General features: G+C 42.3%; 1 protein-coding gene and 1 non-coding gene across 2 annotated transcripts; both read right to left on the bottom strand.

Annotated features, from left to right (window-relative positions):
- Positions 1-45,228: 45,228 nt before the first annotated feature.
- Positions 45,229-126,526, bottom strand: TRIM44 (TRIM family member 44). The gene is made up of 5 exons (XM_016206223.2): positions 125,852-126,526; positions 110,983-111,060; positions 91,846-92,085; positions 88,386-88,405; positions 45,229-47,976 (listed from the first exon to the last, which is right to left on the bottom strand). Exons 1-5 carry the CDS (start codon positions 126,509-126,511, stop codon positions 47,949-47,951), a joined length of 1,026 nt encoding a protein of 341 aa, XP_016061709.2. The 5' UTR covers positions 126,512-126,526; the 3' UTR covers positions 45,229-47,948.
- LOC148092042 (small nucleolar RNA SNORA29) lies at positions 70,893-71,018 on the bottom strand. The gene has a single exon (XR_015715331.1). It is a non-coding gene; the product is annotated as a small nucleolar RNA SNORA29 (small nucleolar RNA).
- Positions 126,527-144,179: the final 17,653 nt, after the last annotated feature.

The raw sequence follows: 144,179 nt of genomic DNA, 5'->3' as shown, positions 1-144,179 counted from the left end.
GAGGCACTGAAGGACCTCGAAGAAAGGCCCAGCCTCCCAAGGATAAAAAGGCAAGTGCCCTTTTGATTTTGTAAACAAGCCCTACCTTCACCTCTCTTTTTAAAACTTTGTCACCTTTTCACTGGGATACAAATTTTATGTTTGACTGGGTAGAGGTAACCAGGGTCTTAGGAATTTTTCAAGGAGTAATGAGTATGAATTGAGCCCTCTCACTGGGATGTTTTTCTCTACTTTGCCTGGAGCTCTTGTTAATCCAAGGCTAATGGATCCACTCTAAGTGATAATCTTCTTTCAGCTTCTCTCCTTTGATCAGCAGATAGCTGACAAATGCTGATTCACAGGGGCACCAAATGAGTTATAATTGCTGGTATGAAACTTGGGTCTGTATTTCCAACTCACTCTCCAGGGGATCTTTAAGCCCTCAAGGTTAACCACACAGCTCTCTTCCGCCCCCTGTATTATATCAAAACTCAATCATCCCACGTATCAACAGGAGGTCCAAGCCATCACCTTAGAGAAATGCAAGGAATAATGTTTGCAGCTCACGAGGAAGCCACCCTGATTTCTACGTTAAGTGGAGGGGGGACATCAAGCATGGGATGAGGCCTTGGTAAGGGGGAGGGGCACGGAGCGAGTACATGCGGGCACAGGGCAGCAGCTTCGCCAGCTACACAGCCGAGTGAGGCAGACAAGTTTCCCTCACTTCACGCTTTGTCCTGAGGCTGGCCTGTCTCATCTCACAGGTGGGGCTCTTCCCTCTGCTGACCGAGGAGAGCTTTCTCTCCATCTCCCCTGAATTCCTGCCGCGTCCCAGGCCGCGGAGCCAGGCCCGCTGGCAGCATCAGCCTCAGGAATGTCACAAGCACAGGTGCCTCTGGATTTGTGGAGCTCCTGCCTCGAAGACAGAGCAGCTGGGTTTTATCGCATCCCATTTAGCTCGCTCCCCCCCCCCCCCCCCCCCGCCTGCTTTGCTCACTCATCTTATACAAGGCTTGCAGTAAACACACTGGCGCAGGCTCGGGTGCAGGTAACAGCTGCTTGGAGGCGCCTGGGGATGTGTGAATTCGAGGCTGTCACCTCGTTCCCTATTTAGGCAGCTGGCCAGCACCTGGGTAATTTTTCTGGATTTGCCAAACACACATCTGAGGCTAAGTGGGGAAGGGTGGTGGGAACAGGACGGCAGCTGGGTGCTGTGGAAAGAGGGCTTTGGAGGCAGCCAGGCCTCCACTTTGAACCCACGCTTGCCGCTTCCTGTGTGACCATGGACAAGTCATTCAGCCTCCCTGGGCCTCGTTGTTGTTTTAATTAAAATAAGGGCTTGTATCCATTCCTTGCAGAGGTGTTTTGTGGATTACATGAAATGATATTAAGGTGTTTGTTAAAATGCTTGTCATACTGTATGTAGACTTGCATTTATGTCAGGCTGCTGGAGGGTCCCTCAAACATGGCACTGGCTTCCACAGAGTCGAGTGGGGGAGAGACGGGAGCCGCAGGACCTCTGTCTTGCAGGACGTGGCCTCAACATGAACTCACGGTTCCTGCAATACCCTGTTTATTAGGGGCCGGTCACTAAGACCAGCCCACGCTCAAGGGAAGGGGAATTAGGCTGCATCTTTTGAGGGAGTGTTGTCAGAGAATCTGAGAAAATACTTTAAAACCACTATCCCATCATACCAATAATGACAGGTGCATGGAAGATTAGGGGAGGAGGCTGATTCCCAAATGAGCCAGTATCTTTATGTCTTTTTAATTATCTAATCCACTCCTCCTGGGAAAAGATTTGAAATTTCCAATTTCCGGCAGAGTAAACAACAGGCCCAGAAAATGGTTACGATTATCACCACAACTCTTATCAAATGCCTTCCTTACATTGTGTCCTAAGTCGGGCGTGAGAAATAAGAGGCGATGAATACAAATCTCCGCTCTCGAACTTGCTGTCCGAGGGGGACGTTAGAATGGAGTAAGAAGTGGTCTTTATCTCCTGCCGCAGTTTCCATATCTGTAGCCTCTTCTTTCCCAGTTTTTATCTCAAATGGTATTTCCTCATTTATTTGCTCCTTTTACCTGCTTATTACCGTCTTCTTTCCGCAGTATCCTCGGGGCCTAGCACACGGTTGCTGTGCAGACATGCTCAGCGGGCACTATCCATGAACCACCGTGATGCGGTAACGCAGAGAGCTACGGCCGCAAATGGGAGGACGCCCGCCCCAGCCCTGACGGAAGGCTCCCCGGAGGAAGCAATCCTGCTCTGAGATTTGAAGTGTGAACAGGCGTCAGCAGGGCGGAGCATGTGTGTGTCGCTCCTGTCCCCAGAGACCACATCCCAAGCTGACAGGGCCCAGTGTGTTCGAGGCACTGCAAACACTTCTGTATGCTGGAGGTGAGAAAGTGGGGGGACCGGGAGGGGAGTAGAGAGGATTACGGAGGAGTAACGAGAGATGAGAGTGAAGATATAGCAGAACCAGGTTATCCAGAATTTAACGTGTGAGAAAAACTGAGGACTATGGACTTTATCCTAAAAGCAACAGGGAAGCTGGGAAGTAGGGGCCAGGCACCAAGGTCTCTGGTGTTCTAACCAGGAGGTGAAGGGCCAGCCGAGGCCCCCCTCCAAGGTTTGTCAGTGGCGCCTACAGATGCCCCAGGAGCCAGAATCCAGAAGGTGACAGTGCAGAGGTTATTTCTGGGCCATCTTTCTGCAGAGTACACACAGCCCCCACCTCTGTCGACTCTGGGGGCAGGGCACCAGCTGTCTCAGGCCCTTGAGGCCAGGCCCCGCCGGCCCCCCAGTGGCCCTCAGAGCTTGTAGAAACCAAACCCTGTCCTCACTCCCTGACTCCTTCTCAGAGGCAGAGCTGGAGTGGGTGCGTCAAGCCCAGTGACCAGGGCACAGGGACCCCGTGTGGGGGACACTTTTTCCTGCAGCGTGAGGAAGCGGGCTGCTTCTCAGATCCCTCACTGGCCTCACCCGTGGGAAGTGCAGAGTAACAGAAGAGCGGCTTCTCTTAGAGAAAGCAGTTTGCTCAGAAGAAAACCATAGCTGGTTGTTTACCCCCCCAGAGGAAAATTAAAACTCTCACCCAGTGCGTCCTTCCTACCCCTTGTTTTTCCTGTGCCTCTGACCAGATGCAGGCCTGGGGAGGGCGGGGTCTGCTGGGGAACAGGAGTCTCAGCTGGAGGGTCGTCCCACTGGCACTACAGCAATTCCAACCTCAAGTCACCCGTTCACTGTCTCTAAGGCAAGAACAGGGCCATTAGGCCACGAAGCCAAGTGGCGCATCTTTCACCGAGAGAAGCATAGCATTGAGGGTACAGTGTGCGCATTGGACGCATTGGGGGGTGGGGTGCAGAACGTCACATAATGACTAAGTGTGAGAAATCCAGACATAATCTCCAAAGCAGGCTTGAAATAACCCTCCCTTTGGAGGCCTGATCTTCACAGTCAAGATGGAAACAAAAGGAAATGGCCTTTCATTTGGTTCACTGGTCCAGAAAATGGGCCGGGAAAGATGAGGCGGAGCAGGGTGTTTGAGGGTAGAAGGGGCCGGGAGGCATCCGATGGGGATTTCTTTTGCCCAAGAGCCTCCTCAACCTGGAGCCTCCCCCCACCGGGAGACCCACGGGAGCTGCCTTCCTCCTGCCTTCAGCATCCCTCCGAGCCGACCTCAGAAGCTCTGTCCTTGGTAACACGGGGAACCAGCCAGGCCCAAGGATGCATCCTGGATGATGACCTGTGCGAGGTTCTCGCAGTCTCCCTTCCCCACGAATAACTTCCAGAGAGCAGTTAGCTGATTGCAAAAAGTGTCTCAAACCCCCCAGAGGACAGTGTGTGTCTTAACTGCGGGTGAATGTAATTCTGATCGTTCTCCGGATGCTCAAAGCTTTACAAACTGAGTAACCCAAACGTGCAAAAAACTGCTTGTCAGCTTCTGAAGGGCAGGTTGATTAGCCCTGAGGGGAAACTGGAAGTGGGTGGAAGAAATGAAGATTAATTCTGGGGATAGCTTTTTTCTTTTGATCACTGAACTGTTTTAATACAGCCTAGGGCTGTGTGTATTCTTTTTCTTTTCTTTTTATTGAATTTATTGGTGTGACACCGATTAACAAAATTATACAGATTTTAGGTGCACAATTCCACAACACATTGGATAGGCCATTCAAATAGCCTTTTGGGTATTTCCAGTAGAACTTAGGTGAGCAAAATTAATCACACCCCCCTCCTGTAAACAATCATACTAAGCACCTACTATGTGCCAAGAGCTTTACTCAATGCTTGTGAAGATTTACAAATACATGGCCAGTGAACCTCAAGGGAAGGACCCACATGAGGTGAGCTCCACATTCAGTCTACTCTCTGCCAGGGGACACTCTCCAAATGGCAGCACAAGAAACTAGATCCCAAGAAACAGCAGTGGTCTCACTGGGTGGAGTCAACAGGCTTCAGAGTCCAGGCTCACGAGGTGGCTGGAATTTATGAGATAGGGTACCAAAGAAAATATATCTGAACAGAGAAGATAGCTCAGAACCCTGCATTCAGGTCCGTTTCAGTCTTTGGCCATATACAAAGCTGTGTGTGTACAGGCACGATCCTGCATGGCTGGGCAGAGACTGCCTACTGAGGGACTATGAGCTGGATGGGATTCCTGAGCTTGCACGGTGACGGAAGACACTGGGTCCCTGGCCCATCACAGTGCAGAGATTACTGAACAGAACATAAGCTGGGTTATAAAACACATCTCAATAAATTTCAAAGGATTAGAATCATAAAGAGTATATTCTTTGACAATAACAGAATTAAAATAAAAATTGAGGACAAAACGATCTCTGGCAAATCGTTTTTGGAAAGAGAGTACTGGGTGTTTCATGTATCGGGCCTGAAACCTTTGGAAGGGCACAATTCCACGAGGGAAAGCACACCTTTCTTTGGGTTCCAGACAGAAACTAAAGCACAATGAATATGTATTGCTCTTGCTTGCCCATATCTCTTTGGCCTTTTAAAATAAAAACAGCTGAGCTTTGGGGAATGACTCCTGTGCCACTGTATGTAAGCCTTTGTCCCCTGTGTGCTGTATCTCCTTCCTGGGCCAAGGTTGAGCTCATCAGATGTTCTCGCCCAGCAATCTGATTTAAATGGAGAAAGCTGATGGGAATATAATTTGAGCAGACTTTTCTCAACGACAGGTCTTTGCTGTGACTGCCCATTGTTAGTTTCTGCTCCCCAGACTCCCAGAGCCACTGGGGTTCTTACTCTTGAGGAAGTTCTTAAGTTTAGCTTTCCCTAGGATTCTTTATGCTATCATAAATCTTTTCAATAAATGTAGCTTTTATTTTTATTAAACTAACCAGAGTCAATTTCCATTATCATTTAAAAAAATATATCTGATACAACTAGATACTCAACAACAGACCCCATTCTGCAAATCTTCTCTCTTGTTCTGGTCCACCCAGAAAGGGAGTTGCCAGCTCTTTTTAGGGTTAATGAGTCTGCGCTCTCATAAAGCTCATTTTGAGAGGCAATCTCTGGATAATTTAAGGCTGTCAGCAGCTGGGAATCTTTGTATGTATGCATCTTTTCTTTGCCAAGGAAGGAAACTTCCTGTGGCAGCTGGAATAACAAATGGCTACTGTGTACCAAGTCCTGCACATTAAAACTTTACCCCCATAATTATACTTGCAGAGCAGGTCTTTTGAGTATTCTGAGAGTTCTGAGGAAGGAGATAGTCAGTAGAAATTACTAGGGTTGTTGAGCTAGTAGGTGGCCCGAGCGCCATCACATTGCATATCCAAATAAATCTCTTGTTCATTCATCTGTCTCTATCTATCTATCTATCTATCTATCTATCTATCTATCTATCTATCTATCTATCATCTATCTATCTATCTATCTAATCTATCTATCATCATCATCTATCTATCATCATCAATCTATCATCATCAATCATTAGACTTGAACATGCTTTCATAGGCCTTGGGCATTTTCACATTTTCCATAAGCTGGACAGCATGTAGCTGGATGCACTGACATGGTAGGTAGCCCAGCTTGCTGAAGAGAAGGCCCAAGGCACAGCTCACTGTGGGCTGATCCTCACTGTGTGACTAGGCACCCACTTGCTGGGTGACACTGGAGAGCAAAAGCACCCACCCATCAGTCCCTGCTTGCCAGAATTTACTGCATCCATGTAAAAACAAATTATGGAATCCTGCCCTAATTTGGGATAAATGACGCCTCTAGTTTATTCTTTTTTTTAAATCTTCACCCGAGAGTATTTTTAAAAATAATTTTAGAGATAGAGGAAGGGAGAGAGAGGGAGGGAGAGAAAGAGAGGGAGGGAGAGAGAAAGAGAGGAAGGGAGAGGGAAACAGCGATCAGTTGCTTCCTTTTGGTGGCCCGGACAATGCTCCAATCGGAGCCACCTGGCCAGGACTGCAGTTTATTCTTAATTGTCCTTCCATGCAGTTTTCCTTTCCCTTCTCATTTGTCATGTGAGAGAAGTTACATTAGCCTTAGCATGCGGAAGCAGGCTCTCCTGATTTTGAGCTCTCTGCTTCTTCCCTTAGGCATTTACTCAGTTCTATTTTTTGACGAGGTTTGTTTGGCAAGTCAAAAGGAAGGTAACAAGCCTGGGGGTGGGGATGCAGGTTTTTAAAGACAGAAGTACAAAAGGAGCTGCCATCTGAGGTCTCAAATTAGGATGGAAAGCACATTCTCTGCAGCTATGTCTTAGCATAATTGAAAGTTTAAAACAGAGTGGATTTGATTTGAATCAAGAGGCTGCAATTAAATTTATTTTTCTAAGAAATGTACTCTTAGTACGTAATATAGCCTGCTCTTCACAACTCACTTGGAGAAGAGAGTGTATTTCATTGTGAATCTATTTCATTTTATAGAGCGTATTTCACTTTAACGGAAAGATTTTTGAGAGGCAATGAGGTGCGGTGGGAAAATGCATTAGGTTTTCAGACCTGGCTTCTAGCTTGTTTCCCTGATACTTATACACTGGTGTGACTTTGCATAAGTCCCTTATCTTTCTGGGCCACAATATCTTCTTCCATAAAATAGAAGGTAGCCCCTGCCCCTCCCTGCCTAACCTATGGGGTTAGGTGCTTGGTGAGTGTGGGCTGCGTATAGGATGTGCAGGACGCATTAGTTGAACAAGGCCCCCAATGCCCAGCAGCCACCATCCACCTGACTTGGACAGGTTTGGGGAACTGGGATAGTCTGGAATGTGGTGAGAACCATAGTCTACGGTTCACCTGGAATGAGCCTCTTGACTCCATGGTTCTGCTATCTCTGCCTCTGTGTTTAGTGGGAAGGTAAGTTGGCATTGCTTTCTGAAGGGCAGTTTGGCATTCTTTATTAAAATCAGTACACTTCTAGAAATCTATTCTGCTGGAAGACCTGCACAAATGCATGAGAAACAAACATTGTTATTGACCATTACTGATATCCAGGCTCTAGATTCTTTATATGTATTAATTCATTTAATCCTCACAACAGCCCTCTAAGATTATGTCCATTTCACAGATGAGAAAACTGAGGCACAGAGAAGAAAAGTTACCTGCCCAGGGTCACAGAGCCTGTAGAAGGCTCTTCTTGTCTATTTGGGCTGCTATAACAGAATACCATAGCCTGAGTGGCTTAAAAACAACAGAAACTTACTGCTCACAGTACTGTAGGCTTCAAGTCCAATATTAGGGTGCCAGCAGGGTTGAGACGGGCGAGGGTCCTCTTCCTAGTTCATGGAAGGCCATTTTCTCACTGTGTCCTCACATGGTGAAAGGGGCAAGGGAGCTCTTTGGAGTCTCTTTTATAAAGGCATGAATCTCATTCATGAAAGTTCATGACCTAATCACTTCCAAATACACATTGGAGATCAGGTTTCGACATGAAATTTGTGTGTTGGGGGAGACACACAGTCAGTCTACAGCAATAGCCCAGCTGGGATTGGAATCCATCTGTGCAGTCCTGCTCCAAACTGTACACTAAATCACTGTGCAGATCCAAGTTTTGCAGAGCCTGATGCTCCTACAATTCTAGAGGACTTTTAACAATATAAAATTACAAATACAAGTCAGGCGCAAAAGTGAATCATTATTTACAATGAGAAAAGAAATTACAAAATTTACAAAGCTGAGAAATACCACAAGCATCACAAAACTCAGAAAAGTAAAGTACTTTTAATTAATTTACAGCCTTCTGTACCCTTACAATGCTTTTTCCCTACATTTTTGTCTGCACACTCTTTCATCACGTGTTATTCAGACGATGACAATTTTGAAATGCTTCTATAAAGAGAACAGAAAGATAATTCAGGCGTTCCCATCGCATGGTAAAGTGAAATTTGTGTTTTATTATTAATAGCTTTGATGCATAAAACATGCCATGCCACTCAGATGTACTCAGTTTGGAGGTACCACTGCTATACATGTGCCTTCCAAAGACAGAAATTTTGATAAATTCTCTTCTTCATGATTCCCAAAAAGAAATATGATACATTTATAGTTGTATATGCTGCATTACTAAGTACATTTCTGACAAACTTTGGTGAGAAACAAAACCCTCTTCATACCTCTGACGACTGGAAAACTTTCTGAAGGCTAGCTTCTGGCTCTGGGCATTTCAGGCCATTCCCCATAATTCTGTCCTGTTCTCCTTAACACGTTTTTACTGAGACATGACCCATGGCCTGCGCCTCTGTGAGTTGGTGCAGCGGGTAGTAGGGTACTTCTGGAAGCTATTACAGTGTGCAGCTAGCAGCCACTTACCTACACCCCACTAAACCAAACTCAATGCACTTCCCTGGCCCACCTGCAGCGGCTCAGTTGGTTGAGCACCATCCTGTGCACCTCAAGGTTGCCGGTTCGATTTCCAGTCAGGGCACATACCCAGGTGTGGGTCTGACCCCCGGTCAGGATGTGTATGGAAAGCAACTGATCAATTTTCCTCTATCACATCAATGATCTCCCTCCCTCCCTCCCCCCCTCCCCCCCTCCCCCCCCCCTCCCTCCCTCCCTCCCTCCCTCCCTCAGCATGTCCTCTGGTGTTAAAACAAAAGCATCCCCTTGGAAGGGACCTGAGCAATGAGGAACCAGGAGCACCAGCTTCTTCAGCTTTGTGGATTTGCCTCGCATAACTACATAAGGAGGATGCGCATCCCAGCTTGTTTCTAACGGCAGAAACTGGTGAACCTAAGATAGCCATCAGTCCAGGACTGATTAGAATATGGGTGTTCATACAGTAGAGTCCTTTGCAGGTCTTAGGAAAAATAAACTCAACGTCTAGATGCCATAGGAAAGGCACCCTTCACCTCATGGTGAAGTAGAAAACACAAGTTGCTGGATAATAGAGATAGTATGATCCTGTTTGTATATTTTTCAAAAATTGGTGTATCTGTAAATGCAGACACATTTTGGAAGCATATGTAAGAAACTGTGAGGACTGACTGCCTCTGGGGAGTTTTGACTGAAAATTGAGCAGGGAAATTTTTAATTTTCACTTCTGTACTGTTTGAATTATTTGACTTTGTGTATTTGTTATTAACATATGTACTCACTTGCAGATGACAGAACCCCTACTCAAAATACATTATTAAAAAAATGGAAATTTATTCATTCATACAGCTGTTATGGCCAGGAAGGAACATCAGGCAGTGCGGGAGTAACTAGACGAAGATCACCGTCTGGACCAGGAGGTGGGTCAGTTTCACCCAGACCACATGGGCTGAGCACTGTGGGAGGAGTCAGGAGGGAGAAGGCGGAGGGAGGGGGGGATCCCACCCATCAGAGCTGAGGTGCTATCTGAAAATGAGAACATGGGCACTGGCAGGCAAGAACAGCCCACCCCAATGCAACCCATCTACCACTTTAAAGGGAGAGAGAATTCTAAAAAGAAATAGTGTGGGTTGTCAGAGGAAAATCTCAGAGCAAATGAACTATCTCATTCTTTTGCTAGTAAAGCAAAATAGAAACCATTAATGTCAACAATTGAGCCCTGGGGAGAGAAAACTGTTTTCTGTTATTTTTTCAAAAGAACCTAAAGATACACTTATTTGCTGGAGGAATTAGGCTGACTGAAGTCATTAATGGTTAATTTTAGGTTGAATTAAATATAGTACATCCATATCATGGGGCATATGCAGCCTTTAAAATGATGTAATAGATGAACACTGATATGAAAAAATTCCCCGCCCCCCGCCATTACTTTTAGGAAAAAAAAAATGCATGTTTTCCTCTTGTTCAGCTGTTTACCTGGTCTTCTCTTTTTCACTCTCCTGAAAATTCCCTTTCTCCCGTTCTGGGCTGGATGACCTGTTGAGTCACTTCTTTTTTCTCAATTTATGTTTTAATGTCTTTTTAAAGAGTAGATCTTTAAAATATATATATATATATGTTTTTAGTGATTTTGAGAGAGAGGAAGGGAGAGGGAGAGAGAGAAACATCAAGTGGTTGCCTCTGGAAAGCAGCCCCACTGGGGACCAAACCCGTAACCTGGAGACGTGCCCTGACTGGGAATTGAACCGGGGACCTTTCAGTGCCTGGGACGATGCTCACCCAACTGAGCCACACCGACCAGGGCTATACCCTCATTCTAATGGAGCACATTCTTCAGTAACTTTTTAAAGAAGGTATATAGGAGATAAATTCAAGACCCTGCATTTCTGAAATGTCTCTATTCTGTATTCATTGCTGGTTGATAGTTTGGCGGGCTATAGAATTCAAGTTGGAAATCGTTTTCCTTCTGAATTTTGAAAGCACTGTTCTGTAGTCTTCTAGCTGAATGCCAACTATTTCCCCTTGACACCTTCAATGACCTTTATTTCTGGTGACCTGAGGCTTGGGATAGCAGGCTTTGATGTGAGAATTTCTTCATTATCCCTTCGTTAGGCTCTTCAGAGGCCCCTCCCGTCTGGAAGCTTACTCCTTCAGTTCTAGAAGATGTTCTATTGCTTCTTCGATGTGTCCTCTGCTCCGTTTTCTGTTTGATGATTAGACTTTGTGTCTCCAGACAGATTATATTATCTCTCTCATTTCCCATCTCTGTTCTTATGCTTGAGTTTCTGTAGCTTCTGGATGAACTGCATCTTCTCATCTGTCCATTGGATTTTATTTCTGTTCTCACATTTTTAATTTTCAGGTGTTCTTTCTTATTTTTCTCTTTTTACAAGCCCTCACTCTTGTTTTATTGTTGCAATATCTTATTATGGCTACTAATTATAAATTCAGGGGTATTGCTATTTTGCCTCCTGCTTTGAATGATCTCAGAGTGAACCTACCTTCCTTCCCCCCTTTCCTCCCTCCATCTCTTACCCCCCTCCTTCGTCCCTTCCACTCTTTCTTTTGGATTGTTTTAGTCTGTCTCCCAGAAGTCTGTCTTTTGGTATCTGCTGGACATTAGGAGGGAGGCTCTGAGCTGTGGACTGAAGTTCTCTGCTTGCCAGGGTGACTTGCTGGACTTCACTGTGGGCAGACTGGGGAGACCTAGCTGTTTCACTGGGGACTCCTAATTGTTCATATTTTGAAGCCACTTTTCTAAGCTAATTAGAGCCCTCAAGGTTCCTGCCTGGGGTGGGGTAGGGAAAGAGTGCAGTCAGCTTTATGGGATCTAGGGGCAGCGTGGCTGAGGGTACAACTCCTCAGAATGTAAATCCTGTGTTTTACTCTCAGCTCTCCCCATGTCTACAAGTTGACCTCACCAGAAAGTAAGTCTTCCATGTGTGCCAGGGTGGAGAAGGGGTAGTTGCTAGACTCTGAGAGTTGAGGTTAGAGATCTGGGCATCTCAAGACTCCCTTTTAAAGGTCAACCATATTTAACTGGACATTGTGAATTATGCTTTAAGAAAAAACACACATTAGTTTAATGAAGGGCAATTACACTCCACTTAAATCAAACCTCACCTCATTAAGACCGAGTGATTCTGAGAGCACACACATCCTAGCACTGCAGAATGTGACTGCTCACCAAGAAAATGTCCAGTAAGCAGAGAGCCAGGACCAACCTCGTGAACTCTGGGCTCTGAGGAATAATGAAAACAGATTCCCTGAGGACCGTGTCTCCCCAGCACCACTGACGCTGCCTCATCTGTCACCATGACTGCAACTTCCCGCTCTGAAAGGGCCATGTCAGCTGAAGGCTACCTGGGTGCCCCTCTCGGAATTAAGGTATACTCAATAAACGTGCTTCTCGGCCCCATTATTCAGCAATCACTAGGTGCCAGGTCTGGTGCCAAGTGCTTTAACACACCATCTCATACCTGTGTCACTGCACCTGTGCCCTGCACAATCCGAGGGCTGTCCCTGGCATTACAGCCCATATTGATGGTGGCCTCCTGGATTGTGCAGAGCATAATTTGAGCAGCAATACACAGTGGCTCTGATTTAAACCCTCTCAACAGTTCTCCAAGGGGGTTACTGTTCACATCACTTGACAGACGATGAAACTGTGGCTCAGGGAGGCTAATTTGCTGAAATTCTCATAGCTGGAAAGTGTTGGAGCTGAGATTCCAGTCCCCAACCTGCCTGGTCCTGAAGCTAGTGATACTATGAGGATGCTTTCACTGTGGCAGGGAGGGCAGGGAGGGCAGTGTGAAATGGAGGTACTGGGCACTGTAACCACACCAGCTGTTCTCCGCAGGTGCCACTCTGCCCTAGAAGCTGCCTCCTGGTTTGGACCTTGGAGTGTTTTACCATTCCAAGGGGAGGTAAGTCCTTTAGAAAAATCTTTGCCTTTTTAAACTCAGGTTCCAAGGTGATTCTCCTGGTCAGCGTGTGGCTTCTCTTGGTGACGCCTGAGGCTGGAACTGGCACAGGTTTACCCAGTGCCCTCACTCCCCTTCGCAGCCAGACCACTAGGGGGATTCTGCGTCTTAAAGGAGTGAGTCTCTTCCAAGAAGGCTTAGAAGGTACAGTCTGAGGTGTCAAGAGGGTCAGGGGGAAGGGACAGAGCGATGCTTTGGACCTGGGACAGTGTCTAGTGTGGAACTCCAGTGCAACTTTGGCTAGAACAGAAAGAGGGATCAGGGAGACCCTCATGGAGAAGGTGGCATTTGTGTAAAGGTCCAAAGAATGTGACAGAGCAAACCATGTGGTTGTCTAGGGTAAAGCATTCTAGGCAGAGGAAACAGCTAGTGCAAAGGTCCCGGGGTGAGGCGGGGGCTGTCATCTGGTTTGAGGAGTATTGAGGAAATCAGCAGGGCTTGAGCAGAGATCACATGGGGGAGAGTGGTGAATATTACGTTCCTTTTAATGATGAAAACAGGGGTATTATCATTGTTGTACCTCTGAAAAAGCATTTTCACCATGTTCCACATTTACCTGTACCCCACATTCCTGGTATCTTTCACTAAAGCCTACAGAGATTGGAGGCTGAGTTTAGTCCCTAGGGAAGGGAGGAGGGAACCTCTAGATTTCCACCGATGTCCACCTGAGCCAAAGGAAACTGCAGGGCTTATGGGTGGAGAGGAGGTCCAGTGGGGAATGGGAAAATCTCAACCTTTCATTGCAATGGTGTCCTCAAGGAACTTGGCCGCCAGCCGGAGAGCAGCCCTAGAAGTCCCTGCACAATTATACTCGTTACTCTGCCTTTCTCTTCTTTGTCGGAGCCAAAAGAGGAGCTCTGTATAATTCTTAAGACCACATATTTAGCTAACCTGCTCAGGCCTAAGTGATATTTTATGAGGAATTAATCTAATGGCTGATCATCTTTCACACCCTGACAGTGGTTAATGCGTCCCGGGGAGACCTCACTGCTGAGCCAGCCTCCCTGTTCTTGGCAGGGCCTGGGCCTAGGCCGGAGAAATGGCACACATCTAGCTTTGGCTCCAGACGCAAGCCAAGTCCGGGGGTTTTGGAGGTCTTCAGGAAATCAGGGCCAACCCAAAGGAAATCAGACACAGAGAACAAAACAATCTGAACTTTTTGAGGAAATACTTTTTGCTTCTCATGTATAGTTCCCTTTAATGACTGGGACTCTGAGTTAGTTACAGGCAATCAACTCAGTATTTTCCACGCATTAATCAATAAATATGAAGTATTAAAGAATCCATTTTTTGGATGGTTGGTCGCCCTGGACAACCACCACCATCCCTGCCCCCCACTTTCCAGAATCCCTGCTATGCCTCCACCGCCTTTTTTGGGTTCCTTCCTTAAGCTGCCCCAGTGGCACCTTGTGACTCCTGTCTCCCTGGTCACAGAGGATCGATTCCCTTGCCTAATGACACCCAGTCCATACACTGCTTACAAACATATGAGGTGGTCTCAGGTCTAAAGGGACAAGGGCGACTAGTCAGATTCCCTCACTGGGAGAATTTAACCTCAAAACCTGGGGACCTGAGTGCTTGGTGGTGGGAACTAAAGGCACAAAGAGAGGCAGAGACAGAGTTGCTAAGGCTTGAAAAGAGGAGGTAGAGGGAATGGGTTAAAGAATGTGCTGGATCCTAGAGGGGCTTCCTCTTCTTCCCACTGTTTTCTCCCCTCTCTCTAACCCTTTTCCCATCTTCCCCTCCCATCCCCAAGCTCTGCTTTCCTCAATGCACTCATGCAGTCCAGTGGCAAAGGGAGGAAGAAGAGGGAGGCTTGGTCCCACACCATGTAAGCTCTAGGCTTACATCGCTCCAGCTGGAAACTCCAGCAGAAGGAAAGAGCTTCTCTCTTCTGGAGCCCATATATAAAATTCCAGAGAAGGCTCCTTATTTGATTAGTCTGGCTTAGGTCCCATGCCTAGACCACTGGCCCGGTGGGAAGCCTCCCTGAATCACATGAAATGGAAAATAGGCACAACCTAAAAGGCCTTGTCACTGCAGCCACCAAGAGGCTAAGCAATGATGGCCAAACACAGACTTACACATCGATTGTTTACATTTGGTAATCCACCCTGTTCTAGGAAGTCGTGGGAATGACTATAGGTACAGACCCTCCCCATGAATCCACTCTGCATCCAGCCTCCCCCCACACACGCACCCGCTCACGTATTTATCCACACAGCCATTCACCCAACTACCCAACCATCCATCTTATCCCCCCGTCCTATATCTACCTATCTGTCTTCCCACCCATGCACTTACCTATCTACACACACACACCTATCCATGCACTCACCTATCCATCCATCCATCTATCCATCCATCTCTTCCACGGTTAAAGTACACTTCCTCTTAAACTTTTACAAAACTAAAACATTTCATTTTGTTCCATCTTCTCTACTGCTCTTGGCCCTTTAAAGTCTGATTTCCCTCCAAGTTCAAGCAAATTATAAGTTTGTAAAGTGGTGCAAATGTGAGCAAGCTTGTGCCTGCCTCCTTTTACAGGGATATTTTTGCTCTCTCTTTATGTCCTTGCTGTGCTGCCTGAAGTAGGAGGGTATTTTTTTTTATCCCCTTGGACCCGAGCCTTCACAAGTGTTCCAGAACAAAATTAAACCAAATAGAGAATTAGGTCCCCCCCCCCTTTTCTTGCCACTGGGCCATGCTCACTGGGAATTAAATAAGTCTTCAAAAGGAGATCAGAAATAGATTTCTCAGTGGGGTTTCTAGGCATCAGTAAATGGACTTATGGAAAACGGGTTAGGGTTGGCAAATTCTGAATTGTTATTGGGTGAATGTGCAAATAACCCTTTTTTATTTTCTGCTTCTCCATATCCAACTGCAACTCTTCCTCTTTAATGTCCTGCTTCCACTGTCCTTTCTTACTTTACCTAAAAATCTCTTCCAGCTTGAGACTAGCAGATTGGAAAGGGGGAGGGGCAGAGAACCAGCAAGTATAGTACTAAATGCTTGGTATATGTGATAGCATTTATAGTCCTGTTTTCAATGGCATGTAATCTTGGCATGATCTAAATAGGAAAGCACTGATACAGGTATAAACTCTCTCAGCCTCAGTTTCCTCATCTGCCAAAGTGGAACAAAGCTTCCCTATCCCCTTCCTCAATGACAATGAAATATCTTCAAAGGGGCTGCCCAGATGCCTGACACCACTGGGACTAGTCTACCCTCAAAGAAATGAAAACTTTGCTAAAATGTAAATGTTCCCTGGGAGTTCTTCCTAGCATCAAATAAGATTTTATTATTCATTAATTCAAATATATTAGTCAGATTAGGAGGCCCGAGAGGATGTGGAACACAGAGTGGGTGGGTTTTGATGGAGGATGATGGAGTCGGGAGGGAACATGGGAGGGGAACATGGCGATCCCGGGGGATCTCGGGGCAGGCTGCATGCTGTCTGGGGAAGGGACAGCAAAGGAGAAGGGATCCGTCTCTAGACCATTCTGTCTGCTACTTTCTCAGCTGGAAGCCACTCCTCTGTGAGGCATCCTGATGTGTCAATGTCACGGAGACAGGCTGGGTGCCTCTTGTCATCGCAACCCTCAGACTCCCTTTCTATCAGACAGACAGGACTGCTGGGAGGGAGCAGAGAGATGGATTTAGCTAACATTTGTATGGGGCCTGCCTTTTCCTCCAAGGGGCTGCTCAGGTCTGTCCTTTTCAAATCTGTCCTTTTCGTTCATTACGATGCTTCTATGGGAAATTTCAAACATGCTGTTTTAGTCGTTGTCCTGACCAGAAACACGACACACTCAAAGGCATTTACTAAGAGAACTGAATGAAGAGGCTAAGGCAAGTGTGATGAGGGTTCATGGACCCAGAAGGGGAAAGTGTGGCACCCAAGGATTAGCAGGGACCACCGAGAAGTGAACACGGGAAAGAGGGACTGACCAACAGGCGCTATCACCAGATGCAGGGGCAGTGAACTATGGTGACCTACTAGCCAGCATTCTTCAGAGAAACCACCAACAGGAACAATATACGTCCTACGTCCCCTGCACTGCCTGTAAACTGACAGGCAGATTTACAGGCTTGATTGGGTTCAGCTTAGGGTTTGTGGGTGGTGCCTTCTCTTGCACTGTGGGAAGAGCAGACAAACCTGAATCTTTAGTAGGCGGTGATGCTGGTGAGGAGGAATGACTTTTCTTCGATGTAATCTACTTGCCACCAGGTGGCTAGCTGATCTCCCCCTGAATGGGACCATATTGAGGGCTCAGGATCAGCTCCTGGTGTTGGCACCTTAGGCATTCAGCATCAAAGCTACAACAGCTTCAGTGAAAAGGACTCCATGCTATGGGGCCACTGCCTAACCTCATTCCTGCCACCGTAGCTACTTTGTCCACAGCCCTCTCTGCACACACTGCAGAGGCCAAGGAGAGCTGCTAGCTGATGTCAATTAGATACTTGTGTCCCCTCCCATCAGTTCATTCACATACTTCTTACTCAGTGTCTCCATCACCATCCACCACTCACCATTGTGGAATCCTGCACTACTTGACCACAGAACCGAAGAGCACATGTGACTACTCAGCAGATGTGACACACTGCACTCAAACCAAAGATACACTAGTATTCCTTGTACCTCACCACCCAGGGACAACCAGGCTGATGAAATGGCCTAGTGAATGTCAGCTAAAAGTCTAGCTCAGGGACACCGTGCAGAGTTGGGACATCGGAGGTGGTACATGGACTGCAGCCTTTTCCTTGCAGGCCCCTGACCTAAAAGCTGAGCCATTCGCTACTGACAAGGAGTCAGCGTTTCCACACATTCAGCCAATGTACTGCTGGCAGCTCTGCCCCTGGAAAATCGCCACCGCCACTATTTCGGGGGCCATCTCTAAGTGGGGCTTGGTGGCAGCAGTACATCTCTGCCTAGAGTCAACATTATATTGCTGCTTCTAGAGCCACGTCCAAGTCCTGTTGGATGACTCAGAGGGATGTGTTTCTCTCTGACACGTGAGCTGCATGACCCAGCAGATCCAACAGTACTAGAGGTATCTATGGCAGATTACACAGCTGGGTGTGGGGTTTTTTTTTTAACAAATTTCAGTAAGTGCTCTGCAGCAAGGCCATGCCTTAATTCAGGGTTCTGTTGAAGACTACATGCCTGACTATAGGATACCAAGTGACTATGTAACCACAAATGTTCATTATGGTCTGAGTATGATCAGATCCAATGAGTCACAAGGTTGGGTGGCTACAGAAGTCATCCACTGTATGGTAAAAATGATACATTCAGGATTTGGCCTGACCAAGTAAATGACAAACAGGTGGTCTGGACTCTCACACCACCTACCTCTTTTGCACCAATACATCTGTCAACAGAGGAACAACAGAGAGGATCTATTGTTTTCCTCACCATGTAAAAGAGAACTGCTTTTGACTTCCCCATTATTAGGAATAAAGAAGAAAATTCACCTATCAATAGCCATAAATCAAGTGTTGGTGCAGCAGCTGGCTGAAATTGGGGCTACCATGTGATTATGTTTACAGCAATCCACCACTATTCCCCAAGATGTGTCTAGCCCTTGCAAAGGCTAGAAAAGTGTATTAACTAGAGAGGTGATGGTAGCTACTATCCCTGCATCCTTTAAGTCTTCAATAGTAGCACCAATCTAATTCCTTTCAAAATGACATCCTGTTTTGGATTTACTGTCTTGGCCAGGACAAAGGATAGTTTCCACATGACCATTCCTATCAAAATGATTTTTATCCAATCAGCCAGGAAAGCAATGTGAAGGACCTGTTAAGGAGATTCATCCTATTTATGCATTCTAGCCAGAGTTATAATTGGGAGCCAGAGAAATAAACAGGGTGGATCCATAGACTTTCCCATTATTTCCTTTTGATAAGATAAACAAATGTTTCTGTATTTATATACCTCATTTTTAAATGAAAGGTAGCACACTATAAACACTGTCCTGAAGCTTGTTTTTCTTTATATCCTGAAAACTGTTTCACATAACTATATAGAGATCCTTCTTGTTTTTATAGTTGTACAATACTCTATTGTATGGATATACCACAATTTATTCAACCATTCCCTACTGATGGAAATCTGAATGCTTTCCTTCCTTTTACTATTACAATGATTGGCAATGGATATCCTTGTAACATGTCATTTTCTATTTTTATCAGTTTATTTTTTGAGATAGATTCCTAGAAGTGGGATGGTTGTGTCAAAGGTTAGGTGAATTTGTAATTTTGCTAAATGGTACAAATTCCCCTCCACGGCGTTGAATCCTTTTGAATTTCCACCAGCAGCTTATGAAAGAACTTTATATCTGAAAGTTTTAAGAGTATGTTGTCAGTCTTTGTATTTTTACCAATCTGATAGGTGAGAAATAATATCTCTGTAGTTTTAAACTGCATTTTTCATATTCTAAGGAAGTTGGGCCTCTTACCATATATTTAATGGTCATTTGCATTTCTCCCTAGTAAACTGTTCATATACTCTGCCCATTTTCTATAGGATTGTTGTTTTTCTTCTCATTTTTCAGCTATCTATTAGACATATTTATCTTTCACGTATGATATAAGTTGCATTTTAGAGAATACATAATGGTATGGCCCCTATACGGGGAACTTGGGAACATCTAGCAAGATTACTACTGCATCTTCTCTTTGGTCCAGCAACTGCACAGAGACACTAGACTTAGCATTGCTGCTGATCCAGCAGCTGGCCACCTCTGGGCTTCTTGCTATGCAAGAAAAATAAACCCTTTAAGTTACTGTCCTCAGTTTTTAAAATGTTACTTGAAGATGCTTTCCTACTTGAATATGTACATCTATTTTTCTACATATTAGACTATTGTAAATATTTAAATGTTTTTCTCTTCCACTGGTGGTCAAGAACACCTTTCTCTCCAATCACTACTGGTCACCTCTCTCATTTCTCTCATATTTTCTTCCATTTCCTCACCATGATGTTATCCTTACCTAGTGATGGCAACTATAAAAAGGTAGGATCTGATGCAGAGTCTAATAGGGTTCCCAGGGCACAACAGGAGTTCCCAGGGAAGCAGAAAGCGGAAGGGAGTGGTCTCATTTTTTTCTCTCCTTTCTTTCTTTGGAATGAGACCAGAAGATGAATACTTCAGTACTCAGGGCTGCCATAGCTCTGTGTGCCTAGATGTCCAAGAAAACTGTGAATTGATTGGCATGTATGCAGAGGCTGGGTCCTGCCTGGCTACCTTCCCTTTGACAATATTAATGGTGTATCTTCTCTCTCTGACCTTGGGGGAACTCACATATTTCAAGAGTCTGATGCTTTGGCTCAGCTACAGCTGAGCTTATTATTTCATATGGAGGATTCCAGGTTTAGCACTAACATAGATTCTGCCCTATAGAAATAAAAGCACTAGTACCTCAGGATTTACATTCTAGGTTATTCATCACTACATCACTTGTAGTGGCCAAGAAAAATGGCAACACCATAAATGCCTATCAATAGGGCCAATAAATGATGGTCCATTCATGAAGTGAGGCATTATATGGCTTCTAGAAAGTGAGTTAGAGCTGGATCTATTGACCTGCAGAGATGGCAGTGATGCCCTGTACCTGGAAAGCTACTACAGTAAAACAAATATTGTGAGTTCCACTTTTTCTGTACATTTTTTAAAAGGCAAAAAAACTTCCTTTGTATCTACTTATATTTTTGAAAATTCTGTATACGTTGGGCCTCAATTTCCTCATGTGTGAACTGAGGTAACACTAGCATTTCCATCATAAGGTTTGTCATGAGTATTAAATGAACTACAGTAGGTAATGTGGTAACAATGATGCCTACCTTGTAATAAGCATTAAGTGTTTGCTGTTATGATTACTATTATTATTTTAAACAAACAGAGAAAGATATTGAGAGATGTTTGCAGACTTAATACTGGTGATAGGGGAAGAGAAAGTCGGAAGAGAGAGATAAACTGTGATTTTCACAAGGTGGAAATAATATTTATGATAAAAGTGTAGATATTAATATTCTAGGTTATATCAATAATGTTATATTGAATATGAAAGAACTATATATGTGTGTGGAAAAAGAAAAATATTGTCTTAATTAGCTGACTGGCATGTAGGCCATTTTCATCTGAGATCTTGTAGTTATTTTAGTGTTGTTTTTCTTATCAACTATGTTTAAAAAGGGCCTTGTCCTGGCACACAGGTGCCCAGTAAATAGTAGCTATTGCTAAAATGATTTAAAGAACTGCTTGCCCAGCAGCTTCCCATTCTTGGCTCCTTCCAGAGCGCCCATCGCTCCTCACAGGAGCCCTTAATGGACTCTCTACCCGACTGTGTATCTGCTTATTCCTGTTTGCAGAGTTGCTTTGGTCCTGTGACACTAAGCAACAGGGAAACTGTGATTGAAACTGTTAATGATTGAGCTTCAACAGGCAACAGTGCCTGATGCTGAGGCCATGTTCCCTCCCCTTGTGCCCAGGGGCAGTTCCTCCCCAAACAAAACATCTGGGGGAATCTGAGTGACAGCATATGGCTGAGGAGAGGAGAAATTCCCTCCTATTCCTCACTGACCATCCTCAGTGAGGCTGTGAGGAGGGAGAAGGGGAGGGGAGGGGAGAGAGTGGGCAATAGAGGGGGGATTCTCCTTACCTCCTCTAGGTGGAGGCAAGATGGAGGAGAGAAAAACATGTTATATTTAAAAATCATTACTTTAAAAAGGAAATAAATGAAAGGGGAAAGAGAAGGTGGAGGGAACATGGAGAGTAAAATGACATCTATTCTATTAAATCTAGTGAGCCAATGACACCTATAAGTTGTGATACAAGCCTACAGAAGAAAAAAGAGTTAAGAGGAGCAAATAGGGGGAAAAAAGCCCGGCCGGTGTGGCTTAGTGGTTGAGCATCGACCTAGGATCCAGGAGACTGCGATTCGATTTCCGGTCAGGGCACATGCCTGGATTGTGGGCTCCATCCCCAGTTGGGGGCGTGCAGGAGGCAGCCGATCAATGATGACTCTCATCATTGATGTTTCTCTCTCTCTCTCCCCCTCTCCCTTTCTCTCTCTGAAATCAATATATATATATTTTTTTAAAAAAGGAAAAAAGTCACTCCTCATCACACTAGGTAAAAATAATTCCATTTAAGATTTTGGAGCCAGAGTTTCCAAGTTTTGTATGTGAGTGTGTGTCCTTTAACAGGTACCTACTGTTCTAGAAATCTGCTTTTGTGGCTGATCAATACTTATGACAGCTGTCAGAGATGGGACCCTGGGGCCAGCTAGTGAAGGCCTCTCCCAACAGATTCCTAGGGGCTATTCCTCCTCGCCTGCCCCCCCCCCCCAATGGCCAGTGGACAAACATCAGGCAGCCCTGTCTTACCCTCTCTCCAGGAAAGCACCCAGGGAGCCCGTCGTAGATTGCCTATTCTTCAGAAACAAATCACTCCTCCAAAAAAAAAAAATCACCCAATTAAGAATTTCAACCCAGTAATCTCAGCCCTCAAATGCTCGCTCTTTCTCCAGTCTATCTGAATGGGAGAAAAGCAGGAAGGAAAATTTTAAATGGCATGTATTGATTGGCTTGGCTCACCAACAGAGAGCACTTTTACCAGCTTTTCAAATGACAATTTATTCAACAGTGAAGAAGTAACTCAATTCGAGAGAGAGCGCTGACACCTCTTAGGAGCTGCTTTCTCACCACTTAAACTATATCATGGTCATTGTTTGCTCATCATTCTCAGGAAGCCACCGGGCAAAGCACAATTCTTGGCACCTAGGATCAATCAATAAAGGCTGTTGAATTAATGAGATTATAACTGGCAGGGAAGTTCAGATTCCACAGACTGGAAATTCAAGGTGGGGTAAAATATGTTGAACTTGCAAGATTTATTCCCTTTGCTCAATACTGGGGAGATCACTGGGTTTAGGAGCAGCCTGTCCTAGGTTCAAATCCTACATTTTATGCTCTGTGGATAAGAGGATCTAGGAGGCCAGTGTGACCATAACACAATGAGCAAAGGGAAAGAGTGAAGGGAGGTAAAGTTGATCAAATGAAGTCTTAGAGGATGTGGTAGTAACTTGGGATTCTATTGAGTTTGTTGGGAAATCATTAAAAGGTATTATAAAAGGGCTGAGTTGTATCCCTCACAAATTAATGTGCTGAAGCCCTCAGAATGTGACTGTATTTGGAGATAGGGCCTTTAGAGATATTAAGTTAAAATGAGGCCATTAGGGTGGGCCCTAATCCAATCTAACTAGTGTCTTTATAAGAAAAGGAAGTTTGGACACACACAGATATACCAGAGATGCACATGCACAAAGGAAAGACCAGGTGAGGACACAGCAAGAAGATGGCCATCCGCAAGGCTTAAGAAGAAACGAAACCTGCTGACACCTTGTTCTTGGACTTCTAGCCTCCAAAACTGAGAAAACAAATTTCCATTGTTTAAGCCCGCCAGTCTGTGGTACTTTACTATGAAAGAAGCCCTTGCAAACTAATACAAAGGGTGCTGAAGAGTAGGTTGCCATAATATGACTTTGATTTTCAAGTGATCACTCCAGCTGATATGAAAAGAAGGCCATAGTGGAGGAGAGTAGAGCCAAGGAGACCAGTTAAGAGGCTGTTGTAATAATCCAGATAAAAGGGGATGGTGAGTTGGACCAGACTGGTTGTAAAAGAGGTGATGAGGGTGATGGAAGCAGGCAGAGCCAACAGGATTTGTGGCAAAGAGAGGAGTCAGAAAGGCTGGCATGGTCAGGCTTGTTCAAAATGTTCACTCAGACACTGGCCAAAATCATTCATACCCTGAGCCCTAGGAGATTCTGAGCACTGTGACAAGATCTTAAAAAAAAAAAGAAGTCCTAAGATTTTAGAGCCAAACCAGTTTCAGAAGGAGCAAAAGGAAAAGATGACTGAAAGAAATAAGGTCCTAGTATGATTCTAGAGTCAGAATACTTGGGTTTAAGTCTGAGATCTACTTCTTACTCTGTGACTAAGGGCAGGTTATCTCATTTAAATTTTCTAAATCTTTTTCTTTACCTACAAAATGAAGATGACAATATCTCCTTTGTGGGCCTGCTTTGAGAATTAAATGAAGTATTTATATAAAGCTCTCAGCATAGATTTGGCCTGTAGTAAATGATCAATAAAGGTTATGTATAGGTAGCTCTTGCTGTGTAAACACCCCTCCCCCAAACCCAGCGGCTTAGAGTAAGAAGCATGCATTCTTGCTCACAGGGGGCCAAGGACCTAAAGAGATGAACTCTTTTCAAGGGGCCTGTGAACTAAGTGAACAGTGAAAACATACACTCAAAGCTCACAAATCTTTGCACAGATTATAGGAGCTCAGAAGTATGGACTAGGACTGGCTGGGAGACAGGAGTTCTAGTCGGGCTGTGTGATTTGGGGCAAATTCCTTCCCTTACTTTGCCTTAGTTTCCTCATATATAAGGAAAGGAGTTGGATCAGACAATCTTGAGGGTTTCCTCCAGATATGAATGACCCTGAATCTATGTACCACCACCTACCTACCTGTGGCTTAAACCAATGGGGGGTTATTTGTCTTATACAAATCCAGAGTTATGTAGTCCAGACTGATGTGGCAGCTGAATGACATAAGAAACAAGACTTTTTCTTCTCTCTGCTCTGCCACCCTTAAGAGTGTTAGCTTGCTGTCTCATGGTCCCAAGGTGGTGACTGTATGTCCAAGCATCACACCTTTGTTCTAAGCAGGTAAAGGGAAAGGGCAGAAACAGAACAAAGGTTTATACCAGCAGAGTCTGTCCCTAATTATAAGGGAAGCAAGGGCATCCCAGGGAGCCCCATCCTGGTTTGTGATTATGTCTTATTAGCTAGACCTGCTCCTAGTGGCTACCGAACTGGAAGGTGGTTAGGAGTTCTGAATGGGAATTGGGTTAGCCACTTATGGTGTGGGCTACAGACACTAACTACAAATCCATATAGTCTTGAGGAAACACCCTTGGGCCCTCATCCACACAGGAAGCTCTGGACAGTCAGCTGGCTTCACGTGGCCTACAAAGAAGCTGTCCCTCTGGTAACATTTCCCACGTAATCCCATAGGACTATACATTACAAAAAGATAAAGCCATTGTTTATTTGATCTGAAGTGGATCTTCAGGACCTAGCTCAGGGCCTGCTTCATTATAGCTGCATGGCAAATGTTTATGAATGAACAAACTGCCCATCAAAGTGTATGGATTTCAGTGAACTGAGGAACTCAGGGAATGAAGGATCTAGGTAATTGGATTTTTTGGCAGCCTGAGGGTGAAGCAGAAAAGCTTATGATTTCAAATTAATTCTGGCAACACTGAACACCTTCCACATCCAAGGTTTCAAGATAAAAAAACACACCCATGTTATATACAGGCACATCTAGTTTTATTGTGCTTTGCTTTACTGTGCTTCACAGATGTTTTTTACAAATTGAAGGCAAGACCCTCCCCAGCAAAGAGATTACAACTCACCTTATTGAGATGCTTGCTTCACTGCGGTTGTCTGGAACCAAGCCTGCGACATCTCCGAGGTATGCCTGTACGGTCAGTCTTGGCAGGAGAGATGGCTCAATCAGGGTAACTCAGGAGACCTTAACGAGGGACCACTTATAAAGGTGTGGCAGGGTTAAGGGAAACAAACAAGGAACGGTGGAGTCCCCCAGGGCTAGCAATGCTGGGAGCTGTTACTGCTCCCGAGCTGACAGAGGAAGGGGAGGACCTGATCCCAGAGGAAGAACATGGAGCTGAAGTCGTAGGGTGAGCTGGCGAGAAGTTGCTGTGGCCTTCCACAGAGGAGCCTTGCTACCACCCACTGCCACAGGCTGGGCCCTGGCACAGAGGGAGCTGGGAAATAAGCATGCTGCCCTCTGCTTCCATCTGCTCAGCTGTTGGTGCATCTGGTGCATCTTCTTTGGTGAACCCTACTGGGGACCAGAGTAGGACCCCACACATGCAGTCTACTGAGATCAAACTCCTGGGCACAAAGCAGGAAGGAAAAGGTGGGGCAAGGATCTGGGGCAGAGTAGGTGGAGAACAGCTGGCACAATGTATAATTTTACATTCTCATGATTACTCTTTGAGGTGGATATTATTGAGTCCACTTCTAAACAGTAACACAGAGGCCCAGAGAAATTCAGCCATTTGTCAAGTTTACACAGCTCGTTAGTGGCCAAGCCAGCACTAGGGCTCAGATCATCTGGCTCCCCTTCCAGTGCTGTTCCTGGTTCCATTCCACCTCCCACACCAGCCTTGAATGGAGACAGCCTGCTTGTTCCTTTGGCTTCTAGATTCTTCTTGAGAACAATGAGGCCATGTGGGAAAGAACTGCCTTCTGGGCAGGAGAGTGAATTCTGCAAAGTGTAGGATTGGAATCTGGATGCCAAGGATGGGGGTTTTCTGTTTAAGCCTTTTTCTAGTGGAAAGAGAACTGGGTCAGCAATCAGCAAGGTGAGTTGTAGGTGGGCCCCACTAACAATAGGTATTATTTATTGAGCATCTGTTATATGCCAAGCATTGTGCTTCACATACATTATTGTTAACTTTCAAAGGAACTTACTATTGTTTCCATTTTACTGGCCCCAAAACAGAAGTACAGAGAGGTTAAATTACTTGTTAAAGGTAGAAATAGCATTCAAAAATCAAGACTGCCTGGCTGCAAGGCCAAGCTCCTTCCTTTACTCTGTGGTTGCCCTTTGGAGGCCTGCAAGTTGCTTTCGACCCACTTAGGCCACAAGAATTTTGTAAAAAAGAATGAAATCAATGGTCAACACCTTAAAATTGTGCAATTTCACATAAAACCTGAATTTCGGACTTCTATTGAAAAACTGGAAGACTGGAAACCCTGGGCCCACATTCTTGTATGGCAACGATTGACTAAAGCTGAGTAACAGCTGCCTCCTTTAATTTCCTAAATAGGGAATTTACTCTTTTTTTTTGCCACAGTCCCCTCTACTCCCTACTGCCCCAAACTGAGCCTGAGAATCAGTTGCCATTTCTTATTTGCTGTGCCACTGGTTCTTTTACTCAAACCATTTCACTTATTTATGTTGCCTGCTTGCCTCCAGTAGGAATTTGAGTTTGTGTCTCCAACATGCCCACTTCATTGATGGTTCAAGACTGTGTGAGAGAAGCAAATATTGGAACTTCCCTTCATATGTATGACGTCATTCATTTTTAATGTTTATTTTCATGTCCTATAATTACTTAATATAGTAATACAATAGTGATGGCTGTATTTCATACCTAAATTATGCATTTACATTGGGGGTATTTGCTCAGCATCATTTTTCTGATAGGGCTCTCAGAAAGGTTTGAGGATCACTGTTCTTAATTACTCACTACCTTTATATTAGCTGTGAGACAGTGGGAAAATTTGACTTCCTAGGCATAGACTTTTTTTTCATCTGGAAAATGTAGATATTGATGTTGTCTACATTGAAAAGTTTTTCAAAATTCTAAACACCTAGAAAACTGTGAAGTGCTGAGCAATAAAAGCAGAAAGCCATCTGGAAGAAGTCGTGCTGCACAGCCAGCCATGTGGTGGCCGCTCCCATTATGTTAATGTTGACCTGGAAGGGAGATTGGAAGGTTCCCTGTAGGGTGTTGAGTCATAAAGCCTGGGCTGTGGCTGACCTGGTACAACCCCCTGCACAGCAACAAGGATTGATTTTCAGGTTCATTAGTGTTGTTGACGTGCTCCTGGGGAAGACAACTGCTCTGCTCTCATTAAAGAGAAGCAGCTGCCCCATTTCTGTTCACCTGCCCCTCACCTCCAGCCTACACCTGATATCCCAGGGAGCACTTTCCTCATTTCCTTAAACCCCACCTGTCTTCTTTGTCCTTGGGTTCAGTCCGACTTGGGGAGAGTCAAGATTTAAAGGGGGACTCAGAAACACAGGTGAGGGTGTCAGTGGAGTACTGGCCCTCATGCACCCATGACAAAGCTCCCTCCCACCCAAAGGGAAGAGATGACCCTGAAATCAGGCACTTCATAGCGTCTCAAAGGCAGCTCAGTCTGAGGATGGGGGCTTAGGCCTCCTGGAGGTGGGTCCTTTAGTGGGCTCAGGAGGTGGGCAGACCCTGAATGTTGACTAAGTCTCTGGGACAGGATGCTCCAGGCACTCACTTTTTTCCTTCCCATCCCCAAGGTACAGAGAGGTCAATGTTAGCCAAGATCACAGCCTACTAAGGAGTAGAGCGAGGATGATCAAACGCCCTGCTTTGCCTGGAACTAAGAAGCTTCCTGGAATATGGGACCTACAGCGTGAAAACTGGGGCAGTTCAGGACAAACCAGCAAGTCTGGACATCCCAGATGGAGGCAGAACCCAAACTTTTACAATCTGTCTCCAAAGCCTTCGTGTTAAACCACTCCTCTGCAGTGCCTTGTGAGGACAGTGAGAGCAACTGGGGTCTCTGCAGTGTGACAGGCAGTGAATACCTGGAGGAGAGAGGAGCCTTGAATATAGGGACGAGGCCCCTGTGTTCTGTGTGTTGGAATGGGGCAGGAGAGAGTGGAGTACAGAGGGTGGCTCCATCTCCATCCTGTTTGCAAGATGAGATTCCAGTAGGAAGAGAGCCAGAGACTGTGTAGATCCTAAGAGCTGTTTATGAAGCATCTTTACATTTTTAACTTCAGACCAAACCCTATGGAATAGGTTTTTACAGATGAGGAAACCAGAGCTTTAAGAGGCTCAGGAATCTGCTCAATGCCTGCCTTAGTCCCTTTGGTCTGCTATAACAAACTATCACATTCAGACCATCGTGCCTCCCCTCTTCTCCTCCTATTAAAGTGTTAGAGTTGGCACTTGACCTCAGGTCTGCTTGCTTTCAGTGCCTGTACTTTTGACCATTAGGCCACACTGTCTCTCCAGGAGGACTTTCTTAAAACATCGAATCATTTCATGTTATTATTCAAACTAGGAGCTGGCAGGGGTAGGAAGTTGTTCAATCCTTCTGTGCCTTTTGAATATTCTCAACTTTCCACTATTGGTTAGCTGGGGTTAAGGCAGGGAGGGTGAGCAAAACTTGTGTCTCATATTTCCTTATTTATTTATTTTGGTTAATCCTCACCTGAGGATATTTTTCCCACTGATTTTTAGAGAGTAGAAGGGAAGGTGGGGAGAGAGAAAAAGAGCAAGAGAAACATCCATTTGAGAGAGACACATGGATTTGCTGCCTCCCACACGTGCCTCGAGCCTGCAACCCAGATATGTGTCCTTGACCAGGAATCAAACCCATGGCTCTTCGGTGTACTGGCCAACGCTCTGACCACTGAGCAGCACTGGCCAGGACTCATATTTCCTACTTATTAACCCCTGGCCAGAGAGAGAGTCAAAGCTATTAAGTCCGATGAAGTCTTGAAGATCTGTGTGGATTTCAATTAACCACCAGAAACCCCATCTCCACCTGCTCCAACAAACCCAGACAGTCTTTGACTGAACTTATCCCAGAAGATACAGAAGGTAGGAGGCTGCTTGAGCTTTGTCTGAGCCTTTTAGGGTGCAGTGGTGGTGGTGGTGGGGGAGGTGTCACCACATATGTGCCCACTCTGGGTTTATCAGTTACTGATTGTAAAAAAAAAAAAAAAAAGGTAAGCTCTGCAACACTGCCTAAGGGCAAGCACCAAAATTAAAGTGTTAATTTAAAATACATGAGAGAGACTGACAGGTATTCCAATAGCTTTAAATAAGCACGCTGCCCTCTGCTTCCATCTGCAATAGGTATGAGACCGCACTGACTGTCCAACACTACCGCCTTGGGAGATATATTCCAAAGGGGTTCTTCCTAGTCCTGAGAATACATGTAGCTGCAATGTTCTCAGATCTGAGCAAAAGTCATTCATTTATTCATTTCACAAACACTTACTGAATGTCTCCTATGGCCCAGGCCCCGTGCTAGGTGCTGTGAGGACATAAAGGTGACAGTGACTAGGACCTTTCTTTCACCAAGTTCCCTGGTCATTAAAAGAGATAAAACACAGAAATAGTAGAAATAAAGAAAGGGAGAATATTCCAGGCAGGGGGAGTGGCCTGAGCCTAGATCTAGAAGATGGAAAACTAGTATAGTTGGGACGGGAGGAGCCTAGTTTTGCTCCCAGACCGCAGGGGCTACAACAGAGCAGAGAGTGCAGCTCTCGGCCGGGAAGACATACTCCCTGTAGTCGGACCTCATTCCTGAAGATACAGAGATGCAGACAGGGCCAGATATAGGACCCAGGCAGGCCAGATGGTCAACAAGAGCTAAACGTTGAGAAATCAAAGTTGGGGAATGGCCAAACCTAGGGCGCAGATGACGAGGTCAGAAGTGCAGCGGAGGGTCAGCTTGTGCCGGCTGGAGGCGGTGCGGGACTTTTTAAGGGCAGGACAGGAATTCAAACTAGAAGTGGGCTTTGGAGGATGGGAACACTTCCCTTGGTGGGACGGGGCCAGGCACCCTGCGCAGAGGAAGGAGCCTGAAGGACGGCGCCGAGGAGGAAAGGAGGTTGCCTGGGGCGGGGAGTCGCCTGGTTTGCCCGGCGCAGAGCGGCCCTTCTCTCCCTTCCTCCCCTTCTGGACAAGGGTGTCATGAAGGGTGGCCCAGGTTTGGAGGCGGGCGAATCTGAGTTGGGCGGGACTCCAGCTCTGTCGGTGACTCATTTTAAGGGACGTCTCTGTACCTCCCTCGGCCTCGGTTTCCTCACCTGGAGAAAGGCCTCACCCGGTTTCCCCGGCGGGGCCGATGTGGGGGCCAGAGCTTTCGGTCAGTGAGAGCCCGTGGGCACAAATCCTAGCGAGTCCCCCCCAAGCCGTCTTACCTCCGCTGCGCTCCCCCAGCTTGGCTTCCTCCTCAGGAGCCGGGTCACATCCACGCTCCGTGCTGGGAAAGAAGACGGACGGAGCCTCCTCCCGGCCTTCCCGCAGGCCTGCGGAGATCTCCCAGAAGCCCCCGCAGGTCACATGCTCTTTTAGAACCACTCACTGGCAGAGGGCGGGGCTTCCCGTAGACCAATCAGGCCGCCCTGCAGCTGGGAGGCGGGGCCAGGCGCCTGCTGAAAATCCTGGAACCAGCCCCGCAGCGGTTAGACTGCCCGCGGGGCACGTTTGCGGACGGTTTGCTACGTGCCCCGCACGGGCTCTCAGGCTGCGGAGGCCGCAGATACCCTGCCCAATTGCGTCTGAGGCCGTTAAACCTCTAAATAAAAGGGAGGGGAGAAAGGGAAGTGAAATTCCGAAAGAATCCAAGCAGCGCAGCGTTGTAATAATCGTAATGTTGGCTATAAAGTTCTTCTAAAATCCCTCTTGTGATTTTTTTTTTTTTCTCTCAAAAACCACCTTTTCAGTGAAGCATTGCCTGGGACGACTTTTTAAAAACTCTGTTACCATTTCTGCCCTCTTCTCCAAGGTATGACAACATACCCCCTTTCACTGCGTTCTTGCAGCCACCCTGGCTTCCCGTGGGGACGTTGGAGTCCTCCTGGTACCTCTGTGCCATCTGGGGGTGCTTTTGTAGCGACTGCGAATCTAGCGAGGCCCAGGCTATCTGGATACAAATCCCAGGTCCAACCTCATGGCTGTGCGAATGTGGGCAAGCTGGCCTCTCTCTGCTTGTTTCCTCATCTGGGAAAATAATAGTACCTAGCTCTTTGGGTTGTTACGGTGCTTAAAAGAACAGTTTGGTCTTTGCTTGGAAGAGATGGCTTGATGATGGGGAGAATTTGGGAATCCTGGGAGACTGGCTTCTTGCCACTTCCTGCCATCTCGTCAAAGAGCCAAGCATAGAATAGGGCTTTGTGAAGCGAAGGGATGTGCAACTTAATGAAAAGCATGCATTCCATAATTTAAGGAAATTACAGTATTATTACTTTCCAGCATAGCAACAAGATATAAATAGATACTAATAAGTAAAAGTAGGTTAATTGCTGAAACAGTATGATTCATTAATAGGGTTGCATTATACAAATGTTTGCACATGTAAAACTCCTTTAATATATACATGGATTTTAATTGCTGCATTGGCCTGGAAAATTACCTGCTCAGCCACTACTAGTTGTGTGATCTCAAGCAACTCCCGTCACCTTTCTGAGCCTCAATTTCATTGGCTATAAAACGAGACTAATAATCTCTTTCTTGTAATAAAGAACCAGGTGAGGTAATGCATCAAAGGGCTTTGAAAACTGGAAATCATGACGCGTTTCCTTAGGTATTTAATAATTATTGTAATTAATAATCATCTGCAAAATGTATACAAGGAAAACAAGACTCATTGTTTGAAATACTAACTTTAAAAGTGATCCAGAAACACTAAATGCCCGCTTTTCTTTACAATGGCATCTATAAAGGAGGAGCCATTTAATTTGCTTTTTTAAGATCCTTTTTGCTGAACAACACATTTGGACCTCGTGGCGTCTTGTTTAGGGACTGAACAGCAATTTGAGAACGGTTTCAGACAGAAATTTGAGCAGCCCAAGCTCCAGGATTAAGGTAGCTCCCTTTATGAGTGTATTTTCTGGGTAAACATGAAAACTAGATTAAATCAAGCACTTCATTGTGGATAAGGAAAATCGATGCCCTGTGGGCTGAACTGTTGATAGTCTGACTGCAGAATGAATGCACAATTTATATTTAAGAGCTCTGCAATCTCAAACCATGGCTGTTAGCTCCTCACTTCAAGTTCACTCACAGAGCCATTGAGGTGGAGAGTCAGCGCTTGTGCGTTAAAAGCAACTAATGTCAGACCCCTGCTGGCCTAGCCGGGCACTGCAGAGGGAAACACTCTCCAGCTCCTATTGACCGGGAAATTTGCTCCTGGTACAAGAGCGCTGACATGCCAAGGATTCAGTCTTGCCTCACTTTACCTAGTTGTCAATATTCATCAAAAGGTGTGCCAAAATGGGGGCAAGAAGAAAGGTCAGACTTGACCTTACAATGAGAACAATGGCACTGGAGGGGCATCGGGGCACCGTGGTCTCCCTCCAGGGCAGTTTGGGCCTTGGATTGGCCTGTTGCGCCAGCTCGCTTTTCATTGCTACAGCACGTAGTGTAGCGCTTATTTTTCAGCTGGCTCTCAAGCTCATGGTTGGTTGTATACGCTAACCTCTAGGGGGGCCGAGGCTTTCTCCCATCTTTTTCATTCTGCCTCTCAAAGGCAAGGCTGAAGATCAGGAATAGTTAAGGTCCAAACGGAGTGCTCAGGGATATATGCAATAGGGCCATGATGGTAGGAGGTGAAGTCTGCAGGTATGAGGAGCGCCCAGAATGGCAATTCTTTTCCTTCTGTGGTCTGTGTTTCGTCTCTTAGGAAACAAATGAAATGGGGCCTGTCCCTGCAAGGAAAAGGGTTTCTAGGGAAAAGAAAGCACAGGGTAGCCAAGGGAGAGAGAAAAGACACCCAATCAAACAAGAGCCTCCGATGAAGAGCATTACCTGGCCTGGCTCTTGTTTTCAGGGAGAGGATCTTGATTAGTGCTCTTGGCTGTGGGAATCAGAGCAGAATGAGGAATTCATTTTAGAGGCGCAGAGGTTGGAGGGTGGCAAAGTGGCTGAGGTGCCTGGCTCCACTCCCAACCTAGTGTTTTTGGCTACAGTGAACAGGTAGCCCCCAGGGAGCAGACCAAGGGATTGGGACTGGGTAGCCATCGGGTGGGGAAAATCATTCCACTTTCTCTGCTTTAACAAGGCCTGGCAGATGAACTTTTCTTCCTTCTCTCATGGTAAAAAGGTCTAAGGAGGGTTTCCAATGGCCAAAAGTCAGGGCCTTAACTTATTTGGTCCACCCTAGTGGCCCCATGACTTGGTCACAAGAAGATGTAGTTGTATTAGAAACCAGGGTATCTCTCAGCCAAGCCCCTCCATCCCTTCCTCTACAGGGCTTGTGACTCTTCAGTTTGGCTCGAGTGATGCGAATCCACTCTTCCCAGTATAAGAAAATCATCTTATTAGCATCCCAGAGAATGTTCTGTGATTGCGGGAAGGAGAGCTGTGATTGCCAGTCTAAACACGGAGGCCTTGGTGATTTTCTAAAGCATTGCTGGCTGCGTTGAGCAGGCAGTGGGAAGCCCACCCTTGACTTTCTGTAGAGTGTTCATTTACTGAGGATGGACTCTAAGATACTGAGTCGGTCTCCTGTTGATGATACTTAAGTCATTACCACACTTTTTTTTGTCATTAAAAACAATGTTACATGAACATTCTTATGTAAAAAGCTTTGTACATGTGTCATAGCTTTCCGTTAGACTTCTAGAAGTGGGATTGAACACTACCAAATTTCCTTTCAAAAACCTATTTTTTGTACATCAATCACTTTATTATAATAGTGGTAATATTGATCATAACTCTTTTATTTCTTGAGGACTATGTGCCAGGCACTGTATTAAGCACTTCTCATGCAAGATCTTATTTGATCATTTCATCAACCCGGGATGAAAGTTCTATTATCCCCATTTTAGAGATGAGGAAATGGAGACACCAGGCATGCAAGTTACTTGTGTAAAGTGACTTAAATGCCAGAACCAGGCATTCTGATTCATTGACTCTATAAAGAGAACTGCCTCTATTTTAGGAAGAAAGAGCGTGGGTAAAAGATGTGGTGAACTTGACCACAATTCCCCACAAAAGGAAGTCAATCAGAAGCTTATTGTTGGGAGTGTCACCATCTTGAGTATTCATGAACAAATCTTTGAGCTTGATGTTGATACAAGAACCTTAAGCTCAAGGTCATAAGAGTATTTCAATGCAGCTGTGCCTATGAAACCTCTTTTTAAAATGCATAATTCAATCAACCTAGTAATTGTTCTGTTTAACCTCTGCCAAACAACTGGTTGAAGTGATCCACCCCCAACCCCCCAATTAAATTAACTGGCTGTTGTAGTGTTCTGTTGCAACAGGATAAGAGTACATGAAATAGGGTGGTGGGTAAATCCAATTCAAGGCCAGATGTGCATTCCTAGAAACAGAACCCCTCAGTAGGTGAGAACTGAGGGCCATTTAGGTGATAGCTTTCTCCAGGTTGTGTCCATGAGCTCCTCCTGATGATACACCTTTGTCCCTGGGAAAAAAAGGGTCAGAAGCAGCTAAGGGGGGGAGGCAGAGGAAAGACAGCTGTTCTAGCAACGGGGGATATTTATTCCTCACCATCGCTAAATGCTCTTGCTACATTCCAGTGGCTCTCCCAATCTCCTAAGAAAATACCACCCTGTATCTCTTCTTTTTGGAAGAGCATGAACTCTGTGAGATAGCTCGTGACCACATGGAAGGTATCATGCACTTTCTATATAAGGAACAGGGTCATCACTAAATTACCAGCTTGATGACACACACACATGTACACAACACATGATACATGGCCAGCCTGCTAGGGAGGGGTGGCGGTGTAAAAACTTCACTAACACTGTAATGAGTTGGACAACTGTAGTTCTAAGAGCTCCTTTCAGGCAAATAATTGTGTGGAGTTGGAAGAAGTACTTTTAAAGACATTTGGATGTGGGTGGGGTGATGCACCTCAAAAGGGTAAGCTGGAATAACAACAGATGGTCACTAAATGGTCCTTTCTAAAAAGGAGTCAGGGCTTTTGTCTCTATGAGCGTGGTATGCAGGTTGGGGCACACAGGAAGGTGCATGCCATCCTTTCCTCTAAATAAATGTTGACCTAATATGTAAAGAACAGCAGTTTGGAGGGGTGCCAAGTCATTCTTCTTGATGTGCCCATATGTCCCTCTGGTGTTGCACACACACACTCACTCGCAATGGCACCTCCGACCCCGGTGCTGCTTGCCTGGTACACATGAGTGCACCTAAAGGTTCAAGTCTAAAGTGACAGGGAAGGCAATTGAAAATGGTCCGTGTTCATCTCTGTTAAAGGCCAGACACAAGCTGCCTTTTTAATGACCTCACACCTAGTGTTTGCTAGTTCAGAAAATGATGTAACTGTTAAGCTGGAATAAACAGGCCTGTCAGTGCAGACGGCTTCCTAAGCACCTTGACGCGGGGCTTGGTGTCTTGCTGTGGTAGGGACTCAATCAAGCGGGCCAGTGCTGTCTTCACTCACAGTAGTCCTCCAATGCAGCCTGGAGAGATAACCGGGGCAGGTGGAGGAGTGGGGAGGAGGGAGGGGAAGAGAGGGAGAGACCACAGTTTGTCAGAGCTGCACCCCACGTTCCAGATGGTGCCTCCTTCACGTCTGTGTGGGCCCTCAGACTAAGAATTCCAGCCGATGGAATGTTTCTCTTCAGTATCAAAGAAGGAACCTTGAGGTGTCTCCCAGAAAGTTGTAATGTGGGCTCTTGGGTCACTAAACAGCCTTTGTCTTCTGAGAGACACTGGCCAAACCTGGGTAACTCCTCAGGTTGCCCAACAACCGTATGACCTTAGGCAAATCATTTCATCTCTTTGGACCTCAGTTTTCCCACCAGTTAAATGAGGTCATTTGGATTCATCTATAAATCCATGTTTCCTAATATTTCTTCATGGCACATCAGAAAACCATACTTTTTACCCCCTTCTTGAAGTTTCATAATGTATATGAACATATTAAAAGGTCCAAGAAGTCCCATAGGGAGGAAACCTGAACTTTGTTTCACTTCCCAATTTACTTGACTGCAGTACAGTGTTTTGCGGCTTATGCGTATTTGGTGCCTTAGTCCACTCAGGCTGGTATAATAAAACACCATAAACTGGATGGCTTATCAACAAAAATTTACTTCTCATAGTTCTGGAGGCTGGAAGTCCAAGATCATGGTCGGGTTCTGGTGAGAACACTCTTCTGGGCTACTGACTGCTGACTTCTCCTTGTAGCCTCACATGGTAGAAAGAAGGTGAGAGAGCTCCATGGGGTCCCTTTTATAAGGGCACTAATCCAATCATGAGAACCCCACCCATGGCCTAAGTATTCCACAAAGGCTCCATCTCCTCATGCCATCATACTAAGGGGTAGGGTTTCAACATACGAATTTTAGGAAAATACAAATATTCAGTCCAAAGCATTTGGACAAATACTCTCCATACAGACTTCATATGAGTTCAGTTCTCCTGGCATAGCCCAACACACACGTCTGTGCACATCCATACTCACCCATGGACACACACACACGTTTGCGCATGCATGCATGCCTACACATGCACACACGTGGAGAGGAAGAGTTGGGTTCTTTGAGGAAGCTTCTTTCCCGCTGTCACTACTCACTGCTAAGATCTTACAATGTTAGAGCTGGAAGAGGGAGGCAGATCCTGCCACCTAGCTGACTCCACCCCTCGTTTCAGGGGTATGACCTGTCAAATGCTGCACAGCTTGTTAGCGGCAGAGCAGGGATGGCACTTAGGCTTCCCAGCTCTCTTCCTTCTCTTTTTGGTGGTGCCACTTGCTTTGGACACTCGTGCTGGGGTAGATGTAGCTAAAGGTGTCTTCTTAGTTTTCTGCATCAAGATGTAACATCTGGAGTAACTCCAGATACAAATACTATCAAGATGTCGTCAGCAAGTTCACGAGTATTTTCTCAACGTGTATTTTGTGTCAGGCAATTTTGTCAGCATTGGTAATACAGTAAGGAACAAACCATGCAACCGTCAAAGAATTACACACAATGACCATATGAACAAATAAATACACATAATTTGAGATCATTATAACTGATATAAAAGTGCCATGGGGTGGTGGAGGTAGAGAGGGCTATGATATAGTCTTGGGGAGGAGCTAGAGCCTGAGCAGGGAAGCCAGTCAGTGTGGAGCAACATAAGGGAAGGCTCTACCTCCCCTAAGAGGGCTCCTTTTGATGGGTGAGGGTTATCACAGTAAATAGTAATCATAGCTACCACGTATTAAGTGCTCCCTACGTGGCAGGCACTGTACTAAGCCCTGCGGATCCAGCTGCTCATTTAATTCCTCAGAGTTAGTTAAGGACAGAGCCAGTACTAGAACCAGGGCTGTCTGCTTCTAAAGCCCACTATCAGGAGCAAGGTCATTCCATTTTCTAGACAGAGACCACACATTGCTTTTTCCTAGAGACGCAACACTGGGGTTAAGTGGTTCACAATGTTAACAGCTTCTCCCTAACAATTTAGGCTAAATTTTACTTTTCACCTCATTCCATAACTCTTAGGTCTGTCCTCCAGAGACCTTCCTTCCCCAGTAAGACACACAAAATCAATTAAGTTTGTATTATCTGATGCCAGTTGTGTTTGTACCTCGCAAGGGAGAAGAGCATGTTTTTTATGAGTGGAGATTTTGTTTTTCCAATCTGTTCCCTCCCAGCGGGATCTCAACACTTTTTCTGAAGTTAGACATTGTGTGTGGGTTTGGAGCTGAGCTGGCAAGGGAATGGACACACACCACACCTTATTTATTTTCTCTTCTGTGGAAGGGTCTCAGCTGTTTTTCCGCCTAGATTGAATCCTCTTACTCTTGAAGAATGACCCAAGCAGAGAAATTTCCCAAACATGTGAAATCTGAGAATTTGTGCCTGGAATCCATGAGGCTCATGGTTTCCAGATGGAGAGATGGGGAGGAGGAGGCGGAGGAGCAGAGGAAGGAGGTGGGAGGAGAAAAAGCAAGGGGGGGCCTGAACTCTGGATCACTCCTGCCTGCCTTGTGAACTAGGCCAGGTCTCTTATTTGCTCTGCGAGTTTGCCACTTGACAAAGTGCCAGGCCCGAAGAAATGCAGCAATTATGCAGGTCCCCGTGAGACCTCCAGTAATTGTTAGGAAGTAAGTCGTTGTGAAATTGTCTTTTCCGAGGGCAGTGACTCACCTCAGTAGCACAGTATCAAACAAAGCCCGTGGCTTGGCTATCAAGAGGGGCATAAACACTCCAGATGGATTTTCTCTCCAAAGGACAGACACTTCTAGAAATCTTGGATTCTTCACACCACTTAATCACGTGCAATAGTGGACCCCGAGGTGAACTAATTCTTCCTCCCCACGTCTTGTCCTATGCCAGAGGTGGGGAAGGGGGCTTAACCGGCAACTTAGTTTTGGGTAAATTAAAAGACCACAAGTGGGCTAGGTATGAGCTCAGAAAGAATGCCCTTGTTTGATCAGACAGGCCAGTATCTTTTAGGAAAAATAGGAAGCTCGGGGAAAAGAGATCAGAACCTACCTGTTAGCAAATGGGAAACTGGTTTAAGTGCTGAGAAAATACCCATTTTTATTGTTATCAGTGGTTTCTCTATCATCATCTCTACCCACAACTACCCCATGGACTCTCACCACCACCACCAGCACCACCACCACCACCAAGCCAAAGAGTAATCTTGCTCCGCTATCGTAGTTATTTCCATGTGGAATAGGCTGAATCCGATACTAGGATACAGCCATCCAGCTGGGCCCCAAAGGTCCCAGAAGCCCCAATGTGTGGAGAGAAGCCCAATACAGAAAGGTTACTTCCAATTAACACCTGCAATCTCCCGATGTCCTAATAAAAATGGGGAGGCAGCAAATGGCCAGAGAACCATAGGTAGACTCAGTGTTTTCAAGAGCCAAGCCAAGCATTCCAGCTCTTCTTAACCTGATCTCCTGGTCTGGGACATGTAAAGGTTTAACTACACCCTGGCTTGGGGGAGAAATAGGAAAAATATTCTGCAAGGGTGTGACTTCAACAGATTACTCGTCTCACCCAGAGGTATGAAGGGACACTGCCTGCCTCAAGCTGAGCAGTGCCCAGAATTTATGAACTTCTTTTGACTATGATGTGAACCTGGGATCTGAGCCAGGCGTTATCATCAGGAAAAGGTGACAATTTCCCTCTCTCTCCACCCTCCTTTTCCTATTGCTGATTATACTGTTCAGAAGCAAATTATGATTTAATCCCTTCTGCTGCTAAGGGTGTTATAAAATGTTGACTGCAGTGTAGTTATTAAAAATATTAAGTAGAAGAGAAAGAGAAAAGGAAGGGAGGGAGGGAGGGAGGGAGGGAGGGAGGGAGGGAGGGAGGGAGGGAGGGAGGGAGGGAGGGAGGGAGGGAAAATGTGGCCAATGACATAACTCACCATTACCACCAGCAAAAGATGAATAGGCACGGAAAACTCCTTGCCTGTGTGCAGAATGAGATGTAGTTGATTAACTTGGACCATTTCTGTATATAATGAATGTGGCACGTGCTTTCACAATCATGCAGTGTTGGAAGCAGGGCACTGGGAGAAAGGACACTTCCAGTCTCATGGTTCTGATTTCTTTATCTTAGGGTCATCAGATCAGGGCCAGGATGCCACAAAGTGCTCAATGATCCATGGGAACTGAATCATGTCTTCATTCCAGGGCTTAATATATGCATTACATCACTATTAGAAGCAAGCAGCTCTGTGGTTGTTGGCTCCAACACGACTAAGGTCAAAAGTGGCCCTGGAGACCAAATTCCCTAGTGAGGGTTTGCCACACAACTCCATGTGTCCTTTGCTCCCGAATTCTTTCTTCTCCTAGCAACAACTACTAAACACCAAGCTTCCCAGGCTGGTATTATGTCTACATAAGGTTCGTTCTTCTTGTAGCAAAGCACTGGAGAAATACAAGTGAGAATCTGTTGTTATGGGTTAAACTGTGTTACACCCAACTTGTGGTGAGGGTCCAGCTTCTTTTTATTACACTCCAGTTTTGTTGTAATCACTACTGCTTGAAATAAATGGGCAATTGACGGGGGCTTAGAGATAACTGGGATGCTTAAGTGATTTTTACAGTGGCAGTGCTTGTTGTAACAGAAGCTGACCTGTATTCTGGTTATTACTTTTATTCATCGCATTGGAAACCTGGCACTCCCACTGTTCATGCCGTCATAGGCGGAGCACTGTAGCATGAAAGTCACTTAGGAAGCTATCAAAAAACTCTCTGAACACATGGGGCTCATGAACAATAAAACCTCAGGTAGGGGAATTTTGTTTTGTTTAGCTAACTGTTCTGGATAGTCAAAGTTTATTCCTTTTAACCCCTAAGATGTGTTTGTTTTTTACCGTTGGTGATATAAATATTTCTGAACTGTATGACATGCAAATATTGTCTTCTGAGTATAATGTAGTTTCTTTAGGTATGATGCTCAGGGTCATTATTTGAATATAATTATACTGTCCTAAGATACGATGAGGCTTTTAGGAATTGAGGTGTGCACAGTGCTGGTTTGACACTTAATGCCTGCCCAACACTGCTTTCTGACCTCCTCAGCCTACTTAAAATTTTGGCTTCTTGATTACAGCCCTTTGTCCTTCTTGACCTAAGTTTCCTCCAAAAATCTGCTTCTCACCCTTAAACTTAATCCGCTTCTCACCCTTAAATTTAATCTGCTGTAGGCTTGGAAACTAGACATCAAAATCTAGAATTATGTGTAAAGTAGGAATGAATCGGTTCTAAGTGGGTGCTTTGTAGGTAGATGGATGACCTTTCTCTTATATGTTTGCTTCATGACATTTATTTTAACTGTCAGAAGCCTTGTTTGCTTAGTTCCTAGTCTGTCATTTCTGAATGGGTCCAGCAGAGGTTCTAGATTTTTCCGGTTCTGTCTCAGTGACTCATTGCCAAACCACTTGTTTGGATTTCACATTCAGGAAGTAGTGACAGGTGAAGCTGACAGATCGTTGAGCCCAATGTAAAGGAGTTGGTGTGAAGGTTGTGGGCCATTTTTGTACGGTGAACGGTATGCTGTGGCCCTGATGGCTGAACTCAGTAAATGAACTATAAAACAGACAAGCTCCTTCTGCGGTCCCTTTCCAACAATACAAAGCTGGCCCAATGTCAAGCTGTTGAGGATGCCTTCGAGATGTTAAACTACGGACTGAGTGTCAGAGTTGGCTGACTTTCGGGATTCCAAGTCTATGGCAACAGAAACCATGGCTCTGCCTTTCCTGCTGATTGCATTATTTATGGCCCTGGAATAAAGAAGGTAAAGCAAGTCTAACAGTTGCCTCTTTGTAAAAGTGCAGTTTCAGGTTAGAAGAGGGTTTCATTGCTATCCTTAGCCCTCCTTCCCTCACTGGACACTGGACTTTGCAGACTGTGCAAAGCGAAGCCTAAAAAGGGGTAAATTCCTTCACCACAAGGCCATACTATCCTGGGGGGGGGGGGGGGGGGATGGGCAGGGATGTTATTTACCACTGCAAGGTGCAGCTAGGAGGGATTACAGCAGGGGTTGTGGAATCTGCTAGACCTTGCTTTAAATCCCGGCTTCCCATTTATTAGGGTGTGACCTTGTGCACAGTAGTTAATTTTCTAAATCTGATTCCTGAGCAATAAAATAGGGGGTGATAATATTAGTGCTGTGAGAATTACGTAAAATGTGAAAAGTGACTAGAATAGTGCCTGGCCCAGAGAAAGAGCTCACTAAATGGTAGCTATTATCAACAAAAATAAATGATTTTAACCTGGAGACTTTAATATTTATCAAGTACAGACACTCAACGAGCCAGTTATTAACTTCAAGCAATTTTTTTTTTCTTTTCTTTTCTGTGACATCTTCTCTTATTAAGATGGACAGCCTGACTTCCTGCTGGGTATTTCTGGTGCCTTGTTAAGGCCAGGAGATATTCCAGACAAGCTATTTTGCCCTTTTATGAGTGTAAATGAGATGGGGCCACATTGTACGAGGGACCAAGCAAAGATCAATGAAACAAAGAGTTGTAGCTTTCAGAGGGAAAGACAATAAAATGAGAAAGGGCTGGGGCAATGGGATGTGGTGGTGAGATCCTGGCACCCGGAAGCAAGGAGGAAAACCACCAGACACATTGTGGTTGATTAAAACCCTGAGAATCCCAAGTGCTGTGGGGCTTGGCAATCCCGTGTCCTCAGCGGCTGGGGAGAGAGGAAGAAGGGCCCAGTAATTACTGTAGGAGACAGAGAGTCTGCTGTCCTGGTTTTATAAGCGTGGCTCATGGGTGACCTTGAGTGACAGACCTATCTCCCTATGTTGGACAATTCCTCTAAAGTTCACACAGTCCCCAACTGACTAAAGAGGTCTGACACAGATTTGTTAAAAGGAAATTTAGAGCTGGGTTCATAAACTGCAGCTCCTCCAGACACACCTGCTGATGGATTTCAGGTTGAATTTTTAAAAATCGAATTTTAATGACTTTAGGCAGGACTTGCAATTTCTGATTGACACAGTATCCACTATCTTAGGTTTCACAGCTTGCCTCTGAGTATATGACTTGGTTTCAATGCAACCTCTGGTCCTAATATTACAACTTAGACTGGAATTGCTTCATTTACAACTTAATCCTATCTTTTCAGCAATTACATCAAATGTGTATTTCTAAGGTTGCACAAAAATGACGTTGCTGGCCTGTCATTTCCTGTATGAAGATTTTTTGCTAGAAAATATGATAAAAATTAAAGTTTGACCTACCCCTGGTTAATCCAAATTATAAAGCTTTATTATTTGAAAACATCATTCAGGACCAAGTATTCTTTAGATTATAATCTGTTTTGCACAGAAAATTTAACCTAGGCATGGATCGTTTTACTTTGAGAAGACATATCAACATATTGATAAATAATGACTTTTAGTCTGTCCTTCTGCCACTTCACAGAGCTCTCCTAAGCGACTCCAGAAAATCAGGAGTAAATGAGACTCCCACATTAATGACCAAAACACCACCATCTCCAGCATGACCACAGCTAAGAATGCAACTATCATGAATATTACACCTAGTAGGGTCCTTTGTGCCCAACTCTGAGAGACAAATGGTATTTCCAGTAATAGTTTATTGATTTCCAAATGCACAGGGGCGCTGAGTCCAAACATCATGGGATAGCGGTAAATCTCTCTTACAAAATAATTTACAGCATGAAGATGATATACTGAAACATTAACTCAAATGCGTAGTTCCCTTGAAAGATTGAGTGTTCCCCTGTTTAATGTAAAGGGTAAAAGGGGAAGATGATTGAGGAGGGAATGTGACTGTGCACAGGAAAACAGGCAGAGGACAATGGGATCATCGTTTCTCCCCATCCATGCAGTGTGCCTGTCACTGCAGAAAGACTGGTCAGGTTTAACTCCTGTTAAGTATAAATCTATTGTCCCCTCAAGGTCATATCAAGCCCAGCATGGGCTCGGTGGCATTTTTTACACCAGTGTACTTACAGTGGTCTTACTTTATTTCTATTTTCTTGCTCTGATGCTTGTTTTGCTGTTTCTGGTGTGTTCTCAGTTCTGAATGACACTGTTTTACCTGGCAGGCCCAGGAGGGCAGGTACTGCCTGGACCTTATGGCACTTGGAATAGGCTGGGGTGCGAGGCCTCAGAAACACTGCTGGGTAAAGGCAATGAGATGAGACGTTTCTCCTATGGACCTTCTTTTTCTCTGAGGGCTGGCCTGAGTCCATCCATAATGAGATTTGTTTTTTAAACAGAAAATCCCAGATGTGCTAGGCACACAGGAAACACTGCAACTGATTTTCTTATCAAAAAGTATGTACTGAACAGCCATTAAGTGAGTGTGGAATTTCAGGTGCTGGCGGGAGAGGATTTTCTGGGTGGGGATAGTAGTCCTAGGCCCTGCGACTACTATCAGCTGTGAATTCTGCAGCTGTGCCCTCAGGCTGACAGTGGTCAGGCTCTCATGTCACCAAATGACTGGGTATGCAAACTTCCCATATTACTAGATGACCTGGAGTAGGGCTAGAGCGCAATCTCCTTCAGGGCTCTCACCTTGGCTCAGCGCTTTAGGACCTGACCACCTCTGCCAAGGAGTTGCTCTTCTTGTTAGCATCCGGTAAGCCCCTAAGCTCCAATTATCTGGTGACACTTGTAATCAGGGCTGGCAGACACCTTTGCAGTGGTATGCAAAATGAGGGGATGCTTTAAACTACCCTTAGTTCTTAAACTCTGTGTGTGCATGTATGTGTGTGCACCTGTATATACATACATATACACATATCATTTATGTACACACACATAGCAGGTATCAGCAAGAAAGTCTAGGTTCACTGGACTCTAAAGACCATATCTTCGCAAAGCACAGAACTGGCTAAGTTGACTAAAATATGAAAATTTCCTTTTCTGCAGCACTGCAATAGCAGACATTTTCAAATAAAGTTTGAAAGCAGACACCCTCCACCTTTACTACTTCTGAGAAGTTCTACACTTATGAAGGCCCCAAAACACTTTATTCATGGAGGATGGCACAGGAAAGGAAAGGCTCCCCTAGACTCCTGGGGCAGGCGCTGCTAAATGGAATAAGGCTACTTTGATGCCATTTCTGAGTCCAAACCACAGACACGAAATGTAATTTTGAAAAAGAATTCATGAGGTGGGATGGTGGGACTGCAGTGGGGGTATGTGCCGCCTTTTTCTCCCTCTGTATTTAGATGTACCATGGGCCAGAGTTACAGAGAGCTGGGTTCAAAAGCTGGATGCAGCGTTTACTAGCTGTGTAAGTCAAGGCAAGTGACTCTTGCACTCCCACTCAGTTTCAACACCTGAGAATGGGGGCCTAGTACAGGGCCTGGTTCTTAATTCCCAGTATAGCTCATTTCCCTGCATGGCTGTCAGAGCTGAGACACCAAGCATTTCTTGGAATTGCCCTGAATTTAATGACATCAAATAAAAACACAAACCCCCTCTCGACCTCCAGACACCTAGTATTTGGAAGGCAGCCAGGGATTGGTGTTAGGACCCAGTTCATTCAAAAGACACTCATTAGCTGCCTCCCTTGATGACTTCTTCCTAGGAGTGGATTTCTGCAAAGCCTACCACCAGTCAGAACATGACTTTGAGCACAACTTGTACTGACCTGGTGGGAGGGAAGCTTCATCATGCTGGACTGAGCAGCAGCTGCAGCTCTCGGGGGAAGCTGGTGCCACTGCAGGAAGCATCCTAGTTCTTACATTGACAAATGCTGCCGGCAGGAACTCAGGAGCCTGGCAAAAGCTGCTGCACTGAGTTTAATGCTTCCCTGCTTAAAGTTTTATCAGGTGCTGAAGACAGCAGGAACCCATAAAGCAAGTCTGAAGTCCTTTCTAAGTAAAAGCAAAAGTGCTTTCCTTGAGGTCTACAGGGATATGGTAATTTATCCAGACAGGTTGGCATGCATTTTAATATTTCTGTTCATATCCACTGCATAAATGCTTGGGTTTCCCAAATACTGATTTAAAGTAACATGACCAGGTATGGAGAGACCAATGATCTGGCCATTGCTACAGTAAGGCTACTATTTAGAGATTAAAAAATAATTATTTGGAAAAGACAACACAAGCTTCTAAATCCTAATTTCCTTAATCTTCTTGTTTTAAACTCTTATTTGGGGAGAGACCACTGGCTCTTCTTTGAGGGGCATTTTGTTGGTTGGGGTTGGGGCTGTAATCAGTGGTATGTTGGATCTCTGGACTTTGTGGGCAGACAGGTTAAAGCACCAAAACCGTCTTGGCCATTTGTTGGCTACTAGTTTGAGAGAAAAATACCCTTTTTCCCTTAACAGCCCCAATTCCTCTCAAATTTATAAGTAAGCCCTGCCATATTTAGTGAGCTGGGATAACCCTAACCCAGAAGCATATATGCCTGGTGGCTTCCTGGCATCAAAGGAATGCTCATTTACTAGCATGCACAGAACTGAGCAATGATATAAATAGGATTCCTACACTAAGTATTGTTTCTGCCTCAAAACCATACTGCACACACAAAAGTCAGCTGGCCCTGAAGCTCTGTGATAGGTGCGGGGTCACAGGCAGGCAGGCAGGGGGGAAGGGAGGGATTTTCCCCAGGGCAGGCTCCCTTGGCTCTGCCTCAAAGGCACTAGAAGTCTAGGCCTTGAGTCAGCAGCAACCCAAGGACGTTTGGATAAAGCTCTGATTGTACTTCTCAGAAATGAACACCAAAATACCACTAAGGGCAGAGGAGAGGGAACACGTACCCCACTTGCAGATAAGAATTACCTGTGAAGTCTACCATTTTATCTTAACCACGATGATGTGTATGAACATTCAATTTCTTAATATATCTGTTTTATCTAAAAATAAGGTCATCCCAATTCCAAACTATTGAAGTGAAACTGATGTTTCAGAAGATGCAGGTTCTCAGCCTGCAGTTTGGTATTCCCTAGGACATTACTGCTCATTTGACCATAAAACCTGGTTGTAAGGAAATGTGATTTGGGATTGGGGAAAGGCAGAGTCCAACCATGATGTGTCTCCGCTCACGTTACTAGAGAGGAGAGTTGGCAGGGAGAGGATCTGGAGGGGAGCTAATGGGGAGGGCCATGGGAAGAGGGGCTCCAACGGGAGTACAGGAGGGTGTATCTGCTGAGAGACAGAGCTCAGAGCTCCATTCAGCACATCATGAGTGACAAGGATTCTCCCCACACTGCATTTAAGCCAAATTAGGCTAAGTTGAAGGAGGGGAACAGAAACCTACATTGAAAATTCCCATTTGGTAATACACACCCCAGCCTTTCATGGAACAAGATTCACAAAACCTCAGAATTCACCCATTTGTTCAGGTTCATCAGGTCCTTTAGTGACTGTTTTTGGAAACTCAGGCAATTTGAGTTCAGAAATACCGATTTCAGTTTTTAATCAGGTCTTTGGTCCTCTTTTTTTCTTCTTTTTTTTTTAACGTTACTTCCTTTCTAAGTCTTCAATCATTTTTTTTTTTTTTTTCATTTCCACAGCACTGAATTATGAATCTGAAGTCCTGGATAACCTCATGTACTAAAAATATCTTTATATAGTTCTAAATTTTAACTCTTTCTCCAACCCTGTTTTCAAGCCATCCATCTTATTTCATGAAACCACATTTTCACAAATGTACTGGACTTTTAGAGACTATTTATGTAGGTTCATCCCTACTCTGCCCTCATTTATTTCATGCTTCAGTATGGATAAAGTGGGGGTTTCACTGGCAGGTAGGGAAAAATATTCCGACTGCCCTTCAAGATTATTACAGATCCTTCCTAATGAGGAGGTATGTTTGGGTACAGGGGCTGGCTTTCCTGAGTAAGTTCTAAGCAGCCATTGAGGGGTTACCTGAAGGACCCTTCTTAATTGCTCCTGGCTGATCAAAGGGGCACTTTTCCTTGACCTACCACAACAAAAGAATGAGAAGTACACAGTCAGCAAGCATGAAACTGGTCATCCCCTGGAGAGACGTGTGCCTGCTGTGGATCTGGGGACGTATTCGATGGAAGGACGTTTGTTGCCGGGCAGCTTTCACAGGAATCAGAAGCCATTACATACACGCTGTCACATACACACAAGTGGGAGGAATGGTTTCCACTGGGGGTGGCGAGCCTTCACGTGTCCTCTTCCTCACTGGCACCACTGCAAAGGAAAGGAGAACCAGGTGAGTTAAGACATCACAGGAAGGGAGGCAACCTAGTCTGCTGGTTGAAGGGACAGGCTCTGTTGTCAGACACTGGATACCAGTCCTCACCCTGCCACTGCTGGGCACTGCACTGTGGCCATGGACAAGTTACTTAGCCTCTCTGTGTTCTGATTTATCTGACTACAGGGACAATGATGATCATAAAACCTGCTTTCCTGGGTTATGGGAGGATTCAGGAAGATAATACATGTAAAATATACAGAGCCTGGTACACAGGAAGTGAAGAGCTATTTAAACCAGCAGGTATAGGTCAGAATATTTTTTTTAATTTACTCGACAAAATAAACTGCTGGTAAAAATCAGGCGTTTGACTTCCCCTAAGCCTTAAGCCATCTGCTGTTAGGAGAGAAAAACAAAAGGAAGCTATCATTCTGCAGTCCCCATTGGAATAATGCCAAGGGTTCAATTCATGCTGCAGGACAGTCACTGGGTTCAAATGTCACCTCTTCAGAGAAGGTACTGCATCTAAGTAGGACCCCCTGATTATTCTTCATCTGCATCTCATTTCTTTCATAGCCCTTATCACACCCTATAAAGTGCTTGCTATTTACTCCTCTCTCTACAGCCCGCTAGAGCATAAAAGAGGAGCAATACAATCCATTTATTAACTACTGTTTCTCTAGCACTAATCCTGTACTAGGCACATGGAAGTGTTCAATCAACAGTTGTTTTTAAGTAAGTAGGTGAGAAGTAAAAGCAACAGGAAGAAAGGGAGGATAGAGGGAGGGAGTGGAAAGGAACAGTCAGTCATTACTGTCCTGACCAGGTAATCCTAGGTGTCACTGATACTTTAGTGGCCCAAAAATGAGTTGCATCCCAGAGAATGACTGGGAACTCAGTGGCTCAGGCTTAGAGCCTCCAGGCTTGGTGCTGGGAGAGAACACTGTTAATACAGGGACTGGGGCAAGAAGGCAGGGCCAGAAAAAGGGGACAGGAGCAAGCACATTGAAAAGGGCAAAAGTAGCAAACTCGCCCAGCTTCCCCTACACTTCTAGAGGCGAGCTTGATGGGTGTTTGCTGCGTGCCAGGGGCACTGAGCCAAAGATTCCTGTCACTCCCCACATAATTCTAGGGCGGAGGGACTGTTATTTTTATTATCCCATTTTCCAGATGGAGAGAGTGAAGCTCTGAGAGGTATAAATCCTTGATCACACAGTAAGGGCTGTGTCCTCTGGATAAAGTCTGAAGTAGTCAAGATGGGGTGGTTGGAAGGGAGGCAAAATCTTCCTCTGGTAGAGACAGGAGCTAAGTAAGGAAGAGGAGAGGCCTGGGGTGCACCAGCTCCCAGCTATAGCCTCGATATTGTTATCTCACAAGGGATTAGCTATGCCTATATAAAATCTGTGCTCTTTTACATCAGTTTGGGAAAGACTTTAAGGCAAAATATCCTAGGCAACGAACTTGTAGTGCTTCGGCTCAGGGCGATAATATTTCAAGACAAAGAGCCTGACAGGAAGGTAAATATACTCTAGGAGCTGAAAGAACCAACTCAGAAACCTTCACTATCCAAACCGCTCCCATTTCCTGACTGGTCCAATCACGGACTGAAGGGAGCAGCTAGGAAGGGCTGGACAGCCAACCATCACTAAGGAGCCACGTGCTTGGTGACATCTGTCCCAAAGGGAACAAAAGGTCTTTTATGAAAGCTTCTCCCAGAATCAAGGCACAGCTGGAACTGGCGTCGTGTTCTCCCCCTTGGTGTTATATCCAAAGCAAGCTCTATTTCCTCTTGCCGATTTTCCTTCAAATATGAGTGCTCTAGCAGGTGCCTGCCCTCTCCTTAGGCTGCAGTTCATTTTCAGCATTCTTAACCTGAAATGCACAGTTTAAAGGGTTCATGAACCTACAATGAAACTATACAAAATGTTTTCTGTGTGTTCCTTTGGCTGAGGCCATAATTTTCATCATATTTACAAAGAGGTCAACAACCTCCCCACCCCCCAAATGAGTATAATGAAATTATAAATGAGCTCTTTTTTAGTTGCCAGGCTCTTTACTAGAAGACTTGTAGAGCTGGCTTGGGGAAAAGGTTAGAAGCCTCGGCTGATAAAATCTTTTCTCATTCTCCTAAGAGATCTGTTCTTGGGTCTGAAAGATGTAGTTCATCTCATAGTTTAAAAGCATGAGATCTTGGGATCCTGGCATATCACTGATTAAGTCTTTCACTTGCTAAATATTTACTGACCATCTACTGTGTGTTAGGCACAATGCTAGGCACAACATGAATAACAGAGACACAGCAGTTGCCCTCCTGGACTTTACAGCCTGCTAAGTGAGAGAGACAGAGATGGACAGAAATAGAGACAGAGAGAGAGAATTTTTTTTCCAGAACAGCATCTTCAAATAAAGCATATTTATTTCCATAATTAATTAATAACCTGTTTTTCACAATAATGAAAAAGAGCAAGGATCTTAACTGAATCTGTAACGCAGAGCTTTGCTTACTTTGTGTGTGGTCTCTCCTGGAGGGTAACAATATAATTAGTGAGATATCATCCTGAATGCGCCTTCTTCACTCTGTATGGGAGCTGGTCTATGTTCATGAGATTTTATCTTAAAATAGTCTGTGAAAGTCTTTACTTTCTCTAAGGGAAGAAACCAGCCTTCTACCTCAGCCATTTATCGTCCTCCTCTGAAGCATCTACAGGTCACAATTTGATTTATAATGGGAGTGGTACTCAGAGGTTACTGAAATTCTTTTCAGTGTCTGTTTTGTTGCTGTTTTGAGAATGAACTAAGGGTGTTAGATAGAAAGCCCATTCTACAGCAGGTATTTACCACCGAGGGAGGCAGCATTATATAATCACTTTGAAGTCACCAGACTGAACAAGGTTTAAATCCCTGCTCTGGCATGACTGAGCTGTGGGACCCTGAGTGAGTTGCTCAACCTCTCTGAGTCTCAGTTTCCTCATGGTAATACTACCTATCTTACAGAGTTACTGTGAAAGTTTTATGTATTTTATCCAATAAAAATGATTAAAAATGTTGTCTACCTTCTCTGACCTACCTTCCTTCTTGTCTCAAATCAACACCTGCCTCCTTCTAACTTTCCTCACTGTTCCTAGTTTGGCATCTGAAACATTACATTCTAGAGCAAGTATGTTCCTATCCCCAAGTACTCTTCAAATATCTGGAGAGTCACAGTGTCCTTCTTTGCTTGCTTGGAGAGTTTCTTGTTTTCCTATGACAACTCCAGACATAATGAAATATAGGTATTGAATAGAAAGGCGGAGTTCTACGTTTCTAACCCCTCTACATGACAGGTCTCTAGAAAAGTCAGCCCCTGTTGAACACTGGTGTGGACAAACACTGAGTGGAGCCTAGGCTAACTGGCCTCTGTCACAGGCGGATCTAGGTTGAGAACATAGCTGTATCTAAAGCAGTGGTTTTAAAACTGGGCGACACATACCCTTGTGGGACATGACTTTCCAGGGGTATTTGGGCATGGGCAATTCCAAGAAAATAAATGTCCAGATCCTTAACTTCCATACATACTCTTTCTTAAAGCTGACCCTTCCAAGAACTGCCTGTGATCTGTAGGTTCTCTCTCAGCCACTCCCACTCTTACAATCGCTTTACTCCCACTTCAGAATAAGAAATGCACACCTCACCCTCCTGAACTTCACCCTCCTGAACCTCACCACGGGGCCATTTCAGAATGCCTTGCTTCTAAGAGGAGGCCTATGAGAGCAGGGAAGAAATAGTAATGGAGGTAATCCCTTATTTCTCCAGGCAACAGACTCTTGGCAGGGCTGTGTGTCCTTATCTGTCTACCCACAGACTGGAAATTCACACTTCAGAAGTGAGATGGCTGTCATGAGGTGTGTACCGATATGTTTATTTGAACAGACAAAAATGAAATCAGACTCGGATCTGACAGAAAGCCAGGCTAATTTGGCTGGATAGTTTAACCATAAAAATCATCTTTGCCAACTGTATCATAGAGTGAGTTTTATCTATACATTTAATATGCTAAATCTTTAGTGCCAAAGTTTTGACAAAAACATAAAGCTCAGGCTACACTGACAAGTCAGAAACCACGTCCTCTTCCTCTCTGACGATGACAACTTCAGGAGTTAACTTAAAACAGGCAAGGAGGCACATACTTTTTCTAAATTATTCGGAGAGTTTCTAAATCCTGCCTGGGAGGGTGGTGTGACATCTGACACTTGGCTGGGAGTAGGGTGGAGTGACAGAATGGGACTAAGGAGCCCTGGCGGCAGAACGCTGTGCCCGCTCTACCAGCTGGGCACACTGATGAGGAACCCTGTTTGCCTTGTTGTGGAGCCTGTGAAACTGAAGGCGTTATATACAGGCCACAATCCCAGTCACATTTAGCCCCTAACACCTGCTGATAAAGTGATTATAATCACGGAGTGTTTCACTGTCTGATGATTTTTTGGGAAGTTCATACAGACAGCAGCTCAGATGTTCAGCTTCTGTCCCTAGAGATGGAGACTTATAAGAGGAAGTTAATAAATGAGGTGGTTGGCACTCTGACTTTGCAAGTTTAATAGTTTCTTTTCCTGAGAATATAACACAACTTAATTTGATTTGGAATCACTTATATCTGCTAAATCCTTGGCTATTTATTAATTATTGCTATGAAAGGATTATTCAACTCAGGAGGATAGAGAAATTAAGGGGTATCAACAGGGGAGGAAGGCTACCATCAGCTAGGATTTAAAAAGATAAATTTGATATTCTCCAAGAAGGAAGCCACATAGGTTTTGTACAAGGAGCTAGGTGGAAAGTCTCTATTCATCGTATGAGGCTATGTGCCCAGTTCCAGTATGTGATCAGTCCGACTTGGGGTGTGGGCCAAACACTCAGATCCAGAAATACTCCTCTGCTAGGCAGAATAGAGCTGCCGCTTTGGTCTCCCAGGTCACCTGCCACAGCAGCTTGGGCTGAAAGTGAGGGGTTACTGTGCTATAGGAAATCAGAACTTATATATTTAGCTGCCACCTGTGGAACGAAGTGAGATATAAATATAAAGTAAAATGTCCTCAGTTTATCCTGGGTTAACTGAGGAAAACATGAGAGGACTTCAGAGTTTCAGTCCTGGCTTCCCTGGGTGACTCTGGGACCCAGTTTCCTCAAATGGAACATTAGGATGCCTTGCATTCTAAGGGACATTTAGGAATTCCAAACCAGACAACAGCTAAGCTCCCTTCTGACTCGCACAGTTGCCGAGCTAATTAATTCATTCTCATCCATGCTGCTTTCTCTTGCGTCCTGTGCATTTCTTTCCCATTCCTCTCCAATTCAATCTGACGGGTGGCCTACACGTTCCAAGTTCTTTCACCTTTTTTTCTGGCTGGGCCCAAACACCAGGTTGATGTATATTGCTGCTTGATCAGTACCTCATACAGACCCAAGAGTAAGCTCTGGTATGAACAAAAAGCTCCATGATTCCCCCAATTCATCATGGTTCTCAAAAAAGTCTAAGGTGGCTTTAACTTTGTTGTGTCTTCCTTCTCAGATCACAGGAAAGACAGAAAGACGGGCCCTCTTCCCTCTAGATCATGTCTGCGTCACCCTGTGATCCTTCTCTCCTTCAATAATAATCACTATTTGAGGAGGGCTGATTAAATGTTTAACACACTGTGCTAAGTAATTCATATATACACAGTCTTGCCAACCCTCACAGTAGCTTTTGGATAGGTATTATCATCTCCATTTTACAGATAAGAAAATTGAGGCCAAGAGAGGCTATACTGCTTGCTCAAAGTACACAGCTTGTAAATAGTAGATCTAGATTATGCAGACTCCAGAATCTGTATCTTCCAAACAGAGAGGTGAATCTGTATCTTCTGAACCCCCAGTTACCCAGCCAATGACAGCCACTTATGTTCTGTGAGACCCAATTTTTCACCTAAAAAATTAGGTAATATCATCCTACCTCTAAGGGTTATAGTGAGATGGAAGGTACATGCAAGTTCTTTTTTAAGATGAAAAATGCTAGGTAAGGTTAGGATTACTATAGAAAGGAAATACAGACACTGGGCTTATCTCTTAGCCCTCACAGCAGCTTCCGCCTCTGCAGACCTGTGTAGATACATCTAAGAGAAGCTTGGGTATCTAGCGTTGTCTCAGGTCCACACTTTAACCACAGTACCAAATTTGATCTCCATGCACCTTGCAACTTGTTTGCTGTGTTTATAGGTGGCTACCCTTCTCACACTCTACAGGGACTGTGTGTGTGGTGGCCTGTTTTTCTGGAGGATGGAGAGGCACCAGCAGGCCAATTCAGGCAGTACCCCTCTACAGGGAGATGCTTGAACAGAAGTAGCAGGCAGCAGGCTTATTTGCCTGCCTATGTCCCATCTGTTCTTAGAGCGTCTTTCTTTAGGGCTGAGTCTTCTGTTGCTACTGTTGTTGGATGTATAATGAAATCATTTCCAGCCTTTTTTTTTTTTAATTCAAAAAGTTTTTCCATTTTGCTGATCTGTACTTTCTGTAACAAACAAGTACCGCTTCTATAAAAAGAAAAAAACCACACCTATGGTGTTATCCACCAGTGATAATCAACATTAACACCCTGAAATATATCTATCTATACCTCTCTATGCATATATAAAAATACATACCAGGTGCCCCCAAAAATGTATACACGCTCTAACAGCTGATAGCTCAATTTTGAAAATGAAATGTATTTTAATAAACACTGCCTTTATAATTATTCAAAGTGTGTGTATACATTTTTTGGGACACCCTATATTTCACAGGTTCTTTCATAATATGCTTTCCCACTCAACTAGCAATGATGAATACCTTCCTTATCAAGAATAATATTTCTATAAGATTATGATTCATGATTTAATTGTATGGATTTACTATACCTATACTAGGCACAAATTATTTCTACCTTTTCATTCTTACCCACACCTTTGTGACACACATCCATGTGAATGAATTTTTAGGTTTACCCTTAATTATTTTCCCCAAAATATTTCCAGGAGGGAAAGAGTATGGCTGTATTTTTTTAACAAATATTATTTTTTAGAATAGGTTAAGGTTTCCAGAAAAATCACAAAGATAATACAGAGGGTTCTAATATCCACTTTCCTGTTATTAACATATTAGTTTAGGACATTTGTTACAATGGACCAATTAACTGAAGTTCATATTTTATTCAGATTTCCTTAGTGTTTCCCTAATGTCCTTTTTTCTGTTCCAGCTTTCACCTAAGATTCCACACTGCTTTTAGTCTTCATGGTTCCTCTTGGCTGTTTCAATTTTTCTGACTTTCTTGTTTTTTATTATGATGACAGTTTTGACGAGTACTGGTCAGGTATTTTGTAGAATGTCCCACAACTGGGATTTGTCTGATGTTTCTCTCATGATTAGGCCATAGCTATGGGCCTTTAGAAAACCACAGAGGTAAAGTGACATTCTCATCATGTCACATTGCAGGTACATACTATCAATATGACTTAGCACTTTTGATGATGACCTTGATCACCCAGCTGAGGTCATGTTTGTTAAGGTTTTTCCTGTGTAAAGTTACTGTTTTTCCCTTTCCCATACTGTCCGAAGTCACTATGAGCAACCCATACCTATGGAGTAAGGAGTTACATCCCCCCTCATTGTTGAGGGTAGGGTGTCTACATAATTATTTGAAATTCATCTGAGCATGAGATTTGTCTTGTCTCCATTTATTTATTTATTCAATCAGCTATATCAATATGGACTAATATTTATTTATTTTATACTTTGGGTTATAAGCCAGTACTTCATTTATTTTGCTGCTCAAATTGTTCAGCTGGGACTTTGGGAGGTCTTTTGGTCAGCTCGGGTGGCCCCTTGATGTTCCCCCAATGTTCTGTTGGGTTTGGTGTTTTGTTTTTTAGTACTTCCTTACTTTCTGGCACTACAAAATGCTCCAGGCTCATCCTGTATATTTCCTACCCCAGTACTAGAATCAGATAGTTCTCCAACCATCAAAGGACATGTGCTTTTAAAGGTATTTGATATATAATTGTTAAGCTGCCCTCCAGAATCCTCTTATCCTCATTTATGATCACTGCTCACATAGGTCATATAGGTATGAGAATGCCCATTTTCCCCACACCCTTGCCAACACTGGGGCAGTTTCAAAGTGTCTGGGGATGAGACTGTGGGTGTATGTGTGTTTCTCCTCTCTGAAATAATTTCCATGTTGTTATTCAGTTTCCTGTTGCATTTCAAGAGGAGGCAGTAAGCTTCCCATTTTCTCTTTCTGTTGGCCTTCCCCACCATTCTTTCCCTTCCCAGCACTGATAGATTTCTCATAACTGACGACCTCCTGTGGTGAGGCCTGAAAAGAATCTTCCCAAAACTCCATCGGGGCCCAGGCAGCTCCAGGGGATGGGGGTTTGGAAGCAGACAATAGCTAAGGGCTTACCCTCCCTGCTTGCTTTCTGCACCTTCAGGAAATCCACCCACCTGGTTTCCTCATCTTTTTTGGCAGGTGAATGGGAACCAAAGCTCTCTCAAGCAGTCTTCTCCTGTAGAAATCTTAAACATTTCATAAAATGCGGGACTTCAAATTGCTTGTTGCCTCAACTGCTATTCTTACATGATACCAAAGGGAGAGGGAGAAAGGATCAATAAATACACTCTAGTCACTAATCTCTAATCTCTTTACAAACGGTAAGCCTTTCTGTCTTTATTTCTTTATTTTACCATGTCCCAGATTAGTTCTCGGTAGCTTTGAGTCCCCTGATGACCTTGAATTGAGGTCCAGAAGTTGTATAAAGTTGGAAATTGGAAGCATACCAACTCTTCAAAACCTAGTGCTGCTTCTCATATTGCACAGGGTTATAAATGTGGACTTAAGAGTTAGAAACACCTAGGTTTATGTCACAGCTTTGCCATTTACTAGCTGTGGGATTCTGAGTTCAGTGTTTCTGCCTGGAGATGGAGGACAATTTAGTACTTACCTAGAAGAGTTGCTGGGAGGAGTAAATGAGGATTAATGTATACAGAGTGCTTGGTTTGGTACCTGGCACATAGAAATGCTCAGCACATTTTATAGTTATTTAGTAACACCACATGAAGAAATCAAAGCTGAGAGGCTGAAAGTCACACAGTTAGTTTGACGGCACAGTGAGATGAACTGGAAGTCAGAATCTCTAGCTCCTGAATCCACTATCATACCTGCAAGCCCCATTTCTCCAAGAATGCCATTTATTAGCAACAGAGAAGAGCTCACATTGTTGTTACACAGGCACTGTGGGCATCATGCTGTCATTTGAATGGATTTAAGATTCCTTCTCAAGCCTATTCCCTCGGTATTTGATAATAGGCTACTTGTTAATAATGACAGTAAAAAGCAGTACTGTATTAAGTAGCTTACATGCGCAACTATTGTGCTCAAAACCTTGGGACCACCACCTCCCTCTCCCATTGGGCCCACTGGCAAGTCCATGACTCTCACTGCACAGCCATCCCTGCGTGTCCATTCCCCTCCTCCACTGCCACCATCTCTTGCTTGAACTACTGCAGTTGCCTGTTGACTGGTGACTTCCTACTTCTACTTTTCATTTCACTACTGTTTAGTTTTCAAACTGCATTCAGAGTAATACTTTTAAAATTTACAGTGGATTATGTTACTGCCCCACTTAAAAAATCCTTCAATGGCTTCCTATAACCTTAGAATAAAGCCCATGGCCCACAAATTTCTACATGATTTGTCCCCTGTCTGCCTTTCTGTCCTATTTCGTACCACCTGCTGGCCACAATGGCTTTATTTCTGCCCCTCAAATAAGCAGAGCTAGTTCTTGCCTTAAGGCTTTTATATTTGCTGTTATGTCTTAAAAGTTCTTTCCCTCACAGCTTAGAGTGACTGACTCCTTAACATTCAGGTCTCAGCTCCAATGTCACCTTCTCAGAGGCTTTCCCTGACCAAGCAATCTAGAGTAGCCACCCCACTCCTCCACTACAGTAGGCGGCTGTATTGTCTTCACAGCACTGATCACTATCTACAGTTACTTGGAGATGGTAAGGGTCCTTAACTATTTTGTTCCCCACTGTAACACCAATACCTGATAATGTGACTGGCACCAGTAAAACCTCTACAAATATTTTTTGAATGAATGAACAAGTGAATGATCAAAACAACCCTGTAACATATTATTGTTCTAGAAACCTCCCAAGGTGTCCCAGGCAAACAGTGGGCAGCTTGCTGGTCTTAAAGATACTGCTGAGTAATCTCATGGACAGCTTGCTTCTACAGGTGAACCCTGGCTCCATTTCTTTTTTAATTGTCACTGCAATCACCAGGTACATAGAAACACTGGGGGCACCAGGTATAGATTAAAATGCTATCTTATAAACAATGATTACTCTTACAAATGACAGCCTTACTGGTAAAGGGCGGGTGTGTTTGATGAACAAGGAGTTGTGTGTCACGGAGGGCAAAGCAGAAGTAAGTTCATGCCCAGCCCTCTCCAAGCAAGAAAACCTGAAGGACCAATTCACCTCCATGAGGAATGTTTTCATCTGGCTTCCTAACACAACAGCTGCACTTTTGGCAACTTCCACCCCCACTCAATCCAGCTGTGAGCTGTGCTCAAGGCAACCTATGAGAGGATTCCAAAACTTCAACCATCCAACCCCTCACCCTAATGGTCCATGAAGGGAGAGAGGTGAGGATGCTATTAAGTCATCCAGGCCAAGGTGAAAGTAAAGGGGCACCTAGTCGTTGCTCCCCTCCTTCTCTTAGATGAAATGCCAGCTGAGGAATAGAGGCAATACTCATTAAATGTCTGCTACTATTATCATTTGGTGATCCCTGAACTAATCACATCACCAATATTTTCACATTCAGTTTTCGTAATAATCATCCTGTGTAATAGCATTAACACTCCATTTTACAGATAAAGAAAACAAGGAGCAGAGGGATGAAGTGACATCCCAGTCCCACAGTCAGGCAGAGCTGGAACTACAACCAAGGCGGGCCCTTGTTTCTAACCCTGGGCATTGGACTTGATGATGAGTGAAGGCAGCCTATGAGAGGGCTTGTGAGGTCAGGTTGGCTGCATTTATCCAGCCAGGTTGCTGGCAACGCCTCATTACCAGGAGCACAGGTGGTAACCTCTGCTGATTGCTAAAGATTTTTCCAAGGCCTTGGCAGATTCAAATTCCCATTTGGACACCAAATACTAGAAAACTTTCTCCCTGCTATGGGGGATCCCAAAAGTCTGTGACTTTTGTGTAGTGACCTGGCAGCAGGGCAGTAGCCATTTCTGTCAGATTCTCACCTTGGTTCTTGTGGGTTCCCACAAATACACAAGGGCCGGCTACCAAGCCTCCTGCCCTGGACTTAGGACAGAGTCTCTCTGGGTCAGACGTGGGTTTCAATTTCTATCTGTTCTGTTGTGAGTGAGAGGCACCCAGGTCTCGCTCTTTTAATTATGTTGCATAGAAAATCTTTCAGGGTTTCATCTGATTTTCGCTCCGCCCACTAGAGGGGAGAGAATCGGACTTAAGTTGAGAAGATGCCCCTTGTCTGCCTTCAGGGAACAGTGATGAGTGTGGTCTGCTGAACCCCTGCCTTGCCCTTGCAGCCTCCAGGGGCTCAGAGATTCAGCAGCCTGAATGTGACTGCAATGTAAATGCCAGTCTGCTGCTTGAGCTCCTTGGAGGCTGAATCTGACTCCTGTACACTGTTTTGTCCCCAGTGTTTAGCAACATGCCTAGCACTTACTTAGGACACATTTGGTGGCTGGCACACAGTATCTCTCATAGACTGCCTTGGTCTAGGGGAAGGGGTTTAGAGGGTGAAGTAAAAGGTGGGGGAGGCTGGCTCTCAAGGGGGAAACTGTCTTGTAGGAAAGTAGACTTTTGTCCCAGGAGCACTAAGATCTTTCTATTTGGAGAACATCTAAGGGAGACAGTATAACAGGTTAGGACTGTACATTCAGAGTTAAGACCAGGATTCCCACCCAAGCCCTTCTGAGCTGTGTGACTTTGGCAAAGCTTTTCAGCCTCTCAAAGCCTTAGTTGGTCTCCGAATCTGTGACACACAGTCATCATTCATTCACTCTTTCAGTGTACAAATATTTATGGAGCACCAATAATGTTAGGCCCTGTAATGAGTGCTGGCAGTACAGTAATGAGCAAAACTGACAAGGTCCCTATTGTCATGGAGCTTAATTTCTAGTGAAGGAGAAAACTAATAAACCAGTAAACCGTGAAATACTTTCAGATAGTGGAAAGTCCTATGAAGAAAGTAAACCAGGGTGCTGGGAAAGAGAGTGATGGATGTGTGTGTGTTGGGGTAAACTCAGGAAGGGGAAAGTATCAGGAGTTGGGTATTAAATGAGACAATGAACTGTAAAGTATCTAACATACTTACAAATAATGAGCACTCAACCAAATTCAACTGTATTACTCCCATCCCCAAGTCAGTGGCTTCTCTTCCACCTCACAGTGGCTCAGCCCCTATTATATGCCAATGCCGGGAATACAGTGGGGAATCAGATAGGCTCCCTACCCTTAAGGGGCTTACAGTCTGGCAAAGAAAGTAGTCTCTGTGGTATGAGAGAAGGAAGAAGTGTACATTCTACCTGCAGAGTCAGAAAAGACAGCCCTTCAATGTTTACAGGTGGGTTGGCATTTTCCAGGAAGACTATGGGGCTGGAAGGAGGGCAAGCCAGGTGGAGGGAACAGCTTGGACAACTTGATCTAAAACAGCTTGGTGTGTGCAAGGAGCTGTGAAAAGTTCAGAATGGCTAGAGATGGTATGAGAGGGTACACCGACGGAAAGAGTGCCTCCTCAGCAGCTCCTAGTGCTTATCTCCCCGGGTCATGCTTGAAGTGCCTCTGGAGATGGGGGATGTGGATGGAGAGAATATATGAGAAGAGCGCCAGGGCTCCATATGGAGTCTGCCACGCTGCCAGTGCTCCAAAACGGGAACAGGGGCTCTGCCTAAAATATTCAGACTGGGTTCTGTGTTACACTCCCCAAGGCAGCGCAAACAGATGTTTCAAGGAAAAAAGAAAAACAAACACCCAGTGGTAACTCAATATAAAGCCTGTGTGTGGGGCAGCCAGGCATCAGGCTGCTCAAATGTGATTATATCATCAGCACAAGTCTGGGACTCAGCTTGGAGCAGTAACACAGGTGCCAATGCATGATACTGGTGGTCTGGAGTGAATAGCACTTACTCCCAAGCACAGCCAAGGGCTCTGTCTTTGCCAAAGCCAGACTCGCTTGTCTAAGAGTCTAAGGACCGTGTCAGGGACAGTGAGAGGGCTCTGATACGGGAACAGAAAGCTGTAAGGTGATTTCTTATGCCTAGTTCATACCTCAAGCACCTCTGCCAGCATGTTTTCTCTGAGATGAGTGTAAGTACAGACTGGTCATTTGTGAAAGGGAACCATTTGGACTGGGGCCTGGTTTCCTGCCTGTTTATTACTCTGTCCTATCTCTGCCCTTGCAGTAAACATTCTTGTTATGAGTCTCCCTAGGAAACAAAGAAAAAGGTAAGAAAGCTATCCCTACCTCCCAAATTCCAAAGGTTCATGATACAGCCAACAGTTCCAAACTGTACGAATCTGCCCTGACTAGGAAGAAGGCTGCTTGAAGCAGACAACTGAGGTCTGAACATCATATCCAATTTACATTCAGCCAATCTTACTGTTCTCACTGTAATTAGCTAGTTAATATTAATACAGGGAAGAAAGCAAAGGGAAGTCAGACAGTATAAGCGTGGCCACCTGGGAAGCTTCACCGAGAAGCTACAGCTTCACACAGCATTGCTCCTCCGAGAGGATTAACACCCCTCCCTTCCCCCATCTGGTACTGGGTTACTGCAAGGAGAAGGGAGAGACAGGCACATGTGCAGTGAAGTCGGGGTGATGTAGAGAAGGTGCTTGCCTGTCAGTCTAGCCTGGGAAACAACGGATTGGCTAGGGGGTGGATCCCATCAGAAACGCGCAGAATTGTGGGAAGTTAAAATCCCCAAAGAGTTCCCGCTTGCTTGCTCTTACTCTGCTTGCTCCATGACCTGCACTAGCCTGTGCACTTGGTTGTTCTCTCTCCATAGCTATGTGGCCTTAAGAAGCTGCATGGTCCATGGCCATGTGGACCCCACATGCAATGGAGTGCAGCCAGATGCTGGTCTGGACTGTACTTTAATATGGAGCAGAAATCCTAGGCAGTGGCCTTAATTCTGGCCCTGCTGAAGATAAGACTGGACCTCTTCCATGGCAAGATGGACAGGGATGGGACCTTGAAGGGGAAGCCCCTTAATTTTGCGTCATCAATAAAGCTTTCCACGAAGCCATCCTCCCATGGGGGCCTTGGGAAATTCTTTTCCTTGAGGCACCCCAAGAACACTTCCACTGATAACATTACCAGAGGGTCTCCCTGGGTTCCAGGTCAGTGCTGTCAGATCAGAGAGAGCACTAGTCTAGCCAGAAGAGAGGAAGTGATCCAAAACACACAGGAAGATGAACACACCAAACAGGAGAGCGGAAGCAAAGAGAAAAGAGGAATTGTTACTGTAGGTCTCCATCCTCTGCATATCATCAAGGTTGAACAAAGTGCACTGCACCGCACTGCTCTGAATCAAAGGGCTGCCCCAGGCACTGGAAGAAGTAACAGAGACCCAACAGTTTTTATGTAAAAAGCAACCAAGGCCTCTGTCACATTCAAAAGACGTTCCACAAGTCGTTAAGCCTGAAGACCTTATCAAAGTTGTTCCTTTAGTCTAAGGTAATGCACTTCTCTGGCTGAGCTCCCAGGGTTAAAAATCAGTAGCTATTACAAGAGTAGCCTATCCGATCACCATAAACCACCGAGCATAGATGAGTTTTGGGGGAAGCCAGTTGTAATCTTAGAAGCTTATGGGAAGAGGTGGACGGTTAAATTTTACCGAGAAAAAGAAATGATAATCTTTAAAGGGTCAGGACTAGGACATAAATACAGGGTGCTGAAGGCACATTAAAGACACATTCTGCCTTCCTCCTACTTTTTCCTGAAGCTACCTCTGCTGCCACACTCAAATGACATAATCCTACCACTTCACACCTGTTTCATCCATCTGCAGAAGAACCTGTTTATGGCTCAGTCGCAACATAAATCAGATGTCATAAGACTTATTTATGGTACCTGGAAACCAATTGTTCTCCACTGGCCCGATTAGAGGGCCTCGCCAGGGCAGACAATCCAAACGCCCCAAAGGGCACTGAGAGAATGTTTCCTTTATTACTGAGTGAGGCCCAGTCACCCTCTCAGGCTGCATAGCTGAGGGGCATCTGTCAGCAATCTAGTAGGCTCCCTGCTGTCAGACTTGCAGCCCTGGCTTTCAGACTGAGAGGAGCAGGAAGAACACAGAAAGACCAAGGCTTGAATCTAATCCTTCCACTTACTAAGTTCCCCTGGGCAAAACTCACTCCACTGGGCCTCAGTTTCCTCACTTGTAAATCAGAGGCCACGATTCACAACTTCATGAATGTAAAAGTATATAGCATGTGGCAAATGCTCATTAGTGATTGCTTTCCTCACGGAAAGGTGTGGGACAGAGCCTGCACGTACCACTTACACTGCACGGTGTTCTGTCCCTTCCTTCCCGGACTAGATGGCATCTCAGGCTCTCACATTCCGAGTCCCAATCAGAATTAAATTTTATACAGAATAATAAATATACTGAATAGCTCTTCTACACTAGCACGAGAAGTTAATAAAAGTGTACAGACCTTTTGCTTTCCCCACTGACTACTTAAGACATCCCACTGCAGTGTTCACTTGGCCCAACACAGAGGCATAGGACGGAGGGAATGACAACAAAATAAATATTTTATTGGGGAAAAGATGAGGAAATTCTTTTAGGGGTTGTTTTTAAGTTTTTTTAGAAAACATATTTGCTGTGACAAGAAAGCCATTTCTGAAGATAATTCTATTATCGAAGTTTAAGAAAAGACTATGGAACTACTTGTTCTATGTTCAGCTGGAAAGAAAAAACTCATTTCTTTCCCAAACTGCTTCTCCAGTCTTTCCTGTCTAATTTCTTTTCCCCAACACTGTGTTGAGATGTAATTGACATATAACATTGTGTAAGTTTAAGGTGTACAATGCAATGATTTAATATACTTATGGTGACATGATTTCCACAATAAAGTTACTTATGTCACATCTTTACCTCCCACAATCACTAGTGTGTTGTTGTTCTGCTCTAAGTCTGATTTTGGACAGTGCTCTGAGCCCTGATGGGAGGAGGGGCTCTGACAGCTAGTCCTAAGCTCTCCTTGCCCACTGAAGAATGGGAAGACCAGGCTTTGGAGAGCGGGTTAGATGGAGTGTGTGGCCTGGCAATCACTGGAAACACTGGTTCATGTGAAATGCAAGAGGATCACCCACTTAGTTCTTATTCATTTAAACCGGCCTGAATGGTGACAATTATGACTGTAAAGGGCACTCTGACTGGAGGTCAAAACGAGGCTCTCAAATTAGGCCTAGCACAGAAATGTAAAGATTGCCTGGAGGAGGAGAATAGAATGAGCCCATGCTTCTGACACAGCTCCACACCAGAGGCTTTACGTTCTCTCTCATTCCAAGTCCCCTCTGGTAAGAACAGTTTACAGCACTGAAATCCACAGATAACCCTTAAGTCCCTGTGGCAGCTCCAATTCTAAACTCCCCCTTCAAAACTGATGGTTTCAACAGCTGCTAACAAGTCATAACAAGAACCTTTCCTGTTCCAGCCTCGAATGTAGATCTCCTCTCTCTTTTTCTACCCGAATCACAAACAGCCTTCAAGTCTACGACTTCCATGAAGGCGGACTACTCATCCTTCACTTGTCAGACTCATAGAGTTGGATCCTTCTTGGTAGGTTACACTGAGGGCCGGGGAGACCAGGTGAGAGCTAGAAGCCACCTGATTAGGAGACCATGTGTGAACAACTGCCAGGGAGGCAGGGTTGGAGTCAGAACTGGTGAAGAGGTGCAGAGCGGCAGCCTTGAGCAGTAAGCCATGTCCACAAATAGGGTAATTCATTATAGAGGCCGAACTTCAGAAGATCCAGGAAGGCTGGGAAGTGGAGTGCAAGGTGAGCAGGAATAAAGAGTTTAGGATGGGGACTGTGAATAGTGGTGGGCACTAGAAGCCTCTTTATCACGTCCTGGCTGTATGGTTTGGGGCAAAGGCCCATAATGTTCACGAGAGTCACACAAGATTGGGCATGAAGCACTTAATGTGAAATCCATTTCCCTGGCATTGATCACCAGTCACCAAGGTGTCTCCTGTGGTGCTATTAACCCACTATGACACTTGACTTCTCCTCTGGCCAGCCAGCTGCTGCTGCTGCTCCAGGGAGTGTACTGTGACTTATCACTTACAACCCTGATTAGCAGCCATGTGTCTAAGATTAGTGAAACGAAAGTATAAGGGATTTGAACACCCCCACCTCCATTTCTTGTACCTCAATCACCTTCCCCTGAATAAGACAATTACAAGTTTAAATAAAGTCGGAGGCAGTCTAGGTCCCCAGGAGCAGGCCATGGAATAATGGATACTCCGCTCTAGTGCACGCAGGGTGCTCCTAAGGGCATTCCATTTCTCCTCAGTGTAACAGGCCCTGCTGAAATGTAGCTGCCTTTTGCTTTGTATTTTGCTTTTGGTTGGTGTTGCTTAAGAATGCTGGAGTTTACCCATATAATAATCCTCTGCCTATTACACTTGCAGACACGCAGGACAAAAGTAGCAAGAGCCACTCCTTCAGCTGCCAGCCAGCTGCTCAGAGACCCATCATCTTGCTTTGCTGAAGCAGACCCAGACTCCCTCCTCAGGCCCCCACGGCATTCCCAGAGGTCAGCCACAAGTTCACATCAAGCAACAAGCCCCGATTACAAATTGAGTGCCTGCTAGGAATATCTTTCTAGTGTCAAGCAGCCATTAAAAGCACTTAAGGAAATCACAAAAGGGAGGTGAGAGAATACTCTGGGGAGAGCCCTAGGACCAGGAGGGCAGAAGGGGAAGCATCAGCCCACCTCCTATCTTAGAGGGAAAAACAGGTCATAAAAACAAAGTTGATTCTAAAGAATGGACCTGCAGAAACTGCAGAACACTGTATCTTTCAACCCCTCTCCTGCTGGGGCCAAAACACTTCAGGGTGCCTGGAAAAACTTTTGCTAACACAAACAGAGTAAAATGATATTTTTTTGTTTGTTCGTTTTGTAATCCTCACCTGAGAATATTTTTTCCATTGTTTTTCAGAGAGAGTGGCAGGTAGGGGGAGAAACATCAATGTGAGAGAGCCTCATGCACCCCACACACCCGGACTGGGGCTAGGGATTGAGCCTGCATCTGAGGTACGTACCCTTGGCTAGAACCAAACCCAGGATCCTTCAGTTCGTGGGCCAATGCTCTAGCCACTGAGCCAAATCAGCTACAGCGTAAAATGACATTTTAAGGAATTCTGCATTTTATTACTTCTATTGACTTTATTGAGGTGACACTGGTTAATAAAATTATATACGTTTCAGGTGTGCAATTCTGTATAGTGCACTGTGTGTTCACTACCCTGAGTCAAGTCTCCTTCTATCACTATCTGTCCTCCCCTTTACCCTCTTCTATCTTCCCCACCCACCTTGCCCTCTGGTAATCATCATCCTGTTGTATCTATGAGTTTTTTGCTTAACCCCTTCACCTTTTCATGCAGCACCCAACCCCACTCCTCTCTGACAGCTGTCAGTCTGTTCTCTATATCTATGAGCATGTTTCTATTTTGTTAGTTTATTTTGTTCATTAGGTTCCACAATGAGTGAAATCATATGGTACTTGTCTTTCTCTGACTGTTACTTCAAAATACTGTTACTAGCAAAATACTCTCCAGGTTCATCCATGCTATAGCAAAAGGTAAGATTTCCTTCTTTATTATGGCTGAGTAGTCCATTGTGTAAATGTACCACAGCTTTTTTATTCACTCATCTACTGATGAGCACTTGGGCTGCTTCCAAATCCTAGCTATTTTAAATAATGCTGCAATGAACATAGGGGTGCATATATTCTTTCGAGTTAGTGTTTTGGGTTTCTTTGGATATATTCCTAGAAGTGGAATCATTGGGTCATAATGCAGTTCCATTTTCAATTTTTGAAGTAAGTCCATACTGCTTTCCACAGTGGCTGCACTAATCTGCATTTCCACCAAGCAATTATATATTTTTAAAAAAGTATTCAATGAGCATGCATTATAATCGGTACTTATATATAATCGCTCATCCAATTTGTACTGCGTGCCTGTGAGGAAGACATTAAGATTCCTCGTTTAGATGTGGAAACTAAGGTTCAGAGAGGTCAGTCACTTGACCACATTTGCAGGTCTGTCCAACTGCAAAGCTAATGTTCTTCCTACCAAAAAGAATGTTGAGCTGGGTTGTGAATCCTTGCCAAGTCTGCACCATTCTGACCTACCTGTCCGTGGCTTTTACTCCTGGGTTAATTAGGTACAAGTATGGGTGGTCTGTAGGGCACAGTGGCCCTTCCTGTCCACCTGATTAAAGAAAGAGTAACCTATCTTAAGTGGGCTGATGGAATCTCTTTGATGGCATCTTTCTTTAGTCTTCTAGCCATCAATAACCATCTTAAAAGGGAAGGATTTGGAACAGAGATAAGTAGATAATGTAACCTTGGGAAAGTCACTTTACTCTCCGAGTTTTTAGTAACCTCATCTATAAAATGGGTCCAATAAAACCTATGTAATAGAGTAGTTGTGACACTAGATATCTTATTAAGGTCCTTATAATATTGTATTTGGCACAATGTAAATACTTTATAAATGATAGCTATCATTGCAATTTCTGTTCTAACTCAAAGAAACAGTTTACACAGGTTTAGTGCCAACTTGTTCTCATTCAGTAGGTGCGATTTATTGTTAAAAATAATTTTTTAAGTCTTGAGTTTGTTTCACGGCTAAGAACGTACCACAAAAGAATGGCAGTGGAAACATAGGCAGCTTGAGTTTAGGAAAGACAGAGCCATGTTCTCTCTGGCTGGTCCTTTCTCTTGCTGTTCAATCATCTTAGACTGTAAGCACAGTTATCTGGAGACCAGAAACTTATAATATATATATATGGTAGGAACCTTGAGCATTTTAAAAATCGAGAGACAAGTATAGGATGAATTAATGCAAATGGCTTTGCTTCTTGTTATATAGTCTCCTGAAGGCACATTTGTTAGAAGAACTCTTCTAAGATGGGCAGCTCCTCGGGAGAGCAGTTTGGGCTGGTTCCCAGGCTTGCCCGCCAGCTTAATGGAGCAGATAGCAGGGAACAGGAGAATCAGGCTGATACTGGGTACTCATCCGTGCTACTCATTCTGACCCCAACAGGGGCACAAAGACTTAGAGGTTCTTCTCAGGTTTTAGTCTCCTGCACTTCTGATTCAAAGCTGCTCTGGTGGTAACCGCATCATCTGCTCTCTGTCCACAGGAACCCACAGCAAACACTGCAACAGGCAGCTTCTATCTCCACCCTCATTTCTCCATCCTTTTCAGAAAGGCTTTTTATGTAGAAGCAAGACTAACCCTGCCCCAGGGAGAAAGTAAAATGTGCTTCCAATGACCGGCCCTGGGAAAGGGGCGAGCAGTGGGGCAACTGCCCAGGCATGCAGAGGGCTATTTTTTTTATAGCAAATACAGCAAGCATTATTGCCATTTGAATTTGCAATAGTAGAGAAGATGAAGCTCAGAGATTCAACTAAGAGCTGGATTCACTTGTTTTAGCTAATCCCCCAAATAGTATACTTGTTTCTACATAATTTCCTGTAAAATAGTAAGCTTTTCGGTATAGGACAAGCGTTAGGAATGTTTTGGCACGAAGGAAGCAAAGAACAGTAACTTCTTTAAGGTTATTGCACTGGGCTTATCTGGGCTTATATTTCTAGGTAGATTTTGGAAAACTAGTTCTTTCAAGTCTGTTTCTCAGATACTGACAGAAGAGTCAGGTGATGCATTGTGTAAAAATTAAGGCTCTAGAGACTCAGAGGGGAAAACATTCCCTATGAAACAGAAAAGGACAGATACTGAAATTCCACAGCCTAGTTTTTTAATTGTAGGTTTTTCAGCAATAAAAAAAGCTGTTGAGATTTAAGATCACTTAGAGCTAGAGAAAAATTTTGCTCTCTTCCAAGCCAAATTTTAGAAAGGGTCTTGCCTTTTTTTGTTAAACAGACAAAACAATTCCAGACTCATTGATACATGTGCACATTGCACATGTGTGTATGCACACATACATATACACATTTATACACACACAAAGATACACCCATTCTAAGTTCAATTTGCAACCTCTATTCCTTCTTTAATATGCCTTGTAATTACTGAGTCAGTAATCCTAATCTGTGTAGCCAATTTTTATTAAGGGGCAACTCCTACATATTTAAAAGATTTAGCTGAGATAGATGTGGCATAAAAATGTAGAATTTTATAGGAACTTCGTAGGATACTCTTATATTCTATAAACCACCATGTCACCTCCTTTTTAATTTCCAGAATCCTTGAATGAAGATTCATAATATTCGGTCTTACAGGTTATTTTCCAGGTACCCTTTAACAGCTGAGATCCCAAGCCTTGAAGAGGATATGTTTGGCACAGATATACAGATATACCTAAAAAGCTATCACCCCAAGAATCCCCTGTAGACAGATAGGCTAAATGTCTAGAGCATTATGGCCTACATATTGTTTCAAACAGGAGGGAGGCCATTTCTTGGAAAGCTGAGTACCCTGGCGTCTCCATAAAGAATCTGCATGCTCCCAGTCAGGCATTTCAGAGTCTTTGGTTATCATCGCTCTACTTCACAGACAGACTCTTGTCAGAAATATCCGTTCACATGACTAATCCCAAACTGAGCACATTCTGCTCCCCAATGGGCCTAACTATTCACCTTCAACCTTAAAAAGGCTACGCCAGTGTGGCTGACTGATGGCGATTACTGGACCAAACATTTCAGCACCCTTGCTGGCTTTGCACATGAAGGCAAGATCATCTTGGGTACCCCCAAAACTGACCCCTCTCAGTAAGGCTTTCCCTCTTCCCTCTCTAATGAAATCTGACTATAATTTGTGCCCATTAACTCGACCTAAACACTCATTCACAAAGAAATCTGCTTGCACAAGTTTGTTCATGTGCACAGCAAATTATCTCCAAGTGCCCTTTCAGGAAAGGGCCAGATTCTCACTTCAGGCACTCAATTCATTCTGACCAAACATTCTATGTGCTGCATAAATGCAAAACCATATGCACACACACAGGGTGTCTCTCATTTCCTTTGGAGTAATGGGAGCCTGGGCAATACTTTAAGTATTCATTTTCCAACATAAATTAGAATGGAGTATCGCAAATACCAGTGACATCTGCACGGATACAAATGTATTCATTATGGTCAGCGCTACTACAATGAAAGGAAATGCATTCATAATAGTAGGACATTTGAAATAATGTGTTGCTGGATTCCGTGCCCATAAAAGCAATAATGAAGAAATGGGAGTGTGTCAAGTAAATTAAAAGGAGTAACAGGCATGGGGTGGCTTCAAGGGCTCTAGGCAATGTCAGTGAGAAGGCACAGTCACTGGATGGAGCAACAGGGAGGAAGTTAGGATAGTTTAAAGGTAGAAGAGGCAAGAAGTGCTCTTCTTGCATTAGGCAGGCATTCTGGAGAACTGAGGACTGGATCCTGGCTCTGCTATGTGCTAGCTTTGTGACCTGCATCAAGTTATGTCAGTATCTCCTTACACCTCACGTTGGTCATCTGTAAAATCAGGACAGCATGCCTTGCAGGACTGTGCAAGAAGGAAATGAAAGGACATATGTAAAGTGCTTTGGTATGTAATAAGCATACAATGAACAATAGCTTTCTTTTCTTTTCTCTTCAGCCATTTCATACAGGAGGAGGATACAAATAAATCCTTTCCAGATCATGTTAATTTTAATCTAGCCCATAAGCACAGCTGTTAAAATCTATTTTTTTAATATTACTTTTTTAAATTTATCTTTATTGTTGAAAGTATTATAGATGTCTCCCCCCCCCCCCCGCATCCGCCCCACTCCCAGGCCTTCCTCATACTATTGTCTGTGTCCATGGGTTATGCATTCATGCATATAAGTTCTTTGATTAATCTCTCCTCACCCTAAAATCTATTATCAGGAGAAAATGTATTTGTCAAACTGGAGACTGAACATTAGCTTTTGTTTTTCTTTTTGTTATCACTAAATAAAGGTACAGCTCTGTGATTTTAGGCACCACCGAGATCTCCAAATCTCAGTTTCTCCTTTTATAAAGTACAGCTAATAATACCTGCTCTTCCTACTGCAGGATCTTGTTATGAGGATGAAGTGAGATAAAATGTGCTTTGCAGATATTGGTTGGGTGACACAGTCATTCCCAACTTACTCTCCTTGCTCTACTCTAGAGGGTGGAAAAGTTAAAAATTTGTGTACAAAGCCTATACTACAGCTGGGGTGCATGCAGCTCAGTTCAAACCCATGACACAGAAGGATAAGTCTTCTGGTTTGGGGGGATTATTTAGTGGCAAAGTGTGTCAGAGATGTGCCCTTCCTTCTGACCTCTTCTTCATTCCTGAAAATGTATGATACCCAAAGCTGCAGCTCCTTTTTAATCATAAGGCAATAAGCATGAAGTAAAAGCTCACGGAGTCTCAGAGACACAAGGCAGTACTGACACCAGCCACTGAACCTAAGCCAGCAGTCAGTTACCTCCTTCCAAATTTATTGTGTGAAACAAATACACCTTTGTTTGCTTAAGCTACTGATACCAGAGTTTTCTTCTACTCCATGCTGAACTCAATTCTGATGCAATGAATAAATACTCTGGAGAAGTAAAGTCCTATATGTAAGTACAGAATCATTTCTCTGCCAAGATTATCATTCCTTTAGACCCACCTGGCTAATTTATATATGCCCTGCAAATTTAGATTTAGTAGTATCTCCTCTAGGAAGTTTCCCAAGACCCTGTCCCCAGCTGGATTGGCATTTCCCCAACCTTTGGGCCGTCTCAAAGTACTCCATAAACCCCTGTATCTGTACATGTTATCCTGTTTTGTAATTATTCATTTACTTGTCTCTTTGCCCTACCAGTTGGTTAAAATGTCTCAACAACAAGGATCCCTACTTTAGCCATTAAAATTTTTTTCTAGCACTTGGCATATACCTGGCACAGAGCAGATAACTCATTAAGTATTTGTTGAAATACTGAATAAACCAACAAGAAAATGATCTGAAAGGACACAAAATAATAAATAGCCTGGGTGGCCTTATTATCCATTCATATTTTTAAAACACTGCAAATAGCTTTCTAATTCCTGTTACTACTTTCAGGAACTCTAGATTGGGAAGTGCAGGTCTAGGCAGTGATTTTTTATTGTTTTAAAAGTTATCCCACTTGACCCTAGTTTGAGTTCATGACATTCCTCTACTCCTACTCCCTAACTTATTTTATGCTGTGCATTTAGTTCATGCTTATCTACACAAAAATTATTTTCTTCTTCATTATTTTAGAATTTACCCCTTGTAACAACCAAAGACACCCTGGGAATAATCCCATTTAGCATCAAAACAAATGTTCATGTCACCAAGTGGCTCCCTTCCTAGGTGTCTGAGCACTGTCTGTGTCACTAGGCTTCTGGGAATTTCCTGCTCACTCTGCCACATCTGGGTCCTCACCATCCCTGAATGCAGTTTGCAGCTCCTAAGGCTGTGGTTCTCTGTCAGGATACATGCAAACTTGTGTCCTCTTTCTAAAGCCAGCTTGTCTCTGTGACTCCATGAAGATTACTAGCCCCACTGCCAGAAAAATGTCAAATAATGTAGCAGCATCATTCACCTTACAAATCAGAAACATGCTCCACTGTTATGAGCATTACATTAAGAAAAGTCTACAAGGTGAAGTGGTTTCCCTTAACAGTTGCTGGTGTCACGCCTCAAGTCTGAACTCCCTGTTCCCTTTGCCTGTAGTGCTCCCCATGCCCATTTTTGCTTGGCTGGCTCCTTTGTTCAGTCAGGTTTCAGTTCAAAACTGACCTCCGTCACCCTTCCTTGAATGCCTTATCTATAGTACCTTCTTCTCCCAGTCCCTTTCTGTCAAATCACCCTATTTCATTTCCTTTCCAACACTGCTATCTGAAATTATTTTGTTCATTTAGTGGTTTACTGCCTCCCCCCCCCCCCCAATCTCTTCCTACTAGAATTAAATTCCACCAGAGGAAGGATCCCATCTCTCTTGTTCAGCCTGCATTCTCAGCAACAAGAACTGTGCTTGGCATAATGTAGGTGCTTAATAAACATTTATTGAAAATGAGTAAGAAGAAAGTGAATGCAGTGTGTATTCACTCAGCATTTTGCTGGCTTTCACCTGAGTTTCCTTTTGAGAGTGGGAATAAGGATGGGGTTGATAGCCACCACGAAAGCTCAGAGGTGGTGGGTTGGTTTTGGGAGGCTATGTGGAGGTATGAAGAGAACTGGAGCCCTGGGTCCTGTCATTTACAAGATGTACAAGAACTGGCACATATCCCTTAATCTCTCTGAGCTTCAGTTTTGTCATCTCAGTGTAACAATTAAATGAGACAGTGATGGCAGAAAGTAAATAAATTAGTTCCCCTCTGCCGGTCCCTTAAGGCTGTAAAAAGATGAAGTGGTCCAGAAGCCCTGGGAAAATGCCTTTTCCCATTCTAGCAGTCACCTTAGCAACTGCAATGATTCTTCACAGAGAAATCTCAACCTGCTGTATCAGGGAGTCCAGCCCACAGGCATTTGTGAAGTTCTGAGTATATTCTCAAGACACTGAGCAAGAGTCTACCTTGCAAGACTATTAGAGACTTCTTCGCTTCCCAATCTTATGTTAACTTACATTAAACTTGGGCTGTTTTTCCACAGTGGTGAACTTGTAAGTCTGTTTTAAAGCACTTTGGGCGCTGATTCTACCACATCATGTGCTTCTAGTCTCATCAAAACTAGAGCATTCCAAGCCATCAAAACCATGTGTTCTCCAGGCCTGCTGGAGACCCTTTTGGTGCCATCATCCTTGACAGCTACTTGCCTGTTTGAACACAATTAATTCCTTACACTCAGCTCATTCTACCTATTCATTTGCTCATTCAAGGAGCATCAACTGAGTACCAACTGCATTGCATGCATGTCTAGCACTAGTAGTAAGAGTCACCATATACTGGCACATAGTTATACTAGTTATTAAATGTTGAACACCATGTCTAACCCCTTAGGAGCTTCAGGTCATTCATCCTTATTTTACCCCACAGGCACTATGATCATCCCATTTCACAGACAAGAAAATCTGAAGTTGAAGAGTTTACACAAATTGCCTAAGTGGGAAATAAATGGAGTGTCACCACCCTAACCTAGGATTACTGCAACACCAAACCCCATTCTGTTAATCACTATACTCTAATAAGCAGTTCTTGAACATGCACTTTGTACTTATCAGGGTGCTAGATGCTTTAATGAATTAAAAAGAAATAAGCCTAGACTACAACCTTCCTCAGGGTGGGAGCTCTGTCTTACTTCTTCAAACTCCCAGTCACCCAAACAATGCCAGTGGTGTTTGTTAAACTGATGAGAATGTGGCTCCAGTTCTCAAAGACATAGCAGAGCCAAAAAGACAAGTTTGCATGAAAGACTTAAAATAACAACATAAAAAGACCAAGACATAAAATTGTACAGGGTACAAAAGGTGTGAGTGATTATAGCCAGGGAATGGGTTTAAGTCTATAACCAAACAATGTAATGAGGAGTCTAAATTAGCCCAGGCCTCACAGACTCAAATGTTTATAGGTACCTAGTAGGTAATGTGAATGAGTACAATAATTGAATTGGCCAGGTGGAGACTGGTAAATTGAAAGGGACTGCCCTGTCTAAGGGGCCAGCTGGTCAATGTCAGGGGGAACTGCGGATCCAATACTGGAAGAACTTTTGAATTTTCAAAAGATAAAAAAAAATCTGCTTTTTGATATGAAATTTTTAAAGGCTGGTTAGTAATTCACAGATTAAAGAAACACATTATGAGCCAAACAAAACACATCCATAGGCCAGATTCAGCTGATGACCTATCAGATTGTGGTCTTTGCATTAGAATATATTTTCACAATCTTTTTACCACCAACGATCACCATTCTGTTAATCACTATATTCTAGCAGGTAGGTCTTGAACATGCACTTCGTACTTATCAGGGTGCTAGATGCTTTAATGAATTAAAAAGAAATAAGGCTAGATTATAACCCTCAGAATTTGAAACTCTTTGTCTAACAAACAGCATTTATGAATGTTTAATTACTTAGTTTTCTTGAATGAATGAAATAACTGAAAAATTAGGACACCATTGGGGGGGCAGTTAACATAACTCTACCCTTATTGAAGCTAAATGTAAAATTTCCCATTCTAATTTTTAAAATACTGAAAATACCTTATGGACTTTTTTTTTCTGTCTTCATAGACCCTCAGTTAGACATTACTGGATGAAACAGGTGGGCTCTACAATCTGGCAGCAGTGAGGCACAGTGGGAAAAATGTGGAATTTGGAGTCAGAGAGAACTGGGTTGAATCTTAGCTCTTCAACTTACTGAATGAACTTCAACATCTACTCATCTACAAAATGGGAATAATTTGTGATCCATATTTTTCTCTCACTATCACCATCTAATCAAAAAACCATACCAGCCTGGCTGGAGTGGCTGAGCAGTTGAATATCTACCTATAATCCAGAAAAACGTGGCTCAATTCCCAGTCAGGGCATATGCCTGGGTTGCAGGCTCGATCCCCAATGGGAGGCGGGCAGGAGGCAGCCGATCAATGAATCTCCCATCATTGATGTTTCTATCTCTCTCTCTACCTTTCCCTTCCTCTCTCTCTGAAATCAATAAAGACATATTTTTTTTAAAAAAACACTCCAGAGTTAATGATATTTAATAATATTACAATAATTACAACAGCTCCAGTTCAAAAATGGATAAAACAAAAGATCTGCTTTCATGCATAGGAGCCATGATGATATGTACACTGACAGGGAGCCATGATGACACGCCTGTATTACCTTTCATAACAGCTTTCATTCAAGAACTCTAAGTGCTTAATGACAACATGAGATATGAGCTGAAGAACCAGGAATTTGGTGTGTTTATGAGTCTTGCCTAAAGCCATGACCTGCCTTAGTTGAACAGATGCCAAAGGGTCTATTTCTTAGTACCTCATGCTAAATGTCAAATAAAAAACTATATCTTTGTTCTCATCTCTACTAGAATTTGGTAATAACTGAACTCATCTGCATAGTGCTTTACTATTCACAAAATCTGTAACACACATTTATCATGTGTTTGTCACATGGGGCTGGTGAGGGACAAGTTAACCCCATTTTGTGAATCCACAAACAGGTTCTAAGAAGTTGGAATGAGTTCACAGCCAGCAAGTTAGCAAGAGATGGAACTAATCCGGTGACTCAAGTTCATATTTTTCTCATATACCTGGCCTGTAAGAGGTCACACACAGCAAATGAGAAACAGGGATGCTGTTAGGAGCGATATGCTGATTGAATGATCACTGTTCTGTTTATCTGTAAAATGCTAGGTGTGTAAGAAATGGAATTTGTTCTTCGGTGAACACTAGATATGGGCACTTTGAGGAGCTCTGTTCTCTATTAAAACTGTGTTAAGAAAACTAAATTATAATCCTAGATTATACACTAGAGTTTGCCTTTCTGGGGAAGCACAGTGGAATACATAATTCAATTTTGCCTATCTTTCCCAATTTACCCTTCCGCCCTGCTCTACCTTGGGGAGAAGAAACCCTATAAACAGGACATGATGATGCCATTTACTGAGAAGGGTAAGTCGTGGGTAAGAAGCACGTTGGAGAGGTAGGAGAAAACAAGAGTTATGTTTTGAACAAAAGCAGCTATGAGAGCAAAGGTACCAGATGTAGAATAAGAAGGATGGACTTTAAGTCCTGATTCTTGCCACTTCTGGTTCTTGCTGGGCGACCCTGGATAAGTTACTTCCTCTCATTCAATGTCCTCATCAGCATAATACAGAGAGAGCAAAACCACCTCTCAGGTTTGTTAGAATAAAGAAATGAGATGTCTGTGTGCAACCTGTAAATTGTAAAGATACGGAATCAAGGTCAATTTTCTTGTTTCCTTTGTTATTTCTGGTAAATGATTGTTTAAGTGACTTACATATGAACCTCAGGTTGTAAATACAATTATATCCTAACCAATACCATTATAAAAAGACTTGTGACTTTATCTCATCCAATCCTGCTTCACTTGTTTAAGTGCTTTATACTTCTGAAGGGTATAGGGCATCATTTACAGTTCTTATTTGCATTTCCTACATCCTATCATACACATCTCACTTGATCATTGATACAGACAGAGTGGGTGCTATTGCCCCTAGCAGACTGATGAGAAAACTGAGGGACAGAGAGGTTCTTCTGAAGGCCTGACATCACAGAGCTACTCAAAGCCTTTATTATACCATCGCACTTGTGGAGCTGTAAGAGGCGGGAAAGTAAGTAGCATTTGCCAAGCTTATTAGACCATGGAACCCTAGAAAAGTCAATCAACAATTCAAGTAATTAGCGTTCACCCTAATATAACTGGGAAGCCCTGCACTGGAGGATTCCCATTCATAACTACATGACACGCATCCTTTTAGCAGGCTGCTGAATCTTTAAGCTTGCAGAGAGTTGAGGTGACACAGAACAGATATATGCCCCTGATATGTGGAGGAGACCAATCGCTAGATAGTAAGCACTATGAAAACAAGGACAGTGTTTGGTTTGGATTTCTACTATAGCTCCAACATCTAGCACTGCTTGATACATAGTGGACACTTGATAAAATTTGTTAAAGAAATGAATAAAGGAGTGAAAGTTCCAGAAATGACAGGTTACATTGATTTCAGAATGAGTGGCCAGACTGTTTTTCTGTCTTCAATGGTTTCAACTTCTATATCTAGACTTACAGACAGTGCTTAATTTATTTTCTTAGAACAAAAGACAGAGAATTGTTCCAACAGCCTTTTGCATCATGACCCTGCAGAGGAAGGTTGCACTGCTCTTTGTTAGTGAACAGCACATTAATGAGATCTCCTTGACACAATCCCACCTTTATTATGCAGGCAAAATTACATTTTCCAGCATAATTATTGTGTCAGTTGAGCTCCCAAATTTTGATATTAATTGTTTCACTTGCAAAGGCAACATCAACATATTAGTTTGTCAAACCTCTGGAAAATTGAGGGGAAGCTCATAGTTTTAATTAGAGATTATCAACCTATGCTTCTCTTTTATTCTATCTTCTGCTTATTTTCTACCAGCCAGAAGGACTGGGCAAGTTTTATTTCCTATAATAGGTTTTAAGAGAGGAACTAATGGATTTCTTTAAAGTGTGATTTTAAATTATATACCACTTACACTCCTCAATCCTTACTTCAAACTCTAGAATGCAAACTCTTTGAAGGCCTGGACCTTAAATGCTTGGTTGAAAACTATATTCCCAGCACCAAAGACAATGCTTGGAACAAAGCACCAGTGAATAAATGCTGTTTCTCCTCCTACTGAGATTCACTGTTTTAAAGTAAAATCTCTTTCCCTCTCCCCCAACCATCTTATCTATTTCCCTCCCTCTCTCTCACACATATATATATACACAGACATACACACACACAGAAGCCTTGTTATACACTATGGCATTTTCCCCATGAAAAAATACATAAACCATGGAAGTTTGGTTAAAATGTACCATTAAGAGAAGTTTTGGACAGACTTTTTATATTATGTAATTATCATCAAGTCACCTCTCTGTCTAAGCTTTAACCTTCCCTGTGCCACAGATTCACCGGATCAGGGCTTGGGACACAGGGCTAATCTATGAGCCGTGAGTCTGATGGATTGCAAAAGCATGATAGGACATTCTCCAATACTGCTCATTCAATACTTTTTATTTTGTGGCTAACCTTTTTCTACTAGAAAAAATATTATTTTCCTTTTTATTGTAAGTTGTTTATATCTACTTAAGTCTGATTTTGTTCTAGATTGGAACCGTGACTTCCCTATGGAACAGTTAGGTTCTGTTTTATAAATACAAATCAATAGGATAACTGAATTCAGTACAATGACTTACTAGGCTCTGTAACCTTGGGAAAGGTACTGAACATATCAGATAAAGTCTGATATGAGAATAATAATAGCACCTTCCTCCTGGGTTGTAAGGATTAAATGAGATGTGGAAGGCTTAGTTTACTTTCATTATTATAATCTCTGAGGGGCTGATAGACTAACAGCCATGATGACCAAGTACCTAAACAAATTCATCACCACTACAAGTCATCTTTTTACTTTCTTTCTAAGAAGCCACTCTCCCTGACTCCATCCACAGAGTAGAAATTCACAACAGGTATGCTCTGTGGATCCTATTTTATCCCCAAGCATGCATTTTTCCTGCAGAGTTTAGATAACATTTCTGGTTGGGTAATGTCATTTAGGATAGTCATTCATCTGGCCCCCTGCATTTCTTTTTACAGCCTATGTAACATCCTTACCTCATTTGGTTCCTTAAAGAGTCTTGGCTGGCTGGGGACTGGATCCTTTGTTTTAGTTTGTCAAAAATTCCTACCCATAGGGGATGAGCACCCAATTCTAGGGGCATGCTGGGCTGGAGCATCTGTGCCTGGCCTTTTCATCTATGCAGCTTGCCACTAATTGCTAAGTTTCTCCTACTGAAACAAAATCATACCCCCATTTCTCCCCCTCACATCTCCCACTCCCCTGTTAATTATCAGTTCTGGAATTAAACTGCTTGCCTCTCCTGCTGTTGCCATGACAACAGTTGGCCTGCACCTGCCGCTGGGTGAACAGTATCTCTTTCAGAAGAGGCGATGGCAGTTGCTGGCTCCACAAAAGCCAGGGAGTAAACTAATGTTTACCTGTTTGAGAGAGAAGTTCCTGTTCATTCCACCTTAGGCATTTTCCTGGCAAGCTCCACCTCCTCTTCCTTCTCAGATAAACTGCTTGCTGGCATTCAACAAAGAAAATGAAAATTTTTTTCCTGATAAAAATGCCAAATCCCTGTTGGCTTGTCACAATTCTGTCCATTAGCTTTACTTATTTCAGCCAAGAGGTTAGAAGATAGGAATCTTCCATCTCCTAAGAAAGGCAATATTGTATAGTATAGTAGCTGAAAGCACAGAATTTTAAGCCTGATCGATCTGGGTTCTAATCCTGGTTGAGTAACTCTATAACTATGTGACCATGGCTCAATCACTTAAACTCCTATAATAGTAATTTCTTCAAATAACTATACCTCACAGGATCATTTTAAAGCTTTACAATAATATATGTAGGTCTAGTTCCTATTTAATGTCCAACACATAAGCAGACATCACTATTACTGCTGCTTACTGTTAATCCTAGACAATCCTGAAAGTCAAGGCAAAGGTGGGTGAGTTTTAACTGGCCCTTGTCTGAGGGATAAAACAGCACACTGCCCCTATAGCATCTAGACCAAGATGCACCTAGCAGCCAGGGGCAGCTGAGAAATGCTTCTCTCCTCACATTCACTGCAATTCTGTCAGTAACTCTTTCTCTGTACTGTTTTTCTCATGCCCAACCTCACTTTCCTTTAAATAGAATTGATGGAACTAGAGGGAAAGGAGACATGTACTCACCAAGGAAACAAAATGCTTTTCTGTTTTACAACCACGTTGCAACCTACGTTGAACAATTGGTAGTGGTGGTAAGGAGCAAGAGGAATGAAGCATTTATCTAAGAAACTGTTTTTCTTCCCTGAAATCCCTGCTTATGGATAAAAAAAGTACTTCTTTTATGAACCTATAACCACTCATAGTTAGGTCCTGTGTCCAAACAACCACGAGCACATGAATGTTGGTGTTCAGCAAGCCCCTTCCGATTGAGGGTTCCCCAGTTTTATCTCAGCCTTTGGCCACCTTCCTTAAAGGTTGGAAGCTATCTCCCTCCAGTCACTGGCTCTAAACTTCATTCCAACTCGGGGGGAAAAAAGAAAAATAATAATAAACCAAAACAAAGAACACACCAGCTTCTGTTCCCAGCATCTGTTACAGATGCCTGATGTAGGTTTCTGGGTAGAAAGATAAATGCAGTCTTGGAAGCTATGTGGAAAATGAAATTATTGCCCTGTTGCATGCCTCTCACTGGAAGTAAGAAGATCCTAGAGACCAGCAGGTTCCTCCTAAAATAAAAAAGTTGCCCCTAACAACAATTTTGCTGTGGCCGCCACAGGTGAGAGGGGCATAACCAAGGACATCAAATTTACTTATTCTTAAAACACAGAGTGGAGTTTTGTGACTTCCTAAAATCTATTATGCTCAGTGCCAGTTCAAAACGGCTCTGAAGACAAGGAAGAAGAGAACTTAGGCTCCAGCAGACTCTTCAGCACTGGATCTAACTCAGGGACAACTGTGACATCAATTCAGTTCTTTGACTAGCTTTTAACACATCGATAGCCTTAAATCTATTTGGAAAATATTGGTGCTTTAGTATTCCTTCTCTCCATTAATCTAGAAGGAACTAGATAATGACTTTCCAAACTTGATTTTAAGTTAGAGGAAGGCAGGAACTGTCAAAAAATGGGGGAATAAATAAGATACAAATCAAACAAACAGTTCCCTTTACAACTACTTTATTTTAGCTGCTTGTTTTTCCATCTAAAAGAGGAAACCAAAAAGAGAATACTCTCAATGCTTCATGCATCTTTGTCATTTAAGTAGAAGATGTGCTATTTTGATGGGGAAACTGAGGCATAAGGAAAAGCAAAAATTTACCCATGACAAATCATGAGACGTGACTACAGGAAGAAACTCACCAGATTCAGAAGTCTGTCCATTTCTTCTATAGACAGGACAATGCTGTAGTCCAGAGGTGAAGTTTGACAGGAAATGGTCTGACTTCCCAGCATCTGTTACAGATGCCTGATGTACCACATTTTGGTACTTCAACGTGGACTCACCCACCGTTTCACCTCATCTCCTGCCAGAGTCCACTTGTGTAGTTACTCACCATTCCCCACACAGCACATGCATTTTCACTCCTGAGCCTTTAAACATGCTGGTCTCTCTGTTTGAATGGTCTTCCCACACTTTCTATCTGGAAAAGCCTACTCCTGCCCATCCTTTAAAGAGTAGCACAAATGAGATCTGCTCTAATTCTCTATTCTGAGCTAGTTATATCCTACTCTATATTGAACTTATTTATTATAGTGCAGTGATTAAGAGCCCACATTATCGTGTCCCACAAGCCTGAAGGCCGGCTCTACCATTTTTGGTGTACTAACCTCATGTATGTATAGCCTCTCTGTGATTGTTTTCTAACCTCAGATGAGAAATGAAGATAATATATTAACCACTTACTAAGATTGCCGTAAGAAATAAATGAAATGATATATGTAAATGTTTAAAATACTTCTAGCACATAGTTGGCATTTAATAAATACTTCTTTATAATAATTTATAATTACACCATGTAATAATAATTATTATATTACACTTACATGTGAAATTAAAGCTATTTAATTAGTTCTCTTTCTTTCAAACTCAACTTTGAGATCGTTAAAGGCAGGAACAGTCTTTATCATCTTCACATCTCTGAGGCCTAGCATGGGGCCTGACAACACAGCTGACAGTAAAAAATGTTTGTGAGCAAATGAATGAAAGAATTCCTTTGCAATCTTTCCTGCTTAAGAAGTTAGAAAACAGAGCTCCTAGAAGTGAATGGTATCCTGATAAGCTCTGAGGCCAAAGATATAAACAAGATTAGCCTGTCAAACATCATAACTACTGTACTGGATGACAAACAAAAGTTGGTTAGAGTAAAACCACAGCATACAAAGTGACATCCAGGCCCCTTCCTACTAGGCCTTTTTCCTTAGCATTATGAAACCAGAAAAGGCAGGTGGGTGTATTATAACAGGCTGCTCCTGGTCAGCATTTCCTGTGTGAGGCAAATGGAATAAGATAGAGGCTCCTTGGACAAATTTTCCAGCTGTGAATAATTCTCTGGTTATATACACACACACACACAAAATAAAGTTGTGATTCTCACAGCCAAATATCTGAAAACCAATTAGTTTAGCAAGGAGGCTTGCTTTTATTATAGACAGGCAGCACAATGCATAGTATGGTATCCTCCTTTATTTGGGTGAATAAAGATACGCAATCCACATCAGCAGTGGAAAACAAAGCCAGCCCAGGCTCCCTAGCAGAGAAATATGGTAGTTAAGAGACTCTATGCTGAAGGCCAACTAAGATGTGGGAACTCCACTTCTGTAGACTAAGCAGCCCTGACGGTTCCAGTCCATGTCACAAGTATCAAAGCCATTTTCTTTGGCTTCCAGCTAGGTCTTCTGAAGTGAAGATAATGCAAAAGCCAAACCATGAATTTGCAATGAGTGGGCAAAAGAAACCTAAGTGTATCATTGACTCAGTTCCCTCTTATCTCTACAAACTAAGTCATCTGGAAGAGAAATGCCGTATCTAAGAACACATGGTTATTATTTTAGAGTGGGGGGAAAAAGAATACCCGCTATACAACCCCCCAATTTTTTTAAAAAATTAAGATTTTAAAAAACCTACCAAGTTACAGAATCTGTAAGTAGAATCTTTCTATTCCATATTTGATATAAGACTATATTCCTCCACACAACTATATCCCAAAAAACTGGGTGGGAAGCAGGGGGAAAAAGACTAGCATTTATAGGGAAATAAAAACAGACTATGAAGCAGCAAAGAGGCTGAATGATTTGCCCAAGGTCACTGTCAGTCGTAGGCAGACCAAGAATAGAAGGTAGGTCTGCTGGCCTTTCTGAGCCCCTCCTCCTCTAGAACTTGCTGCCTGTTTGATCACAGAATCAGCATGGGTCAGATTCACACTGATCTCAGCAGGAGTTTTTTGCCTGAATTAAGAGCCAGCTCTGAAGATGAAAAATTCTTCAGAAGTCCCAAGTATGGCTGTCACTATTAAAAAGCCATTTTCCTCTTAACTAAAAAAAAAAAAAAAAAAATCACAGAAAATCTCACCAGCAAATCAAACTTTAATATTGATCTTGCTCCTTTCTACTCTGACACAAGAGTTGATGGGTCCTTCCCTCTCACTTCCTCCCACTACACAACAGCTTTCTAGGCAGCAGATCCTACTGCCACCCCGTCTCTTGGAATATATATTACTTCTCAACAGGTTCCCTGCAGGAGTAGAGAAGGAGCCAATCTGTGAGGGAGCAAACACAAGATCTCCAATTATAGCATAGAGAAGACAGAAAATTGCTACCCGAAGTATAAATTACTTCTTTTGCTTGAAAAAAAAAAGAATCACTCTGGGTTTCAAAGACACCCTCTTAATAGATGACTTCACAGTAGTTAATATCCATGTTCTACATATCAGGACTTTTGCTTCTCCACACTCTCTAAGAACCCTTGCCATCAATATGACTGTATCCTGGATTTGAAGAGTAAACTACTACCAGATGGGAGGGCAACAGGCAGCTATTCTATGGGCCAAAGGAAGGCTTGGTTGGCTGCTCCTCAAGATGTCAATAAGCGCTTCTTTTGCTGCTGACCCTCAGAGGACACTATGTGAAGATCAAATAAAGAAATATCCCTTTATATTGACAGAGGCAAAGGAGGGGAGAAGCAGTTTGTAGAAAACAGAGGCCACAGTGATTCAATGTCAAAGCAAGTAAGAACTACCAAGTTAAAGGGACAAGACCAAAGTGACCCTCTGAGGACTGTGGGTGAATTCTCTTGGCTTTCACTTGGGGTCACAGAGAGAAGTGTGCTGGCCTCTTGGAGACTGTCTGAATGGTGGGTTAGGGCCCAAGCCCTGAAACCAGACAAACCAGATGACATTAAAGTCCTAGCTCTGCCACTTATGAGCTATGTGATCCAAGGCATTAACATTTCTGAGCATTAATTTCCTTGTTTTACAAGTAGGATAATCACTACATAAAAGCTTTACGTGAGGATTAAATGAGAATACATATAAAGCAAACTGTTCAAAGTAAACTTTCAATAGCTATGATCATTACTGTTGTTAATTAGCAGGACACCTACACAATAAAATTCAGGACAAGAAAAAGATATGACCAAAAGTACAAATATTTGGCCACCTCATGTCAAACGGCTTGAGAAATCAAAACTGAAGAAGAAAGAAGGCAGAGAGACTCCAGCTAGTAAGAAGGAAACAAAAACACAGATGTAATACAGACCAATACATTTCAATAGGGCAGAATTTTTCTTTGTTCCTGCCACCATGGACAGTGGTTGGAATCCAATTCTCCCTGAACTTCTGTGCAAACTGTGGGAAGTGACTGTGTGGAAGGAATGCTAGCAAGGGAGACACAGGTATAATAATCCAAGCAGACCTGGGACTCAGGCTCTCTAGATTAATTTCTCTTCCATAGCCTGTGCAAGACGACCCATATTTCCTTTCTGTCTCCCATACACATCAAACTCTCATTTAATACTGTCAGCAATAAACAAGCCTCAGGAAGAAAACTCTGTTTGGCTTACTGAGATGGTAAAGTGTCTATCGTAAATAAGAGAACTTCCTGATCAAAGGCAACCTGCCCTGAAGTGTTAATTGAAATAAACGAAGTCAAATGGTAGTTCAACACAAGCAAACTGAGTGGAACCAACAAGTATGAATTTAAAGGTTAAAAAGAAAATTTGACTCCTCTTGCTGCCAAATTGCAGCATATTTTTCAAGTGTTCGTTATACCAAAAAGGGTTCTGTCAAGTCCCAGTTTAATAGAATCCCTGCTGACACCATGGCAGCCTGGTTTGGGGGAAACAGCTTGATATCGTGGTTGCGAGTAAAGAAATTCTATGCTTTAACCACTATCTTCTCAAAATGACAAGAAGCTATCAGCAATTAAATTATAAAGCCCATCTCTCACACTGAATAGTACCTTTGAAGGGAGTTAGTCTTCATAAGGTCCCTGTATTCTTCTAATCAACGAGACTGGCATGTGACCATACAGGCGAAATGAGAGTGTTCATCCTAATCAGGCTCTCCCAAGACAGAAATGCCACTTCTACCCTGTGGAGTCTGCACATTACATCTCTAAGGTGTCTTCTTTATATTGGTCTTGTTCGAACTCTTTTTCTGGTGAAAAATAAAAAGGTCTAGGGCTCTGCTTAAGGTGGATTTTAAGGAGCTAGAGCTAGTCTTGAGAGAAGAGGTGGAGTGCCAATGAAATAATTTAAAGAGTGTGTCTAAACCAAAGGTCTATGCAAAATGGTGAAAACTTAGTCAATAACTAGAGAAGTTGTTGATTTAGGCTTTTATCATCGCTAGCCTAGTCTAACTAGTCTCCCAAGCTCTACTGTTTAAAATTCCTGAATGTCTTCCCACTGCCTGCAGGACGGGGTTCAAATACCTTAAGGAGGCCTATAAGGTCCTAAATGGTCTAGACTCCTTCCTTTCTTTCATCCACTGTTCTCTTGTCTAGAGCTTTTCCGTAAGTTGATCCCTAGAACAACCCATACCCCTGCTCCTCCTGTGTCTGCCTCCTCATTTTTCAGAACTCTGTTTATATATAACCTTTTCCAGTATGCCTCCCCTTATCCTCCAAGACTGACTTAGAAACCCTTCTTAAAGTAGCCAAAACTTCCCTTATCATAGCACATTCCCCACCGTATAAGTGCCTGGTCATATGCTCATCTCTCCCACTAGACTTAGGATCCATAGGGTCAGGGACCATGTCTGTTTTAGTTACCATTATACATACAGTGTATAGCACAGTGCCTCTCATATAGTAGGGCCATAAGAAAGGGAAGGAGGAAGAGAGAAAAAAAAAGGAAGGGAGGGAGGGCTTGTTTCTGAGAATGGCTGGAAGATGAAGTCTGAAGGGATTCCCTGAGACTCTGTAGGCTTAAAGCAGGGTACCTGCGGCTTTACCACAGTAGACAAGGAGCTAGTCTAGGCTGAGAACCACAGTTCTCAAAGGGAGGGAAGCACCACGAGATGCAGATGTGAGGATAACATTTGGAATTATGAAAGAGGCTCCAGATGTGGGACAGGATAAAGAAAGAGAAAGAGAGAGAAAGAAAGAGAGAAAGAAAGAGAGAAAGAAGGGAGGGACGGAGGGAGGGACGGAGGGAGGGAGGGAGGGAGGGAGGGAGGGAGGGAGGGAGGGAGGGAGGGAGGGAGGGGGGGAGGGAGGGGGGGAGGGAGGGAGGGAGGGGGGGAGGGAGGGAGGGGAGGGAGGGAGGGAGGGAAAGGACTGTATTTGTTCATTTGCAAATAAAACCAAAGAAGGGCCGGATCCGGACTCCACAGTCAAGTAACCTTGGACAATTTATCTAGCTTCTTTTAATGAGAAATCTAAACTAGATTAGTGATTTTCAAACTGAGTTCTGAGGAAACCTAGGTTTCTGCACAAGTCCCTCGAGGTCTATTGTAATGAAGAGAGGAGGTGCACCAACAGATGTGGCCCCCAACTTTAACCAGAGAAAAATTGTTTTTTATACATTAGGGGTCTACTTAAAGCCCACTTGAAAAAAAGGGTGTTTCTGCTATAACCAAAGTTCTGAACAACAGTGGTCTGATGACCTTCCTAATGCCTCCCGGCCTTAGCAGTCCTTGATTCTATGTGACAGAGAGGACCCATCTGGACCTTGTATTTTACTTTATACAGATGCCCCTCAATTGTGCTGATGGCCCAGCTACATCCTGTGCTCACTGTCTGAGCAGAATGACAGGAAAGGTAAGTATACCAAAGTCTAGGTTCACTGAGAGGCTGAGGCCAAAATGAAATGCACTTTTAAATTCCATTGATGATACAGAAGCACAAAGGAGCAATTTTTTTTACCTAAATAAAATTTTGTGTACCTATGATCTAGGATTCATTGTATAGATGTCTTGAGTCGGACAGAGAGATATTATAGGTCAGAAATAAATAATATTGGATCCAGAGCCCATTAGAAAAAACCTACCCAATTCCAATCAAGAACAATGCAAAGTTTATCTAGTCAGTCCACCTGAGAGCCTAATTACCATTCAAATACATGCCCCTCTTCTTAACAGATATTCTGAATTTGCTATAGAATAAAGCAAAGTTACTGTCATTACATACTTTAAAGTCTACCTTTATCTGAAGGTTACAGGCAGGAAATGGCATAGATGGGGAAGGAGATGGGAATCTTACAAAATAAGATCTTCAAAGCCCTGGCTTAAGATGGAGATCCCTTTTTTCTGTGCTGTTCCTTGGCTGACCTTATTTCACAGGGCATTAAAAGGCCACAATGTCACTCTACTTCAATTCTGAGAACAGACAAGCAGCAATAATGTGATCTTACCTGGGTCCTTCCTCATCACCCTGAAAGAAACAAAAAGAAACAGCATTAGAAATCAACATTGGTAGACAGATTTAGACTTCTTTTCCTTCTCCTTTCCCAACCTGAAAGCAAGGCTTGTGCATTTATTATAAAAAGAGACAAACCAGTAGACACCTAAGGGCTAAGACAAGGACTAATATAATCCTGTGTTCAAACTGCCCAACAAAGGTGAACTGATCATTTGGCCTTGCAAGCGGAGATGTGAATGCACAGACCTAGGAAGCCTAAATAATAGCTTTGCTGTTTTACTTGTATGGTTGGCAATATTTAGTTCTCAGCAACTGAGAGCCCAAAATAGGTCTTAGACAAAAGCTGACCAGCTCCCAAAGTATCAAGCTTTTTCCCTCAAAGACACATTTCTGCCTTGGTCTAGAATTTTTTTCTCCAAAGAGAAACATAGCAACTCTAATATATAGCACACTGTGGTGGAAAGGGTACTAACTGGGACTCTGGGAAACTGGGATTCTAGTCCATGCTCTGTTGTTACTTATTAGTGATGTGCCCTGGGGAAAACGAATTAATCTGGACCTTGGTCTTCTCTGTAAAAGGGCAGTTCTGGCATTTGATGATCCAGATCATTCTCAGCCAAACAATGGCTTTTCTGTTTTTCTTGTTCACTCTGCAAAAACAATGTGTGAGTGTTATTTTTCCAGGTATTGCATTCTCTGATCCTAGCTTTATCAGTGATCACAGAACATTTCAACGAGCCTCTTTCTTGTCCAAACCAGATTTTTCACATGACTCTCAAGTCTTTTCCAAGTGACCTCACCCATCATTTTGATAACAGGGTATCTTTTAAATCCTCCCCTTTAGCCATTCAGGGTTGTTCTCAATAGAGAATGTATCTTCTAGTTGTTAACTTCCCAGAGAACTTCTTTATTTGATTGATTGATTGATTGATTGTTTCTATTGGTATATAAGAATGAGCTCTGAAGTCAGACACTCTGGGTTCAAATCTTGACTCCATCACTTGCTTGCTGTGTTACCCTGGTCAAATTATTTTGCTTCTCTTAACATCTATTTCCTAATTTATAAAATGAGGATAATAATTGTCCCTGTATCACAGAATGAATGTGAGCATTAAATAAAATAATGTGTATAAACATCAAACACAATGCTGAAGATATAGGATGTACTTAATAAAAGTTATTTTATCAGTATCAGTAACAATTCAGTATCATTCATTAAGAAGCAACTCCATGTAGGTGCTAAGGGTAAAAGATAAATAACCCATAATAATCTAACCTCTTAGTAGCTCCCATTGAGAAGAAACAGACAAAAACAGGAGAAAATGAACTATGACTAAATGTGTTAAGGGCTCTATCAAAGACATAGCAGAATGCAGCGAGAGCTAGAGTGAAGTGAGAAACACTGCCTCTCCTGGAGACGGGGGGTATGGCTTCACAGAGAAAGCGCCATTTATATTGGCCCTTGAGGGATAAGCAGGATTTCCCCAGGCTGACAACAGAAGATAAGTAGGAAGGGCACTGGAGAGCAAGAGCAAAGGCACAGCAGTTTAAAAAAAAAAGGTATGTTTGAGGAATTCTGAGTTTTGTGAAACTAGAGAACTAGGGAATGGGGATGTGCATGTGTATGTCTTGGGCAGGGGCTGTGGGGATAGCAATGGTGTGGGGCTCAGGGACTGGGAGTACAGCTGAGGTTATACAGGTCAGCTGCAGATAGAAAGGTGATTTAAATCAGATTATACACTGGAGGTTGGATAAGAAGGGCATTTTTAGAACACTGCTAAGGTTTCCAATATTGTTAGGGACACTAATCATCCGTACTCCAATGAGAGAAAAGTGGGGTGGGTGGTAGAAGGAGGGTATAGGGGTTGTGGAAGCTTTCTTTGCATTTTGATCAACTGGCATGTCTTATGGGAACTATAATCTAGTAAGGAAAAATCATATAATTTGAATTTAATAATGAGTTACATAACTATCAACAATACAATTAAACCTCAACACAAATTTTTCAATTATTTTTGGATATTAAAATATTACTGTCTAGGGGAACCTTATGGAAAAAAAGTATCCAAACTTTCTCCCATGATTTAGAGCAAGTCCTCCTCATAATCGTGTATCTTGGTACAATTACTAAGAGGAAGGGAGAGAGAGAGGAAGGTTCTATTTTCTACTAACTAACACTGTTGTGTCAGCTTCTCTGCAGCTCTCAGCATCTCAATATCTGACTTGTAAAATGGAGATGATGAGTGCTGGTAAAAGGATTAAATGGAATGACAACTATAAAGTGCTCTCTTGTTATCTAGAGACTTATTTAGGCAAACTCCGCATCACTCCTGAGGAGGAGGAAGTGAGACAAGAAGTACAATTCTACTCTTTCACACAGTCATGAAATTAATTAAGAACCCTGGATGAGTGAAGTGCATAAACTGTCCAATGGCCTCCTACATTTCCCATCAAAATGGCTTGGACAATACCTGCCTCCTAGACTATATCTTGGCTCCTCCATTGGCTTGTTTATTCTGTGGCTAGGCTCTTCTGGGCCCAGGCAAGACTGCTAGTTAAAGCTGAACTGAGTAAGTCCTGAAAAGTCCACAGGACTCTCCTAGATTTTATTCTAGAAGAGCCCACTCTAAATCCATCTGGCATAAGCTTGACTAGAATTTTCAACATAATGCTATGAAATCTGATGAACAACAGCCTCTCCCCAGGGCAGAAAAATGTTATAAATTTTAAATATTTTTTAAATGGCTACCTTAAATTATTTTTAGAAAGATTCTAAATGTCTGCACATGTTGTTTGGTAAAATGTCTGAGACCCTTTATTCGGGTTAGAAAATAATGAAAATAATGACTATATTCATTGTACAGTGATTCAACATTTATTGTGTCTTTCTTTCACACTGTCTTTTTTAGATCCTCGCAATGTCCTAACCCACATGCCTCTCTTAATCCAGCAGATATGCCCCAGTTTATGCAGGTGGCTCCATGTGAAAACCAGCCTGAGGAATCCTTTCACTGTTCACAGAATCAGACCAAAATCATTCATTCTGGCCTGTTTTATGCTCCATTTCCTGACTTATTCTCATTCAGCCCAGTTCTCTGCCTATGATTACTCTATTTATAGGCTCCTTTCATGACGTGGGATCTGTCAACAGCCCTCTTCTCTGGCTCTGATTTCAGGCTTTCCTTATTAACTGTGACTAGTATTTGCCCCCAGTGACTATACTCCTTTAAGTCATGGTGGAAGAATATTTCCCAGGCCCAGGTGCTGGCTGCAGGCTCCAGAGGCCAGTATTTCCACACAGTATACATACCAGTCTTAACACTTATACCCTATCTAAGCCTTCAATTCATTCACACTTAAGGACTAAAAGAGAGCATTTCCAGAGCTAACAAACGTAGCAGACAGTTTTCTCCTATTTGTCCTGTTACTAATAACTAGGCATTCTCCTTTACCTCTGCCTTTGGCTCAGCTGATTCATTAGAGGTATCAAGTTGTTCCTTGGCTTGGGCCATCTGAGTCATCAACCTGTCCATGTGGGACTGGATATCTGCCAGTATCTCAGTCACATGAGCTGTGGCCATTGCTTCCTGGATGTCCACTAGATGAAGGGCCTTCTGCTCCTCATCAGCAATCACTTTTTGAACTTTCTTAAATTCCTGCTGTATAAACACCTTCATCTGGTCCCGAGTTACCTGTAGCACACAGAGAAGTAAGAAGAATGAATTGGACACATGAAGAGATGAAAGGTTAGAGCTATTACATTAAGCATTAGGCAGCCACGTCAAAATACGAATCATGGTTCCTATCCAATCCTGAAGTTTTGGGAATATCCTCTAAATAATGCTCCCTAATATTTCTAATAAATTTCCTCCTAATCTTTTTCCTCTTTCATTCTTAAGAAAGTAATTCTTTACCCTCCTTTTTGATTTTCCTTTTGTTCATTTTTATATCAGTAATACATAATTACTTTTTACAAACACAATAGATGAGTATATATGGTGAAACATGAAATTCTCCTTCTCTCTCCATCCTATACCATTTCCCTCCTTAGAGGGAAATTACTATTAACAATTTGGTATGTATCCTTCCAGCCATTTTCTTTGTAGATATAATATAGACACACACACACAGTAATCATTTATATATAAAAATAATTATGTTTTTATATAAATGGATCATAGTGAACATATGGTTCTGTGTCTTGCTTTTCTATTTAAAGTATGTTAGAACCTACAGATCAACTTTATTCTTTGTACTATTTTTAATATCTGTATGATAAGAATATATATATGGATATATCTCTCCATTAAACATATGACTAAATACATATATAAACACATATATACATTCCATTCTTAATGGAAATACAAGATATTTCCAATTTTTTGCTATTACAAACAGCATATCAGTTAAGATCCTTGAATATCCTCTTAATATTTTCATATAAGTTTCTTTAGAGACCTTTGAAACCACTGAGTCAACTTATATGTACTCTTAAAATTACTAATTGATACTGCCAAACTGCTCTCCAAAAACAATGCACCAACTGCACTCCTACAACGTGCGAAAGTAAGCATTTCCCTTATAGCTACACCAATATTGGATATCAAGCCTTTAAATTTTTACTCTCTGAAGGGTGAAAATATATTATTGTTTTATTTTGCCACAACAATTGTGCAGACCAAATAAATTATAACCGTAGGTTATATTTGACTAGGGCATAAGAAAGGCAAACAAAGTGAGAAACTACCAAAATGAGAACTTCTAAACTCCGTATCTTGCCAGGAACTGCATTTATTGATGTTTCCTCATAACCATGTTTACTTTATGAGTATTTTTAAACAACTATGCATCCTGAGTAGCTGAGGGAGGGAACAGGGAGGAGGTGGGACAGTAGACAAAAAGAGAAAGGCCAATAGAGAATTTAGGAGATGAAAAAGAAAGTAGCTGTCATCTATGTGAACCCCTTTCTTTCATAGATAAGGAAAAAGACACAGCTGCAAGCTTGCAGGAGATGCAGAGGACTCCAATCTTCTTGTTCCCAATCTTCTATAACAGTCTGTCAGAAGGGAAGTCAAACTGGAAAAACCAAAGAAAGGAGACTGAGGAAGAGAAAGGTTAAATGAGAAGATCAAGCCATTTTAAATTGGCCTCTTAAAAACTGAAAGAGGCTTGATTCATTAAGCAGCTTATGTAACAGTGCCGTAAGAATGTCAAAGCAAAATAAAGCCTGTATGACATGCATCTGCTCACACATCAAGTGACTTAAGTGACATAAGCCCTCAGGAACTCATATACGCTCTACGGGTACTCTCCACAGCACTAAAGAAAAAGGGAGGGGAGTGTTAAATGTTATTAATGTCCCTGCAAATTCTATATCAGATTGAGAACTGTGATTTGTGTTTTAATTCCTTTTTATTTTTAGCATGTGTACTTCAAGACTGTTAAGCTTTATGGTGATCACTTATCAATGGATTTCTAGACTTGAAATAAATTAAGTCTTATAAGATTTAGAATCTTAAAGAATAAACCAAGGATGTTTGAGCTAAGGGATGCATTTTTCTGCATGCCTAAGAAACTCTCTTAACAGTTCCAAATGACTAAAAATAAAGATCATAGTAAAAACTGACTCACAACCTATTTTACTAGACCTCACATACACATGTAGTTTGAAGTTAGGAAGCTGACATCACAGTTCTTAACTGAGATGTGTCCTCAGTTAACAGGCTGCTTCTGTTGTCTTGCCCACTAGGATGTCATTCCCTACCACATGAATCTTCAAGTACAAGATGCATATCTGAAGAGTTAAGTCTCATCCCATGGTACTTTCTCTGTGCTCTTGAAGTTAGTATTTCTAAGCTGGACCCAAGAGGCATGCAGACTGGCACTATATACATACATAATTAAACACATAAAACTTTAAATTAAGAGCTTGTACCTAAAAACAACACTATTCAATGTGCTTGACATGGCTGGAAGCCATTAACTCCTAGCTAGCTGGCCTATACGAAACCAAGGTTTTATCTACTTTTCTAATACAGGCAGATTACAAAAACAAGCATACTAGCTAGAAAGCATCATCGGCTTAGGAAAGATTTGTTCCAGAAAAGTACTGGCATAAACTGAGAAAGATGAGCCAGGGTCTGGTGCAGGAATCTACACAAAAAGTAAAGCATCAGAGTCTACATTGAATGAAAATTTCAAAAATACTGGTTTAATTAGCAAAATTTCCTGCAAGGTTTACTCAGTATTTATTCTGGCATTTTACTTCAAGAGAGCTCCTTCCAAACCCCTGTCAGGCTCCAGTGAGGGCAGGCAAGGGAAGAACTCCATCAACAAGCAGGAAGACAGAGTCCTTTCTTGGAGGATGGCTAAATCTCCCATTTCCTGTATCTTGTGTATGAGTGGAAAAGCCACTACTTGTGAATAAAACAACTGCCTATTCCTAAGGGTTGGAAAATTACCCAGCAGCCTAGAAATAGAGCAGACATGAACTATGAACTGCATTCCATTACCAACATTGTCAGTGCTGCCAAACGTTATCCTGACAACCTGGCTGAAAGACAGAACTGCTGGGGTTTTACAATGGGATGTTGAGAAGGGCAGAGAAGAGGTTTTTGAAGTGTACATTTATTCTCCTCCTTAAACCATTTTTCTTATCCTCATCAGAAGCCCTAGACAGAAACACTCATTTATATCCTCTCCTCCTTTCATCACCCCCATTCTGTTAAGAGAGCACCATGGGATTTCTACCTCAGTTATCACTTAGTTACTTCAAGAACCCACTCAGTGAAGTTGCTGCTATTATTATTTCTATTATAAAAGACTATAAAAAAATACAACAAAATGCTGGAGAGTGGTTATCTCTGAGCGATGGGATTAATAGTATTTTTCTCGTTTTATTTTTCAGTCTAAATTTTCCAGAATAATGTATAACACTTATTTTTTCTTCAACAATAATTGTTTTTTAAAATGTGTCTCAGCCCTGGCCGGGTGGTTGAGTTAGCTGGAGTGTTGTCCAGTACTTAAGAGGTTTCGGGTTTGATCCCAGCTGGGGTACATACAAGAAGCAACTGATCAGTGTTTCTCTTTCATATCGATGTTTTTCTCTCTCTCTAAAAATAAAAAAATTAAAAAAAAATCAATAAAAACATATCCTTGGGTGAAGATTAAAAAAAAAAAAGTAACTCAAAGAAAAAGTTAATTCCTCAATAAAATATTAGCAAATCGAATTCAACAACGTATAAAAATAATTTATACACTAAACCAAGTGAGATTTATTTCAGGTATGCAAGGCTGGTTCAACATTTGAAAATAAGTTCATATAATCTATCATATCAACAGGCTAATGAAGAAAGATCCCATGATCATATCAACAGACGCATTTGACAAAATCTAACATCTATTAATGATAAAAACTTTCAGCCATCTAGGAATAAAGGAGCACTTTCTCAACTTCATAAAAAACATCTACAAAATAACCTACAGCTAATATCAAAGTTAATGGAGAGAAACTAGAGTTTTCCTGCTAAGATCAGAAATAAAGCAAGGATGTATTTTCTCACTGCTCTTTTTTCAACATTGTACTGAAAGTCCTACCTAATGAAATAATACAGAAAATAAAAGGTTTATAGATTGGGGAGAACTAAAGTTGCCTTTGTTCACAATGATATGATTATTGCAGAAAATCTGAAAGAACTGACAAAAAAACCCTCCATCCTGGAATTAATAAGCAATTATAGCAACATACAAAGTTAATACAGGGGTCCCCCTTTATCCACAGGGGAAATGTTCCAAATTCCTAGTGGATGCCTGAAACCAGAGACAGTCCGGAACTCTATATATTCTATGTCTTTTCCTATACATGTATACCTACGATAAAATTTCATTAAGAAATTAACAACAATAACTAATAAAATAGAACAATTATAACAATGTACTGTAATAAAAGTTATGTGAATGTGGTTTCCCTCTCTATCTCTGATCACTGATCCAATAACGAAAACGGCTACTAAGTGACCATCAGGTAAGTAGCAAATACAGCATGGATACATTGAACACAGGGATGATTCAGGTCCCTAGTAGGATAGCCCAAAACTTCATCATGTTACTCAGAACAGCAGACAATTTAAAACTTATGAATTGTTTATTTCTGGAATTTTCCATTTAATATTTCCAGACTACAGTTGACCACAGGTAACTAAAATACGTGAAAAGTAGAACTGCAGATAAGGGGGGAATACTGCAAACAAAATTCAGTAACTTTCCATATATCGGCAATGAATAACTGGAATTGGAATTTAAAAACACAATACTATTTACATTAACACACACAAAAATGAAATACTTAGGTAGAAATCTAACAAAATAGGTACAAAATCTGTATGAGGAAAATTACAAAATGCTGATTAAAGAAATCAAAGAACTAGGTCAATGTAAAGATATTCTACATAGGAAGACTAAATATTGTCAAGATGTCAATTCTTCCCAACTTGATCTATAGATTCAATGCAATCTTTATCAAAACCTCAGTAACTTATTTTGTAGATATTGATCCAGAATAGTCAACATAATGTTGAAGGAGAAGAACAAAATAGAAGGACTGACACTACTTGACAGCAAGACTTACTATAAAGTTACAGTAATCAAGACAGTGTGGTACTGGTGAAATAAATATATCAGTGGAACAGAATAGAGAGCTTAGAAATAGACCCACATAAGCACAGTCAGCTGATCTTGAACAAAGGAGCACAGGCAGTACGATGGAGAAAAGAAGTTTTTTAACACATGGTGCTGAAATAACTGGACATTCACACTCCAAACAATGACCTTACATCTTTCACAAATATTAACTCCAAATGGATCACAGGCCTAAATGTAAAATGCAATGCAAAACTCTAAAACTCCTAGAAGATAACATAGAAGAAAATCTAGATGACCTTGGGTATGACAATGACTTTTTAGGTATAATTCCAAAGGCACTATCCATGAAAGAAATAATTGGTAAGCTGGACTTCATTAAAATTAAAAAATTTCTCTGTGAAAGAAGCTGTTAAGATAATTAAAATGACAAACCACAGACTAGGAGAAAATATGTGCAAAAGACACATCTAATAAAGGACTGTTATCCAAAATATACAAAGAACTCTTAAAACTCAACAATAAGAAAACAACAAAACTTAAAAATGTGCAAGAGACCTAAACAGACATCGCACCAAAGATACACAAATGGCAAATAAGCATAGGAAAGATGCTCAATATCACCTGCCCACTCCACGTAGGCCCTTTAATCCAGTCCCACTCTCGCTTGTACCACTAACTTGCTGAAACAAAATTCTAAGTCACAGAGCTTCTGTGTGATTTAAAGAAACTGTTTAGGATCTTTATCCTACCTCCAACTTGTTCTAGCCCAGTTTTCTCTCCCTTTTCATCTCCACTTGGCCCTGAATTCTTGGCTTTCTAATCTTAACCTCAAATCCCATCTTTTGCCTTTCAGACTTAGTAACTAAATGTGCCCCACTCCCTCCTCCTTAGTGTTTAGACCTCACTTTGTCTTATCTAGTGTTTGGCTTGGCTTTGACTCCCAGAATAGCATTCTCTCAGGTAGAAGCCCCATATTTCAGTCAGAATACTCCAGCCTTCCTCTATTTCTGCCAGAGTGCTTCTTCCTAGGACAACACATTTTGGTACTTGAGTCTAAGTACTCTATTGTTCTTTAACAGCTTCATGCATATGGCTCTGTAATGTGCTTTTTCTGAATCTCTTCTTCTTTAGTGGTTCCCTCCACCCCAAGACATAAATATACATGCACACACACAACATCAGAGGCTCAGAACCATATTTCCTAGAGGCTCTGTACTTGAAAGATCCTAATAAACACTTGAATTGAATCTGTTAATCAGCTGTGAAGTGGAAGGCAACTGTGTGGCCCCAGTCATCTGAGAGAGATGTAGCTGCAGCAGACTGACAAGCAGCCCTTAGTGTGAGAGATGGAAATCTAACCACTATGGCTATGGAGTCATTGCCAAGCACCCTCTCCTCCCAAGGCTGCTTGTTCATGCTGTCAGCTGCTATGACTTTATTGTCATGACAACTTGATGTGTAACCCAGTGTCATGGCACTGAACTGGATGCACCAGAGAACAGTTCAACGAGATGCTAGGCTCACTTTGAATCAATACTACTGCTTGCTCTTAAGATGCTTCTCTCTTTGCCTGACCCCAGGGTAGCAATAGAGAAAGCAATCACAAACTTCTGAGCATCACTTTTCCTGCGTGAACAGAAAAAAATTCTGGGTAATTCCCCTATAGAAATGTGAAAGTAGGAAAATGAGTCTCCAGAGAAACCCAGGAACTGTCGCAAACAAGAATAAGAGAGTGTCTGATCTACCTTGTTTTCTTGCTCTCTTTTCATCTTAACCTGGGCATAAACTAGAAAGCCAGCTTTTGCTTCAGGAATCATTGTGTAGGAACTGGGAGGTGAAAACTGACACTGAAAGTTTCAGGGGGCGAATAAACAGAAATTATGCACTTTTAAGCATCTTACACTTGAATATACAAAGAAAGTTATTTTATCTACTGGAGATTAAAGTAATTTCAAAATAAGACTCACCCCTCCACTTCCAATCCATTCTCTACCCAAACAACTTCCCTGCAAAGCCACAGCTATTTGTAAACTACCGAAACCACAAAACCCAAACAACTGTCCACCACCAGGAATACTCAGGACAGGGACCTGAGATGTAGGTCTCATGTTTTCTGAATCTTTTTTGCTACAGAGAAAATGGTAAAGCTCATAGTTTGCTGTGGTAGAGAAAAGAGGTTTGAGTACTGACTGCCTCTGCTAATTATGCTTCTGAAGCTCAGAAAAGAGTTTCTTCATTTGTAAAATAGGGGTAATAATATTGTTTTCATAGATATTTTTGTGACATTTACACAAAATAATATGTGGAAAGAACTTAGTACTCTCTGGGCACACAGGAACATCAGCAGAACTGACACAGATACAGTAGCCGTGAACATTTACCGGGTGCTTCTCATGTGGTACCCACTGAGCTCTCACAGACAGAGCCCCAATTAGTCTTCTAGGAGAAAGACAGCCTACACCCTTAGGAGTGCAGATTCTAATTTTCCAAAGGAGCACAGGAAGGACTTTCTCACACATCCTAGGCAATGAAGAATGAGGATGTCGATCAGAAGCTCCTAACCTCAATTTCAGTAAATGGCCACAGGTTGTCAGGGAGAAATGGCTACCTTTTCTAGTTTGACAAGATCAGATATGGTCTACTTCACAGGAAGTCTGGGTTGCATTCTGCTCTTCGCACCTACACACACAATCTGCAGATAGCTCCTCAACCTCATAACTTGCCTCTATCATACAGCAGGTCCTCAAATAATGTCATTCCGTTCAATGTCATTTCATTATAATGTTGTTGAGATGCCATACAAACTTAACTCTTGTTTATATTTAACAGCCTATGGCAAAACTGGTCTCATTATATATCATTTTGCTTAAAGTTGAAGAACTTGTGGATGACTTTATTTTCTCTCTTTGAAAGACTGAAACCCTATTACACCCCCTTAAACAAGCTGACAAATCTGCTTACCTAAGAACCACAGAGTTTGTTAAGTAACTACAGTTGCTAAAATACTTTTCAGGCCCCCAAAGGCCATGATTCCAATTATCATCCACCATTTTTTATCTCCTCTACAAAAGTTTCTGTTTTCAGGGTACCCATTAATAAAAATCTAATATGACTAGTCCTATTTAATAAGTGCCATTATATAGACTCACGGCATCTGACTCTAATGTCTGTGCTCTTTCACCATAAAAGTAAAGGTAACCATATCACACTCAAAATACCGTACTCCCCCACCCCCTGCTGAAAGTCTGAACAAACTCCATGCTGGTATTCTATTCCCAACACATCTATAGGTAAAAAGTTAGTAACTTCCTATAACTATTAATAATTCCATATGGCAATCATAGAAAGGCAATTTATTGGCTTCATTAGCCCTGTGGCCTTGGACAAGTCATTCAATCTCTTAAATCGTTGATTCTTCACTTGTAAAATAGTGACTACAATGTCTAACTAACCAGGTTGAGTTAGAAATTAAGGCGGTATCACAGAATCTATTGCACCTACTACAGAAGTAAACAAAAGTTGTTCAACAAGGGGATGGTCATCAATTGTATCATTGGGTTGAATGGAAGTTCTCTACACAGCCACAGAGACCTGACGGATTTTTCCATTTGGCTAAATGCAGAATCAATCAGGTAAGAGGCATGGTTCTCTAATTTTATGTTCACAGTAGGCCCTCTGTATCTAGGATTCTGCATCTGCAGATTCAACCAACCAGAAATCAAAAATATTTGGGAAAAAATGTTATGTTGCTGCTGTTGTGTACTATGTACTTAGGCCTATGATGGCTGTGTCTATACTGAATATGTACAGACTTCTTTTATTATTCCCTAAAGAATACAAGCATACCTTGGAGATACTGTGGGTTCAGTTCCAGACCACTGCAATAAAGCAAGAGTGGGGGGGTCCAGAAAGAGTCACCCCAAGATGTGCCTCCTGTGGTATGCAGATTGTTTTGAGGTAAAGGCAATTTTAGCTTCAGGCTCAAGAGAAACTCCTGCCCCTCCTTTTAACTACCTAGAAGAGCTTGAATTGGGAGCCTTCCCCATAGTAAGAGATTATCAGTGATAACATTTTCAATCCACCTATATGGCAGGGCAAACTTTTAGTTACTAAACATCTGCTCTTCTAACCATCCTGTAAAGACCCTTTGACGCTCCCAAGATGCCTTACCTCATCCCTAGCTCAGAATGTCTTATATACCTCAATCTCCCTTTTCTATCTCTGAACCTCTCCTGCATGTGGGGTCTCTGACTCTTTCATGTCATGGGGTTCCCATACATATGTATGTAGTATTAAATTTAGTTATTTTCTCTTGCTAATCTTTCTCATGTTCATGTGATTATTAGACCAGTCAGAAGAACCTTGAGGGTAGAGGAAAGTTTGTTCCTCCCCCACACAAGTATTACAATAAAGCAAGTCGTATCTTCTTGCTGGTGGAGCGTCTTGCCTTGGATTTGTAAAAAACATAACATCTGTGAAGCACAATAAAGCAGAAGTACAATAAACGAGGTATGCCTGTATAGTATAACAACTATTTACATAGTATTTACATTGTATTAGGTATTATAAATACTCTAGAATTGGTTTAAAGTACACCAGAGGATGTGAGTAGGCTATATGCAAATACTACGCCATTTTATACAAGGGACTTACTTGAGCATCCTCAAATTTTGGTATCCATGGGTGTCCTAGAACCAATTCCCTGTGGATATAGAGGGAAGACTGTATATATACATACAAGCATCTACATACAGACCTCAGGTAGACTGAGAATTGCACAGTATAGCTTTAGCCTTAAGACATAAAAAAAACCACCTTTTTCCTTGAGCAAACCTCAGATTTATTTCATAGCTGAATGAAGGGTTGAACTAACAGGAAAAGGGGAAAGAGGGAGACAGGGGAGAAGTAGGCCCTTAAATAAAAGTCTGGGTGGTTTTTATCACTATTATCACAGTAGAGTATTACATCTAGGTATCCAGGCTCCTAAATTAAATGTCAAATACAATCCTGCACTGGAAATGTGAAGCGTTGTTGCTATCGGGGAATCCTGACAGCTCCACTCCCCTCTTCACGGTGGTCATGTAATCATCCCTTCAAGCTTTGGCAGAGAGTAAATTATCAAGTCTCCTATCGATGCAGAGAGAAGCTGGAGCAGAGGGAGAAGGACATCACAATGTGTTAATTTTATTAAGCCATTTAACACTCAATCCCTTTGCTTTCTAACAATGCTCCAGCCTACCAGGCAGCTCAGAAACCATGTACACTCTAGTTTTACATTGCCTAGAGTGGATTTCCACAGTGCTTCAACTAGGAGCTCTGGGGCTCCAATAGAAAGAGAATAGCCAAAGGATAAAGATGCAGGGGAAGTAAAAAGGGAACAAGAATCTCAGAGGCCTTTAAAGTGGGGATATATCTTCTAACATGTCTCTTAAATGGGACACAATTTCTATTATGACTCTTAATTTCTTTTAATTTGGCACTAGGCAGTTTTGCTAACTAGAGAGTTTGCTCTAAATAATAAACATAATTGCTTCTTTGCATTGATTTCTTGTTTCTATTGGGAATATATAAACACACAGCTGTACACTCCCAAGGCAGACTGCCTTGACACCAACCGGCAATAGAACTACACTGAACTAACTTTAGGCAAGGCAGCCATGCAAGGCCCGGAGTCAGCCAGTCCGCTAGGGAACACCACCAAGTGGTCCCAACTATGAAAATTTAACTCAATTTTCATGTCCTTATCACTCAAACAGGTAGCAATGGCCCTTTAAAAATGAATGAATGAATGAAACCTGCAATCTGTAACTGTCGCTAATCCTGGGAAGTGTTAATTAATCCAAGTATGTTTCTTGGCAAGGATTAGAAGGTCTGCTGAACAATGGGGTTGGGGGGAAAGGGGAGCTGCCCCCATGAACTCTTGTACTTCTGGAAGCAGTGGTAGCTCTCAGGACTAGGAAAAAGCAGCCACCATTTACAGGATATTGTACTAAGCACTTTAAATGGATTATGTCATTTAATCTTCCTAACAACCATATGAAGGATGTACTATTATCCCCTATTTTGCAGTTGAAAAAACAAAAAACCTGAGAAATGGGGAGTTTAAGCAAAGGATTTGCCCAAGATCTCAAAGCTATCAACGCTGGAGGGGACCTGTCTCAGTGCAGTCCTATTTCAAAGCCTGAACTTTAAAATCTGTCCAATACTGCCTCCCCTGGACAGAGGATAACACCAGGCTCACCCTCATTCCTGTCTAGAAGAGGAAAGGACAAAGAAAAACACTATTCACAGCTAACATTTCAAGTGAAGGGCTAAAAAAAGTGATTCAGATAGTAAATATCTCAACAGATTTATCGAGATATAATTCACATTTATACAACTCGCCCATTTAAAGTATAAAATTCAGGTTTTTTTAGTATATTCACAGAGTTGTGTAATTATCACCACAATAAATTTTGGAACAGTTTCATCAACCCAAAAAGAAGCTCCTTATCCATGAGCTGTCATCCTCCCCTCCCCGCCCCTCCCCTCCCCGCACCACCATTCTTCCATCTCCCTCAGCCCCAGGCAACAATGAGTCTACTTTCTATCTCTATAAATGTGCTTATTCTGGACATTCCGTATAAGCGAAATTATGAATATTTGGTCTTGTGTGAATAGCTTCTTCCACTTAGCATATTTTTGAGGATTATCCTTGCTGTAGCATGTATTAATAATTCATTTCTTTTTATTGCCAAATAGTATTCCATTGTATGGATATGCCACACTTCATTCTTTCATAAGTGTACAGTTTTTATGTGGACATATAAACATATATATACCCAAGAATAAAACTGCTGGATCATATGGCACCTCTGTTTAACCTTTTGAGGAACTGCCAAACTGCTTTCCAAAGTGACTGCACCATTTTACATTCCCCCCAAAATCTACGAAGGTTCTAATGTTCCCACATCCTTGCCAAATGAACAAAACTTCTCTTAATTTGGGAAAACTACAGAGCTATAGTCCTAAAAGCTGTCAATCTGCTCAAACTCTGCTGGGTGACCGCGGGCAAGAACCCTCACTCTCTTGGCACCTCAGTTCCTCATCTATAAAGTGGGGGGATTGGAGCAGATGGCCTTAGACTTCCCACTGAGCCCTATATTTATTCACTCAGTCACATCATGACACCCTGACCAGTGGGGAGACAAACACTATAAAACAGATAGCTTGGGGCTGACTGCAGGACTGTATTTTATTTTGCATTAACTCAGTTACCACTATGCCTCAGACTGTGACACTATCATGTCTGCCTTAAAAAACAAACAAACAAAAGCAAAAACAACAAAACCCTCACAGAATCTGCTTTTGAGGAAGAAAACAAAAATGCCTTATTAGGTAAAATTTCCACTTGGCAATAATGGCAGATTGGCCTTCAGGATTTTAGTTTTCTAAATTGGGGCTCAAAAATGGAAATTCAAATAATAAAAATGTATGCATTTACAAGAAATCATATTAGGTGCTAAAAGTAGGACACAAACTATATGTGTATGATACAATTATAGTTACATGTGTACATGTAACAATTTGTCTGAAAAGCAAAGCACATTTTTCTCTCTGAAAGACAAAGCACCATAATATTAACTAGTTTTTTCATAGGTGTGTCTCAAAGTGTAATGTATTTACCAAGTGTATCAGAATAATCCAGGCTGCATATTAAGAAAGCAGATCTCAGAACTACCAAACTAGATGCTCTGGGTGAGGCTCAAGAATCTGCACTAAAAAAAAAAAAAAGTATTCAACATTTACAACCATTGCAGGTAGTGGAAGAATGGCCTGTATTTTCCACATTTTTCTACAGTGAACATGTACTACTTTCGTAACTGGGGGTGGGGAAAGAGGGAAGTTGTTTTGTTTTGATGAAGTCAGTGAGAGGGTGAGGAGCAGAGCGTGCCTCTCCTTCTGCTGCCCACGTGTCTGTAGAAGATCAAAAGGGGCCACATTTGCTTCTGCGCGGATTCCACGTCTCAGCACCTAGACAGGACCCGAGGAAGCACAGGGCTTTCCCACCTGGTGTGCTCCATCCATAAGAAGGAGCTACTGGAGCACCTGCCTCAGTTTTTCACGTAGCCAAGGTGAAATGCCCTGGGGCTGTCATGGCTCCTTTGCAACTGCCCCACATTTTCCATTGGAAAAGGCTATTTTCCAGGTCTGGGACTCTAGGGTTACGGGAAACTGCAGCTGCAGGATCCAGTAAAGGGAGGCAGAAGAAGGCGTGAGGGAAAAATAATCAATGAAGAGTCATATTGTTAGGGATGACAGGCTATATGTATACATATCTACTCATCCATGTGCTCAACAATAGTGGAGTTGTAAAGATCATGGAGTAAGAAAAATCTAAAGTAAATCCTGGTCTCATCACTTACTAGCAAGCTAGTTAAACCCTGTAAGTCTTGACTGCTCTTCCATAAAACAGGGAAAATTGTATTTCTTTTTATAGGGTTATTGTAATGAGATAATGCATACTTATTACTTTGTGCCAGGTACTATGCTAAAAGGGCCTGAATACACAGAGATAAAATAAACAATTCACACCTTCCAAGATAACTATTTACTTCTCTTTTATGAAAAGTGCTGAAATAGGTCAATAATTATAGTAACCCTCTGACCAAAGGAACACTTCTGAGTGAATCAATTTGTAACTGAGGCACTTCAATTCCCTGCTTCAGCTGGTTGAATAAACACTGCCTCGGTAAATGCTTCTGTCCTGGGGCAGGGCAAGGACCAGCAGCACCAGGCCTGGCTTGACCCTGGTGAGTAACAGCCCACTAATAATAAGGATTCAAGTTAGGCTTTGCATATATCCATCACCATTCGTACATACAAAACTTATTTAACAAGAGTGATTAGCACAAGAGAGTGAAGAACTGAGCTGTGTTCCACCTCAATGATTATCAGCTATTAAAAAGGATTGCAAAGTTCCCTTGCAATTATAAAATGCTATGTATATGCTAAATAAAAATAAGGAAATAAGAAAACGAGTCTCAGATCTATTTAACTAATTCTATGCTGCTTGACAACTCTTTGGTTTCATACTTTGGTATGAACACCTTTAGAAATTGGAGAAAATAAGAAGGAAAAAAGCTGATATATTTTAGGCAGCCTTGTATGACCACATTCCACATTTAATACCACTCCAGTTGGACAAAATAATGTGAACCCCTTTGGTTCAAGTTTGAAGACACTTCTTTTTTTTAGAGTAACTTCTTATAAGTATGAATTTGCGACACACAGCTGTGTTTTTAACTGTTTCAAGCATGCCAACTACAGGAAACAGTGAACAGCACATCTTAGATGGAAAGAAAAGCAACCAGAATATAATAGAGAACGTGGCTGTTACTAACTGCATAGGAAGAGGTTAGTTTAAATGAGCCTAACATGTTATGCTTTTGGCTCAATGCTTTCTGAGACTGGGCAGGGAGAAGGAAGAGAAGGGAATCAATGTGTTTTCCAACCTTCAGTTTCCTCTGGGTAAACTATGAAAGAGAACTAACTGCCTAGCCACTACAAAGGAAAGCTGTAAAAACTCAAGAATACTTTATCTTAAAAATCCAAGTATACATACACACACACACACACACACACACACACACACAGATTAATTATATCCTTTAATGTTCCTAAAGCCTATCATAAATACAAGAAATCTACAGACAAAATCCTGTTTAGTGCAATAAATGTTTCTGAAAAGTTTGGCTGAAAAAGGTGTTTGCAAACTGGATCATGTCAAACACATTAGGCTGTCTTATTATTGAAAAGACCACTTCCAATTAAGCAAATTAAGACTGATTGCTTTAAAAACAATCTCTTTCTACTGTATACAAAGTTCTAGATTTCTGGAGGCATGCTCCCTTTGAAACAGGGCTCACCATGGCAACATGCATGCATTCCACTTCCTCTGCTCCTGTGCCTTATTTACCAACCATCACTGGCTTTGATTCCTGTCCTCAAGTTCACCCCTCCTGCCTGGGATTTGATGTCTCCTGCTGCTCCCCTGGTTTTAGAAGTCAGCCTACTGCTGGACCACAGCACCAGCCTTGGTTTTCCTCTTAAATTCTGACCAGGACTCCTTCTCTTTCTGGCATTGCTATTTCTCTGTTGGGCAACTGTTTAAAGGAATCCTGTCCTCTCAGGCAGCCTGAGCTGACTCTTCAGTCCACCTCCCTCTCCCCTCCCCTACTCCCTTTGCTACCTCGGCTCAATTTATTTATTTTCTAAGCCTGAATTTTATGTATTTCATTTTTTTCAAAGTTGAAGGCACTTGAAATTATTTACGAGGGGTCTTCAGCTATTTGCTAAAAAGAATGAAACGAATCAAAATAAGAGAGAAGGAACATAGCCAAGGTCCAGCACAGCCTCTAGTAATGCCAGGCCTACTGAATCAGAAACCCTGTATTTTAATAAGTCCTCCAGGTGATTCCATGTTCACTAAAGTTGATGAACTCGCCCAGCCGGGCGTGGCTCAGTGGTTGAGCGACAACCTGGGATCCAGGCGATAGGGGTTCAATTCCGGGTCAGGGCACATGCCCGGGTTGTGGGCTCAATCAATGACTCTCTCACCATTGATGTTTCTGTCTCTCTCTCCCTCTCTTGTCCTCTCTCTGAAATCAATAAAGATATATTTAAAAAAATAAATAAAGTTGATGAACTCAAGTTGAAGAACTAATACTATGAAAGCAAAGAAGGAGTCTGACAAATATTTTGGACAAAATGAGGCATCTTATCAAGTTTATATTGTTGACAAAGAAGAATGTCTAACATATTCTGTGTAATAAAACTATAGGTAGAGTGTAATTTAAAAAAATCTTAGAACTGTTATTTTCACACGGAAATGCCTAGAAGGTTACACAATAAACCGCTGAAGTGGTTACCTCAGGGGAAATTCATTTTACTTTTCCTTTATGGATATCTGTTTTTTTAATCTATAAGTATATACTATTTTAAATTTAAAAAATGGTTAATCTAGGCATCCTCCACTCCTCTGGCACAATCTGCAGGTAAAAATTAACTGTTCCCAGAAGACTTCAGTGTCTGGACTAATCAAGCTTTGTGATGCTTTAGGGAATTCCGGAGGAAGTGAGGTAGAGATAGTGCTCAGTGCTCCATGACTCAATCAGTGCTTCTATGTGTAGCTGCTGTACCAGGAAATGACAGGTCATGAAGCCTGAGAGATTGTGTCTTTCTTAAACAGGCCAACTTCTAAAAAGGTATGGTGGGGTTCTGAGGGAAAACAGAACAGACTCAAAACTTAAGGGTTTTCTTGGAAGACACCAATTCACTGCTGGGAAAATTGCCTTTGTTGCAGAAATTATGTATTTAGGTGTCCCATTCCTCTCCTCCCCCCACTTTGTGATCTGGCAGTCATTCTATAATTACAGTGGTCCTTCTTCAAGCTGGCTCCTGGTAGATACAGCACATGCATATGATTGACTAGAAAGAGGTTTGAAAATAAAACTGGTTGGTGGAAAATAATCCAGGGCAAGATAAAGAGAAGATAAAAGAGAGGTGAGTGTGTATACACATATCCAAGATCAGGCGAGGTCCTAACAAATATCCTTCAGCTTATAATGTATCATGGGACAATGCTGAGGCTTTCCTGGGATGATCTCATGGGAATACTCAATTCTTTCACCTCTGGCAAGCTTCCCATCAGAAGTACTACGTGCATTCATAAAGGAAGCACTGAAGGATCCTGAAGCACTTTACCTGTATTCATCATGCACAGAAGCCACTCAGTGTAATCTGTACATATCCCTTCCATCTTCACTGCCTAAAAGCATGTGAGTGTGGCAGAAACAGAACATACAATAGAGCTGTTGTCCAGAAACCAGAGAAACTTGGTTAAAAAATAAAAGCTTTCAGTGATCTTTAATAATTAATTGATTCATCTTCACTAAAGGAAAACTACTTATACCAGGGGTCTTTTTATGGTGACTGGTTACCCCAATTTTTTCTATCAAGATACACTCTACCTTTGGAACCCTAACTACATCAGAAGACAAGAAAATTACCAATGCCCCAATATTTTCAATGCTGTATGAAAAGAAAGTTATTCTGTGATTGGTGACTGCAGCCAACTTTTGAAGAGCCTGTCATTTTCTGTGGCTCTGCCTCATACAGTATTTCAGATTTGAAAACAGAGGCACAATATGATTATATGGTAGAAAGGAGATGAAACCCAGGGCTTGGTCTGCAGCATGATATAAAAGATAGCGCACAAGCACTGGAGTCAGAGTTTAAATACAGCTCTAAATTATACTAGATTTGGGGCAAATGACCCCACCTCTCTGAGCCTCAGTGTCCTTTTCAATAATATGGGAACAATAAGCTACTTTATAGAGTTGTGAAAGTAATCACAAGTATGCAAGAGGAGAGGTGAAATAAGGAGTTTGTGTTTAAGGGATACAGAGTTTCAGTTTGAGATAAAGTGTTGGAGATGGATGACAGTGATGGTTGCACAACAACGTGAATGTACTTAAAGCCACTAAATTGTACATTTAAAAACTGTTAAAAAGGTAAATTTGATTAAGTATATTTTACCATGATTATTTTTAAAAGTATGTAAGGCTCCTACCACAGTGCCTGGCTCAAGAAATGCTAGTTTTATTCCACTTATAAAGAACTTTAAATGAAAGAAAAAAAGGAGATACAAAAAGTCAAATAATCATGATTCTTTCCTAGTTTAACTATAAGAGGCTCTGACTCTCAGGCAGAGCCAGCTGGTACCACGACCAGGTAGTACCACAATAAGTATCAGGGTAGGAGAAGGGAGGCTGTGTTAGTCATAATCCCTTCAGCATGTTCAGTTCCCAGTTGACCCCCACCCTGGTATGGCATCTCCCAGAATATCAATCCGACAGCCCCAGCATCTTGCAAAAAGCTGAGAGCTAAGAAGCTTAAACTATTTCCCAGACTAGACTCCAGGTCATGAGGACAAAAGCATTCACAACAGCAGCTGGCTCCTGTAAGTTGCGAAGAGACAAAAATGCTAATGCTGAACACCAACTGGATGGGTCTGGAGCATGTTCCCATCCCCAGCATTAAGCTGATCAGTATCTCAGAGGCCTTTGGCTGAGTTTAATGGACACAGAGGACAATAGTCTCAAAGGCCCGGTAAAGGAAGATTAAAAATGCACTTGTCTGCAGTTCAGGGAAAACAATTAATGATTATGTGTTGTAAGTCATAAAATACAGAAAGGGGAAAACAGATGACTTATCTCTAGGCATATTAGAACGCTGCTTCTGATGGGCAGGCTTAATCAGATCTTGATGCAGTGTTCTGACAGATGATTATTAGTTAACATGCCTTGAACTTAGCTCAAGGAGAATGAAATGCAGGTTTCTCTGTTCCTATGAAACTTTCGTAAGCCGAAATGGCATAAAGCAAAGAGCATTTATCATTAATTTATTTGGAAAAAAATTCCAGTGTTTCAAGTACCCCAAAAATACCTACCAAATCATACCAAATATGCTTAACTACCAGTTTTACACTAAGCGGAACACCCTCAGGAGCTCTCTTAGGTTTTTCTGATATCTTAGGACACATTTTGCTAACGGATGCACAAAATAAATGGAGATAAAACACAGATGCTCACACATGCAGTTCAAAGCTCTAGCAGTAGATACTGAGATGCTGAGTGTAGTTCTTTAGGAAGGAACTTGGTGGGGCCACTTGCTCCTCCGGATTGTGCTGCCTCTATAACAGCTTATTGCAAAATAAAGTCTGAAGGCTATTTTCAATTTTCTTCATAAAAGCGAAAATTCTCTTCGGATTTCTTTCAGTTAGTGAAAACAGGTACTAATGTAGGTCCTTCATAAAAGCCAAGTGGTGTAAAGTGAAATTCCAAAAAGTGGGGGATACCTGTACTTGGGGTACCAATATCCAATAAATTCTAAACAATACTTACTTTAGGGTCTGAGCTCTTGAACTTTAACCTTTCCACCAACTCTATCATAGCCGCCTTTAATCCGCCCGAGTCTTTGCTCTAGGAAAAAAGAAAAATCAGGAGTCATTAGACAGCATTTTGTTGCTCTCTCAAACACAAACAGTATTTCATGGGACAATGAAATGGAAAGCATTTTTTTTTTCTCAGCCAAGAAAACTAAACAACTAGGGAGTGCTGCGATGCCCCTCTTCCTATTCTCTACAGATAAAGAGTGTTGGGACATAAACTGCCCACTGACCTGAGAGAACTACTGGAATGAAAATTAAATGCAATTTGTACAGGATGACTTGCTGCTTCATTTCAGTGCTCAATTGCGCCAGTGTTCACTGAGGGCCAGGGCTCTGCAAAAGAGATTTCCTTCTGGGATGTCTAATTAATGACCTAGTGATTTTTATTTTGAACTTCTACACACCAAATACAGATGTATGTAATATTAAATATTCTTCATAAAATAAACACAAAGAAAATGCCCTGAGATATAATTGGAAATGATGTTACAGTATGTTGAATGAATACAGGTTTTTGAGTCAGAGATAAATGGTTTCAAATCTGGGGTATGTCATTAACTAGTTGACTAACCTCTGACAAATTACTTTCTCAAAACCTCCTTTTTCCATAAAATGGAGGTAATGAACAGAGTTATCTGGAGGCTTAACTGAAGTAGTGTTTGTAAAGGTATTAGCACAGTATGTGGCACATAGTGCTTAATAAATGTCACCTAGTATTATTACTGTTATTATTGCCTTGTAATGACTTAGAGTAGCGCAGTCCAATAAAAATGTAATGTAAGCTACAAATGCAAGCCACATATGTAATTCTAAGTTTTCTAGTAACCACAAAAATAAAGTGAAATTAAGTTTAATATATTTAATTTAACTCAGTATGTACAAAATATTATCACTGCAACATGCAATTTCAACATGAGGTATTCTGTATATTTTTTTCAGACTAGGTCTTTGAAATATAGTGTGTATTTCGCACAGCACAATACAACGTGTACTAGCGATATTTTGAGTGTTCCAAAGCCATATATGGCTAGTGACTACTGTACTGGTCAGCACAGATTGAGATCACAGGCTCAAGAGCTGCAGTGTCTGGATTCAAGTCCCAATTCTACCACTAGTGTGTGACCTTAGGCAAGTCACTTAGCCTCTCTGTGCATCGATTTCTTTATCTGTGATATGAAGCTAAACACAAGATCTATTTCACAGGGTTGTTATAAGATTAAATGAGCTAATATATGTCAAGGTGCTTAGAACAGGGCCTGGAGCATGGTAAACACAACAGATGTACGAGACTTTTTTTTATTATTGTCTGTCTCCCTCACAATGTTTTAAATTCCTTAAGGGTAAGGGCTATATCTTTTATCTCTGTATCTATGCCCAGCATCAAGAAGGTGTTTTTTTAAAGAGTCTGCTGAACACAGGAATGAATGAACATACGCTTGTAAGACATGAATACCCTAATAATAATACATGTGTATAGCACAATCTAAAATCACATAAATTAGTTTTATTTTTCTAATCTCAACTCCTTTATGGGATAGGGTAGAATCATCACCCTCATTTTACCAGTGACAAAAAAGGAAGGATGAAGAAGTAAAATTTACCATTTTTATGGAGTGTGTGTGAGGGGTTGGTGGAGAGAGGGAGGGGGGACAGACAATAAAGAAATACAATATAAACAGACACTACAAATATCTATTACTTGAAATTGTCCTTGGGATCAGTGATATTTTCCAAATCTGCAGAACCAACTCCAACTCCTCCAAAACAGGAAATAAGTACTTAGTAAGATCCCATCATATAGATTAAAATAGACTAAAGGCTAAATCTTTTTTCCCTTTAAGCTTCTTTCTCTCCCAAACCTATATAGAAACAGTCTGATATAACATGACTAAGACCAATATCCGCTTCAGATGTGGCCTTCAAGCATAGCTCAGCTGACATTCCCATTTTAGCTGTGGTTCTAAATTTTAGTATTTTTTAAATGATAATTTACAACTCTCTAAATTTCTTCACCCATTTAAATCTTTAACTTCTCTGGTCTCACAATAGACAACTGGGAAAGAAATCTGAAGGTCACATACCAGGGAGTGGGTGAGACACAAAGTACCTAAAAAAGGGTTAAGTTGCCAGACACAATCTTGCTTTTATGAGATGATCAGACAATAAAGCCTGTCTGGTGATATCATTCCTCTAACTTGCTTCTCATTGGCTGAACAAGCAGGTCACTTGTCCCTGGAAAGCTCTCTTCCCCCACATCCCAGCTGCCAGCGCCCATTTTAAGCTCTTCAGTAAGAGCCCTGATATATTATGACTTTCCCCCTGGCTCTAGAGAACAAGCAGGAATGCACGAAACTGTGCCTTAAAACACTCAGAAAGGAAATAAAACGACAAGGGAATCCCTAAGAAGCAGACAGCCTGTTTGCAGGCAGATGTGCCTTGTGTGGAGAGATAAGAGAACCCTTAGCCTTCTTTCACAAAAATACAGTGTATCAGCAGAATCCTTTCTTCTTTTAACAAAGCATCAGCAGCACTGCCTACCCAGGGGGCAGACAGAGAGGAGGCACAGAAACTCTCCCTTCAGGAAATTCACCATTCCACATCCCCACCCCTCTCTCTTTGAGAATTATTCTCAAAGATCAATTGGGGTCTACATTGAGCCAGCTAAACTCAGTCTCTAACTGGGTTGTGATAAAAAACCTTTCCCCTATGGCTTTTTTTTTTTAACCCATAAAATAAGCAGTTGGTCAGAAGGCTCCTCTGGGCAGACCTGCCCCTGACAGCTGCAGGGCTGGGCTAGAGTACCAATGGAGGACCCTGGCCCCCTAATCCACCTTTCTCTTTCCATACTCCAGTCCCTTCCTGCACCTCAAGAAGCCTTATACACACACATTCAAGGTAGTACACTTAAGTTCTGGGAACATGCCTCTCAAGTAGTTGCCCTCGGCACCCTGACCTAGGAGAGCCTGTATCAGGGGTTGAGTCTAATGGCTTGTCCATCCTGGGAGGACAGACTCAGAAAAAGGCTCTGCAGGTCCTGGAAGTAGGTTCAGAACACTATGTCAGGTAATTCTTGGGTCCTGGGTACTTGGAGAATTGTCTAGAAGGAGATGGGTATGGCCAAAGGAGGGCCCTCCAAAGTGTGGGGCATAGGACACGGGCACTGGGTTGCCTAGGTATACGGTGGTATTTGGGTCGGAGTGTCCGCAAACCTTAGGGTGGCATCGTGCTTTAGGTAATTATTTGTTTGCAGAGGAGAGTCATCGGTCAAAGGGGAATGGGAATAGGAGATTGTACCCTCATACTCCCTACCATAGAACAGAACAGCTGCTCCGAAACCTGTGTTCAAACTGAGAAGTAGCCAGAATAGTAACAAAAGACAAGCTAATTCTAACCTTGTAGACTTTTGGTTCCATAAATGGGCAGATCTACTATGTCCTTGGGGTAAGTACTGTGAGAGGCGAAGAAATGAAAGTTTCCTGATCCTGCTCTTCTCTATCTCCATCCCACACAATGCATTCCAAGAACATGAAATTCAATGTGAGCATATCTTGTTTATGCATCTCTTTCCTCCCCTAAGAGAGTTCAGAATAAAAAGAGACAAATGACATGTGTGACACCCACCCCGCCCCTGACTTTGATCACTCTGTGGAGATGTGGGATGCTTCACAAAAGCCAAGTCCTAGGGATGAGTCATAGTAATGCCAAGTAAAAACAAAAAGGCTAACATTTAAAGATATTCTTTACTCTCCAAAGCATTTTCATATGCTTTTCCATTGGTATTTCACAACAAACCTGGAGTAGTGTATTCTCACTTTATATTTGAGAAAATGGTTGGTGGAAATAAAAAATGCCTGGAGGAACCCCAAAATCACAGAGCTCATACAGTCTTTCACTGGCATTTCACAGTAACAAAATAACTAAGAAGTAGTATATTCTCACTTTATAATGGAGGAAAATGGTTCTGTGGAAGTCAAACCATGTCCCCCAATTACAGAGCTAGTAAATAGCAAAACCAGGACCAGAAAGATCCAAATGAGAAAGATTAAAACATACAACAGAAGAGGTTGGTACCAAGAATACACAAAAAAATACATAAAGGATTCCTATACATAAGAAAAAGACAAATAAGCCCAAAAGATATCCCAACAAAGGGAACGAAGATATTAGAAAGTAAAATGCCTAATAAACATGAAAAGATATTTTAAAGAGCTCAATTTATTTAATCAACATATCAGGTTTTATCCACTACACTGAAAAAAGTTTTGATTTGATAAAATCCAGTGATTTGAGGCTCTGGGGAAACTGGGGACTTTCATATGGTACTGATATAAAATGATAAAGCTACTTTGAAGTCACATGCCTAGCAAATCCACTTGTGTCTTTCACCTCTTTAGAAACACTAGCACATGTGTCAGAAGGCATGCAAAAAATATTTATTGCAGCACTGTTTGTAATACTGAAAAACTGAAAACATCCTAAGCATCTATCAATATTGTGTGGCTATACATGTATGTAAAAAAAACTAGAAAAGCAATAATTTGAGGGACCATTATCAGGAACAGTAGTAGGAAGAGTCTTAGACTTATCTAAATGTATTGTCTAATTAAGATACAAAAGGGAGGGAGGGAGAAAGGGAGGACAGACCTAGGACTTCTTCGAGTGCTTCTCTCCACGAGTTTGGCCAAGTATAAATACTGGGATACCATTCCCTTTGTACTGCAAACGTATGAACCAGCAGGTAAAAGAGAGTTCTTTACTTGGTGTTCATGTATGGATTTCAGGCAGTTTGAAATGACCTAAACTGTACAAAAATGTGAAATGTACATGCACTTTTCTAGGGAAAGGGATTTGGCTTTCCTCAGAGTCCCCCAAAAGTTTAACGTTCCTATCTATAGTGAAAAGAGTATTGCACAAAGAGAAAGGAGACCCAGGTTTTATTCCTAGTTCCTCCACTAACTGCTGTGTGAGCTTGGATGAGTCATTTTATACCTCTGGGTTTCTGTTTCTCCTATCTGTAAATGAGGAAAAAGGGACAAATCAGAACCTACATATACACAGCCTGCAGCCTACATAACTTTTTACGCCTTTAGAGTGTTGTCCCACACAGTATCCTGGCAAAGTTTAAATTAGTTGCTAATTTAAAAATCAGGAGATACAACATAACAATAAAACGTTCTAGCTTCCTTTTAAAATCTGAAGGTACGATTGTACTGGGCTCCCATTCCCACATAGCAGCAATTAGCTGAAGCTGAAGGCAAGGCAAGCTCTCTCCAGTTTGTCATGGTTACCCTGGCTTGCTTCTCTCCTTTATATCACCTTTCTCCTCCCTGTAGACAGTTGAAGTTACTATCCCTGGAAGCAACTCTCTCTGAAAGGTTTTTTGTTTGTTTGTTTGTATTACCTCTAAGAGTCCTTGTGTGAACACCATGAAAATTGAGGTCTTTCTTCACAGAAGTTCAGAATACCTCATAAACACACATCTATCCACTCACACCCAAATACAGAAGTAATATACCTCATTCTAATGTAAACATCCTTTGAAAATGGGCAACAGGCAGAAACAAAGGAACAATATGGTAGGTAAACATGGCAAGAATTATTTCTTGACAATCAGTCTCTGTACTTTTATGAGAGTCAGTCTAGTAACAATAACCATCTGGGCACCAAAAGAAAAGTCATGTGTCAGTAGAAATGTAAATGTTAAGTCACTTAAATATCCTCAAATGGCTCCTAAGTATTGAATTCTGTATTACAAAGATTCAGAGGCTGCAGAGTTCAGAAAGAATATTGGCTGCCTGTTTGGTTTTTTTCTATCCCACTGGTCTTGTGCTGGTGCCATGCTTTAAAAAAAAAAAAAAAAAAAAAATCAACTCAACTTTCTGTCATTTTTACAAACAGGTTTTGTTTGGAAGAAACAGTAGAAAAGGATTGTGAGACAATATATAAGAAGTTCTCCTAAGGAATCAAATCAGAAAGCAAAACCTTGTCCAAAGGAAACAGACCTAAAGTTTAGTATCACCACATCATGTACAAAAATTCTTTAACATCTTTTTCACATTATTTGATTTTTCAACTTCAAGTCCACTCATATGTTAGGCAACCATCTTTATATAATCGCTCAGATCCAACATCATTTTTGGGCCTGAGCAAATTCATCACCAAGTCTTTTTAGACCTAACTCCAAAACAAATGCCAAATCCAACTATTTACTCCTCACTATCTCCACTACTGCCCAGTCCAAAGCAGAAACACTGCTCCCACTCTTGCTACTTCACCGTCCATTCTCCACAAAGGAATCAAGAGTGAAATTTTAAGAACATATTGCTTAAACAGTCTATGGCTATTCAAAATCAAATCCAAAATCCTTATCATGGCGTACTTGGTAATCTGACCCCATCTACCACTCCTCTACCTCCCACCCTTACTCATTATATTCCAGCCACCCTTTTCATCCCTCGGTAAGCTTGTTCCATCTCAGAGCCTCTACACTCAATATTTCCTCCCTCCAGACCACTATGCCCTCACATCTTCCCATCACTGGCTCTAACTATGCCCAGGTCACTTCCTCAAAAAAGTCCTTCTCAGATCCTTAAACAGCCTCCCTCTCATTTCCCCAACCTAGTCACTCTTTTTCTCCTTAATCTAGTTTGTTATTCATAATACTTATCCTTATTTGAAATATTATTTACTGTTTAAACTTGTTAAGTCTCTTTTGCTCATACGATATAAGCTCCATGAGACCAGGGACTTAGAATTGTTCATTGTTAAATTCCCTACTGCCCCAAATACTTCACCTAATTTAATAAATAGATCAAAGTAAAAACAATTATGCCACTAACTTCAAACAATATATAAAAATAATTTTAAAAAATACTTCAAAGAATTGTGGTAAAAATTTAATGAGGTAATACACAGAAATTTACAGTATAGAACCTGACACATCATAAGTTCTCAATAAATCTGAGTAATCATTTTATTGTTATTAATTAAAAATATATTGAGTTACTGACTACTACGTATCAAGTACTGAGCTAGAGAAGTGCTGAATGGAAAAAAAATGAACAAAACAATCTGGTACTAATCAAAATACTCTGTACAAACTATCCAGGAAGAAAACTTCAGATAGAAAGGAAAGAAGAGTTTTAGAATATTCAGAAAGTATGTACCTATTAAATACTTTCATACAGATAGTAGAAATCAGGAGAGTGAGTATACAACTTAGAGAGGTTAAATGTAAGTGGGAATAATTAAGACTAGAAGCAAAATGAGATGATGAAAAGAACCTATACTTTGGGATCTGAACTAGATTCATATCCTAGTCCTTCTACTTATTAGCTAAGTGACTGTCTGCAAATCTCAATCTCTTTGAGTAGCAGTTTCCTCAGCTGTAAAATGAGAATCATAACAAGTGCTGATTGTGGGAGTTGGATTGAGATCAACTGAAAAAATCAATGAAAAGCACCTGACCTAAAACCACTCAACTGTTATTGCTATTCTCATCTCTGGAAAGAACCTCAAATTTCAACAGTAGACACGAGTTTCCTGACTCTGAGTTTTATAACCCCAGTTGAAGGTTAGAATTTTCATTCTTCACACACAAGCAATCAGAGTCTACCATTCAACACAGGTTATACCCTGCCAGGGTTCACACAGACCCAAAGTACAGAGTGGAGAATAGTAGGAATGCCTGTAACAGTTCTCTCCGTGATTGCCTACTGAAAGAAAATGGAGGCTATTTTCTAACCAGAAAGTAAAGGGAATATTGCCCCTGCGTCCCCTCTGCTTCTTTAAAAATTTCCAACAGTTCAGAATGTAAAACAGAATTTAAAGAGGACAACCAGCATGACTTGTGAACCTAAAATTAGGCATACCAGCTGTGTTTTGGTTAGCTAGTGCGTAAGGCACCAGCAAGACACTGAAATATACAGGACCCTCTTCTCTGAAGACAAGTTTTTGACCAGTGTATCTGCCCACCAGAGTAGAGAAGGCAGAAGGAGCAAAAGGAGAGGGGGCTGAACAGTTTTCACGCAAAGAAACTCGGTATCCAGAACTTCTACTGCTGCCAGACTAACTGGTCTGGCATTGAACTCAGAATAGAACCTGATGGCTCTATAACGCTAATAAGAGCCACCAACTGCTGAGATCTTACTATATCCCACACACTGTGCTTCTCACATGTATGATCTTGTTTGTTCCTCACTATAACCTAATGAAGAGAAACAATTATTATTATACCCACATTACATATGAGGAAACCAAGACTCAGAGAGGCTGAGTAAATTATCCAACATGACACAGCCAATAAGTAGCAAAACCAGGACTCAAACTCATAGATTGCAAAGCAGCCAACTAAGGCAAGACTGCTGGGTCATTCATACTCATTCTCCCGTTTTTCCTTAGTAAGACCCCAGCTTTTAGTGGCCAGGAGGAAGACTGTTTCCTAACTCCCTCTGCAACTAGATAAGGCCATGGTACGAATTCTGGCCAATGAAACATAAGCAGCAATGTGTGCAACTTCTGGGGAATTCTCTTAAAATAGAGGGTGTGCCCTTTTTCACTTTCTTCTGCCCGCTATCCTGAACTCAAATGTGCTGGCTGGACCTCCAGCAGTCATCTTGATCCATGACAAGGATTATACCCTAAGGACGGCAGAGTGGAGCTGGAAAGAGCCTAGATTCTTGATAAATTCATGGTTCCTCTATACCAGCCTTAGACTGCCTATATCCAAGCTTCTTTTACACATGAGAGAAATAAACATCTATCTTGTTTGAGTTGCTGTTATTTTGGATTTTTCCAAATTATTTCATTATTTTAGATGCAGCTAAACTTAATTTAAACATTGATATACTAAATCACAAAGCAATACTGTCTCTTTCAGTTCTTCATTGATGCCCTGGAACTAGATGAGATTATACTTCATAGCATAAATATACCAAATATTTCATTTGTATCTACTGTCCAACAGGCCTTGTGCTAGGTGCTGGGAACACAAAGATGAATAACATATACCCTTAACCCTAGCAGAGTTTACAACCCACACAAGAAACAGACATGGAAAGAAATAACATTGATAGTATACTGCATTTAGTGCTACAATAAATGTACACAAGCTGTTGTTATGGGAACACAAGGAAAGTTACCTAACAGTGTGTATCTACCTAGTTAAATTCTATCCATCTTTGAAAGTCCACCATCACTACTCCAAGAAATCTTTCCTTATTCCATGCCTTCAGCAGAAATTAATTTCTCTTTTCTCTGAGCCCCCATAACATACTGTTTGTACCTCTTCTATCTTTCCTATTAGACTATGTACAAGCTTCCTGATGTCAGGAACCACTTGTTGTTCTTCTCGACAGGTTGCAAGGCTCACCATAGTACTCAAAAATTATTCAAATAAATAAAATTAACTTAAAAAAAGCCAGTCTTTGACACTAAAGTTAACTATATGCTATAGCTTCAACATATTAAAATGAATGTTTTCTCTAATATTCTATTTAAGTTAAAAGCAGATTACTCTGCTACCTGACAAAAAACTAGCTAAACCCATCTGAAGTGAGTTTTATAATTAAATGTTCAACAAGAATAATCTAGCACATTAAAATCTATATCAGAGTCACTGCCCATATGGTTATTTGCCATAAATTATGGATTGAGCCTTTAGTATATGTGGAGAACTTTGTTTGTTTGTTTGGCTGTATTTTATTCTTGATTCATTTTTGACATCTGGAAAGGGCATCAGTACTAATTTGTTCCCAATGCCATACTGACTTGATCCCTATCATACTGATACACATATCCCAAAAACAAAAACACATATACAAAGGACTTAAGTCTCCCAAGGCCAGAGTTCTGTGTTTCTCTCCCCATTCTCATCTCTACCCCACATATGAGAACTAAAGTTTTTGTCCTACCTATTCTTTGTGGCCATAGGATCCTGGTACAGAAGTCATCAGAGGAAAAAATCGTGAAATTCTAATAAAGTCTATAGCTTTGTTAGTAATACGGTGCCAATGTTAAGAAGACTACACCAAGCAGCTTTAGAACTCAGGACATCTGCTGATTGAAAAAAAATGGACTGTACATTTATTTGATTAGGGGTTGCAAGTTAGGTGGCAAGGGAGGAGAAGGTAACAGAAAGCAAAGCCTGTGGCATTTCAGACATTTAAAGGAGACCCTTTCCATGAAGACTTGGAATCTTCCCACCCCTTCCAAAGAGTAAAATCCCAGAGTAAAGGCAAACTAAAGTAAACTTGTCACTATATCACCCTCCAAAGGGGACTGTGGGGAGTCTTGCCTTGGAGCTGAACAAAATGGGTTGAGGGGAGTGGCTTGGGTTGGGATGAAAGAAAATTCTTCAAGAGGTTGTAAACTTGGGAAGACACCTCCTGAAAATCTGGTCTCAAACAATTTAGTTTAAGGAGGTTCTAAACAAGTTATACTTTCAGGCTTTAGCAGAAGCAAACTCAAATCCTCCTTCAAATACAGTTGCATGCCAAGACTTGGGAAAATCCCCACAAATAATTTTTTAAAGGCAATAAGAAGCTATGCAGTCAAACATAATGAACAAAAGGAAATAAAGAAACATGAAAAAATCATCAAAAACAACAGCAGAGAGAGATCCACAAAGTCTTCACCTACTGGACTCATCACATTATAAATGAACACACTTATTGTTCTTAAAGGAATAAAGAGGATAGCTACAGTATGAACGAAAGATAATAAGAGGATATAATTCACAAATTTATACTAATACATTTGGAAATTTAGACAAAATAAACTTTTGGGGAAATAACATCAAAATTGACAAGGAAAATAGACAACTTGGACAGAACTATAACCATTAAATTGAATCATAGCCAAAAATACTATATAAAACAAAATAAAATTATGCCTCCTGTCCTCCTTCCAGCCCTCTCTCCCCCTACCCCCACCATTTCTCTTTTCAAGTCCAGAAGGCTTCCTTGGTCAGTTCTACCAATCATTCTGGGAACAAATATTCCGATCTTATACAAACACTTTCAGAGCATTAAAAGAGAAAGAAAAAGAAAATATGTGAGAAGCAAACAACTTGACTCATATCATGAAGCCAATATAACCTTGATAGTAAAATCTCATGAGAACAATAAAAGAAAGGAAATTTATGAGCTAATTTCTCCCATAAATATAAATTAAAAACCTACACAAATTATTAATAAACCAAATTCAAAAATATAAGGATACTTCATCATGACCAAGTTGGGTTTACCCTAGAAATGAAAGGTTGCTTTAATTGTACAATATAATAATAATGACACAAAGGGATGGAAATAAGACGATATATATGGACATTGCCTGTATTTGCTAAAAGCAGCACTTGAAGGATAAAGCAAAAAACTTTTAATGTAAGTGGGAAATCAGGTGAAAGGGGCAAAGGTGAGAGGCTTTTGAGGCATGTAAACATATTACTGATTTTTAAAATTAATTTAAAAGTAAATCAATTAATGTAATTAATCCCATTAAATAGTAAGGGTAAAATCACTTGAATACCCTAACAGATACAGAAAAAGCATTTGATAAAATTTAAAACCCATTCAATATTAAACTCTTTAATAAACTAGGACTAGAAGGAAACCTTCTTAATCTGATGAAATATATATGTAAACAAACATCACATTATTTGTGAAATGTTGTAAATAATCCCTCAATTAGGAGCAAGGCCAAAACACCCACTATCACTTATATTAAACATTTTACTCAAGGTCCTATCTGAGGCAGTAAGGTAAGAAAAAAACAAGTAACAGGTTATAAGGATTAGAAGGAACAAAAACTGCCCCTCTTTGCAAATAATATTATCATGTATGCAGACTGAACCTATAGATTAATTATTAGAATATGTAAGGGAATTTAAGAAGATACCTTAATACAAAAAAACCAATATATAATCATATTCCTATACACAATCAGAAAAGAAAAATTAAAAACATTTTTTATAATACTATAACATTGTAAGTATCCAGAAATATATTTTGCAATGATGTACAAGATCTTTCAGAGAAAAATTATAAAACTTTATTGTAAGGCAATAAAAAGACCTAAATAAAGGGATCAGAAAACTTCAAGTTATAATAATATTAATTCCTCATGTATTGGTTTATAAATTCAATACCATACTGAAAATGTCCTGCAAGCTTTATATAACTATAGTATGAGCCTAAGAAATGTAAATGGCCAAGACTGGCTGAGACACTCTCCTAGAAAAACAAAGTGGAAGAACTTGCTCTACCACATATTAAGACATGTTACAAAGCTATGGTAACTGAGAAAAGATGTTGTTCACACAGGGACATAACTAATAGATCAATAACACAAAATAAAAAAGCCAAGAAATACATTCGCACGCATATGGGCACTTGATAAATGACAGGAGGCACAGCAGATCAGTAAGGACAGGTTTTACAATAAATGCTGCTAGAGCAACTGGCTATCTGTATGGAGGGGAAAATGAAATTGAGCCCCTACGTCCGCCACACAAAAATCAGTAAGTTGAACAACACACAGAAAGCATTAATAAAGAAAATTATTGATAAAAATTCTACTACCTTAAAATGAAGAACTGCATTCAAGGCATGAATTTTTGAAAAGAAAAAGAGAAAACAGAATATATAAGAAGATACTTGCAACCCATATAAACAACAAGGAAGTCAGAAATAAATATGTAACACTCCTAGAAATTAATGAGAAAAAGATAGACAACCCAATAGAAAAGACTTGAAAGGGCACTTCAAAAAAAGAAATACAAGATATTCAAAGTCATCATTAACCAGAAGAATGCAAATTTAAACCACAAAAAGATATTACCTATTCACAAATTGACAAAAATTAAAAATTCTGTAATAGCAAGTGTTACTGAAGATACCAAACAAGAACTCTCAAACACTCTTCATGGCAATGCACATTGGTACAACTACCCTGGAAACTAGTTGGCAGCATCTAGTAATATTAAACATATTCATAGTCTATGACCCAACAATCGCACTCTTAGGTTTATATTTCATTTAAGTGTACATAGATGTGCACTGGGAACAAGATTTTTTTATACAAATATTTTTTATAATGGCCAGAAGTTCCAGAAGCTGGAAATCAAATGTTCATTATTGCCAGACTAGATAACTTGTGGCATATTCATAAAATGAAATTCTATACAGCAATGAAAATGAACAAACCATAGCCACCCACAAGATGAATTTCACAAATACAATGTTGAAAAAATTAAGCAAAACCCCAAAGAATGCATGATAGTAATATGATACCAATTGCGCCAAGTTCAAGTAAGTTTAGGAATGCATACATATGTGGTAAAAGGATAAAAGATAAGTAAGGAAATTATCACTGCAAAAGTCAGTATAATGATTGCTTAAATGGAAGGGAAATGATAATACCTGAAAAAGGGCATGGATGGGGCTTTAATACTGCTAATATTGTATTTCTTAATCTTAGTGGAAGTTACACTAGTATTTGCTTTATAATTACTCGTTAGACTGTGCATGTATTTTTACACACTGAGTGTGTATTTTATAATAAAAAAAGGAAAATCTTAATACAAGGATTTTCATCATCAGAGTATTTTGTTATTTCAGTGCTAGCAACTGCAAGGCGACTTTTGGAATAAAAAGTCATCATAAGAGGACAACATTTACTAATGAACTGATCACTTAGTAAACTGATCACTCCAGCCCTGGCAGGGTAGCTCAGTTGGTTAGTGTCATCCAGATACGCCAAGGTTGCAGGTTCAATCCCCAGTCAGGCCACATACAAGAATCAACCAATGAATAAATGGAATGAAATGATGTTTCTGCTCTGTCTCTCTCTCTCCCTTCCTCTCTCTCTCTCTCAAATCTATTATAAATAAATAAACTGATCACTCCACTCAAACGTTCCTGCCTGGAATGCTGTTTCTCTCACTGATTGTACACACCCAGAATACAAATAAAAGGAAAGTCATTTGCACATTCATTCATTCATTCAACAAATATTTATTAATGTCTACTACTTTCCAACACTGTTCTAGGGGAACAGTAAGGTCCTCTAGCAATTTTGCTTCCACCCTTTCATCCTGCCTTCCAAACAAGTATCAAACATGAAGAACCTAAAAGGAACTCAGGGCACACATTAAGTTATTATAAAAACCCCAACCTTGGGGAGTCTTTACACTCATCTGCTTGGATTCATTTGGCAAAATTCAAGAGCCCTAAATCAAGGCACTAGTTTCAACAATGGTGATGCTGTAGGAATCAGCTTAAGTGGGGTCAAAACTCCCAATAAGCCGGGCCAGCGTGGCTCAGCAGTTGAGCATCCACGTATGATGCAGGAGATTGCACCTGGATTCCCCCTCAGGGCATATATGCCCGGCTGCAGCTGCATCCCCAGTGGGGGGCGTGCAGGAAGCAGCCCATCAATGTTACTCTCATCATTGATGTTTCTATCTCCCTCTCTCCCTTTCCCTTCCTCTCTCTAAAATCAATAAAGATATATTTTTTAAAAAACAACAAAACAAAAACCTCCCAAAAAATGCTTTACCTCGGATCCAGGGACCAGAGGCTTGCAATTTTCCAGAAACTGTATACTAGATTTTGTGTGTACATGTATTTTTCTTGGGTCAGAGTTCAGAACTTTCATCTGATTCTCTAAGGAGTTCAACCAAAAGGGTGAATAGCACTGCTCCCAACAGGCTGAACAGACTAACTTTTTGGGGACATGATGGAAGTGAGAGTGGCCGCAACTACGCCAAATGAGTTGAAACTCAGGTGTCCTGACCTCTAGGCCTGTGAATACCCAATACTTACTCTTAGTTCTTCGAAGGCTTCGTCTAGGGTGGAGAGTTGGTGGCCCTGGTGAGCCCCAATGACTGGACAGAGGACACAGATGAGCTGCTTATCTTCCTGGCAATAGGTGCTCAAATCGAGCCCATGGTCCGGACACTTCCTCTGGGCCACTCTCTCTGCTTCCATTTCTATTTCTGGGTCAAATTCACTTTCTGCCTCAGTTTCTCCCTCCGCCTCGGATTCTCCATCTTCGTGGTTGTCCTCCTCCGCCTCGCTCTCTTGGTCATCCTCCATTTCCTCCTCACTGTCCTCTTCGCTCTCCTCGTCGCTCTCCTCCTCCGTCTCGCTCTCCACTTCGGACTCGCGGTCTTCCTCGGCCTCGCTCTCCTCCCCCGCCTCGCTCTCCAGGTCTCTCTCCTCCTCCACCTTGGCCTCCGCGCCTTCCTTGCCCTCGCCTTCCCCCAGGCCTAGGGAGGGCCAGGCCTGGGCTGCGCCGTGGACGTACTCGGCCAGGTGGTGCCCGGGGAACTTCTGCCTGTGGCCCTCGGCGTGGCGGCGGCAGTAGCAGAAGCCGCACTCCCGGCACACTTCCTCGGCCCCGGGAGCCTCGTCGGGCTCGCACTGGTCACACGTGCCGTCGTGCGGCAGCTCCTCGAAGGCCGCGCCCACTCCGGAGGCCATGTGGGTGCGCTGACGAGGCGCAGGCCTCGGGGCCCCGGCGCTCGCCGCCTGGCCTTCGCGGCCGCCTCACGTCCTCCTCCCGCCGGGTCCTGTCCCAGGGAGTCGCCGCCCGCCCGGGCCGCGCGGTGTCGCGGAGCAGACCTGGGGCCGCGGCGCCTTTGCCGCCGGCTCCGGGCAGCCCCCGCCGGCCGACGAGCAGAGGGCCTGCCGCCCGCTCCGCCGCCCGGCGCCCGCTGCGCTTCCTCGGGCCGCCGGGCACTTCCGGCGCGGCGGCCCCGCGCCCCCGTCGGCCCCCGCGCCGCGCTGCCCCCCGGCCGCTCGCTGCCCCGGCGAGATCCCGGCGCCGCGGCCCCCGCGCCGCCCCGGTTCCACTTTCCCTTTCCCTGTCAGGCGGCCCCTTTCACTTCCTGAGTCACTTAAAGTGGCAATGGCCCTTTTCCGCGGTTCCCGCGGGGGCTCCGCATCCCCGGAAGGAGGGGGAGGCGGGCTGAGGCCGCCCTCGCGATCCGCGCGGGGAATTGGGCCCCGCCTCCCCGGTGCCTCCCTGGGGGTGTCGGCCCGAGTGGCCGCGGCCGCCGGGCGGGTGCGCGCGTCCAGCCTCTCTCCTTCCCGGGTCCCCGCCTCCCGGTCCCGCCGCTGCGCGCTCTCAGGGTGCCAGCTCAGGGTGCTGTTTACCAGAACGAACCTGACCGCCTGCGACTTCCAGACGGTCCGGGAAGGGCCGTGTTTGTTCTCCTAAGCTCGGAGTCAGGCTCAGCAAACAGACATTTTTGATCCAAAGCAAGACTATACTTGGTCTGTTTGCAAAGTCTGTTTGCATTCCTGCCTCCTAGGGGCTCAGAACCTCCAGGGTGGCAGCCTTTGTGCCTCTTTCGGAGGGTCTGCCGTGGGCTTGGCTCCCTGAGGAAGGTCCAGTGCGCAGACTGGGTTCCCAGGAGGAAGGGGGCTGTTACTTATTAACCAATGCTACAGTGCCAAGAATTGGGTGAGATCTTTTTGTGGCTCTTTACAAGCCGGTTTTGGAAGATCCACTGCTCAAGGGCCCCCAAATCCTGATACCACAACTTGTTGGCTTTGTGACCGTGGAGGATTTAATTCATCTTTCCGTTTTCCGCTTTTAAAAACGTGTGCATGTAAAGTGGAAATAACGGTAATACCTATCTCATGGGGCTGTTTTGTGGATGAAATGTAAGAGGCCTGCCTTGTAGAAGTATTCACTACGTTTTAACTATTATTATTGGCACAAATTATATTTAATGGACATAATGACCCTTTGAAAGGGGTTTTAAACATATATTTTAACACATTGAGCATTTTTGCCTGGCTGCTGGTAGTGTGATCAGGCCCCTCTTCTCCCCTGGATCTGTGCCTCTGCAGTCGTTGAAGAGCTTTTGTTTTGTGTTTGGGAGAGAAAAAGGACATTTTGATCTAGTCCCAGGAGAGGCTGAGGTGTGGTTGAGAACAGAGGAGGGGAATGCAATGGTCTGTTTTCCATCGACTTTCTTGGATAATTTTGAGCTCCAATTTCCAGATGAGCATCACAAAAATGCCAGGGGATGGGGTGGGGTAAAAATCTTTTAAAATAATTTTTAATGTCTCCACATATAATGTATGCTTACTCTCTGTACAGTTTTTGTCAGAGTTGTTTGTTTGTTTTTTTAAGAAATATTTGTTCTTTTAACCTCAGAACAATTCGATAGAATGCTCGGAGAAAAGTCAGAAAGTTTGTTTTTTTCCAATTCAATACACATTTCTATTTTTCCTCAGTTCATTTCTCTGGAAATTATTTCTATGTCTGCATTCAAAACAGGGATTGATGCACCATTCTGAGAAAAATAAAACAACAACAAATGTCAACTCGAATATCAACATTAGTATACTTAGAGAATAGTACTTCTTGCTTCCTAATGAGCGAGAAAGACTATTCTGTGGGTATACACCTCTCCAGGCTTAAAGGAAATAGCTTTTACAAACATAATGTTATCACATTTAAAAATTATTTTTAAACTGAAAACAATTTGTAATGTCTTAAAAGAATATATTTTGTGTGTGCCTAAGATCTTTGGTGGGGAGAGAGGGGTGTCTTTTTGTTGTCGGTTTTGTTTTTATTGTTTGTTCTTAATTTTACCTGACAGAGTTGAAATATCATACCGTGCAGTTCAGTATCTGACACTTCACAATCCTTTTTGAGCCCCCTGTGATAAGAGAGTCTTAGAGGCAGAATTTGATGGAACTTTTAAAAAGGGACTTTATAAAGTTCTGGTAATGAGGTATGGCAGACTTAATGAAACAAACCTTCTATAACCCTCTGCACGGAAATCAGAACAGTCTGATTCCCCAGGAATCTTTAGGAGCATCCAGAGATAGAAACCTTGCTATCTTAATCTGTTTTTGCATAGAAAATTACCTCAAAACATAGCAGCGTAAGACAATAAACATTTATTATCTCACACTTTCTAGGAGCCAGGAATATGGGAGTGGCCTAGCTGGGTGGTCTAACTCAGGGTCTCTCAAAAGGTTTCAGTGAAGATGTTGGCTGGAGCTAGAGGCACTTGAAGGTGTGACTTGTAGGATTTGCTTCTAGGGTGGCTCACTCACATGGCTGCTGGCAGGAAGACTCACCACTTTCTATTGGGCTGCTTTAGTGTCCTCATGACATGGTAGTTGAATTCTCCTAAAGCAACTGATCCAAGAAAGGGCAAATTGGAAGATGCAATATCTTTTATAACCTATGCTCAGAAGTCACACATCATCATTTCCAGCACAGCCTATTAGTTACAGAGATTAGCTCTATTTATTGTGGAAGGGGACTACACAGGGGCATGAATACCAAGAGGTGGGGATCTTTGGGACCATCTTTGAGGCTGGCCACCATATTTTACCCTTTGCCCTCAGTGATTCAGGTCTCTCTTAAGTGTAAAATACATCCATGTCCTCCCAAGATCCCCAAAGTCTTAAACTATTACACCATCAGCTTAAAGTCCAGAATCTTATCTAAATCAGGTCCAGGTGTGAATGAGGATCCTAGGTGTAGTGTCTTAAATGCAGCTCCTAGAGAATAGTTCCTCTCTATCTGAACACTTGATTTCCTCCACACTCCCAACATACGATGGTGGGACAGGCTTAGGATAACTGGTACAGACACTCCTGTTTAAAAAGAGGAAAGACGCAGAGAAGTCCACTGGTCCACAGCAATCCTGAAATTCAGTTGGACACATGTTAGAAGTTCCTTAATTAGAACTCAATTCTACTTATGCTTAGGAATGACTCTCCATGACTTTTGACTTTACCCTTTAAGCTCTTTATTCCACACTCTGAGTCACCCTTCTTTTTCTATGAAAAGTAGCCCATGTTTGCAGCTGTGTAACTTGACAGTCTGCTTTCTGCCAGTAGAATTTAGGCACTCTAAAGACCCCTTTTAATTTTGTACTGTCTCTGTTCCATTTAGTTCATGCTGGCAATGTTTCCGCCAATATAATTTCTTTTACAATGTTGTGAGTCTCCTATGAATCTAATTGGGGCACCACTTCATTGGACAAAAATCATACCTACAGATCGCTTCAAAATAAGCTCTTATCTACTCTGAAGCACACTTCTACTAAAACAGCTGAGGCACAACACTAATAAGCTTCTTTGAAGCCATGTATTGTTTGTCTGAATGATTCTCTTAATCACTGCTGTAGATCTTTTTGAGGGATGAACAAAGGGTTTTTACAGCCATACTCTCTGCTTCATCATTTGATGATGTTTTCCTTGCAGTGTCCTGGAGATTATTTTTGACTGGAAGACATTTCTTCATTTTAACATTATTTGCCATCTAGAGGAGATGGGAATATTCAAATTTAGCAAATTCTGAATCCTTTTTTTTAAAAAGTCCCTCTTTAGGTTATTGCTTTCTTCTCACATTTTGCAGCAATCAGGAATACCACATCAGTCAGCACCTTCAGCACTCTACCTGGCGATGTACTTAGCTAGAACACCCAATTAATTTGGCACATTTTCTACTTTATAAATTACTGCAGGTGACAGTGTTGCTAAACTTCCTGCCACTACATTTACAAGGACCCTTTTCATCCAGTTTCCAATAACATTTTTTTCATATCCTCTTAAGCCTTCATCTACAGTTTTCTCAAAAACCATTAGGATTCTTCTAATAGTTTCTTCAAGACCCTAGGTTCTCATTAACATTCTCTTCCAGCTGCTGAGTTCCAAAGCCACTGCAACATTTTAGGTTTTTGTGATGGAAGCACCTTACTCTTTATAGTAAAATATGTATTAGTTGTCTATTAATAAATAATAAATTACCTCCAAACTTTGAATCCCCTTGGGGGCAGACTACCACAGTTGATGTTGGCATTGTCTTCTCATTGTAGTTAGCAACAGCTCTTAGGCATCTCCAAGACGGTCAGCAGGCAGTAGGTGTAGAGGACAGGGGAGTTTGCATCTGAGACTGTTTTGTGAGTGCATGTGGGACTTTGAGAAATAAAAGGTGTATTACTAAAATAAACTGGTGTCTTCTAATTATGCAGGTAATAGCTATTTAGTTATTAGACATTTAAACTCTCAACACATGAGGAAACTTACTTTCAGAGAGGTGAAAAAAACATGTTAAATGTTCACCAGCTGAATTGGGATTCAAATTCAGATCTATCTGATTCCATCTTGCCATATTTGCCTGTGGGAATAGGTGATATCTCCAAATTGCCTAACTGCTTCCCAGTACCCTTGCCTGTCTTTTCTTTCCAGCTTTGACATCAATTTCTATCCTTGTCACCTGTTCCAAAGAGATAAACTGGATTTCATAAGATTCATAACATAGTATATTTAATTTCAGAAAACCCTCTAAACCTTGAGAAGAGAACACGGTGGAATTTCTAAGTCCATGCTTTAGGGGAGGTATTTGTACCCCTTGATCTGGTCCCATTCTTATGTAATTAGACTGTCACTTCAATGACTGATTTCATTCCGCCTACCCCAAGCCCCTGAAGTCACCTAAAGCTATTATCATATTAGCCAACATCTTATCCTATTAAAGCCAGTGCCATGAAATATGATATCCCCTAGCCAATTCCAACTCTGCCAAAATATAAAGGATGAAGCCTTTATGGCTGAGCCGGACTCTTTTTGTTCCTCAGAAGCTTATTGGAGATGGATACCCAAAGGATTCCTTGGCCCAACACCCTTCTGAACATTTTCATTTCATCCAGTTCTTACAAGTGAATGGATCACTGCCTGTTAATATTATCATGCTCTAAACAACCCCAGCCCTTAAAAAATAAGTATATGTAAAGATAACCCCAGATAAGCTCTGACCAAGATATTTTTAATTTCAGCACATTCATTTACTATGTTACTTGCTGAATGGTATTAAACAATTCCACAACCACAACAAATAATAAAAATACCTCATTTTCATAAACACCATTTCATTCACCTCAAGAATTCCATTGATATTTGTTTCCGTTTTCTTCAGCTACTTTTTACAAAGTCTCTGCCTGTGCATGCCTCCATGTTAACAGGGTGGAAACTAAATGCCAAGAGAGTTATTTAAAAGAACATCCAGTCAATTTGAGTGAATCTCTGACTTCCTCTCTGGTTTTACAGCTAGCTCCCTAATCCCTGGGTGATGCTAATTCTTTTTGGCAAGATGATGTTTTTCAAACTTCTCTCCTTGTAAATGCTTTCTTAGGGGTGGTCTTAGCTTTCATCTGAGTGGGCTGTAAGGAATAAGGAGGACACTTAATCATTTGTAAAATCAATAATTTTGGGGAGTGAGAAAAATCCCTAAATTTGCCTTCCATTACTCCAGTTGGAAAAGCAGTCACCGATGGACAGGAACTAATTAAAGACTTTGTATTTCAGCACTTAGTGCTCTGCCCTTGTAAATCAGGGATTATGAAGGAAAATTCCCCTGAGGTTTGTTCCCTCCATTTATTTATTTATTTTGGAACTCGGGTGCAGATAGGCTAGTTAATCATACTACTCAGATCATAACCTGACTTCAGTTCATGCAAGGCAGCTTTCTTATTTCATTTTGATTTAGCTTTGTTTTATTTTCCTTTATTGCCAAACTCCATTCCCATTCTTGCAACTTCTTCCCACAGAAATTCTCTCTATGTGATTGATAAACGTCCTTGAATATATATGCATCTTTAAAAAGTACTCAGTTGTTTTGTTTATGTATGTGTTGAAGTCTGCATAAATATGACACTCAAAACTGCTTTCTGTTTCTTTCTCTCTTTTTTTTAATCCAATGCTGTGATTGTTAAAATCTTGGATATTCATTTCTTGACATTTGGTATTACTTGAAATTCTACTTTTTTTGTCAATCTAATGGTAAATTGCTGTAATTTGATAACTTATTGTGGTCTTATTTGCATTTCTTGGGTTACTTTTGAAGATGAATGGTTTTTTATATTCTAGTTTCATGATCTCAAATGCCAAAACTAAAACAATTTAAGTCATGTGTTTGATGTCCTTTATTCAAGGGAAACCATCCATGGATTGGGGGAGTCAGTACCTCACAAGCAGTGATGCAGCATTCCCAAGGGCTTTTGGGCAAGAGTGAGGTTTTTTCCTTTTATCTTCACCCGAGGATATGTTTTTATTGATTTTAGAGAAAGAGGAAGGGAAAAGGACAGTGAGAGAGAGAGAGAAAAAGAGAGAGAGCAAGAGATAGGAAACTCTTTGGGGATTTGACCCTTTCAAGATTTCATGCCCTTGCAGTGACTTCACCCTCCTAGTCAGTGATCTTTTCCCCAGGCTAGACTGACAGGCAAGCACCTTCCCTATTTCACCGGACTTCACTGCGCATGTGTCCATCTCCCTTTTTGTTTGATCCCTTCCCCCAGTGATCTATAGGGAATGAATGGACCAGTGGTTCCCTGGGAATCGAGAAGCTGTAGCTTCCTGGTGAAGCTGCCCAGATGACCATGCTTATAATGTCTGGCCTCCCCTTTGCTCTCTTCCTATTATTAATATTAATAACTAGCTAATTATGACAATAACACCTCCATGCCTTTGCACTTGCTGTTCCCTCTATCTGTAATGCATGGCCTCATTTCTTCCCCCAGCTGCTGCCTACCAGTGTTCCCAGCTGTGCCTCTGCTACTGTGTTTCATACATCAGAAAGCTGTTTTGTATCTCCTGTACTGTGCAGTGGCCTCATTGAGGTAGGAGCTGTGTCTGCTAATACCAGTGTCCTCAGAACACTTCATAGCATCTAGTACCCATTTCTTCTCCATGAAATCTGAAGTGGTGGGCTGAGAGTGAACCATGATTAAGGAGGTCACCATATGATTTATCATCTAAACTGGGACCTCTTGAGAGTGAAATGAAGCACTATTGACAATTATGCCAGGACACTAGGCATGGACCGTAACTGTCCTGGGTAAGCTGGAATGTAGTCATCCTGACAAAGTGACTAAGGAGGCAATGTTAGGTTCCTAGTCCAAAAATAGTGTATCAATATTTTACCCTTCATCTGTTCAACTTCTTTCCTATTTATCCCTTCTTTTTCATTACGCCTCCCTTCCTTATTTCCTCTCTCCTTGCTCAGCAAGACTCATATAAACTTGCTAAATCACAACTGCTACAATTCTCATCCTTCATTTCACAGGGTAAGGGTGAGAAGAGACCATGAATCCTGACGGTGTGTACAGTGTGTGGGGGTAGGGTGGGAAGTGCCTTATTTATAGCTCTTATGTGGGATAAAAACTCAAAACTTTTCAATTTCCCTCCTTAGAAAGAGCCTTAGTGACTTTGAGCAAATGCCCAATGAGGAAACACTCTTAGGTGAATCCAAACATATCTACTCTGGCTTTATCCTGAAATCCATAATGACCACGAGGCACATTTAAGACAGAAGATACAGAGGTGGGCTGAATAGAATCATGCAAGAAAGAAAAACTTGATTTTGGGGGAAAAGGTCTTTTTTGTTAGTGGAAACTGTGTATCATGATAGTTAAAAGAGCAAGCAGTTCAGAATCTGACTGATCTGGATTTGAATCCTGATGCTACCACCTACTTGGCTAGGTGACTCTGAGCAAGTTACTTAACCTCTTTAACCTCAGTTACGTTATTTGTAAAATGGGGGGTTGTATCACATCTATTTTGTAGTTTCACTGTGAGGATTAAGTGAGAGTGCTTTTATCACTGAGCCAAGCACATAATAAACACTCAGTGCAAGCTATTACATAAATGCACGTCAGCAAAAGTTGAAAAATGCACTCATTTTACCTGTATAAAAATAGTTCTGCCAGGTTTAATGATCAGAGCAGTGTACTGAGAATGCAGAAATCTGAGTTTTTGCCATGCCTTGGCCACTTTTGGGCTATGTTGTCTCAGAGCGAGTCACTTAACTTCTTTGGTTTTTTTAGTCTCCTCTGTGAAATGAGTAAGCTGTGAAATGAGATGATTCCTGTTTTAATTATTGCTATGCCACACACCCCTCCAAAACTTAGTGGCTTAAAACAATAATGATTCATTATTTTTCAGGGTCTTATGAATTGTCTGGGCTCAGCTGGGCGGTTCTTCTGCTCCATGTGGTGTTGGCTGGGGTCACTCATGCAGCTGCTTTCAGCTGGGTGCTTAGCTGGAGCTGCACCATCCAGAAGAGTGTCACTCACATGTTTGGCAGCTGCATTTGTCAGAGGACCATTCTCGCTCTACCTGGCCTTTACAGCATGATAACCGAGACTGCTTTACATGGCAGATAGCTTCTAAGGGGGCAAAAATGCAAGCTTCAGAGTTTTTTAAGTCCTAGGCCAGATGGAACGTAGTATTACTTCCACTGTAGTATATTTGTCAAGGCAAGTAGTCCAGCCAAGACTCAAGGGTTGGGGGGGAAAAGACTCCACCTCCTGAAGACTTTCAAAGTCATGTTATAAAAGAGCACACATGATGGGAAAGGTTTTTGTGACTAGTTTTCAAATCAATCACAACAATCTCTAGGGTACTTGCTGGCTCTGACAGTTCATATTTATTTAACCTAAATTTCAGAGGCAATCCACTTCTTCTCAGTTTGGCTTATGGACTCTATGAATTCCCCAGTGAACGCTTAGTGTGCTCCAGGCCTCGAAACCTTCTCTGCTATCAGTTTAGCCCCAGTAGAAATCTTTTTTTTGACCCAGTATTATCTTCTCAGACTCTTTTTGGTAACTAAACTTTCAACTTCTCTCCAGGGACCTGGTTACAACCCAGCTGCCATCCTCCCTGTTGTTTCAGTGTTCTTTGTTCAGTCCACCTTCACATTATAAATTATTTGAGGACCAGAACTGCCTGGGATTATTTATTCAGAACAGAGCACCAGGATACTTAATGCTTAAGACAATATTTCATCCAATCTTAGATGCCACCAATTGGAATATGCACCCTCATTCCATGTAGCGCCAAGAAAGAAAAAAATGCTAAGGATGTAAGACTTCCCAATTTGAGAGATATCAAAATGTGGAAAAATATGCATCTTGGAGTCCAAATATATATTTTTAAATACTGACCTTGATGAACTGTCAAGTCTCAATTTGCCGATTCACTCCCAAACTCACCCATGATTTAGGTTTCTCATATCTAAACCCGTACTATTTTTAAATGTCTCAGTAAGTTCCCTTTGAACAGTTGCTTTGAACGTTTTTCATTGTTCAAGATGAAGTACTATTAAGAAGTAGCTCCACAAACATTAATAGTGATATATACGACTTTTAATGTGCTGGATTCTGTGCTAAGTGCATTAAATACATTATTGCTCTTGATTTCTTGTGATCATCTTATAAATACCTAGGTTTTTAATATTGCCATTTGCAGATGAGATAATTGAGGCTCGTAGACATTCAGTTCCTTGTTCAAGGCCACCCAGCTGGCAAACGGCAGGGATAAGGTTTGAGTCTCTGCCTCCAACTTCAGTGTTTATGTCCTTAACTGCTGTTTCTCATATAAGCAAAACAAGGGGAGAGAATGATTCTATTTTCCTTTATAAAAATTTCTCCTCCCATACTCTTTGCATCATATAATTTAATGTCTGTTTTTTCTCAGACTTGCTGAGCTACTTACCCAGTTACCCCTCCAATAAGTGCTTTTACCTCCCAGTACTCATTTGTTCCTGTTCCCTTATAAATCAGTCCCCAGAATCTTAATCATTCTTGGCTCACTTCTCTAACAACCTTACCAAAGACATGTGCTGGAATTGCAGTCAGAAAAGTGCCCTGAAAACAAAAAAAAACACACACCAAAAAAACCCCACACTTTTATAGTCCATCTGATCTACACAGGAAATTAGAAAACACCACATACCTCAGTGGAAAAATACTTGAAATGAAAAGTGAGGTTTGCTGTTATTTAGGTTTTGATTTAAAAATGTTTATCCCTTATCTAAGGCTCGGGGACACTGGAAATGAGGGCCCTGAAAGCTCGCTTTATAGAACTTTAATGATCTCCTCTTATTATGTTATATTACCGTTTCCTAAGCCTGTGGTCAAATACAATAGCTTTATTAAAGATGTGATTCAGTTAGAAAGGGGAATAAATTTTTCTGCCACGAGAGCCCTGGTGAGAGATGAGGGAAGACAGTAGTGCTATTGGGGGAAGAAACCTCCTGAACAAAGAAAGGATGGCCTCCAGTGGCTCACTCCACCAGGGTTTATTCTTCATTCCCCTAGGAGCCAGCTCTCCTGAATTCAATGCTAAACATCCCAGGGGGACTTAGCTTCTAGTCCACTGAGAGAGGGAAAATAAGCAAAACAGAAAGGAGGTCTGGGGTTGCAGTTTGGACTGGAGATAAAGCTGCTTGTGTTCTGTTTCAAATTCTTATGTGTGAAGCATCAATAAAGATAAACACTCACTTATTTCAAGCATTTCCTATGGGCCAGGCACTGCCCTAAGCACCATCTATTTGTTATAGTGTTTAATTCCTTCAACAATGCCATAAGGTGGATACTAGTATTATTTGCCCTAAGCACCATCCGTTTGTTATATTGTTTAATTCCTTCAACAATGCCATAAGGTGGATACTAGCATTATTTGCATTTTGCAATGGTGGAAACTGAAGCAAAGAGTAACTTACCTAAGTTCACACAGTAAGTGGTGAAGCCAGGGTTTGAACCAATATTTTCACTCTAGAGGCCATACATGCACTGGCCATGATACTACACTGCTGAACACCCACCTGCTTTTGCCAGCAGGCCAGACACCCTGGAAGCTAGTTAGGAATGGGGGTGGGGGAGCCTCTTAGAGAACCAATAACTCAATGCAGTCAGGGAAAAGAGGGATTTGGAAGGAAATTGTTGTGGGGCCTCCCAACTGAAGCAGTGCTGCCTTCCTTTGAAGGGAGAGAAATGAAGCAATTTCAAAGAGTAGGGGGAGGTGAGAGGTCAAAGCTAAGCCACCGTAGCTAAGCGATGCAGTCATGCAAGCCTGTCATTGCGAAAATGACAAAATAGGATATCGGGACACATTCAAAACAACCTCACATAATTATCATGGAAATTAACTGTTGCTATTTCTGAGACATATTTGCCAGCTGTGTGAGGGGCATATGACATCATGAACAATTTCTGATGCAATAGGGGCAGAGGGATTGAGATTTGGGACAATGATATGACCTTGACAAGTTAGTTAACCTCTCTGAGGTTAACCTCTCAGTTCCCTCATTTGTAAAATGGAGCTATAAAATCATCTACCTCGTAGTGTTCTTGCAAGGATTAAATGATGATAGTGTAGACACAGTGCTGGCATCATGCACAGCGCGCAGAAAGTGCCCAAACTGTGGGAGTTCTCCCTTCCGCTCCCGTCAGTTCTCCCTGCTGTAAAGCGGAGCCCCATCAGTCTTGAAGGAAATACATGATTTACCCATGAAGACGGGGGTTTGACTATGAATACCAACCGATATTTGTTGAGCTGTCCTCTGGGTGGACAGTGGAGGACACTGGGTGCTGGAGATACAACAGTGCTCCTGTGGGCCTGGGTTTTGCAAAAACACATTTTCTGACTCCCAGAATACATTGTGCCCCCCCCATACTACATTCACCCTGTGCTGCCCCTTTCTTACTTATTATTTGCAATGACTCCCACCAGACTGTAAGCCTCCTCCAAGAGTGACTAATTAATGCCTTAGGGATACATGTTAAGTGACCGGGGTGGGGAGGACCCAGGAGTAAGAGGCTTCAGGTAAGGGGAAGAGCGAGAGTGAAGTCTCAGAATCGGCGCTTGGCTGGGGCTCAGAGAGTGAGGGATGGTGTGCGTTAGGTGAAATCATAGGAAGAACCAGAGGTGAGCCTGTGGAGGTCTTACAGCCCTGTTGTTGAGGCTAGCTCCTCGGGCGAGGCCCAGACGTGACATCGGGCCCCAGAATGGCAGAATCCTGTGTGTGTGACTTTATATATTTCTACCCAGTTAGGGTTCAGTCAGGAAAACAAGGGCCACTCAATATATCCCAAGATCGGAGGGTTCTAACACAGGAAATTGTAGTTTTACAAAACTGAGGTGAAGGGAGAAGGGACAGTGGAGCAAAAGTCAGAGAAGCAGACGATGGGGTTCAGGACTCACCACCCTCAACATATGTCACCTTGGCCTAGTGAATATCTATGCTGAAGGAATTGGAGGAAACAGCAAAGCAGAAAGATTGCCTGACCTCCCACCCCCACCCCCTTCTTCGGGGGAAACGGCCATAAATCTCCCACGTGACAGGTGCCCTCCCTGAACCAGGAGGAAGGAAGACATTCCCTACTACCAGAGCCGGGGGGCTGGGGGCCGAGAAACCTGTACAAACAACCTCGTTAAACTCACCCTTGTCCTCCCATTACTACCTCCCTGTGCTCCCCCTAGCCCAAACCCCTCTGTCGGTCAGTTCTTCGTGGCTGTGTTGTTTCTTTGTCTGAAGGCATAAAAGCTCCCTGCTCTGCTCACTTCTCCAAGTCTTCACTCTCTTATGAAATCTCCCATGACATGCACAAACTCAATGATATTTGTATGCTCTCCTCCTGTGAATCTATCTTTGCCAGTTTAATGTGTAGACCCAGCCAGGGATCCTAAGCAGGTCGAGGAAAACTGTTTCCTCCCCTACACAGCTTCTGACTGTCTGGTCTGGTTGCCTCCAAGCAGGGGATTCTCGAAGGTCTGCCCAGGAGCCACAGCAGACTTGCAACTCACTCAGAAGAAAAATGTTTTCTCCTTTCCTGCCTTCCAAGTGAGCCCGAAACCATGCATGGAAGGGCGTCTGCAAAATCTAGTGCCTGGCTTCTCCTCTGTGAGGCAGAGAGCATCGCCAAACACCTCCCTGTAGAAGAGATGGACTGTGCTTTATCAAATCTAAGGCACACTATGATTTTATGTAGCACTAAAACAGGAAAGTGCTGCCAATTTCACTGGCACATTGCTTCCTTGTCATCAACAGTTAGGCACATCCCCATTTGAAAGATGTCAAAATGTGTGTGTGTGTGTGTGTGTGTGTGTGTGTGTGCATGTATTCGGGGGGAAGGGCCTCTTATAATTGATTTTTTAAATGATTTAAGAAAAAAGTTAGCCACTGGCTGTTGTGGAGGCTTATCTTCCAAAAGATCATGCATCTTAGGGAAACCGGGCCAGTGCTGTGGCCTAACTCCTGTCAGGACTGAGGCGCCTCTTGGGGTGGGAGCGGAAAGGCTTGCCTTGCTCCTGCCCTGCACCGATCACCTTGATTTATCTCTCAGGCTTCCCTGATGTGATCCTGAGGAGACTGCAGATTCAAACAGAGCCAAGAGAGTAATTGCCCTTGCTTGCCTCAAACCACCCTTCAGGTGTTGTTTTTAATGTTTTATTTTTTGTGAAATATATGACACAAACAAAGAAAATGGACAAAACCACCACCTAGTCAAAAAACAGGATGTTGCTAGCACCTCCAAAACTCCTTGTATCCACTGCCGATCAAGTTCACTTCTTTTTTTCCTAAAGGCAGCCACCACCTGACTGCTCTCCCCACAGGTTTGTTTCGCAGACTTTGAAGTTGTGTGTAAGTAGAATCGTACACTAGGCCCTCTCGCGGGTCCGGCTTCTCTCCCTACCCTCGCTTCTGAGAGTCATCGCGCTGTGTGCAGCCAGGTTCGGGCTTCCTCACTGCTGCTTAGTATTCCACTGAGCTGGCACTCCACTGAAGTGTCGGGCATCGGGGCAGTTTCCAGTGCGGGGCTACTATGAGCAGTGCTGCCATCAACATCCTGGTGTGTACCTTTTGTAAAGACGGGTATGCACTTCTGTTGGGTAGGGACCTCGGAGCGGACCTGAATGCATATGACAGTAGAGATGGCCCAACCTCAAGTGTTGTGTGCAAATTACACTTCTTGGGTTTCATCCCTCAGGAATCACAGCTCCAGAACCTTTTCAGAGAAGCTGCCAGGTAAGGACTTGAACCTCCAGAAACATTTCATGGAGGAAAAAATGACTTTCTCCACAGCAGATAAGTCAAAAATGGAGCAGATACATTCTCTCCAGGCAGAAGAAAGAGTCTGGTGCTGGCGAATGTGCTGGCGCGCCTGCAAGTGGAGACCTTGCCACTGGAAGTGTCTTTTGGGAGGGTCAGCTCTTCCTCCGCCTTATTCAGCACCTTGCCACCTGGGCAGATCCAAAGTTGCGGGCTTCTGGAGCCTCCATCTGCAGGGTTGGGTTTTGCATCCATGGCAACGCATGCTTTACATACCGCTTTATTTCAAACAATGGGAAACTAAACACTGGATGCAAAGCAAGGTCAGGTTTCCGGTTGGGGGTGGGGGAGGGGGTAAGGCCGTGTCTCCAAGTGGCAACTTGTCAGAAGGAATGCCTAATGCAATGCACTTAAGGAAAGGTGTTGATAGAAAGGCTCCTTGCTCTGTGTCATGCATAAAAAATGTCTCTCCCTGCCTGTTTCCTTCAGTCTTCCCTGCCTTCGCATGCTGATTACATCTCAGAATGCAACTTGTGTAGAGACACATACACACACACACACACACACACACACACACACGCACACAACCAGTTATTTTTGGGATGAAGCAGAAAAATGAAAATAAATAAATAAATAAATAAAGCCACCTATATTCAGAATGTTCGACCTTACAAGCAGGAGTAGGGTAGTAGGTGCTCATTAAATATTTGGTTAAGCAATAAATGAATAAATGCAGCTCCTCAGTGGGGAAAGGGTGACATTGGGGATCCCATTCCATTTCGTGCACCAGTTTCCCTATTATGACTCTTAATGAGTCAATTCTGTGATTAGCTTTATGCCCTAATCAAAGCACTTTTAACAATTCAGGGTGTCTCTCAGAAGTTGTATTTTAAGTTAATTAGGCAATGTATTTAACAGCTTCCACTGCCTATTAATGCCCACGTGCCGGAGAGCGGCGGTGGGGAGGTGCAGCCCTGTGCCTAGTGACGCTGCTGCTGCCTGTCGCTTTTTTCTTCTCCTTTTTAGAGAAGCAACAACAGCTGGAGGAGCTGGCAGGACAAGAAATCAATGCCAATGGTGAAAAACAAGCAAATATTGGGTTCTGTCCTGCTTGTGTCCTTTCCTGTTGAAGTCACCACTGGCATTTGCGTTGCAGGTGTGTGGGAACTTTCCTGGCTCAGCCCACGGGAAGCCATCCTCTTGTCTCCATGTGGCTCTGGAGTAGCAGGTCTCGACTCCTTGTCACTTGCGGAGAATGTTGCATTTTGGGGCAGGTTTTTGCTTTTCTAATGAACACACATAAACAAACACCTACCCACAAATGTGTGAATGTTTAATATTTAGAGAGTCAAGTCTGACAGGTGGAAATGAGCCCTTTTGACAAATCTCTATTTATTGTGTTATTTCACCAACAAAGGCTCAAATGCTAACTTGGGGAATAATTTGTGGATGGCAATGTGATCATTTTTCTAAGTCAGCCAGTGGGCTCAGTTCATTGCACTCCCCACCTAAAAATAAATTCTCTGGCTGACTGTGAACATACCGATACTTGCTGCAAGTGAAGCAAACTTATGGGGACCATTAAAGTGCCAGGGCATTGGAAAATAACAGTGAAGGGAACGCTGATTTGCATTTATGTCATAAAGTAACTTGTCACCTTCAATTTATCACAGTAATTGGTACCAGAAGAGAATGTATGATGCCGATACTTGGTTCAAAGCCACCTCTCTTCACCTCCCAGTGCCTGCCTCTCCCTCTCCAGAAATAGTAATGGGTGCACTTCCAAAGAGAAATGATCTTAGACCTTTTCTCTGGTCTTTGGGAAATAAGATGCATCAATTTATTCAAAGAAATTTAAGCTCCAGGGATCCAAGGAAGTATGTGCTATTTATTATCTCATATCACAGATGAAGAAACTGAGGCACAAAAAAGTGAAGTAACTTGCTCAAGGTCATATAACCAGTAAGTGGAAGAGCCAGGATTTGTGCCCTGGCAGTAGACCTAGAGCCCATGATCTTAACCACAGTGCTACATCCTGCTAGCTTAGACAGACTATAATGTACCACCTAATATAAATACGGGAAGGGGATCAATACCTGGGAAAAGCATGCATCCCCAAGATCTTCAAACCTATAAGAAAAACACCGTGAGAATGACACACCATTACCATTTTAAACCACGAGAGAGACCAGGCCAGGGATAAGTTATTCCAACTGGGTTTAGAAAAATAACCAGTGGTTTGTGGTTATTACCAGTGCAGTTCCGGTGTGGCTCTCTTGATTACAGTGAAATGCTTGGAATCCAGTGATTCTATTTCTATAAGCCAACCAAGCCCATACATAACAGATAGTTACATCTTCAGTAGGGAAATTCTCCAGGTCCTCTCCACATAGCTATTATCAGAGCATCTATATATTTTAGTTCTATGAATAATAAACTGACTCTTCCTACTGATGAATTCTGAAGTATCTCTGAGTGTGGGTCTCACGTGCTTCCGAGAGCAGGGAAATTCAGCTTCATCTGACTGTGTGGCATACGAACATCCTGAAACAGGGTACTTTTTCAGGCATTGTGGAGTATGGAATTCGTGCTGCATTTGGTGAAAGGCAGACCAAGGTTCAAATCCTCCCTCTATCACTGCAGTGCCTGGGCAACTTCGTTTACCCCTCTGAACTTTGATTTCCTCCTCTGTGAAAAGGAGCTGCTGGTACCCCTCCGCAGATTAACTAAGGGAAGGCAGGTGTGCACATTCAGCTAACATTTGTAGCACACGTGACAGATTAGGCAACGCATACCAAGCTCTTTCATTCGGCTCAGGCTTCGTGGGCACTCTGTGTACACTGTACCGATTGTCTTCTTAAAAAATTAGTGGTGAAATATACATAACATAAAACTTACCATTTTATTACCCACTCGTAGGTGTACAGTTCAGGGGCACTGAGTTCACTCACGTTGCTGTGTAACCATCACCACCATCCATGTCCAGAACTTTTTCATCTTCCCAGACTGAAACTCTGCACCCATTAAATGGAACTTCCCACTTCCCCCTCCCTCCAGCCCCTGGCAATTACTGTTTTACTTTCTTTCTCTATGAATTTGACTATTCTAGCTACCTCATGTAAGTGAAATCATACAATTCTTGTCTTTTTATGTCTGATGCTTTCACTGGGCATAATGTCTTTAAGGTTCATCATGTTATAGCATGTGACAGGTTCTCCTTCCTTCTAAAGGCCAAATAATATTCCATTGTATGTATACACCGCATTTGGCTTCCCATGCATC

Source organism: Miniopterus natalensis, chromosome 11, assembly GCF_054644295.1.
Source record: "Miniopterus natalensis isolate mMinNat1 chromosome 11, mMinNat1.hap1, whole genome shotgun sequence".
NCBI classification, from domain to species: domain Eukaryota; kingdom Metazoa; phylum Chordata; class Mammalia; order Chiroptera; family Miniopteridae; genus Miniopterus; species Miniopterus natalensis.
This window is presented reverse-complemented; position numbering and strand designations above follow the sequence as displayed.

Bases quoted from the DNA above. Each gene is read 5' to 3' on its own strand.
- TRIM44 (XM_016206223.2), bottom strand. From the start codon at position 126,511: ATGGCCTCCGGAGTGGGCGCGGCCTTCGAGGAGCTGCCGCACGACGGC. The intron at 111,061-125,851 runs GTAAGTATTGGG...CTTTTTTCCTAG, and splicing joins AAGCCTTCGAAGAACTAAGA to AGCAAAGACTCGGGCGGATT. The intron at 92,086-110,982 runs GTAAGTATTGTT...TGTGTGCTACAG, and splicing joins TCAAGAGCTCAGACCCTAAA to GTAACTCGGGACCAGATGAA.